The 143,853-nt window shown below is 32.2% G+C and overlaps 10 protein-coding genes and 1 pseudogene across 18 annotated transcripts; 5 read left to right on the top strand and 6 right to left on the bottom strand.

The window, feature by feature from the left end:
• The first annotated feature begins 8,223 nt into the window (after positions 1-8,223).
• Positions 8,224-11,427, top strand: LOC133678618 (transcription factor bHLH79-like). Its single transcript, XM_062100999.1, has 6 exons — positions 8,224-8,618; positions 9,212-9,415; positions 9,640-9,705; positions 9,991-10,059; positions 10,168-10,245; positions 11,104-11,427. The coding sequence occupies exons 1-6, from the start codon at positions 8,349-8,351 to the stop codon at positions 11,230-11,232; spliced, it is 816 nt and encodes a 271-aa protein (XP_061956983.1). The 5' UTR covers positions 8,224-8,348; the 3' UTR covers positions 11,233-11,427.
• Positions 11,428-11,955: 528 nt separating this feature from the next.
• LOC133678617 (5-formyltetrahydrofolate cyclo-ligase, mitochondrial) lies at positions 11,956-15,555 on the bottom strand. 2 transcript variants are annotated; one of them, XM_062100997.1, is made up of 8 exons: positions 15,265-15,555; positions 15,023-15,163; positions 14,608-14,772; positions 13,597-13,638; positions 13,444-13,489; positions 12,681-12,751; positions 12,418-12,544; positions 11,956-12,336 (listed from the first exon to the last, which is right to left on the bottom strand). In XM_062100997.1, exons 1-8 carry the CDS (start codon positions 15,530-15,532, stop codon positions 12,318-12,320), a joined length of 879 nt encoding a protein of 292 aa, XP_061956981.1. In that variant the 5' UTR covers positions 15,533-15,555; the 3' UTR covers positions 11,956-12,317. The 2 variants fall into 2 exon arrangements, with proteins under 2 accessions (XP_061956981.1, XP_061956982.1); XM_062100998.1 differs by having other exon boundaries at positions 11,956-12,343.
• Positions 15,556-20,704: 5,149 nt separating this feature from the next.
• On the top strand, positions 20,705-24,200 carry LOC133678643 (serine/threonine-protein phosphatase PP2A catalytic subunit-like). Of its 2 annotated transcripts, XR_009836012.1 has the most exons (7): positions 20,705-21,224; positions 21,940-22,054; positions 22,449-22,557; positions 22,667-22,744; positions 23,318-23,509; positions 23,597-23,905; positions 23,983-24,200. XR_009836012.1 is itself a non-coding variant. In XM_062101045.1 (6 exons), exons 1-6 carry the CDS (start codon positions 20,972-20,974, stop codon positions 23,768-23,770), a joined length of 921 nt encoding a protein of 306 aa, XP_061957029.1. In that variant the 5' UTR covers positions 20,705-20,971; the 3' UTR covers positions 23,771-24,200. The 2 variants fall into 2 exon arrangements, 1 of the variants encoding a protein (XP_061957029.1); XM_062101045.1 differs by having other exon boundaries at positions 23,597-24,200.
• A 4,242-nt stretch (positions 24,201-28,442) lies between these two features.
• On the bottom strand, positions 28,443-30,707 carry LOC133678855 (probable myosin-binding protein 5). The gene is made up of 2 exons (XM_062101367.1): positions 29,721-30,707; positions 28,443-29,367 (listed from the first exon to the last, which is right to left on the bottom strand). The coding sequence occupies exons 1-2, from the start codon at positions 30,389-30,391 to the stop codon at positions 28,443-28,445; spliced, it is 1,596 nt and encodes a 531-aa protein (XP_061957351.1). The 5' UTR covers positions 30,392-30,707.
• Positions 30,708-32,785: 2,078 nt separating this feature from the next.
• Positions 32,786-37,405, bottom strand: LOC133678087 (polynucleotide 5'-hydroxyl-kinase NOL9). The gene is made up of 9 exons (XM_062100281.1): positions 36,755-37,405; positions 36,236-36,333; positions 36,055-36,088; positions 35,582-35,742; positions 35,258-35,441; positions 34,629-34,809; positions 34,309-34,408; positions 33,998-34,125; positions 32,786-32,988 (listed from the first exon to the last, which is right to left on the bottom strand). Exons 1-9 carry the CDS (start codon positions 36,940-36,942, stop codon positions 32,935-32,937), a joined length of 1,128 nt encoding a protein of 375 aa, XP_061956265.1. The 5' UTR covers positions 36,943-37,405; the 3' UTR covers positions 32,786-32,934.
• Positions 37,406-44,521: 7,116 nt separating this feature from the next.
• On the top strand, positions 44,522-63,195 carry LOC133678598 (transportin MOS14-like). Of its 2 annotated transcripts, XR_009836002.1 has the most exons (28): positions 44,522-44,877; positions 45,922-45,999; positions 46,170-46,232; positions 46,976-47,023; positions 47,110-47,256; positions 48,805-48,936; positions 50,385-50,425; positions 51,346-51,437; positions 51,948-52,075; positions 53,238-53,313; positions 53,520-53,640; positions 53,721-53,820; positions 54,789-54,870; positions 56,651-56,733; positions 57,551-57,667; positions 58,142-58,193; positions 58,412-58,567; positions 59,884-60,007; positions 60,090-60,171; positions 60,259-60,347; positions 60,424-60,498; positions 60,590-60,644; positions 60,955-61,074; positions 61,148-61,240; positions 61,336-61,481; positions 62,222-62,399; positions 62,500-62,847; positions 62,919-63,195. XR_009836002.1 is itself a non-coding variant. In XM_062100971.1 (27 exons), the coding sequence occupies exons 1-27, from the start codon at positions 44,755-44,757 to the stop codon at positions 62,776-62,778; spliced, it is 2,880 nt and encodes a 959-aa protein (XP_061956955.1). In that variant the 5' UTR covers positions 44,522-44,754; the 3' UTR covers positions 62,779-63,195. The 2 variants fall into 2 exon arrangements, 1 of the variants encoding a protein (XP_061956955.1); XM_062100971.1 differs by having other exon boundaries at positions 62,500-63,195.
• A 4,059-nt stretch (positions 63,196-67,254) lies between these two features.
• Positions 67,255-72,730, top strand: LOC133678917 (serine/threonine-protein kinase AtPK1/AtPK6-like). 2 transcript variants are annotated; one of them, XM_062101434.1, is made up of 7 exons: positions 67,255-68,145; positions 69,311-69,393; positions 69,478-69,598; positions 69,748-69,921; positions 70,137-70,244; positions 70,342-70,667; positions 71,907-72,730. In XM_062101434.1, exons 1-6 carry the CDS (start codon positions 67,504-67,506, stop codon positions 70,624-70,626), a joined length of 1,413 nt encoding a protein of 470 aa, XP_061957418.1. In that variant the 5' UTR covers positions 67,255-67,503; the 3' UTR covers positions 70,627-70,667; positions 71,907-72,730. The 2 variants fall into 2 exon arrangements, with proteins under 2 accessions (XP_061957418.1, XP_061957417.1); XM_062101433.1 differs by having other exon boundaries at positions 67,256-68,145; positions 72,142-72,730.
• A 9,949-nt stretch (positions 72,731-82,679) lies between these two features.
• LOC133678652 (transcription factor MYB1R1-like) lies at positions 82,680-84,807 on the bottom strand. The gene is made up of 3 exons (XM_062101063.1): positions 84,352-84,807; positions 83,953-84,161; positions 82,680-83,382 (listed from the first exon to the last, which is right to left on the bottom strand). The coding sequence occupies exons 1-3, from the start codon at positions 84,632-84,634 to the stop codon at positions 82,933-82,935; spliced, it is 942 nt and encodes a 313-aa protein (XP_061957047.1). The 5' UTR covers positions 84,635-84,807; the 3' UTR covers positions 82,680-82,932.
• A 17,153-nt stretch (positions 84,808-101,960) lies between these two features.
• On the bottom strand, positions 101,961-108,296 carry LOC133678856 (pentatricopeptide repeat-containing protein At1g74850, chloroplastic-like; annotated as a pseudogene).
• Positions 108,297-118,387: 10,091 nt separating this feature from the next.
• Positions 118,388-122,822, bottom strand: LOC133678928 (TORTIFOLIA1-like protein 3). Of its 4 annotated transcripts, XR_009836061.1 has the most exons (7): positions 121,732-122,820; positions 121,532-121,640; positions 120,582-121,153; positions 119,940-120,361; positions 118,894-119,202; positions 118,781-118,814; positions 118,388-118,694 (listed from the first exon to the last, which is right to left on the bottom strand). XR_009836061.1 is itself a non-coding variant. In XM_062101449.1 (5 exons), the coding sequence occupies exons 1-4, from the start codon at positions 122,515-122,517 to the stop codon at positions 119,954-119,956; spliced, it is 1,872 nt and encodes a 623-aa protein (XP_061957433.1). In that variant the 5' UTR covers positions 122,518-122,822; the 3' UTR covers positions 118,751-119,202; positions 119,940-119,953. The 4 variants fall into 4 exon arrangements, 2 of the variants coding, with proteins under 2 accessions (XP_061957433.1, XP_061957432.1); XR_009836060.1 differs by having other exon boundaries at positions 118,687-118,814; XM_062101449.1 differs by lacking the exon at positions 118,388-118,694 and having other exon boundaries at positions 118,751-119,202; positions 120,582-121,150; positions 121,732-122,822.
• A 16,011-nt stretch (positions 122,823-138,833) lies between these two features.
• Positions 138,834-140,617, top strand: LOC133678735 (uncharacterized). Of its 2 annotated transcripts, none has more exons than XM_062101215.1 (3): positions 138,834-139,098; positions 139,222-139,288; positions 139,392-140,617. In XM_062101215.1, the coding sequence occupies exons 1-3, from the start codon at positions 139,033-139,035 to the stop codon at positions 140,318-140,320; spliced, it is 1,062 nt and encodes a 353-aa protein (XP_061957199.1). In that variant the 5' UTR covers positions 138,834-139,032; the 3' UTR covers positions 140,321-140,617. The 2 variants fall into 2 exon arrangements, with proteins under 2 accessions (XP_061957199.1, XP_061957200.1); XM_062101216.1 differs by having other exon boundaries at positions 139,398-140,617.
• Positions 140,618-143,853: the final 3,236 nt, after the last annotated feature.

Raw genomic sequence — 143,853 nt, forward strand, 5'->3', positions numbered from 1 at the left:
CTAACAAATCAAGATTTTCCCACACAAATGTCCTAAAAAATCACATACACAATACAAAATTCATAATCAGTTAGCATTTAATGCCTTACATGGATGACCTCAATGAGATCAAGAGATTAGATATAGAAAATATGTTAAATATACAATTAAATCAAATCATCATTAATATAAAAAGCCTCACTAACAACTAGAACCAATATAGATGCTTTTAAAAAGTGACCTTCCTTCCATAAATTCATGTCATAATTTTTAAAACTAGATTAACATAAGATCTAAAAGCAGCTGCCAATGTTGGACAAAATTTAAATGACTTCTTACAGACATCTAGACAACCATAAACAAGGCTTGATATTATAAAATCATTTTCAATTACACTAATCTTTAATCTTTTACCTCCTTCACCACAAGTAGTAGTAGTCACATGGAAGCCAAACAATAAAGGCCAGCACCTTCTCTATATGGTCATAACATACAGTTGCAAGGGCAAGTAAATGATAGTAAAAAACAAACATGTTAAATAAGATACCAGATATACCATAGCTACGTTGTTTTTTACAAAAATAACATCATAGTAAACAAGACAAGATACAACTCTCGGTCTAAGGCTTTTTACTTCACCCAAATATTTTTTTGGCAATTTAAGCTTCTTATCAAGATCTCCAATTGATGCCTACTAGAGGTGATCATTTTTTGTTCGGTTTGGTTTTTACCTATAAAAATAACCAAATTGAATTTTTAAAAAAATCAAAACTAGAACCCAACCGACCGGTTTCGATTCGGTTCGATTATTTTATATTAAAAACCAAAAACTATATTGTTTTTTTGGGTTTTTTTGTCATTTCCAATGGGTTTGGTTTCAATTTGGCTCGGTATTTTCGGTTTGGCTCGGTTCTTTCCGGTTTGGCTCAGTTTTTTTTATTTTCAGTTTGGTTCAGGCTAATAGAACTAAAATCAAATCGAACTGGTTGGTTTTTTAAATATTCTAATCCATTTGATCGGTTTTTTTTCATGATTCGGTTTTTTCAGTTATTTTTTTCTAGTTTTCTTGGTTTAATCGGTTTTTCAGTTTTTTTGCTTACCCCTAATGCCCACATCTCTCTCTTGCTCCTTAAACAAAAGTACTTAGTAAAAAAAATGAAAGTTGTCTTCAATGATAATTTTATCCATGGAATGAAGTTCTTTCATCATCACCTCATCAATGTTACATCTTTTTTTTATCCCTGCTAATAAAGGTGGAACCTTATAATGTTCTCTTTCTTTTCTCTTGGAACTATCATGTGTGGTACTATTGTTTGACATATTCACTCTAGTTATCATGTTACAAATATTATCTACAAAATTAAAAATGTTATCATCCTCTAAATCACCACTTCCTTCCTTTAAATTAGCTATATCATTTTCATTGGCATTCTAAATGGTATATCATCCTCATCATCATAATCAAACAACACTCTTGAAGAGGGAGCCCATGTATGCTATCCAAAAACCACTATATTACTGAACATTCTGTCAAATTTGGCACACAAAGATAGTTCAAGATCAGCATGTCTAAACTTTTTGACTCGTCTAATTTTCTATATAAAATAAATTGAATGTAATTAATAGAACTTGTTAAATTTATTAACTACCAAAATAAGACACATAAAAATGAAAGGATAAGGTTCATGATAGATAACCTAGATCTTTGTTTTCCACCACTCATAACTGGAAAAAATAGTTTTTAATTCACTTATTCAACTAACACTAGTTTCAGAAATCAACTTCTTCCATATCCACCAATTGTTTTTGCAATCATCTCATTTGTTCTTTACTTGTGCCTTGATAAAAGCATGGACAATCTATTCTTTAAAGGTAGTCACTAAAAATTTTCAACTAACTTTATCAAAATGAGTATTTAATCTCATTTTCATCTCGATTGCTTTGATGCAAATATATATAAAAAATGCACCATTTTCTTAGTCCACACAATTTTCTTTAGACTTTCAGAACCTACCATTGCTTTGTTTGACTATTTTTAAACATAAAATCAAGCACATGATGTTGAAAGAGTAATTCAAACACTAACTAAAAGAGTAAACATGTGTGACAATATATAGATTTTGAAAATGCTATGTTGAACTTAATAAAAACAAATAGAGATAAAAATATATAAGAATAGAGAAAAACAATAACTACTGTAAAAGTATTTGTTCTAAAAAAATTCAATTGCTAGAATAAAATGATACTACAATCTAAAAGCATGAGTTAATAAATAAAGCATTATAAAAGTATAGCCTTCCATTAGTGATCACTAAGATAAAGAGCGACCCTTTTAAGAAATCAAGTAGTAAACTTACCTCATGTTTCACATAAAAGGATTAGAACCAGCTTTTAGGATGTATGCTTCCTGCACATTATTTTACATCAAGGCAAGCTCTTTTTGAAGCATCTTGAATTCAGGACTTATGGATGACATTATGATTGTTACTCAGAATTTGGGCAAGAATCAAAATTTTTGTTTATCATACAATCGTTAGGACCATGTATCACTTCTAAAAAGAGAGATCATGAGGTTGGTTTGTTTGGGGGCTTTTGGTGAAAAAGAGACTAGCTTAGGAGGAAGAAAAAAAAGAGGGGTGGTGATAAGCTTTTTTAGGTTTAGCTTTGGGGTTGTTTTATGACCTCTCCCTTAAATTTCTTCCCCTTTCTGTGTGTGTAACCACAACTTATTTATAGGTGAAAAAACGTTTATTATTTTTAATTGCTTAGTCCCCAAGCAAATGGTGACCAAGCAAACCAAAACATAAATTGATCCCTCAACTTCTTTCTTTTCGTATTTGATCCTTTGTAAATTTTAATTTTTCTTATTTTTTTTGTATTTTGAATTTTAAAAAAAAGAGTAACTTCAACGTCAACTTAAAAAGCACGTTGACTATTGAACGCATAGGAAAAAGACGTTGTAAGTGACCTAAAGACGTAAAAAATATATATTTTTGAATTTTTATTGTTTTTTGCTAATTTTGGTTTTTTTCAAAAATTTATCAAAAATTAATAGCAACAAGCTGAAAGTTTTTTATCTCCTCTTCTTTTGTCAATGAATTTCTCTCTCATTTCTCAGCTTCCAATGATCGAAATGTAATAAAAATGAAGTCATAGACCTAAATATAAAATCATAAAGTAACAAGAACTAAATAATACATAAATTTAAACTTTAGGGATGAAAATGAAGTTTTCCATATGAAAATGAGAAAGGTATGCTTATTTTATTATTATTATTTTGGTTCTTGTTCTTTAAAAAAAAAATACATATAACATTAAATTCTATTTCATGAAATTGATCTTTAATTCAATTTTGAATTTTCTTAGATACTTTGTATATGTGGAGGGATGCAAAGAAAAGCAAATCCTAACACATAAAATGAAGTCAACATAACTTGTGATGATGAAATTGAAAGAAATAAAGTTTGATGACTGAAATGCAAGAAAAATATAAAATTATTACTTGAATGGTGTTGTCCACAATGAGTCATGTCTACCGCTACAACATTCAATAGTAAAACCATATATTCTTTTAGTTGTACTAGATCATTGGCCCATGCTTTTCTACGAATCATATCAATTTTTTTAATGTAAAAAAAAGGGTTTAAACATTGCTAATGTTTTCTCTAGTAGAAAAAAGTCTAAATAATATGGGGATTAACTCAATATGACCTCGATCGACTTGAAATGTCAAAAGACAACATTGACGACCAGTAAAAACATAGTTTAACTAAAAAATAATTTAAGATGACTTTTAAAAAAAATAATGAGATAATAACTTATTGGATTAACCTAGGCTAACTTGGGTTAACTTGCCAAATTCATAACTCATTAAAGATAATTCTTGATCAACTCAATGTTGAATGATGAAATTGAAAAAAACATAATTAAAAAAAGAACAAAACAACAACCTAAGTTAACCTACCAAATCCACGACCTGAGTTATGAGACCAAAATAACCTCATATAAAGTAAATCAAAATAAATTATAAAGTTCAATTCCAAATTAATCCAATTTTGAAGGATGAGATTAATAAAAATCAATTAAAAAAAGGATAAAAAACAACCTAAGTCAGCCTAAGTTAATTTGTCAAATCCACAACCTGAGTTATAAAACCATGATAAACCTATATAAAAGTAAATTAAAATAAATTATGAAGCTCAATTCTCAATCAACCCAATGTTAAGAGATGAAATTGAAAAAATCAATTAAAATAGACATAAAAAATGACCCAAGTTAACTTGGGTTAATCCGCCAAACCCATGATCTGGGTCATGATACTAGGATAACCTCATATAAATTAAACTAAAAAAAATAACTTGAATTAGCCTGCCAAACATGCAACTTGAGTCATAAGATTAGGATAACCCCATATAAAGTAAATTGAAATAAATTATGAACCTTAATTCTCACTCAACTCAATACTAAATGATGAAATTAAAAAAAATTAATTAAAAAAGAACAAAAAATAACTCTCGAGTTAACATGCCTAGTCCATGTCCTAAGTGATGAGAACATGATATTTATATAAAAAATAAATTGAAACAAATTATGAAGTCTAATTCTCAATCAACTCAATGTTGAAGGATGAAATTAAAAAACAACCAAAAAATGACTAGAGACAATCTGAATTAACTAGACAAACCCATTATTCGAGTTATAATATCAGGATAACTTCATTGAAATCAAACTAAAAAAATAATATGGATCAACCCAGGTTATCCTATCAAACTTGAGACTTGAATCATGAGACTAGAATAACCTCATATAAAGTAAATCAAACTAAATTATGTAGCTCAATTCCTACTCAATTTAATGTTGAAGGATGAGATGAAAAAATATCAATTAAAAAAAACAAAAAAAACAACATAAGACAACCCAAGTTAATATATTAAATCCATGACTTAAGTCATGAGACCACGATAACCCTATAAAAAATAAATTAAGAAGTTCAATTTTCAATCAACCCAATGTTGAAAGATGAAATTAAAAAAAAAGACACAAAAAACAACTTGAGTCAACCTATTAGGTTAACCTGCCAATTCTATGATTTGGATCATGATACCAGGATAACCTCATAGAAATCAAACAAGAAAAATGACCCTAGTCAACCTAGACAACCCTACCAAATACACGACAAAAGTCATGAGATTTAGATAACCCCATATAAAAAAAATTAAAATAAATTATAAAGTATAATTCTCAAATAACTCATTGTTAAAGAATAAAATTAGAAAAAAGCTTAATCTAAAAATGACATAATAAAAAGACCCGAGTCAATTCATGTTAACCCACAAAACTCGTGATCCATGTCATAAAACCAATATAACATAATAGAAAGTAAACTGAAACAAATCTTGAAACCTAGTTCCTAATTAACCTAATATTGAAGGATGAAATTAAAAAAATATCAATTAAAAAAAATATGAGTAAACTAGAATAACTCGTTAAACCCACAACACTTGTAATTAGATTAAGATAACCACATAGAAATCAAACCACAATAAATTATAAAACTCAATCTCTAATAAATTAAATGCTGAAGGATAAAAAAATAATATTTTAATGAATAGTATTTTGTGAAGTGGTGCACAGTAAAAGCCCACCTCTTTTAGGCTTTTAGTTAATTGTATAATATTCAATTTTATTAATTATTTATATATTTTTATTAACCAAAATTGGATGAAAAAGAATTAACATCATTATAAAAATATAAGAAAATGTTTTAAAAAATTTATGTATGGGAAATCTTATATGGTAGATGCTTATTCATTTGAAATACTTAATTGTACTTGATTTTTAAAAAAAATACTATAATTATATAACATGATTTGATGTTTTTATTTATAAAGAACTTAATTGAATAATAATGAAACTATAAATGAAACATAGTTTTACTTTTATATTAAAATAAACTTTTAAACAACTTAAGGAACTTCCAAATTAATTGATCTTCTTTAAGAAATGTGAGCCCCTAGTCTGAAAATCAAAAAAACTAGTGTTAATATAAAAATTCTCAATTGAAACAAATAATAATTAAGAAGGAAGATTGCTAAAAGCTTAAATATTTTGTGTTGGATGTATTGAAATATTGAAATTTTAGAGTTGGCTAAATTGGGAGGAATTATGTAAGTTTAATGTTTTAAATGATGTTAGGAATGCCTAAATTTGACTATCATCATTGTAGATGTGGTTCTATGTATGAAATGTGGGAAATGTAGAAAATAAATAAATTGTATAGACTTTGAAGTTTTATATGCTTGACAAAAAGTAAGTAAATATTTATAATGAATTAATATGTGAAACATGAATATTATTATTGGGTGGTGATGTTATAAGAATTAATTTGAAACTTGAAAATAAAATAGATCTAAATGAAGATTCAATGTCATAACATGGATATTGATTTATGGAATTAGATATTAATTAAAGTTTGAAGTGTGTTTGGATATTAAGTTGGAACCTTTAATGTTAGAAGTCTAGATGAAATGAAATTGAAATAAGAAGTTTAATGGATGTTTAGGAATTTATAAGAATGCTTGAAATTAGTGTTGAATGTTATAATATGGATTATTAAGTGTTTAGTTGTTTTGAGGTACATATATTGAAATTTTGAAATGTGTTAAATTATATGTTGGGTAAAATTGATTCGTAGACAAATAGTTAGCTGTGTAGGTGTAACGCTCCTAGTTTTTAAACACATATTTGGTCATTTAATCATGACATAATCGTGTAAAATGAGGTGATTTTTTTTTTCAAACACATCAATATTAATCATTGCATATAAATATTCATTACGACAATATCTTTAACCAACCAAATAGACAATCCTCAATACTAATGATCCCTTTTATAGATATTTTTATTATATGATTTTATAATGACTTGCGATATTTTATTTTAAAGTTACTCCTTATTATTTTCCACACATATGATGCAACTTCAAAGTTTTGATCTTTTCCACCAAGGAATCCCTCATTATTCTCATCCTAAATTGATAAGTTCTAAAATCTAAAATGCTTAGAAATAAGGCTGATGTGTTATATAATTAGTTAATCTCTTAGTTTAAGTAATCTGATCTGTCATCCCTAGTCAAGGTTGTCTGGTGACTTGATATGAAAATCTCACATAACTGATAACTTATAGTAGGTGATGTCTAGTAAGTCAAGATGATAAATAGTTGTGGTAGTAACAAGGGTGCAGGGTAAGCCAAGATGACGAGTAGCTGGAATAGTTGGTACCTATAAAAGGTTCATTTTTATGAAAATGAGACTCTTCGATGATAAAGTCAATAACTTTGTAGAGAGAGAAAGTGCAATGATATTTTAGATAAATAAATTTTGAAAATATATATGCTGAAATTATTAAAAATAAAGATATTGTGAACCTTGTTCTTAAAGGATTCATGAGGTATTTATATAGCCCATGAGTTTTGTCATTTTATGAAGAGGAGAGAGTAGAATGTAATTTTATCTTTGTGATATTTTGAGTTATATTCTACTTAAAATAATACATATTGGATCAGTATAAAATATTGAAGGACTCGCATGGGATCATAGAAAATTTTTCAAAGAAAAGTTGAGCTTGGACAAGATGTCTAGGTCTATTAAAGGTAAAATAATAATAATAAAAATTGATCCAAACACGTTGCTTATAAAAAGCTCATGAAGTCGGGCTCCTCTAAGAGGTTATGCCTAGATATGTTAAAGGAGGCTTATGGTAGTGGTAGTGGTGGTGATAACTTTTTTTAAGAGACCTTGCTAGGGGGAGCAACTTTTAACAAGAGACCATCCGGGATTTTTCTATACATACTATGGATTGAAAACATTATATAAAATAAAATAAAATAACAACAATAATTTTTATTTTTTAAATGACAAAGAACAAAGCAATCACTTTACCCTGGTCGAAGGGTTAAGCCTCCAATCACAATAAATTAAAACTTAGAAAATAAATAGACTATCACAATTAGAAGCAAGGATAAATAAATTGAAAGATGAAATATATACAAGTGAAAATAAAGAAGGTATTCAAGTATGAAGATTTTCTCTGGGGATGGACGTAAAGATCTTCTAAGAGGATGGACGTAAAAACCTATTTAAAAAAAAATGATTGATTTGAATTGATTTATGTCCTACACACTCATTTTCTAAAAAATAAATAAATAAACTAAGGAAAAGATATAAAAAGAAGGAAAAGCCTCTTTGTGACATGGACAAAAAAGAAAAAAAGAAAAAAACCTCCAGTCTGAGCTTGACTAAGCATCAACTTATAGTCCACTGGCACACGCTGACGCTGTCTTCTTTCTGGTGAATCCAATCCAATCCAATATGGATCCTCCATTGATAAACGAGAAGTCCTTCTCTGCGGCCAACCCATCTTCCTACTCATTAACTGAGATTTGGCCTTTTCCACCTTCTTCTTCAACTGCTTTGGGCCTCCGAATGGCTAATTTGGCCGACCGAGATGGGTCCGTTGACGAATCCACTGTGACCGAGCAGAAGGGTGGAAATGGAAATGGAAATAGGAAGGCTAGAGATTTGAGTTCCGAGGAGGACTCATCCATAATGGTTTCTACCACCACTAGTGCCCATGATTTGGTTCGTTTCTGCTTCATTTTCTTGTCTCTTTTGTATTTTCTTTTTATTCATTTTGTTTGGTTTCTCAGAAAAAGGGAGATGTTTTGTTTGTTAATTTGCTTTTTTTAAGCCTGAACTGATGAATGTGCAAGCTTTTGCTGGAAAATGGAAGGAAAAAAAGAGAAAGGAGACTTTTATATATATATATATATATATATAGAGAGAGAGAGAGAGAGAGTGCCACTCTTTATACTTATGTATAAACTGGGAAAAAAAAAAGTTAGATTTTCAGTATGGGATCTGTTAAATGGGAATTAATTTTTATTCTATTTACTAGCTTTGCATTTGAAATGGGTTGTTGGTTTTTATTTATGCAATTGAACTAATTTTCTTCCGCGCATGAACCTGTGATCTGTACAAGTTCTTGAATTGTCTTTTCCCTTGTTTGTCTGTGCTTACAATTCCTTTTTCCTAATGGAGCTTGCGGTTGTTACTTTATTGATTGAGATTTTCAGCTTTTTGGACTGAAGATGTTAGGTTAGGGGATAGAAATGAACTATTGTCTTGAACTGGAAATGATGTATGTCTGTACCTTTTCATTGTGTTTGTGACAGAATGATTTGAATGGTAAGCGGAGGAAAATTTCGTGGTCAAGGAATGAAAACAATGATTCAAGAGCTGAAATAGAAGCAAGTTCTGCTGCTAATAACAAGCCAGCTGAACCAAGCAGTAAACCATCTGAGCCGCCTATGCAAGACTATATTCATGTCAGATCAAGAAGGGGCCAAGCGACTGATAGCCACAGTTTAGCAGAGAGAGTAATTTGCTTCAGCTCTCTTTAATTTGCTAATTTTTAAATCGTTTCTCAATTTGAAAAAGAATGAAGTAGGACTTTCATGTAAAATGGATTCAGGTTGATATGAAATTGTAATCATTTTGCTAGACTGTTGCTTCTTCTTTTTTTTTATTTGTTTGAACCTTCAGAGTTTAAATGGTGGACATTTTTTAAACCTGCTGCTTACTATAGACTTGCTTTTGGCAGGCTCGGAGAGAGAGGATTGGTGAGAGGATGAAGATACTCCAAGATTTGGTCCCTGGGTGTAATAAGGTGCTCATTTATCTTGCTGGTCTTATCTTAGTCATTTTACCATAGTTCTGCAAAAAACTTTCTTAGGAAAATTTAAAGAAGAGGCCGAGGTAGGCTGAGGATGAATCTGTTACCTGGTCTCTGTTGTATCCCAAACTTCATGCCTCATAATTTAGCCATCCCTTAACAGACATTTTGGAAGATGCAAGGTGTCAACTGAAGTTCCTCATTTTTTATTTTATTTTTTTTATCAGAATCACAATCATTTTTTAACGCAGTTCACATGTGGATTATTCTCTTAACAAGGTCATTGGTAAAGCACATGCCCTTGATGAGATAATTAATTACATCCAGTCACTCCAGTGTCAGGTTGAGGTAGTATCCCCATCTTATGGTGCTTATTGCTAGTTCAAGACTATTTTTTTCCTTTCTATTCTGTTGAAGTTGAACCTAGATTTATACTTTTTAAATTTGATTTTATAGTTCCTCTCAATGAAGCTAGAAGCAGTAAATTCAAGGATGAGCACGAGCCCCACGATTGAAGGCCTTCATCCAAAAGATGTAAGTAGACATAACATGATTGAGCACTTGACTTTTACATCATCATAGAATTGATTTGCCATTGTATGAGAGGTAGTTTCTGGCATCTTTCTTACAAATGCTCTGCCATTGTTGATTCCCATGTAATAACTATGACCACCTAGAAACTAAGAGCGTCATTGATACTGCTGCAATGTAAAGGTAATTGGTGAGCGCTTGTCAAAATTGGATGTTCACCCAAATTGCTCCGTAGCAATTTTAAATTCTTACCAACTGATTCCATCTCATCCCTTGGTTAGGATCCCTGTTATCGAGGAGGGATGAGCCTACAGGTTAAAAACAAAAGCTGCTTTGTTTTTATTTTTCATCTATTTGTAAAATTTCAGTAAAAGGTTTCTCTATGTACTTGTTCTGAAAGCCTGCCCGGAATTCTGATTGTTAGGCAATGCTGCCACTGTGCCAGCATTTAATAGCTTGCACAGAATCTGAACAAGTTAACATCTTCTAGTTTTCAGTATTTCTGATGTCTAAGAACAAGGATCTGCAATAAGGTTTTGTATACACATAGGAGAAATTGCACTAAAGAAATATTGAATCCCAACTGCTGTTGCCCCAGTTTCGGAATGTAGGTTGAGAGGTTTACATTTGGAACACAAAAGGCAGACAAGAGAGGTTGCTCGTTGTGAGAGCAATCTTAACCTCATCCTTTGTTGTATTTGTCAATCTCATATCATATTCTTCCAATTGCTCATGTCTTTGAACAAGCAAACAAATGAAATTTCTGATGAAATTACAAAATCCAGGGAGTAGAGCTGTGTCAGTAAACACTTCTGTTAGTTTTTTCTGTCTTGTGATTTGTTCAATGATGGTTTGTTGTAGCTTGGTGCACAGCCATTTGATGCTACTGGAATGATATTTGGCCCACAACCAACAAGAGACTATGTTCAAGGATCCCAACCGGAATGGCTACATATGCAGGTTGGTGGAAGTTTTAAAAGAGCCACGTAATCGAGGAACTAGATTTCTTCAGTTTATTGAGAAGAGATTTGTTATGGGCTTCCACATTAGATGCAGAAATGTGTTTGTGATATCTGTGACCATTACTGAAGAAGTTGTACTATCATCTCGTTTGTAGAAAATACATCTAATCTTTAATTGTATCATATTCAGCAATGGATATGTGAGAACTAGTTGAGAACCAAACTTAGATTTTATGATATCAATTACGTCATTTCCTTCTAGGAATGCCTTGGTTAACACATCACCGGGAATTGAAGGTTTTGACGCAAAGAGAGTTGTGGGGACGATGGCTGACCCAGGCAAGTGACTGTTGAAAGCTGTGAGAAGGAGGGCGTTCCCTTCTCCAACGTTCAGCTGAAAGTGGACAAGACCCCTAGGAACAACAATACTTTGGAGTGAATGACATCGCTAGTTGTTACAAATCCTACAAGTAGTTATATTAACCTTCGTACTTCCTTCCCGGTTAAGGTCCCCCCGCCGTCCTTCAGAGATGGCTGCATTAAAGCCTCTAGTTACGACCAAGCTAGTTGTCACAGTCAGTTCACACCCCTCTATTAATTGGTTTCCACTCTCTGCGAAGAGCCAAACTTCAATGGTCGGATAGCAGCGTCACAAAATAAAAGGAAGCCTCCAATTTGGGATTCCAGGAGGACAAGCGACTCCTTGAACAAACGAAATTGTGACCAGACTTGAAAAAATGATCACCATTACTTGTCAACATTCAATTTAATTCCATTTTATACAGAAAAGAGTTCGTCAAACAATGAAAAAACAAAGTATCAAGAAAGTTAATTATTCCAATACTTATTTCCAGTATCTCAACTTTGTTAGTTGCCCACGGCAAATACAGATCATGCCAACCCATTTCACATCAAGCACTATTTCCAAGGACCAAATGTCATGTTCCTTGGACAACCAATCATGGCCTCTCATTGATGGCATATCTGAAAGTTTAATCCTATTCCAATTGCAGAAGTCTAGCATTGCACGCCTTAAAGATATAAAATCCTCATCATGTTACAGGCCAACCAAATTAATTTCTTGAAGGCTTTGAAGAAGATTGATGTGGTGTTTCAAAGTCCAATGTCAAATCTGCATTCTGTAAATGTACACTAATCATGATACTAGAAAGTTTAACCCAACTCGTTAATAGAAGAATATAGGCAGCAAAACCTGTTTAAGGCAGCTTGGCTAATGGGAATCACTCCAGCTGGGGACACAAGAACATCCACTGGTACATCATTCAAAGTTACCGGTATAGCTCCATCATCTATGATTTGCAGAGAATATGAAAGTGCAACTACAAAACAACAGCACGTTGTTTAAACATAAAAAAGAAACAAACAAAACGAAAATCATCTGTCAAATGATTGTATTTATAAAGGAAGCAAACAAGTTTTCCAAATCATACTATAAAGAGGTGAACAAGTGAATACCTAAGAGGGGTTGCCTCCAGTCCCTCTCCTCTGCAAGTTCTTGATACTTCCTCAGGAAAGTGTCATAATAACTAGGATTTTTCATTGCACATATAAACAAGAAAATGCAAAAATTAAAGAAAGATATAATTTGGTTGCAAATATTATGTTAGCAATGTATAGAAAGTAAGCATTGGAAATGTGTGCAGGACACAGTAACATGAACTTATGTGCAGTCAGATGTGCTCGCTAGGTTAAAATTGTGATAACTGTTCTAATAGCCATGCAATTGGATTCAGTAATTACTGTGGAAGACCAAAAGTAATGCCCTAAATCTCGTGGCTGAAGCATAGCCTAGTTGATAGCTGCAGCTCTCCACTAGAAGAGGTTCAAATTGGATGCCCCTCCCTTAAAACTGTCCAAAATAATACCCAAATCCCAGTACTATGTCAGTTCAGACCTTGCAACTTCCATGCTATTGGCTTTTAGAGGGTGTGGTTAAGGCTCCCATTTCTGTGCCATATGCTTAGTGGCTTCTCACCACATGTAACTTGACTATCATCCTAATATCATGGCTGATTTTATCCAAAAGGAAAAGTGAGGTTAAATCTCCAAACATCCAAAGCAAGGGTTTGGAAGAAATCTGGCATCATACCAAGGATTTGAGATGCAGATTGAAGGGCAAATTTTTTTTCTAACAATTAGATAAGACATCCAAACAGTTCAGGTCACAATACTTCATATAGACTAAAATAGAAGCAGAGGCTACGATGCACGAACTCACCCTCCACCACGGCCCAAGCGTCTTCCAGATTTGTCAAATGCAAGTCCTGACAACATAAACATGACATACATTATGTACTAGAATTTTTTTTGCTAAAATTCTCATATATATTTGCAGAGGAGGGGTTGAGACAAAAAAAAAAAAAACAGTTACCAGGCAGGAGGAACAAATCAACTGGGTCATTTGCCTGCATAACTGCATCAAGAAGGATCTTGAATGTGAATGGTTATCAGATATAATGCAAAAATGATTTTATGAATCAATAAGTGTCTGCATTATATTTCTAGAGGCGATGCCTACAATTTAACACCAGCATTGACATGGATGGATGTGAGTACAGATTTTATGACAGGTTTTCAGGAAGCTGATATTCTCAACCTCCTCCTGCGCACAGTCATCCCTCCTCAAACCCAAAAATAGAAGGAAAAATTCCATTGTTCAGAAAATTTGTAGTCTAATGCCCACAGAAAAATGTGTCGAATCATAGCAAAAATTACATACTTCCTCAGCACTTTGCCCCCTTTGATCCTCCAAACCCAAAAAGCATGTTAGAAGCAACTTATTTAGGGTATTCGGATGCACTCACCAGCCAGAGATCAAGAAAAGCCTGGTCCAAAGCCTCCCCCATTTGGCTTCTTGTTTATTTGTCTCTAAATTGAACTAAACAATTTTCAATTGTTTCCAACTTTGCCAACTCCTTAAGGAACAAAGGAAGCCAGTTGGCAGGGACAAAGCCTAGTTGCAAAAGGTAAGGTTTTTATAGAGTCTCTCACCATGGAGGACAAGTTTATAAATTAACTGCTGCATACCAGACATCTATATTTGATGCTAATGAATGAATGGCAAACTGATTTCCTTTCTTTAAATCACAAAAACTAATTGAAGGGAATTCTCTAGATTTGAGGAGGCAATAGTTAGCAATCAAAATTTCAGAAGTTCTACTTCTCTGCTAACTAAGGAGCAAGTACAAATTTCCAAAGCAAACAATCATAAACAATAAGAACTCAAACCCTGTCCTTCCCTCAGAAAGAAGAAAGGGCTTAAAATTATTCCTTTTCTCATACATTCAATCAGAGAAAGGAAAAAAAACACAAATAATCTGTACTACAGGGAAGTCAGGTTTTATTTTTTGGACTGTAAAAAGATATCGTGTACGACACATACCATCTTCCCGTGCATTTCCATGTTGATCTACTGGAGCTGGTTCTAGAATATCCATAGAGTTTGCAATTAAATCATCCATACTTGAAATGTTGAGCATTCGCATGTGGCTATTCTTGTCCTCCACACGCGGAACATAAAGCTTTTTTGCATTCTCAACTGACCCATCTAGAGTTCAAGAAAACATATAAGAAGTCCACCCCCATCTAGGATAGCTCATAAAAAAGTTTCGAGGAATCATATTCTGCACAAGCTAAGCTTAGTGTACAAGAGCGATTTTCCTCACATACAAAAAGCATCAAGTCAAGAAATTGTTTATTCTACTAACCCTACCTTATAGCATTCTCGAATTTACGTCTCTATCAAGGTCATTGTATTGACAATTTTGAGAAATTAAAGAATACACGGACACAGCTACCTTTGGTTGGATTTTGCAGGATTTGAGACAACAATTTTGAAGTGTCAACTTCACGCAGAGCACTACAAGTTATATAAGCACACAACCTCTGGCTAGATTTAAACCATGGAGCTTCCAAAACAAGACTTTGAATTGCATCGTCTGATGAAAACCCAGATGAGAATTAGCCATGAATGTATCAAAAAATAATGATTTTTATAACGATATGGTAAGGGGATAAAAAAAGATGGCCTTAACGGTACCTTCTTGAGATCTGAGGGAAGGGTCCATGGACTTGAGGGACTTGCGGACTTTGGATCGAAGGACCTGTTTCTGCTTGAATATTCCGTCGAGATTGGTGGCGGTGCTCATTGTGCCAGGCGAACACAGAGAAGCGTTGGCTAGGCCTAGAAGTGGCTTCTTGGTGAATGCCAGATGTTGTGAAGGTGAAGGAGAAGGTGGTAAAAATGAGCAAGATGGAAGAATCATTAACAATTCCTTAGCCCTTTGTCTAAGCCCACTTCTCCACATTATTATTTTGCACTACTGCTCCATATCCTATTGCTATTATTTTTCATTTATGTATAGACGCCACATCAGATCTTTTCTTCGACTGTGTGGGTCCACCTAGTAGCATGTGAGTAATCTTTCATTTAAAAAAAATAAAGAAATATAATTAGGAGAAATAAATTTTTATAAGATATTTTATTATTAAATAATTAATAAGATGCTATTAGTCATATAATAATATGAATTATTTTTCTTTTTTTTTACGAAATATAGTAGGATTGAAGAATTGAAAAGGGAAGCTGAAAGTTGGTTCATCCTTGGTTATTTGGTTAGTTGTGAGGAGGAAGGATTTCCAAACCTATCCAAAAAAATAAAAAAAATTAATTTTTTTTTTAATTTTTTTATGGGGTGTTTGGGAGTGAGTTATAATTTATTTTTCATCCAAATTTAAATTTATTTTTGTTTTAGATTAATTTTATTTTTAATATTTTTGAATCGTTTTAATATATTGATATTAAAAATAAATTTTAAAAAATATATATTATTTTAATACTTTTCAAAAAAATACATTTTAAAAAACAAACATTACCACGAGTTTATTTGAAAATTATACATCTATCTTTTGAGCATAAAAAGAGATTGAGTCTTGCAAACATAGACATATTAAATTTAAAAGTTAAGACTAATTAGTGCACAAGTTCTCCGAGGAGCAACATTTATTCCTTTTTCCTTGAGAGCATCAGAGGCCATTTCATGGACATAGTAGAGGGCGATGAAAGATATCTTCATGTGACATGGAAGCTGATCCATTACATTAATTCTCATATGAAATCTCATTCATCTTAAGGTTTAACATTTGCATTTATGTTGATCTTGTTAAAGAAGGATGTGAAATGTACAAAAAATACTGTTAGTTGTTGAGCTCTAAACATCTATGAATAGCTCAAGTTTATTCAATATTGTACCATAAACATCATAAGCATCATCTACAGTTACTACCAGCACCTCCTCCAGAATTCTTTGTCGCCACCTAACACAAACCAGAAAAAGCAACAGACTTTTTAATATACTCAAATGGACACTCGAAGAATTTCAAAAAGCTTAAACATAAAACCTCCCTAACATGCAAGTTACCAATAAAGACATTAAGAGAACCTGAACGTTAAGATTAATTGGGTCTAGAAGTTGAAAATAAGCTAAAAGATCTTAGAGATATACAGTAGTATGTTACTTCTGGCTTCTTGTCTGTAGGATCATGAACATTCTCCTTGTCATCCTGATCTTCAGGCTGCCATTCAGGAAAGTGATGAAGACAGAGCACCCAAATGCTGTGATATGGGTCTTGGAGTTGAACAATCTTCTCAAGTTAGAGCTGCTGAATCTTCTCGGAATCGGTTTTGAGATTTATTATAGCATCAGTTCTTCTTTTTTTATCTCATAGCCTTTAATATTACTTTACTGCTTTTCAGTTCTCTATACCTTTGAGATGTATGGATCATGATATTTGATCCAGGTTTAATTACATTACTATTCAGTTTGTTTTTGTTGTTTAAAGTTTAGCCAACCCCTAACCTCCAAAGAGTATTAAAAAAAAACTAAATTATATAAAAAATAATACTAAATTTTGGATCAATTCTGAATTTTATTTTTTTTATTTGAGTGCCTCAAATTATTTTTATGAAAAATAAGTTCTTTTTATTAATTTTCATCCTAAATAGATAATTTTTCGTGCCATGACACAAGCAGTTATAAAAATATGTTAAAGGATTAAAATTGGATAGAAAAACCTATATTTTACCAAAAAAATAGTTTATAGTATTCAAATAAAAAATAAAAAAACTAATTTCAATTCAGTATGGTTTTGCTACATTGATTTTCCCATAACTTTTAGAATTTCTTATAATAATTATAACACTACTTTACTATTATATTTTATTAAATTTTTTAACCAAATATAATCATATGTCATTGACATTTAAATAGTTAAGAAGAAATTTTGTAGATAATTGGTGGTTAAAATATGGATCTAGTGTTCCAAAAATACTTACAAAAGCTAGGATTTTGAGAGTGTTTGAGTGTATTCATATTTTTTATAAAAACAAAAAAATTGAGAAAAAAAAAAGAGCTAAATGATACTATTTATTAAAAGAAAACTAATTCATGTGGTGTAAAGATTGTAGCGCACGAGTATTATGGACTGCTTCACATTTTTTTATGAACATCAATAATAATTTTTATGTCATCAATTTTTTTTATTGTTATCTTGGATGTGTTGTTTGTGATGTTTTATGAGTTGATAGTTACATTCTTTAAAATGTAAGGTTTTACTAGGTTTAAGAGCTTGATTATAGTGAATTCAATTAGATATAACTTAAATTTGTTGCATAAGGAAACAATTAAAAAAGGGACCAAACTAACAACAAGAAAAAACTAAGTGACCAATCTCAAACTTGCATGAAAAGGTATGTTTTGGTCCACATATTCTCCGTTGATTTCTTTTATGGTCCTTTTAGTTTTAGGATTTTAAGTTATGGTCCAAAACTTTATTATATATACATTTTAGTTTCTTAGTTTGATAAAGAGGAGAGAGTCATCGAAAAATAATGAAGGAAAGAAATAATCATTGATTGGTCATATTTAGACAATAAAAAAATCAATTTTGGTGTTAATGAGTTTTATATAACAAGAATGATGTAATTGAGATTTTTTTTTATCATTTATCTTGCTCAAATAAATAAATTAAGGTTCATTATTTTTATTCGGGATAATTTCTCCTTTTATAGATCAATTAAATGTTGATTTAAGACTAAAAATTGATTTATCAGATGTTTTTAGGTTAAAATAATTTTTTTTAATTAAATAAATTAGAACCCAATTGTCCAATAACCTCAAATGATCAAAATACATACACAAAAACAACATATTATTTGTACTTGTTATTTATTTAAAAAACAAATTAGAACAAATAAAAAATAAAAATAAAAAAAAAAACAAAAAGAAGGTTGTAGATATTAGCTTGACAAGATTAGACACCCCTAGCATTTTTTTCATTGGGTCAATCACACCAGCCCATCTATAACGAAGCTCTTAGTCTTGTTTGGTACAATCCTTTATTATTATTATTATATTTAGGATGTTATTTTATTCAATATTATTCAATTTAAACTTGTTTTTAAATGAGGTTATAATATTTTTTTATGATATTACTTTTTTTTTACAACACTTCACGATTTTCTCCTTAAATTTTAGTAAAATTATTATAATTAAATAATTAATATTATATTTAGAATTTCATCCCATTAAATACCATTTAATTTGACATTCATTTTTAGACAAGATTATAGTATTTTTCTTAGTAATATTAGTAATTATTTTGTTTATTATTATATGAACCTACTATGTAGACTTTTTTTTTAATTTGTGGTCATGAATACTCAATGAAAATAAAGTTTACATTTTGTTGTGTTTTTATTATAAATTTCTTAAATAATTTTCTCATAGTAATCATTCTTTTTTTCTTCAATTGCATACAAATTATAAATATTCTTTTAATTTTCAATGTGTTTTTTTTATATGAAAACTTGCTTTTAATATCATGCTAAGTTTTTATCATTTTAAAAACAATGTTTCTAATAAAAAAAATTAATTGTAAAACATTAACATGATTTTTATTTTATTTTATTAAATATAAACATTAATTTTTCAATTCATAATTGAATTTTTTGACAATGCTAAAAAAACACTTCAACAACACTTCCTATTCTCTTAAACATACACACTAAACAACACTTTATATATTACTATATTTTTTCGACTACAGCCAATCAATAATAATAAAAAAAATTAAATGTAAAAAATAAGAGTATAAAAAATATATTAAATACATTAGATTTAAATGCAAAGACATACTCAATAATAATTAATATAAGGTCAAGCCTAATCCAATATTTTTTGGTTTGACGGCCAAACCAGACTCAATATCATTAAACAGCTGGACCCAATATTTTTAGGTTATATTAAGCAGTTTTATTAACTAGCTAAATCTAATAGCGTTGGTAGCCAGGCTCGGTAGTTTTTTTGTACAGAAAATAATAAAAAAAAATACCCCAAATAACATTTTTTAACTAAAAAACAGCAAAAACAACGCTTTCATAATACTACAATATTATGAATGTAAATTTTTATGTCTACATTACAACGAATCTATATCCATAAGTATAGTATTACTTTGCTTTATTATATAATAATAAAGCAATGCATGCTTTACTATTTAAATATATTTGAATGTTGGACTATTAGTCAATTTTAAAATGAATAACTGCATAAATATCGTTAAGCGTCGAAGTTGACTTTGAAGTATTTGACAAACAAGGTAGATGGATGGTAGAGGATGAGCCATCTAGCTTGACATTAGAGGAGTTCCGTATTCAATTAGCATCATATTCCATCAAAGACTCAAGCTTGTTAATAATTAATTACACTATAATTTTTATTATTTTGTTCCTTAATTTTCTTTGTTTTCTTATGGCATTAATGCTTGTAATAATAATAATAATAATAATAATTATTATTATTATTATTATTATAGCCTTTAATATTACTTTACTGTTTTAATCTCAACAGGGTGTTTTTTTTTTCAAAAACTAAATTATAAAAATTACACTAAATCTTGGATCAATTCTGAATTTTATTTTTCTGTTTGAGTGCCTTAAATTATTTTTTTAATGAAAAATAGAATTTTTTTTATTGATTTTCATAGCAAATGATAATTTATAAATACAATACGTGGATGAATTTCATGATATTTAAAGAATAATGAGTGAAATATATAAATAGATGAGAGAAATCCAAATATGAAATATTCTTATTATTTTTAGTGAGTTATGAAATTATTTTTCTTCTCTTTTTATATTTATCTCTTTTTTTTTGCATAGATTTTAAAGTAATTAATAAGAAATTTCTAATTATTATCTTGATAATTCAAAATCTTCACAATAAAAATTATTTTAATAGAGGGATGATAATTGCATATAAAAAATTAAATTTCAAAAACTAATTTCAATACATGATAATTTGTAGTAACTTACCCTCTACTCTTAATATTCCAACGTTAACAAAAACCACAAGAAAAAGCCAAAAGCTAAAAACCAAAAAAAAAACCACACAAATAGCAAGGGACCAAAATTTAGGGGAAAAAAAAACTCTAAATTATTACACCAACCTACGGGGGAGAAAAAAAGAAAATAGACAACGAGGAGAACCCCGGCCAGTCTCTCTCTCTCTCTCTCTTCGCCCCTCCAATTTTCGTGTTTTCTCCCGAATCCTTAACCCTAGTAACTCCAGAATCCCCAATCTCCGGTCTGCACGATGGCCATGACCTGAGTCATCCAAGAAAAATCAAATTGAATCGCCCTTTTTTGGACTCGATCCGAAAATCCCTTTCAAAAAAGTAAAGAAAAGATGCCGTCTCACGTGGATCTGGACCGTCAGATCGAGCACTTGATGCAGTGCAAGCCGCTAGCTGAAGCAGAAGTTAAAGCACTGTGTGAGCAGGCCAGAGCGGTCCTTGTGGAGGAATGGAACGTTCAGCCTGTCAAATGTCCAGTAACTGTCTGCGGTGATATTCACGGTCAGTTCCATGATCTTGTCGAGCTCTTTCGCATCGGTGGTAACGCTCCTGACACTAATTACCTCTTCATGGGCGACTATGTAGGTCTGTTTCCTCCGTCTCCCTCTTTTTTGGCTAATAATTAGTGACTGAAATGTTTTCTATTTTCCGGGTTTTATTTATTTATTTTCCATATTGCATAATTCCACCTGCCTGAAAATGAGATTATTGACTGGGGGGACTGTGGAATTGATGTAAGAAAAGAATATTAAGAGTGTAGTTTTCCAGCTTCTTTTAAGAAAATGAATGGCAATGTGGTTACTTTTTTTTTTAACAAAGAAAGAAAGAGCGTAGAAGAGATGAGGTTTTTGCTCTTTACTCTGTTACCCATGTAGTAGAGTTTGGTATTATGCAGGTTGAGTAGATTCTTAGGGTGGTTTCAAGCCCATTATTATAATCCAGAATTTGTGGGACTGACTGGTAGCTTAAATGTGAAGAGTAAGCACACTGAGGCCACCAGGAAAGTGGCGTATGTGCTTTTTTTAGAGAATCAAAACAGGCTGAACATGTTATCAGTTAAACTCTCAAGTTGGCAGAACACAAATTATTAGAGACATTGTTATAACTTCAATTCACTTCTATTTTTAGCATTAAGTCATGCCAAATTTCTTTTACAATCTGAATATGCCTAAGTGGATTGTTTTTTTTTTAATACTAAACTTTTGTTTCTAAGCTTATATGTTTTGTCTTATGAATTGTTTTAGTACTTTATGTATCAGAAATTGCCACCATGTTTACTTTTTGTTTTTTGGATATGCAGATCGAGGATATTACTCTGTGGAGACTGTCACTCTTTTAGTGGCACTGAAAGTTCGATATAGAGACAGGATCACAATTCTAAGAGGAAATCATGAGAGTCGTCAAATAACTCAAGTGTAAGAGTTTTGTTCATTTTATGTTCGTGCAGTTATGGATCAATGCTAATCTAAATTGGTGGGATAATCTATTCACCAAGTTGGTTGGCTAAAAACTGCTCTGACACATGTTTTGTCAAGTTAAAACTTTTTGATAGAGAAGAATATGTCGTATTTAACCATGCACAAACTTAAAATGTACCAGTGCAGATAACATGCATGGACTGTCTCCTTCTTTTTCTTGCATACCAGTCATTAGTTAAATTATCTTACATTTGAAAGAGGAGGTGAAGCAGAGGAGAATGTCAGCCAGAAAGATGCAACATGCCAGTACTTTGGTGTTTTAGTTATTTCCTTACACTACATCATCATATCTGTGGTACATTATCAATATCTCATTTATATCTCTCTTCAGGTATGGATTTTATGATGAATGCTTGAGGAAGTATGGAAATGCCAATGTCTGGAAACATTTCACCGACCTCTTTGATTATCTCCCTCTTACGGCCCTAATTGAGAGTCAGGTTTAAATTCTAAAATTCTTTCTTACCCTGATTTATGCCCTTGATCTTGGCTTTAGTTTTAAATTAGCCCCATGTTCTTAGCTGATAACCATTTGTTATCACCTTGTAGATCTTCTGCTTGCATGGTGGTCTTTCCCCGTCTTTGGACACATTAGATAATATTCGTTCCCTAGACCGTATACAGGAGGTACGCCTGCAGTGATCATGCTACTTTTATTGGATTGATATCTGCTAACATTTTTGCCGAATTTGCTTTCAAATTACTTATTCTCTGACTGCAAACCTTTTCCATTTGCATGTCAAACTGGTTTTCCTGACGTGTCTTAGATAAGAAGATTATCAGGCCAAACCGGTGAATCTTTGTCCATGCCATTTGCCTCCTATATCTGTCGGAGCTATACTTTGGCCACTGTTTTGATTTATGTGAATATTTCTTATTTTCCTCCATTTTGCGTGTAAATTTCCCACCCCGCATCGTTTACAGGTGTGGAGTTTGTGAAATTTAGCATTAAGCTTATTAATTGAAGTGATATCTAGGACAGTTTGCTTAGATTGAGACATTGCTCAGATTCATTTTAGAGAATTTAAGCAAATGCCTCTATCACTGCATATTCAATAATATGACTAAAGTAGCCTCTGTAAGCTGATTGCCATTGTTAATTTTGTGGTATACATGACTAGTAGGTATTGCTCACCACATATATCTTTCCCCTTATTTTTGCCATTTCATTTTGCTGCCTTATTTTTGTCCCATGATTAGGTACCTCATGAGGGTCCAATGTGTGACCTCCTTTGGTCTGATCCGGATGATCGTTGTGGATGGGGAATTTCTCCTCGTGGGGCTGGATACACCTTTGGACAGGATATCTCTCAACAGTTCAACCACACTAATGGCCTTGCTCTCATTTCTAGAGCTCACCAGCTTGTCATGGAAGGATACAATTGGTCCCAGGTTTGTGGACTCCAAGTGACTAGTATTTACTTACCCTTTAAGTTCTAAAATTCTATCCTTATCATTATTTACTTCAAATATTTGTAGGACAAGAATGTGGTGACAGTGTTCAGTGCGCCAAACTACTGCTATCGCTGTGGGAATATGGCTGCAATACTTGAGATAGGGGAGAATATGGAGCAGAATTTCCTTCAATTTGATCCAGCACCTCGACAGATTGAACCCGATACAACACGCAGAACTCCTGACTATTTTTTATAATTTGCATAGCTTACCCTTGGTTGGCAAATTTTTCAAATTTATGGTTGTGGTTTTGTAGATGCATCTTACAGAATAGAGGATTTTGGTGTTTACTTGATGAAGAGACAAAGAAACATCGTTATTGTCATTCTTTTGGTCAGTTTTTGTTCTATGGTTTCTGCGTTCTTGTGAGTTTATAAGTTTACTTACGTGGTTTTTGTCTTGTATTTTAGGAAGTGAAAGAAACAGCAATAACAGTGCATTCATCATATAGTTTACACCCCCTGGTTAAACAACTTCTGCAAGTGCTCGATGAAATTTTTCTTTTGAATTGTTGAAAATCGACGCGAGTGCTGTCATTGGAACTAGTTTCTTTTGATTTTGTTGATCAAAACACGTTTGTTTTATTTCTTGTCCGTTAGGATTTTAATATATACAGCATTTCTATTGATATTTGTTTTTTTTTAGTTACTTTCTGAATGCATATATACTGCCTTCATTGCGTCAGAACTTTAGTTCAATTTGTTGAATATCTGAAAATGGGAAAAGTTCATAAAGTCTGTCATTTTGGGTGGAAATAATGGAGATAATATCAACTCTACCCCCTTCGGTATTTTGGGGGAAAAACTGAAGTAATTTGTGGAAAACTAGCTTGGAACATGACCGTGAGTTTAACAGGTACGGCTTTTTATTGAAATAACTTGTGCTTATTTTTGCATTTAAACAGTAGAAGAACCAAACTTGCCTTGTTTTCGACCTCTGCATTGCATTCCATGTTAGTTCATTGTTCTGAATACAAATGATTCATGGTTATAAAATTGGGGGATCCATCCGTGACTTGCCAAACCTGGAACTTGGCCTGGATTGGATTTCTTTTTTAATTGGATTTTGTTGGATCAAAATGATAATGTTTTATTTTAAAAAAATTAAAATGACATTGTTTAGATATAAAAAAAATTGGGTTTTGACTCATTGACTCATGGGTTGATCAGTTTTTGAACCATGGTGTTATATTAGGATGTGGTTTTTGAACCTCGGATATCCTGGATGTAGCAATAGTATCTTTGTCTTCTGGATTTGGGTTTTGTTGTCGACTATGATGAATAATAGTTGTGACGAGAAATTAAAAGAAGCTAAAATCTCTCTGAAAAACACTGTAGTTCTACGCTTAAAAACTTGTTTATTAGATAGTGTAATCATGCTTTTGCTTTTCCATCTAACATACCTTAACAGTAGCTACGAATGATATTTAAGTCTTTCTGGATGATTTATTTGTTATTACTAAATTAATTAGGAATAAATAATTTTTTTTTCAATCTGCATAATGGAATGATCAAAATATACTTAGAACTAAAAATTTAAACATATCATTAAGGAGCACTTTTGTATTTGTGTAATGATTTTTTTGTTATTATAATATCAACTAAGAAGCAATTTGGTATTTGTATAAATATATAAAAAAAATTAAATGCACCATGAAATGAATAAAATGCCCTTAAAAGCAAAAGGATAAAATTAGAGTCAATGGACTTTTTGATTTTTTTCACAATGTTTTTCGCGTTATTGTTAATTCAGCTCAGGAGCAATTTAGTTTTTGATTAAAAAAAAGAGCAGGCACCTCCCATCATTCGATACTCCCCTTTCATTGTGTCATTTTTCTTTTGAAGCAACATGTGTTAGTGTTGGTGGCCCGGTTTGTTGTTAGTGAATTTTTTTGTTTTTTCTTTTTTTTTTCATGAAAATTACAACTTGATTTTTTTTATTGTTAATATTTTAACTTTAGTTTTTATTTTTTTAATTTTTAATTTTTGTTGTTAACTCTTTTGTAAAAAAAGTATTTGTTTTCAATTTCAATCTCAATTTACAAATATAATAATTTTCAATTTGACCCTTATTCTTTTGACTTCTATTTTTTTTCCATGGCTATTTTGTAAAATTTTTATTTGCTTTTAATTTTATCCTTCAATCCAAATTGATAGTAAGTTTTTCAATTTGGTCCTTATTATTTTGATTTTTATTTTTTCTTGATCCTTTTGAAAAAGTTATTATTCTTTTCAATTTCACCCTTCAATCATTAATTTGTTTTTATTTTTCATGTCAAACTTAATCCTCATTCTTTTGAATTTTTCTTGATCCTTTTGCGAAATTGATTTTTTTTTTCAATTTCACTCTTCAATCAAATATAAAATTTATTTGATATTTGGATTTTGATCCTCATCCTTTTAGTTTTTATTTTTAAAATTTTTTTGTATAATTGATTTTTTTTTAATTTCATCATTTAATATTTGATTGAATGAGAATTGAACTTCATGAATTTTTTTTTAAATAGAGTGTTTCAGGTCTAGTGACTCAAGTCATGAGTTTGAAAAATTGACATGTGCTTTTTTTTTAAAAAAAAAAACTTTATAATTCTCTTTATTTTTTTATCGGGTTATTCTAATCTCATGATCAGGGTCGCGGGTTTAGCGGGATATCCCAGGTTGGCTCGATCTTGATTAGATTACAAATTTGTCATGCTAATTCGAGTTAACTAGAACTATTTTTTTATATTTTTTTTTACCCGTTTTGTTTTTTCATATTTAATAGGTTATGAATTGAGATACATCATTTGTTTTTTTTTAAAAAAAAAATTCTACTCAAAGTTTTTTTAATTACTTTTCTAACAAGAGTTCATGTTAGAAAACTGATGTTTTCATGTACTCTTGTTGATTAATTATAACAAGAGTTCATGTAATCGCATAGAAGATCAGAGAAGTCATCAAAAGGATAAACCGGTGTTTGCAGCCAATATTAACAGGACATCCATGAAAGATGACAGTCTCGTTTACACAATTTATCTCTTTTTTATTTATTGCTTTATTTACATCTCTCCTTTATATTTCAAGTTGTTTCTATTTAGCCCTTTTTCCTTTTACTTCACATTGCTTAGAGCAATATACCCTTTATCAGGGATTGAAATATTGGATGCCTACATTTCTACATTCCGATTAGTTTGAAAGGTTATTAAGTTTTTATCTGTAGTCTCTTCTTATTGGAAAGGAGAAACGAAGAACAAATAGCATAATTGATTTGACTTATCAACATGGTGCTTGCTATATTTTATTCAATTCTGCATCTGGAAGAAGAATGGTGTGGATGGATGGTTCTACCAGACCTGGTCATAACTCCTGTTCTGTGTTTACTTCCTGGTACCAGCTTCACAGCAGGCATGTGAACTGTAGTGATGTTGCAAGATTGAAATCAAAGCATAAAGGTGCTGCTTGCAAAAAATCTAAGATTGGTCGAAAGAGATGATATTTGTTAAATCATGACAGAAGGCTATAGCACAACAGTAATTTTGGGAAAAGATAAATCACTGTATAAGTTGTCTAAAAGCAGTATTTTGCAGGGATGATAAGCCACTGAGCAGTTTGCTCATCGATAACGAAGATTCTTGCACTCCTGCTAGACACCAACAACTCTCTCCTGGCACCTTGGTAATTGTTTATGCCGATGAAGAACATATTTCTTAAGTTAAAAGAATCAAGTCTGCAGAATTGAGAACATGATTATTCCCGCATTCTGTCTTTCTCCCAAATTGTTTGAGATAGCTGGAGACATGATGACTGCCCAGTCTTGCTACTTTCTAGCCTGCCACAACTTGTCAAAATTAAGGATTCAATGTAACCATCTCCCATGCCTTACATAGATGCACCGTTATACATGATGTATAAAAGTGAAGAAGTGGAGATGTTAAATCATGACAGAAGGCTATGGCTATGATTTTCTGTACTTTATTGTAAATCCCAGCTTGGATCATGTAATCACCTTGTAGATCATTCACATTTCACATCAAATCAATCATGCTTGCTATTTTCAACCTAGTATCTGTCTTTTCCCTAGCTCATGGTATTAAAATCTGGAATCTGTTGCATGAATAATCATTTTACCAATGTACTTGAAGTTCAATTATCATCATCTTGTTCTTGTTGTTGTACTCCTTGAGTTTGTGACACCAGACTATAATGTTAATTGATAAATACACCAGATATAAATTAAATATCTTACCTCCATAAGAGAGGGTATTGAAATCCAAAAGTTTCAAGAAGCTTCAAACTTCAAGGCCTCAACATCTCCCGGCAATGATTTTGCTGTATTTACATCCTAACAAAAAAAAAGTTCAAGCTGCCAAAGAAAAAGATCTACATTAGTAACTAGTTAGCACCATAGAGGAAGCATGGTACCTAATGCCATCCATAGAAGATGTTTGGTAGCCTAGAAAATAGGTGTATTAAACATTATTGAGATACAATGTTGAATATTTGCAATCAACAAAGAAAGAAATAAAAATCGATGCACATAGCATTCATTTGTCAAATGTGTTGTTGCCTATCAACTCTCAAAGATGGATTACAAAAGGCAAAACAAATACCATGAAAACGATTAGGATGAGTGCTATGCATCATGATCATCGGTTGTCACCAGCTGACAAATCTTCTGAAGACTGTCAGATGTAACTTCACTACCATTTTGGAGTGTATGACCAGCAAGCTTCAGGAATCCACCTTCAGCATCAAGGTCCTTTGCTGATCCATGAAGATGTGAGGATTCTTTGACTAAATCTGCTTCCCTTTCTTGATCTTCCATACAAAAAAAAGTATCCTTAGATGATTTAAGGAAATGTGGAACTTATTCAGATACTTAATGGAAGCATCTATGCAAGTGACTTACCTGTCACTTTCTCGGAGTGGTTAACATCATCAGAACTAGACTGCGAGGAAAGATCCCCGTCATCTGATGAAACATGTACTTTCTTATCCCAATTGTTCAGCCGACCTAGACGATGAGGTTCTTGCCCTTGAAAAGCCTTCAGTGGTTTGTCTTCAGTTTCCCCTCCGTTCTCAACAGCCAGAAAAGATGAAGACGTACTTTGATAAAACACATTTTCAGCATTATTTTGCCCTTCTGTGGAGCTATAAGATGGGCTGAGACATTCGTATCTTTCGGTATAAGAAGAATGAGAGTCTGTTTTCAAATCATGACAATCCTCATCAATCTCATCTCCAGATTCCACAAAATCTTCTCCCATCAGGACACCATATTTTTCTCTATAAGCCACGAGCTCAGCCTCTAAAGTCTTGATTTGCTCCTCTCTCTTGGAAACTATATCCCTTGTTGCTTGCAGGGCCTCTTGGTCATACTCTGCCTGCTCCTCCATCATTCTCTGATACTGTAATGCCTCCATCTGAACAGCTGCCTTCTCTGCTTGCAACCGGGTGATCATGGCCATTGCATTATTAGCTGCAACAGCAGAAGCGCTTCTTTCTTCATCCAATTCCATGTATAAAGCCATCAGCGACTTGCGATCCAGACGAACCTGTTTCTTTAAATGTTGCAAAATTGACTCACCATCTACTTCATTTGATAGAGAAGCCCCTTCTATGGCCTCTGAAGAAAGTTCAGTTTTGTCGAGGAGTGATTTCCTTGGAAACCTAGTAAATGCCCTAGGACTAGCGGCGGCTGAATCTGTTAGTGGGATTCCGAAAAACTTATTGCCTCTGGAAAATGTAGGGGTCCTTTCTTCATTCATAATCTCAGCTTCTGTCAGCAATGGCACCATAGCAGCTTTGATATCTTCCCTTACTGGCACAAAAAATCCATCCACTAAATTAATGAGGTTGTTAAGAACTGGGTGATCAAAACCAAGAAGCAACAACATGCAGAGTATTAACAATTCAAGCATTGCACTTCAAGAATGTGCATTTTATAACATGGACAAGTTTGATTTGCTTTCACTGAATCATACCATGCATATAAATTTTGCATAATCAAAGGATCTTTAAAGGTTGAGAAAAATTATTTAACCTGCCCATATAAGAAGTGACAGAGAAAGCAAGAACAAAGTTAAACTTAAAACTAACATTGTTTATCTAGATGTGATGCATTCGAGGCATCTTCATCATCATGGAGCTCCGAGTCATTTTCTGAGAACTTGAGTTCTGTGTATCGCACATGAGATAAATCCAACTTGCGAGGGCCCTCATTTCTCAAAGTAACAAATGGTGCTCGGGGAGAAGGAGCAGGAGCCTGTGAGAGCATGCCTGCAATCTTTCCCTTTGAGTAGGACTTTACCTTCAATGGTTCCCCACAACATGAGCACTGATGGGGGCTGCTCTTGTCAGCTGGCACCACGATGTCATTTCCTAAAGCAGGCAACCTCAAATGGATGTCACGATCATCATCAGCAAACAGCTCGATGTCCTTATGTAAAACCCCTGCAGGAAACTTGAATAAATCGCAATCTGATTCTCTCTCTGTAGCAAAAGAAAGAAGACACCCCTCACACATGTTTCGTATATCAGAAAGCTTCTTGTGGACATGACAGTAAGCCAGACATGAAACCTCCTTCTTGTGAGTTCCACATATGGATTCATTGTAATAAAAATCAGCATCTCTATGAACCAGGACATGATCAATCCTCGTGCAGAGCAAACAAGGGATTTTCAACTCAAAGAACTTGGCGAATTCGTTGGCAAAAAAAGCAAGAAACCCATCAATAAATAGCACAGCAATCAACACCCATTCGAGCACGGCATAGATCAAGAAGAGTGGGAGTTTTCCGAGTTCTTGTTCCACAAAACGTTTAAATGATCTCTTTGCCATGGCTATTTGATCCTAGAGTCAAGAACCAAAACGAGGAAAGAAAATATAATAATAAAATCTCAACTTGTATTCAGATGGATGCAAGGAGATAGAAAGATGGATGGAATATAAGGTCTGAAAGGATGATAAGATAAGAGATCATGACCAGGGAGTTGGTGAAAGAATCAACCAGACCGTGATCATGACCTTTCTTTCTTTCTGTAAATGTGTGAGGGAGAGGAACTGAGAGGAGATGCTAGGCTTTTAGTTATGGGAATTTGGGTGGCCATGGCTATAAATAGCAAAACTTTGCGGGAGAATTGAGGTCTTGCATGCAGACCATATACCTGAATTAACGGTCTATCAAGCACTCCTCAACAAACTAAATCGAGGGTGAAAAGGCAATGAATGTTAAATGAAACGCAAAAGGGAATGATCTGTCAGTTGCCTCTATCTTCAAAAACTGCTTGTTGATATTGTGGGGCTTAGAGCAGCAGGAGGGCACCTCCTTCTATAAAAGAGCAGCTGCATTGCAAAGTTGCTGATGACAGATTATTTTAATGAAATTAATATGCAATGTTTGGCTACTTGGAAGTTCTGTGAGATGCATTTTGTGAAGAAAACACTCTGAATACGTGTCCACATTGTTTCGTGAGCCGATTTACAGTGTATTGTACAACGTAGAATCACCACGCCTCACCCTTTACTCTCCGGTAAAATATTTTTTCTTATATAAATAATAAATATAAATATTTTTTATTAAAATAATTTTTTATTCAATTATACAATAATAAAAATAAACATACATATTAATTTAATTCAATAAAAATAAAATAAAAAACTACAAGACTGCACATATTAGAAATATTATATGAAAATAAATATTTTTTATTTTTAAAAAAACAATTATCTAAATAAAAAATTTATAAATAAATCAGAAAAATTTCTATAAAAATTAAATACACACAAAATAATATAAAAAAATTATACCCAAAAAATGTTAAATAAAAAAACAATTACAAAGAAGTGATATTAATTGAAATATAAATTCAAAAATTATTTTATTTTTTGACCCATTACAAGGAAAAGTCCACGTGTGGGTGCACCTTCAAGCCCAAGTTTGAGTACTTGAGATTGATTTTTTTTATTTTTTTATTTTTTTAAATGGATACACGACCTAAATACATAGATGATGTGTTATTTGTAAGTCCAAATTCTAGATATCATTGTGATAGCTAGAAAAATAAAATAGCATATTTTTTTACTGTAAAAACTTTTTTTAAGTCATTTCAACCTAAAAAAACTTTACCAACATTCTTGGAACACTTGCAAATCAACCCATTAACCCAAAAAGGTTTAAAAACTTGAAATCAAATCGAATTAGATTTATTTTCCTCGACTTAGATATATTTTTTCAAGTAATATTAGGACTTTAAAACAACAGCATCAAACCTATATGGAACTCAAGGAAACCAAACAAATCTATTTTGATGGTAAAAAATAGCTTGAACAATAACTTTTTTTTTCATAGTTGGAATCTAACAATCCCTCTTTTTTTTCTGACTATCTAACCATTGATTAAAAAATAATATTAAACTTTTGCACTAAAGCCATGTTTTAAATTTAAAAGAACATAAATTATATTATTTTTAAAATTAAGAAATCTAAATATATTTTTCACCAAATCTTTGACACACTTTTCTATGTTTGGCGTCCTTTTAGTGTTTTCTATAATAATAATAATTTAATATAATATGATGATTCATTGGCCGGGCTTCAATGGGTCGCCAAGCACTGTAATGGTAATGGGCCCGAGCCATGGAATAATGAATATGCCGATATCGGGCGGGTTATTCTAGCCGTTGAGAGTGCTGGAGGCACCACAGCCCATTAGACTGCAGTTCGAACCGAGGATAACAATCACAACCGCCACCATCTGAATTCATAGCTGAATAGCCAATTGGCCATCTATCCACTTCAGCATACATACCAATTTACTTGCTTGATTTTCATCAACCACACCAACCACAACTGGTGCACTACTTTAAGGCAGCGTTTTGAAACACGTTCCCAGCTGTGTTTTTAAAAAATTTAATTTTTTTTTGGTTAAAATTTAATATAATTTATACGTTTTGAATCGTTTTGATGTGCTGATATCAAAAATAATTTTTAAAAAATAAAAAAATATCATTGGCATACATTTTGACACGAAAAATTATTTGAAAAGCATCCGCAACCACACTACCAAACACGCTCTAAATTCAATTACAAGATTCAATTACAAGGATTCTGACATGGAAGTGCCTTTCCGCTTCATAAAGATAGATTCGGCCTGGTCCCCTTTTCAGTATTATATGGATGCGATCAAGCCAACTGGTTTCCGTGTGGCAAATTTATTTTGGGTTTAAGATGAAGTTGCAAGGAAGTCAACACAGATAATTTCAATAAAATGTGCTGTTTCATACATTATATTATATGAATGAAAGATAAATATAAAAACTAACACCGAGTTTCAATTTTGATCAGTGAATGAAGCAACTGGCTGGTCAGTGAACTCGTATCAGTTAGCTTGTAGCCAAAACATTCCCAGACATGTAAGGCGACATGCATCCCTGCACCTGAAAAGAATTCCAGTATTTAGATGAGATCTAAAGTGGAGAAAAATATATAAAACTGTCAATCTTTCACCAAAGCACGATCACTACAATGATCCTGTCATTTGGATTATGTCTGCATTAGCATGGTGCAAATTGTGCTGGACCTCTGTTTTCTTCATAGCAATGCAGATAAGATAAGTGAAGCATCACAGGCATCTATCTGCCTAGAACCAAAAGCAACTATTACACCACAAAGCAAACACAGCCTTATATTGCCATTTGGTTGAAGGAAAACCATTATGGACAGATGAACAGATATCATGACAGTGAGAGGAAGCTACTTCTTTTGGCTATGAAATGAATATGAAAGAATACATGTAACCTTTCTGAAGCTGGAATATACAGAATCTTAAGAAGATTCTTTTCAGGACAAGACACTGTTTGGCATACTATCATAACTGCTGCATCCTACCTAACATCTTCCCATTGTGGAGTTTTCATCCGTATTGCCTAGGTAAAACTTGCATTTGCTTTGCCTAACCTGACCTAGTAAATGATGTTCCTATTGTCATCTACTGGTCTAGGCAGGGGCTGCAATGTCAAGCCAGAGGCATCAGCAGCCGTGCCATACCCAAGGCATAATCAGCCGTGCCAAAACTTAGGCATGCAGTAGCCGAAGAAAAGTATTTTGAAGTCAAGACAAAATCACACTGCAGCCAGCACAAGGCGATTTTTCAGAGAAGGCAGGGCAAGGCAACAAAAGGTCAACATTTCAATCCTGCTGTGCAACATGAATATCATCCTAAGCTGTGCATTCAAAACTAACAAGCATTTTTTTCTTGTTTGCAATGCCATGTTAGTGAGAAGAAGACAAAGATGAATTGACTTCTATTGCATTAAAGCAGACAAGTAAACCACAAGAAAATAGATGAAGGGGGGATAGAAAGTTGACAAAACTAAGAGACACAGTTACAAAACAAACCAAAATAGTGTAAGAAACATATAGTGAGGCTGAACAGGGATCAATTACCTGCAATAAGCAAGTAGGAATATGGATAAATCCCTGCAGAAGAAGATCAACCTTTTCCAGAAGGATTGGCGGCACAGGGGAGATTAAGTAGAGCAAACCTTTGAATGTATCGATTCCCCTAACAATTCCTGGTTCAATAGAGGCATTCAATGAGGACAAAAACATGATATTTCTCAAGTACGATAAATGTTAATTTCTGGCTTATGTTAGGACTCACTGATTTACTAAGAATACTGTAAGGAAAATAGAATGAAGGAAAACATTAAATGTAATTGACTAAATATGGCATTACAGCAAAGAAAAATGCCTACCAAGACCAACACACCATGGCATATTTTCTGGCTGTTTAGAACTGACTGCTAAACCAACAATGGTTGCATTCAAACTGTAGAAGACTTCAGTATGTGGGACCTAGCATAAGAGATTTGAATTGTCAAAGAAATCATGATCATTTGACATTTTTACAAACACAAAAACCGAAATTCAAATTTTGCAACCTACCAGTGCTGATTTACATCATGGAAAGTTGTAACTGTGCACTTAATAAAATTAGAAAGGGGCCCAAAAATAAAGAGTATTGGTAAAAGTTGTGCGGAAACAGCAGCACAGCTGTTCATATGCCATGACCAACCTGAGAATGGAGATGTCTGATTTTGATGCTTGATATTGGGACTTGATAAGGAGGGTGAGAGGCAAGAGCATTTGCAAGTTCCTTGATTGTGGTGATATTCAGGTTACTCGGAAAACACTGTCTGAAGTAAGCCATTATTCGTAAATCCCGCAGAAGGCGTGCATCCTTTTGTATTAGAACCCTGGCACAATATGAAAATAAGTTGTCATAAAGCAAGTAAATGTTATTTGTCATCTAAAACAAACTACATAATAATGAAATTTAGGAGCAGTATTAATGCATTTTAAGAAGTAGAATCTAAACAAATGAGTGGAAGATAAAGAATCAAATATAAAACACCAGAGAAATTGTTTCCAGATTATTGAGCAACCTATTGGAGAAATCTCTAGACAAACAAACACTGAAAACTCTACCGTAAACTTAGAAATAAAATAATTCAATACACAATGGACATGTTTCAACAGATATGAAGCTGGAAATTTTATATAACAACAACAGCCAAATAGGTAAAAGCAGCACTTGCTAAATTTTCAGAGATCTAATTCTACAGGGACCAGCTAAGGCAAATAGCAACCTGTTTAAGCAAGTGAGATTGCAGTCAGAATATGATAGTTTAAGGGAAAACTTACGATCTATTGAAGGAGTCTTGACGAGTCGAATTGATATCAATTAGATTAACCTGCCCGCCATAACCCTCATCTAGCCAGAATTTCCCACCTGGCAGATTCTTTCTCTCAGAAGTTGTGTTTATCTTAACCACATGGGTAGGGGCAATATGCCTCAACATATCCACCAATATATCATAACCAACTCCTAAAACACAAGAGATGAAGATCATATTTTGAAATGCATAAGTACTCGTGAAATAACACCAATGGTAAAGAAATAGTGCAAGATCAAGGAGAAAGGGATAGAAAAGAAGAAAACGAAATAAATGATGTAAAGAGGCACACCTTTTACCCAACCATGTGTGTTCACAACAAGAGGCATTTCATTCTCCACAGGGCTATCACTCTTGCAGTACTCCTTCCGATAATAGTCATATAGGGTAAATATACATTTCAGATAAGCCGTTGGATCTCTTTTGGAAGAAACATCACCAAAGAAAAAGCATCTAGGAAAAAATTTAAAACATTGAACCATAAACGACACAAACAAAAAACATTTTCCACAAAATCATGCTAAAAATGATAACTCCCTGGACCAGCCATTAAAAGGTGATAATCAATTCCACCAAGTAAAATCTTAGAATCTTGATGGAAATTAAAGAAGTTAATCATATGGGAGATGTTCAAAATCAAACAATAGATCAGTATGCATAACTAAACAATTATGGAACTGTAAATCCTCGAAACAACATCTCAAATATCCGTATATTGAAAAGGAAAAGGATTGTAACTAACACAATAAGTTCAATAGCCCATACCTCTCTGGTGTCTTCAAGCATGGAATTGTCAAATCTGATTTTGGGAAACGAAAGAAAACAGACAAACTCTATCAATTATAACGCAAAATGAGGTGAGATAAATCCTGGAAAGAAATCTTTGAAACTAAGGAATTCAAGGAACAAGACATATGGTAAGAAAGTACAGCCCTCAAATAAATACCTGGAGTTAGTTTGTCAACTACAGTGAGGGATAAAAAACCAGGAGTAGTAAACTCGGGCTGCCCAACATCTGTATCCAAATAACCTACCCTTTTATATCTGCAAAAAAAAAAAAGTACAGTTCTCAATCACCTATAAACATGAAATTCAGCTCCTGGCACGCTTTATTAACTCCAATATTCAAAGAATAAGTATATGTCAGCAAACATAAATTATCTTCAAGAAAGACTTGATCTTTGATAACGAAGCACACCCAATAGAGAACACAACAAAATACAAGACAAATTTGATGTTTGTAAACAATACCCAATAGTCCAAAATAATCGAATTCAAGCCAAGAAGAAAACAAGAAAACAATGCAGCAAACAAACAGCTTAAAAAGCCAAAATTTTGAGCATAAATGCAAAAGGTTTAGAACTTTCAACAGGAACCCAGTTCACAAAATCCAACTACTTGCTTCAAAAACCAAACGAGCGAACAAAATTCACAAAAGAAAAGGAAAAACATTGAGGAAAATAACCTTTGGAGAAGAATATTGAGAAGGTAACGAGAGAAGGTGGTTTTGCCACAGTTTTTGGGGCCACAGACAAGGGCAATAGGAGGTGGTGAAGTGGTGGAATCGTAGGCTACTGAGTCGGCAGCCTCTGACCATTCCTCTGATATATATATGCTTGGCGATGCCTCTTCCCTTTCTGTTATTGAAGCCATAGCCTTAGCTCTCTCGTTTTAGTTTTTCACTTGGGACTCGTTTATTTTGTTTCTCTGGTAATCTCTAACGGCTGCTTGTTCTATCTGCTTTCCAAGGAGAGTAATGATAGTCTATATTGTTTCGGCACCTGCTTTGTGTTTTACATACGATTTTTGTTTGAGGCAGCCAATTTTGTGAGCAACTTTGCTTAGAATTGCCTTCGTGTGTGACAACGGGTGAGCAACCAAAATACCGAAGCAAGAAAAAAATTGGAAGACCCCATTATAAAATCCAAAAGTGTTTTTAGGTCAGTTCAGTTTAAACCCTAAATTAAACTAAGGTATGAGAGGTTTTCTTTTTCTTTTTCTTGAATCCCTAATTTCCTTCCACAACCACCCTCCCTTCTCTGTTTTTGGTCTCTTCTCTCTCAAACTCCCTCACAATTAGAGATGGCAATGGATATACATGCGATGTGTGTTGTACTATCCATACTCAAAATCAAATCCAAAATTATTGTTTATATCCCAAGTCAAAACCCAAAATAGACATAGATTTTTAATACCTAAACTTGATCGAGTTTTGGGTATTTATAACCAAAAACTGATAATTTTACTTTCTTTATTAATAGAAGCAATTCACAACATGAGTTAGTATCAATAATCATTTAAAAGAAACCAACATTATCATGATCCGCATCAAGAATTTTATTTTTAGAAGAAAAGGAAAAAATATAATAATAACAAAGTCTTTGCAATTTAAGATAATTAATCGTTGTTGATTTATTGTTGTTTGTAGACACTGTTTTATTAAATCTAAATGCATCAGTTTTTTCCTTATCCACATTTGGTTTAGTTTCCTTTGATTTCTTTTTATTGCATTAAGAGGCCACATGTAGCAATTCAGGTAGTAGCTAGATTCTAAAAAAGATGATATGGCTATATATATTATAACATAATTTGTTAGGGCATGAGGATATTATGAAATAATGAATGCATGATAAAACAAGCTTCTTGGACCACACACTTTCTTTTTCTCTTTTAATTTCATTTTTTCCCTTTCTTTGCCTTCTTTAGTTAGGATTTCTCCATAGATTTCATCCAAGTTGGGTCCATGGAAATCTGATTTGTTGCAAATAGTATTAGAGTAGTAGGTTTATAGATTCAAGATATGACATTAGATACTAGGTCTCAAGATTTTAAAAGACTGGAAGACTCATTCAAATTTGCTAATAAGGAATAGTCAATAGAGTATGAACAAGTAATGTAGTTGCTGAAATTATATGAACAAAGATTACACTAAATCAAGTCGTGAGGCCAGGTTTAGGGAGCTAAAAGATCTCATCAATAGGCTATCCTATTAACAAAACTCTATTATGTAGAAATTACACTTGGCTACAAGAGAATTAAGTACTTCTAAGGATCTATGAAGTTTTTGTAATAATGAAAATATTTTGAGAACCTTCTGGATTTGTAAAGGTGGTCATCACAACTACAAGGTATACAAGCCTAAACGTGACTTCCCTAATTTTATGGTGATGATGTGTATAAATGACTTTATAAGTGCAATTAATATTTTAAGATTAAAGAAGTGCATGATTTTGATAAACTCAAATTAACTTTATATTATCTAGATGGAATGACACTCTATTGCCACCAAAATTTTATAAGAAGCATTAGGGATTAAAGAGTTACTTGAAATGAGTATGTGGAGGCATTGTACTATAGATTTTAGGAGTAGAAGAATCCTTTAAAAGAACTTAAGGAACTTAAATAAGAGGGTGATTTAGAAACTTACATCTAAGATTTTGATATTTTGTGGAACAGAGCAATGATTACTAAGAAGCAAGCCTTGGTGTTTTTGATGGGAGGCTTAAAAATGGAGATCAAAAACTTGGTTAAGATGTTTGAATAAGGGTATTATATCAAGCCCATAACCTAGCTTATCTACAGGAAAACACCTTTACCTGCATATACTCCCACCACAATTCTACCGAACACTCTTCCCTAACTATAAACACAGCCAACCAAACAAAAATACTCAGCCTTTAACACTCCATATAAATCCTTCTTTTCTCATTATCAATAAGCTCAGTTTTAATTAATCACTCAACATTTTTTAACTAAGACCATACCAACAAAAACCTTTTCAAACCAACTAAAACAATAAGAAATAAGGAATTGGATGAAATAAGAGTCAATGGGCTATTTGTTTTTATATGATGAGAAATTTGTGTTAGGACTTCACTCATTATATATTGTGGAAGAAGAAAAGGAAATTGAAGAAAACAAAGAGAATGGAAGGGAATTCAATTTAAAAGCCATTACTTCATATATATATATATATATATATATATATATATATATATATATATATATCCATTAATGCCCTAGAAAGAACTACAGGGTTCTATACTTTGAGAGTGACAGGCAAGGTTAACAAGCACTCCTTATTTATCATGGTTAATTCTTAAAGTACTCATGACTTTATCAACACACAAGTAGCCAACAAATTATATTGTAATCTCAAGTCCATCAAACCATTGACAATGGAAGCAACTAATGGTGGGGTTATGGTCTATATTGCTATATGTAAAGATTTCAGATGAAAAATATAAGAAGTAAACTTTGTGGTTGATATATTTGTGGTGGAATCTAATAACTATAATATGGTGTTAAGAATCCAATAGTTGGCTATACTTAGTAATATAGTATCAAACTAAAGAATTGTGGATGTCATTCAATTGGCAAGGCCAATAGGTGCTACTTAATCCTAATCATGTCCAAAACATAAGACTTAAACAAATAAATGGCTTGCTATATAGTACTGCTTAACTAGCTGGAATCGGTTTGTACAACCTAAGGGTTATAAAAGAGTATGACAATGATAGGTTCAATGACTATTATTTTACCAATATCAATGACTTATCAGAAGATATTCAAAGAACTTCAGGGCTTACCACCAATAAGAACTCATAACCATTTTATTCCTTTTAAGGCAAAGACTCAACTCATTAACCTAAGGCCTTATAGATATTCTAGTCTATAGAAACGTAAGGTTGAAAAAAATGGCAGTTGCAATGTTAGATTCAAACATTATTCAACATATCAACAATAGTTCATTTGCATCTCTAATGGTGTCGGTAAAAAAGGAGGATAAATCATGAAGATTGTGTGTAGATTATTTGGATACCAACAAGCTCATTATCAAGGATAAGTTTTTTATTCCTTTAGTAGAGGAATTATTTAAAGAACTAGTTAGGGCTACTATATTCTCTGAGTTGGATATAAGATTAGGGTACCACCATCAAATCAAAATGGCATCTATTGATGTGTTCAAGATAGTATTTAGAACTCATAATGGTCATTATGAGTTTCTGGTTTTGTCTTTTGGCTTAACTAATGCACTTGCTACCTTTTAGAGCTTAATAAATGATATATTCATGAGGTATCTAAAAAAGTTTATACTTGTATTCTTTGATAATATTCTCATCTATAGTTAGTCATTGACTGATCATATAAAGCATTTACAGACAATATTTGAGTTACTTAAGGCTCACAACTTATTTGTTAAATAAAGCAAATGTGTCTTCTATGATACTTGGGTTATGTTATATATAGAAAAAGAGTAGTCACTGACCCTAAAAAAATTCAAGCTATTATTGATTGGTTAGTGCCCAAAAGCATTAAGTAACTAAGGGGATTTATAAGCCTCATTGGGTATTATAAAAAGATTTATGAAGGTATATGGTTCCATTTATAAACCATTGACTCAATTATTAAGGAAAGATGTTTTTAAATAGATTGAAGATGCCACGAAAGCTTTCACCTATGTTAAAAAAGCTATAACTAACCCACCAGTTTTAGGCCTACTCTACCTTAACAAGTTATTTGTGGTTAAAACTAATGCTTCAAGGTCTGGTATGAGAGCATTATTAATGCAAGGACATCTAATAACTTGCATAAACAAGTCTTTAAGGCTTAGGTAGTAGGCATTATTAACCTATGAAAATAGGATGATGTCAATTGTACTTGTAATGGCCAAATAAAAATATTATTTATGGGGAAGGCATTTTAAAATTCATACATACCATATCAGTCACAAACACCTACTCGACCAAAAGGTAACTCTTCCATCCCAACATCTATAATTGACTAAACTGTTGGGTTTTATTATGAGATTGAATATAAAAAAGAAAGGGAAAACATAATAACTGATACTTAAATCAGAGTTACAAGTGGTGAATTTAATGTCTTGATAGTATATATTATTTATACAAATCTTATGTAGAAAATTAGAAAAACTTTTGAGGGAGATTTAATTGTATAAACTATAATATAAGATTTATTAAAAGACCATACTTCTTATCTTTAGGACCTGCAGAAATAAGGGAGTTTGGCCATATGATTATTTTGGCTATATAAAAACAGATAGGGATGATGGTTTTCGTGATGGTTTGGATATAAATTTGAGAAGTAATAAAATTAAGATTCTATATTTTAATGGAAAATAATCCTGAAATGTATTTGGAATGAGAGAAGAAAGTATAGTTGATTTTTTATTGTCATTATTATTGTGAAGAAAAGAAGATAAAACTTATTGATATTGAATTTATTAATTATGCTATTATTTGGTGGATCAAATTATTTTATATAGGAGAAGAATAGAGAAAGGCCTGTAAAGACTTGAGATGAGATGAAAAAAATCACGATAAAGATGTTTGTTCCTAAATATTATTATAGAGAATTATTTTAAAGATTGTAGAATTTGACTCAAATGTTTAAAAGTGTGGAGGGTTATCATAAAAAGATGAAAATTTCCATGATTAGAGTTGATATTGTGGAGGTTATAGAGGCTAAAATGACAAGGTTCTTAAATGGTTTGAATAAAAAGATAAGTAATATGATTGAATTACAACATTATATTGAGTTAGAAGATCTAGTACACATGGCTACTAAGGTAAAGAGACAATTGAAAAGAAATGGCAGTACATGTCAATGAGGTAATTCAGGTTCCTTTTTAGCTCAAAGATCGAATTATAGGAGAGAGGAGACTGCTTCATTCAAGTCAAATACAATGGAAAGCAAAGTCGAACCACTTAAAGCGTTGAAGAAAGATTCAACCGTTGAATAGAAAGGTAAAACCAAAACTCAAACTAATCATAACCATGATATTAAATATTTCAGCTATTTGGATAATGGATATATAACTTTACAATGTCCAAATAAAATTATTATGATTATGAAAGAACGTGGGGAGATTAAATCCAAAAATGACACATTAGAAAAGGATGAGATGCCACCACTTGAGGATTGTAATGATATTAAGTATCCAATTAATGAAGAGGTTTTAGTGATTAAGAGATCACTTAACATTCAGATTAAAGATGATAATGTGAAGTAATAAAGAGAAAACATCTTTCATAATATATGACATATAAGTAACAAGGTGTAATGCCCCATGTGTTTGATTTCATTTCTTCATATTTTAACAATCATATACATAACAATTCAAGTAATCTTTTTTTTATGAGAATAATTATAATACAATTATACACAATTTATTCTTACACATTTAATCGTGTTAATCACTCCTTAAATGATATTGTACTTAACGTATTCATTCAAAAATACATGAATTCCTTCAACCTGGAAGGTAAGTTTAGGGACTCTCTACAAGGGACTAGGGTCTTCCAGGAAAAAAAAAACTTGTAACACATAATTAGCATAGATCTTAAATCTTTTATATCCATAAATGTCATCTCCATAACCCCTACTAACTTAAGTAAAGATAACCACAACATAATAATTTATATATAATCATATCCATTACCAAAATACTTAAATCAACTCTAGAAATGACAAAACCTTAAATATTCTCTTATAAACTTTTTCTACCATCACTTCCATTCATCGATTATGACCTTTCTTCTTTACACTTTACCTTTACCATAAAATCATACAATTATCATTAAACTTTATTAATACCTTCCTAACATGAAAAATTGGATAATTTAATAACACTTCATTTAGATTCTTGACCTTTGAAATAATTTACCTAAAAACACACGTAGAATCATTGGAAATAAAATAAACATTTGAACTATATTGATTATTAATATTTCTGTTAATCTTTAGTGATTACTTCCAACTTATTTCAATTTTCAATTTAAAACATTTTCCATCAACCTCTAATGAATTCTCATTTCAATTCATTATATTGTTTCCATACCATATTTCCTTATAAGACGTCATATCCATTTTATACCTCCCATTACCTCGTGAACATATTTAACTCATACAGTATATTTTAATCTTGAGTCTTGAAAAAGATTGCGTAAAGTTTTCTAATCTTAATCTAAATTTTTTTTAATGCAATTGGTAAGTTCTTTTTCGCTGAGGAAACTGTTGATTAATAGTGAATACTTGAATGAAAGTTCAAGGGATGAAGTAGAGAGTCGAACCACTGTAAAAATCAGCAAGTCTCTTTCTCTCACTACCTATCTCATTGTATTTGTGCATTGATTAATTGTGTATTTGTTGCTGCTAAAAATCAAGGTGGTAATTTTATTGAAGTTTGTGAAGTTAAATTCAGCTCTAATTCACCCTCTCTTAGGCTATTTTAGTCTTTTAAAATATAAATCAGTGAGTTAAATGGTGTCTTTAGCAATACTCTCTTGATTCACTTTTCTATCATATAACAAACCGTTATCTTACCGATGAGGTCACTCTTGAAGCAACAACATATGATTAAAAAAAACTATCGTATTATTTTTGTTATTTTTATTTGTAAATATATTTTTGATAATTTTTATGCTTCGATATATATTTTCTGTTGTTGTGAGTGGACTCAAGTTAGATTAACGTGACTCCATACATGGTTAATAAGTATGAGTGACGTCTTGCAAGCATATTTTAAATATATTTAAAAGAATAAGGTCAATACTCAAATTCAAACTCTAAAAATAAAGTGTTAAGAGTTTGAAAAAAATATTAGTTTTTAAATTAAATATGATTATAAAAATTAAATTATCTTATTTACAAAAACAATTGAAAGCAACTTCATTATTATTATTTTTTAAAATTTTTTAATTTCATCTTTATTTTTTTTTTGTTTAAATTTTTTTTGTTCATATGAACAAGGAAACTACCTCCTTAATTTTTTAATTTTTTAATTTTATCCTTAAACCTTTTGTTTCCAATTTAATTTTTTTTTGTAATTTTATTACCAAAGACAAAGTTGTAAATTATGGTAAAAAGAAAAAAAATACAAATTTTCTCTATCGTTTTTTAAAGCCAAATTATGCTTAGGCTGTCCATGGATTTAAGTATTTTTTTTAATTATTTTAATGTATTAATATTAAAAATAAATTTTAAAAAATAAAAAAGTTATTTTAATAAATTTCAAAACACTATATTCCGTCCATCTCTGTCCGCTGAAGCTTTTCCCGATTTGACAAGGTGCTGTGGGTCCCAAATGATAGCAATCCGTATAATAACCTGCCACGTGGAGGAATAGATCATTGATTTATTATCGTTGACAACTCATTGACCGAGTTTTAAATGGCCAGCAAGTAAATCCGACGGCCCAAAAACGCTAACCCTACTCCTCTGATAAAAATCCCAAAACCCACAAAATCTTCGATTGAAGGGGGCGCCAAAACCCCCCTCATTTTATATATATAAAAAATCATACTCAAACAAAACTCTCTCTCTCTCATAAGTAATATTATCTCTTCTATTATTATTATTATTAATCTCTATAAATCAAACGATTTCTCTGTAAAGTTCGATTAGGGTTTTTTTTTAATTTTAATTTTAATTTTGTGTTGAGAAATGGAGCTTCAAAATTCAGTGAAGGAAGCTCTAAACGCACTGTACCATCATCCAGACGATGCGTTTCGTATGGAAGCCGATCGATGGCTACAAAACTTTCAGCGCACAATCGATGCCTGGCAGGTACTCTATGTTCTTTCATTTTTCCTTTTTTTTTTGTCAGATTCAATTTTTATTAATGGATTTATTAGCTAGGATAGTGAAGTAGTTTCCAAATTCATAGAGATAGATTTGTTTTTAATATTTTTTAGCTCCATTATTACAATTTATCGTCTTTTGAGTGTTGAGTTCGTTTGGAATTTGAGTTTTGTGTATGCTTTAATTGTTTCGTGCACATTGTAAGTAGCTGATTGTAACATTAGGGTTTTGTTTGGGGTTGGAGCGTTATTTTATCATCGAGAAGACTTGGATTTAGGGAAATTAGAATTAGAATTTTTATTTTTTGGGTGTTATTGATAATTGATTGCTTAATTTTTTTTCACTGTCCGACATGATGAAGTTAAGAGTTATCTACTTATTACTATCTAGAAGGAATATTTTATTTCTGCATCAGAGCTGAAAATCGGATAGGAATGTTTCTAACATGGAAGGGGGGATTAGTGGATGTGTACTATGACACATGGCGTCAGCTATGGAATTTAGTTTCTGCACACGAACTTGGTTTGGGGTAGAGCTTGTTGACATGTTTTTGTTGAGCATGGACAAATCATCTTGGTCTGGTCATTTTTTTCCATGTTATTTCAAAACTTGTATATTTTTGCTTATGCAAATTTCTGCAATGATAAGAGATTAGGGCTTTGTTTTGAGGTTCTGGCTTATTGGTTGGCTGGCTTTAGGCTTGACTTGATTAGGTACTGTGTGCTGTTTAGTTCAGTTTTCTTGGAGGAAGTCGGAATATATCAAAGATGAGTTCTATAAAAATAGGAAAGGTCGCTTTACATGAACACTATTTTTATAGATGCTTGAATATTATAATAGCAAGTTCACTCTTGGCTTAACCAGTGTTTTAATAAACACTGCAATAGTCTCTATCCTAATTTATTTTCAATACTTTTACCAACTGTCCAGTTTCCTCTCTCTACTTTGGTTGGAAAGCTTTCTGTACTTGCATTATAATTTATTTATTTATTTATTATTATTATTATTATATATTTTTTTTGCATTTAGGTCGCTGATAATTTGCTTCACGATGCCACTAGCAATCTGGAAACCTTAATATTCTGTTCTCAAACCCTAAGAAGCAAGGTAACTTCGATATTCATTTAATCCACAAAGTTTAAGTGCATGCTTGTTAATATTAGCATATTTTGATTGCTCCTTTAACATCAGGTGGTTCCTTCCTTTCTGCTTTTTAGTTTTTCCCCTTTTAATTCTTGGATGATCAATGATTTTATCCATTTTGTATTCAATCTTAGGTACAACGAGATTTTGAAGAACTGCCTTCTGAAGCCTTTCGACCATTGCGTAGTTCCTTAAATGTGAGTGGGCTTTCGTATATACTTGTAATCATTGTTGAAGTTTGGTTTTAATTTCTTATGAATTATTACTGCACTTGTATAAATTTAGATCTCTTCTATCTAATAGACAAGCCTTTGAAACTAATTATGATAGTTTCTCTACAGTAGGAATTCAGTCATTCATTTTTGAATTTTTCCATGCTCTGATATTGATTACTGTAATGCTTTTTAAAGATAATTTTAACTCTAGTTGTGCAAGTGGTGTGGATTGCCAGTCAGATTTGCTTTAAAGGTAGTATTCTTATTTGTTTAAACCACCATTATGGACTCCCAGCATGCTTCTTTTTTTTGCCTCTTTATGCATTTAGCACTTATCAAGAAGTGAGTGAAGATGACTTGAGACGATCATCAGTGCCATAATCTTAACTAAATTATAATTAGTTTAATGAGAGCCAAATTAATAGATAGATTTGTCACCTCTATCTATCATTTATCTTGAAAGTTGCATTTTTCCAAGGGGAAACTTGGTTTCGTTCACATGCAACGGAAGACATTGAGTTCAATTTGTTTGCTAGAGAAGTAATTGGATATCATGGTGTAGTTTTGTGGTTTGTAATTCATATTTTTGACTCCTGTAATAGGTATTTTAGTTTTTAAGTTTTATGCTTCATGTGAAATGATTCTCGATGTTTTGTGCATGATGCGTGTGCTTGCCAACATAGTTTTAACTGTTTGCTTATACTGTCTATGGAATTTAATCGCAGACCTTGTTAAAAAAATTTCATAGAGGCCCCCCTAAAGTCAGGACTCAGGTATTACTAAGGAAGTTCTACATAAGCCCTTGTAATGTTACATTTTGATGCCAAGATGATATGGACGTCATTTGTTTGGCTTGTAGATTAGCATTGCTGTGGCTGCCTTGGCTGTACAAGTTCCTCCTGAGGATTGGGGGGATGGTGGTATTGTAAATTGGCTCAAGGATGAGATGACTTCACATCCAGAATATATTCCAGGATTTCTGGAGCTGCTTACAGTTTTACCAGAGGTACATCAGTTACATTTTTGCATTTTCTAATTTACTTTATTTTCTTATCCGTGCTTTAGGGATGCATAGTAAGCTTAGTTGCATAGGCTTTGGATTTTACCCTGAAATAACCTTATGAACAACGTGACACAACATGAGAGAGGGAATCAAACTACCTACAATTAACTCTTTGCCAAAGAGAGAGAGAGAGAGATATGATTCTGGAGTGCTTGATCAATGGCATTCTCTCCTACCCGTAACAATTTGGGTCAAGCTCAAGAATAGAGACAAGAAAGGATACATGTCTGTCTTCATTTCCCTTACCTCCTATTGAACTTAAAAAAATATCAAGAGAAAAAAAAAGGTAGATTTGCTAGGTAAGACTTTGCAGTCTACACGCCTCCAGGACTCTCCCTCTGGTCATAACCAGTAAGGTCCATATTCTTTTTCAAAGACCCATGTTTTTAACTGATAAACCCCACATGTTTTCAAGTTAAAGGTCATATTCTAAAATTAACAACCATCTACACTTAAAAATAGTTACTCATTCACTTAAGGAAGACTTTAAAAATAGTTAGTATTTGATTTAGTAACAGCAACAAGGAAATGAGGAGGGGGAAGAAGCTTAAATTATTACTCCTGAAATTTTTTTAATATAAATATTACATCTGAAGGATGTTTATTCCTAAAGTACTTACGTGTATCTTCGTCCAAAACTTGGGGCACTTTTAAGCAGAGTATCTCTATTCTAAAATTTGAAATTAATTGTCTTTTACCTATGCCCTCACCCATGCCTGGCACACTTACTTGAGTCTGAGCAACATAGTAAGAAAAACTATGGATATGTTATCCGCACAAACCTTAATTGCAGTTATCAGTTCCAAGTGAAATGTGATTGGCTGAAAATCACTATTCACAAAAGGGTTAATAGTCTAAGGTCCGCATAGAGGCAATTCAAGGGAGTGGCATTTTATCAATTTTTTTTTGCAAAATGCTTTCATGCATTCGTTATCAAAGAACAGGTAAAAATACTGTTCTTATCATAAAAAACTAATTTTCAACTTTCTCGAGTTTACAGTTGAACAATAAAACAAGCCTTTCACCAGGGACACCCCCCACCACCCAAAAGAAAGATGAATTCTTGTTTGGATATCTCAACCATAAGCAATTTACTAATGATTTTAATAAGTTTTAAGCAGTAATGTTTTCTTTTTCTTTTTTGAGTTATATTCTGATCTAAAGAAAGTACTGCTTTCTTATCAGAAAGATATGAAGGATAGAAATGTCTGGCTAGGTATGATTTTAGAAGCATAGCTTGTTTCTTTTTGGAGGCATACTTTTTTGCTTTATAGCCCAATTTCTCTTTGTTGTTTGGTGAACCTTTAGGCTCTTTCCTGTCGTGATTGTGAGAAGGATGCTGTATCACTATTACAAAATATTAAAATGTGTCAGTCACCCACATCTTTTGTGAATGGTTATAATCACCTTGTTTGTGGGAAAATGGGTCTTGCTATATTCATTACATTGCTGATGCCTCTTCTTTCCTGTTTTTGTTTTCATTCTTTTCAGGAAGTATTCAACTACAAGATAGCTGCTCGTCCAGAAAGACGCCGCCAATTTGAGAAAGAGCTCACTTCTCAAATAGAAGTCGCTCTTAATATTTTGACAGCTTGCTTGAAAATAAGTGAGCTAAAGGAGCAGGTGAAAAGTGTCTTATGCTGTATTCTTCCATTTCTACTGCTATTAAGCATAACAAATTTTTTATGCAAACTCGCCATTAATAGATACTGTTTTGAAATGGTCATTTCTCAGTTGTGGTTCCACTTAAGTGCGTAATTTGTTGATAGGCATGCTTGCAAATTCTTTTGGGATGTATCAAGTATTGTTAATCAAAACAAGGCCCATCTTTTATCAGCTTTCATTTTTTTGGGTTTCTGGTGATGAATCAAGTTTCTGCTAATATGCATGTGCAAAAGTATTTAATGAGTTTCATGCTGTAGTTTGCCTATAGATGCACTGGTCGGGAAAAGTGATTAAATTAATGTACTGAGAGAGGAGGGGGAGAGGTAAACTAAAAAAAGATTCCTTATCCTCAATAGGTGCCGCTTTCACATTCCCATAATGTACTTGTCTCTGAACCTAATCCCATTCCTGTGTTTACATGCATCCATCTTAAAATCCTCATCTCAGTTATGTTCATTTTATGTATATTTTGTGTTTCTTATCCATCCAGTGCTGATTACCACAGCGAATAGCCTGTCTACTTGTAATTTATATTCCCTCAGCCCATAGTTAGTGTCCTCTATGCTTCACTGAACATGTTCTAATTTATTTTTTAAATTAATATATATATATATATATATATTTATTTATTTATTCTCATTCAAATAGTAGATTTTTTAATGTTCTAGAAGTTGAGGACGGAGTATACTCCTTTCTAACTTTCAGATTATAATTAAATTAAAACGTGGTTTGTAACACACAGAGGAGACTTAATTTGGTACTGAGGGAGTAAACTTACCCTTCAGCTTAGTAGGGATTTTTTGATAGCATTGCACCTGTTGTGCTTTTCTATTTAAACCACCATGCATCGGTGCAAATAAGATGTCTCATTTTTTTAAATTTAAATTACTCTAGTTTATTTCTGATTTTTTCTTGAAGATTGGATATACAATGGGTGAGATATAAATGGTTTCTTTTCCATGATTGATCTTGTTGGAATAAGAATATGATTATTAATATGGGGAACATTATTGCAATAGTTTTGCATCCCATGGAATAAAAAACATCAACTTTTTGAAATCCATTTTCATGTATTTCACCATGCAGAACCTCATTTCTGATGAGATGGTTGCATTATCTCTAAGCCGTGTCAATCTGATTTTCCATTATTCATTCGGTAAAATCTTTGAGGTCATTCCATATAGTTATTCTTTTTGTGTTGGGCCACATTATTTTTTTGTTGCTTGTAGAAGCTGCCTGACAAGCTTCTAAGAGCAGACCTAAAAGAGCAGAATAAAGGCTTTTCTCCCTTTTCATTTTGTCATTAGCATGTTTCTTATCTAGCTTTTGTTTTTAGTATATTAGTGGTATATAAAATATCTGCTCTGAATGGTGTCTTAATTGGGGCCATTTTGTCCTTTCTTCAGGTTCTTGAGGCATTTGCTTCTTGGCTTCGACTAAGGCATGGGTACGTGTTTCCTTATATTTATGTTTTTTTCTGGGGCATGCATATGTTTGGTTAAGTAATGTTGTCATTGATTTTGAATCAGTACGAAATTGTATTGTGAAATCTGAGTAGTAGTCTAAAATGGTGCTTGGTAAGAGAATGATATTAGAAATTCTAGCAAGAGATCTAGTAGTCAAATTATTTGAAATTTCTATAATGTCATATTGTTCACCTGAAAGGCATCCCTATTGTTTTATTGTGAGAAAAGATCAGAACATTCCCATCTGGATGTCCAAGAAAATTTTATGCATGATATGCCATGTTGCTTTTATGTGAGGTCATAATCTGCAAGTAGCCTGCAAATTAACTGCATGTTTGGACTGAGGGAAGTGAGAGTGGATAAAAGAGAAATGAAAGTGAGAGGGGAATCCTATTTTCTTTGTTTCAGAGAGGAGTTGAAATGGGGTGAAAATTTTAGCCCAGGGCCACATAAATCAATTTCTGCAAAATGAGAAGAAAGTGGAGTTTATGCAGCTTGAATTTTTTGTTATGTACGTAGCTTCAAAAAAGTTGTAGAATTATGTTACCACATACTGAGTCATCTTTGTTCATTTGTTATCAATAGATTTTAAGTTTCTGATTTGGTCTCCCTCCATTTTCAATCCAATCCAAACAAGGGGGAGGAAATTATGATATGCCTTGAACTTTCAATCCCTTTTGTTTCTTCTTACTTTCATTCTTCCCGTAACTTTTTTTCCGTAAACAAACTGCCAACGTTCCTTTTATTCCAATGTTGTTTATGTGATGATACTGATTTATCACTAAGTTTGTGTTTGTTGACACCATCTTGCTGTCAGTATATTATTACCAACTTGTTCTGTAATTTGGCCCTCTGCGAGCACTAAAATTTTTATGGTTATTTTAACTTCTGTTGGGTTCAGGATCCCTGGTTCCTTGCTTGCCTGTCATCCATTGGTTCATACAGCTCTATCAAGTTTGAATTCTGAGATACTTTCAGAGGCAGCTGTAAATGGTATTGCAGTTGAAACCAGCTATATTTGTTCAAAATTATTTTGGTAGTTTGTGTAATTTCATATTGATGACGTTTCATCATTTTTTTTTAAATTTCTGTAAAGTTCTTAAAATTTTTGGAACATAATTGATGTTATCCTGCTCTTGAGCCATAACAAGGGCATGACTGTATTTACCCTGTTGCATCTGTGCTTCCTATAGTTTATTTGTTCTGTATCTACAACACTCATGTATTAAATCTGTATCTCTTTATCTATCCAACCCACTTGTCCCCCCCTCTTAAATCTGGATGATTTACATATTTAATTACTTTTTTTAATTCTTTCCCCAGAATTTCAGGAAGATGCTGTTATTATTTAATGAAATCTTTTGCATGTCAATCATACATCTTTTCTTCATCTTCACAAATGTGGTTGGCAGCCAGAACAGTTGTAATCTGTAGAGGACTAGAGGATATGTAGGTGTGTTTGGAGTCCTGGACTCAGTCTTCTACTTTCCCTGATTTGTGCAGTCATATCAGAATTAATACATTACACAACAGCTGGAAACTCTGGTGGTATTCCTGTACAGATGCCTTTAATTCAAGTGATTGTGCCTCAAGTCATGAGTCTAAAGGAGCAACTCAGAGATCCTTCAAAGGTATTGCATTCATAAAGTTTCTTGTGGCTGTTGCGGTTATTTATCTCAATGAGTGATGATATTGTATCATAATAGATGTGCTAAACAAGTAACTTAAAAACAATGTTCTCCGATTAAAGTGGTGTGTGGTTCATTTGAATTCACTCATTCTCTTTCCTTGCTGGGGTGGGTAGGCCTTGAGTTGTAGCATCACACTCTACAGAGGGTTCAAAACTCAAAGTTGGTGCCTATTTACTTGTGATTTTTATTGAAATGCTTTTGAATACATTTCTCAAAATTAATAATCTTGGGATATTGATGGTTTGTTGGTTATTGAGTAGTTATTCATATTCCCTTATGCAGTTTTTAAAGAAAAACATGTTATTCAAATGCATTCAATTTCATAAAAATAAATGAATTTATCAAACGAATTTGGATTTATGAGAAATGGTGGATGTGTTGTTCAAGAAGTGTACTATGGGAGGGGATCAGAGATAATTGTTAATATACAGTTAAGCAAGAGAAATGATATAAAGAAAGGAAATTTTCAGGTAATACATGAACCAAAATGCATGTGTGTGTGCATGTTTGTTTGTTTATATACATACTTTATTTTTATAATTATGCTTTTAATGTGTCTTTCCAAAATGATTAATTTTTTACTATAAGTTGGTGGGGATTTCCACAGATCTGAATGAGTCATGTTCTATTCAAATGATGCATTATAAGATTAAGATAATTAGCAACTGTTTTTCCCCAACACGCATAACATTTTGTTCGGAATAATATGAAGATGATGATCAAAATGATCTATAGTTGCTAATTGATAAATGGCTTACATCCATTGGATGGGAATTCTAGGTGAGTTGGTGTGAATCAATCATTTGCTGACATGGTTCTAAGTTTTTGCCTTTGGAGGAAGTTGGCTCCTGAAAATTTCATACTACAAGGAGCTGCATGCTTGTGCCAGCAATTCTGGGATAATATTCATACTTGCATTTTATTTGGTGGAGATGCTCCACCACCCATTGCACCATGAAGATGTTCTAGGCTTGAATTTTTATGTCCTTTCATTAGTGGATTTTTACTTGGAGTTACTATTTCAACATATTTGCACACATGGTCTTGGTGAGAACAATGTAGCAAATTGTTTATTGTTATTTAAACATGGTTTTTCTTTTAGGATGAAGAAGATGTGAAGGCCATTGCTAGATTATTTGCAGACATGGGTGATTCATATGTCGAGCTGATTGCAACTGGTATAAACTTTTCCTATCAATAGTAGCCTATTCAAGGTTTTTGTTTGTTTATTTATCGTAAGATGTAACTATTTTTGCTTCTTTCTGTCCACTTTTCTTCGAATCATTACAGAGTGCTTTTGGTTGACTAACGAAGCCTGTTTTGTATGTGATCTTTCTCTTTTTCTGTTGATTAGCATTTTTGGAAATTTCCCTCTCGTTTGCAGGTTCTAATGAGTCAATGATGATAGTAAATGCATTGTTAGAAGTTGCTTCACACCCAGAATATGACATTGCTTCAATGACATTTAATTTCTGGCACAGTCTTCAACATTTCTTGACTAAGAGGTGAATCCTTGTGGAGTTCTATTGCATTAGCTGCATCCCTTTGTAAAGGAAGTTTGAATATGATGATTCTATTCTACCAGGGATTCCTATACTTCATTTGGTAATGAAGCATCCATTGAAGCTGAGAGTAGGAGGAGGCTGCAAGTTTTTCGTTCACCCTATGAGTCCCTTGTGTCCCTGGTGAGTTTTCTGGTTTAGATTTTCAGAGCCTCAATATTAGTGCTATCAATTGTGAAATAACTTGAAGTAGTGGTGCATGTTTGCATACTATAAGAAGCTTCTATCCCTAAAATATACATGAATTGGAAACAATTTTTGGGTACCAGTGTGTGATTTTGTACCCTAAGAAGATTCTATCTCCAAAAAATGCTTTGCTACTTTGGATGGTACTGCTGATTCATGCTCTCCTCCTTTGTCATTATTTCTCTAATTTGAATCGATTTGGTGGGATTGTTAACAGCATGCAACGGAATGTATTTCTAGTGAAGTTGTGTCTAATGAAGAGAAGCTCATTCATGATTGATGTTTGACCAAAGCATGCTCATAGAAATTTATTGTATGCAGTATTGGAGCTGTACTGCTCATACTTTAGCTATCAATGTAGCATGTGACATGGTAGTTATGTTGATACAGTATTTAGCCTCGCTCACCCATCGTATACTATGAATACACTGCCAAATTCTGTATAAATCAATAGTCACAATTTGATATAGCATATGGGTTTTGCTTTCTTAAAAATGGAGGCTGCAGCAACATAATAATGAAAATACATTCGTTTTGTTATTCATTCCAAGTCCTTTTGAGAACTTAGAGTTGCCACATTAACAAACTTAGAGAGGTCTTTTTCTATGTTTATTGCTTATTTGCATCCAACCACAGCATTTGCAATCTTCATAATACCTTGGTCCATATCAATTTCCTTTTGGCTGTCAAGTTTGGTTTTGTCTCTGTCAATAAATTTTTACTTATGAAAAGTGGAAAATTTATTGCTCTGCTTTTGTTCTCTCAAGTTTTCATGGCTAGTTGAAGGGAAGGAAAATTCGTTTATGGTTTTCTTAAGTAAAAGCATGCATATGAATAAATAATCATTTTCCTTGTTGTATGTTGTTTCATAAAAAATCTTAAAGAGCTATGGCTTATCATCACAGGTTAGCTCTCGAGTTCAATATCCTCCAGATTATCAAACCCTGTCAGTTGAAGATCTCAAGGAATTCAAACAGACTAGATATGGTAATGATTGGCTGTTTGATATTGGATATTGTTTTGCTTTTCCTGTCATAAGCATTCTGGAGAATACCTTAGTGTTGTTTTAGATATTTCAAAACTCATCAAGCATACAAAAGGCATGGAAAGGTAATTTAATGTTGATTGTATTTCACTGCAACGAGAGCATTTCCCAAAGACATTACTTAAGACGTTTTAAACTTGAAACCTGTGTCTTGTACCTTTTAGGTTACTGAGACATAAAACTGTAAATATCTCATCATTCCTTTTGCTTTCTGACTAGGTTATGCTGTCAGATGTTTGACAGTTGAGTCTTAGATGACTAAAAAGATCAGTAATAAATGATTATTTTGGAAGAAGTGTGAAAACACTGGTTAACTTCGTAGTATGTTGGTACTCTTGAGGAATTAGATTTTTGTTTTTGGAAAAACATGTAGTTTTGGAATTTTCTTATAAGGAAAATAGATTGATGAGGCGACTGGTTTATATAATTAGTTTGAGTTCAGAAACTCTGGTAATAATAGAAATCAGACTAAAACAGATTGATGAGGTGACTGGTTTATATAGTTGATTCCAATGAGTTTGGTAGAGGGACTTGCATGAGTTCTTTGATAGAAATTATGAGTTTTCCAGAAATTTTTTCTTCAAAATAGGAAACTTCTGAAAATGCCTTTGCTAACTGAAAATAAAAATTGTTTTCTTGGAAATACATGCTTTTTAATTCTCCAGTTTTCTAGAAAACTGGGAAACACCAAATTAGTTGTATTCCAAATTCTCCACTATATAAATAAGGGCCTTGTTTGGTTCATATAATGGTTCATGGTCATTCCTTTTATTATTTTCAATTTAAATCAAACAAGGCCCTTGATTTCTATTTTGGAAAATTCGTATATAATAAACATGTTTCCTTAATTTTCCATGGAAAAACTTTTTAGAATGAATAAGAAAACTAGAGATTGAAACAAAAAGGCTATTTTTGGAAAGTAAACACAACCTTAGCCTCCTAACTTTTCTGTATCAGATTCGCTGATTTTCCATATATATATATATATTTCATTTGTGATTCTGTCAAATTTATCTGTTGAGAGCTTTGCATCTATGGCTTGTACTGGCATGCTGTGCATCATGAGAATAATAGGTAATAAAAGCAGCATAAATTCTGAATGATGATAATATAAAAGTTAGTTGAATCATAGTTCTTGCTTGGGTAGGGGGGCATATTTTGTTGGCAGAGTTTGTGCAGGGATATACCTTTGTGGACTGGCACAAACAATGCAGTCAAGGGAAAAGTAGTGTAGGAAAATGTGGAGGTCCCTGTATGTACATGATGTGGAAATTGCATACAAATATTATTGTGAGTAATTGACTGGTACACTGGCTCATGTATCTCTTTCCTTTCTGACAGTCATTTGTCTGGTTGTTGGTGTTTTTATCTATAATCATTAAATTGTCTTTTAACTTTTGATCAGTCACTTTCCCCTTATTTGATCAAACAAACTCTTCTTGGCACAATCCAATGGTTGCTTTTAGTTTCAGGCAACAATTTGAATCAAAATATTGTTAAAAAATTTTTGTTTGCTCATTGGCATGTCCATCACTCAATTGGATAAATTTTTTCCCTCTGTTGCTATAGTTTTCAAACTTGTTCATTGATTGCACTATTGTTGTTAGTATCTTTCAATTGCTGATTTGTTATCTTTTTTTTTCAATTTGCCTGTTTTATATTTTACATTTATGAGACCCAGATACCCTTCTACAACACTAACAAAATCTGTGGCCATGCTAGCTGTCGCGGATGTGTTAATTGACGCAGCATCAGTTTTAGGCGGTGATGCAACTTTGAGAATTCTTTACGTAAAACTTGCTGAGGTATGTGTTGTATTTTAAACCATAATAATTCTTTTATTTTTGTAAAAAGATGTTTGAGAACTGGAAACTAAGGTTTAAATCTTCATTGTAACTAACAGGGTGTGCAACATTGCAATTGCAAGCTATATCCTTTCTTGAGGCTTTAGTGGCATCCAGGAATTGTATATAAATTATTTTATGAACTAATTTTCAAATAAGCCCAGCCTCTTATTGTTACTAGTTTTTTAGTAATTTGGTAGTTCAGCAATTGGTTCAATCTTCTTCAGAAGTATCCAAGTAGCTTTGACCTGGAAAGGTAATTGATGTGAGAGATAACTATAATGACATTTTTTATATTCTTTCATCCAGTCCTTGCAACCAAGTGCTAAATTTTTCTGTTGCAAGGCAAAGGATTGGGATTTAATCTACCTGAGGAAAGTCATTTGGGTTGGATGAGGGCTACCCTCCATTTTGTAGTCCAAGTTAGCCATTCAATATGGAAATAACATTAACAGAAATACTTGTGCAAGACCATTTGGTGATAATTTCTTCCAACATCGTTTCTTCAATAACCACGCCTCATTTTGTTGTGTAATTAAACTTTGGTCCCGCATTTATAGAGATCTTGTTGCTTCCTGTTTTCTCCTCAGACTGCCTTCCATGCTGCATGCTGTGTCATAACTGTCTTGTTTCCTAAAAAGGGAACATGCCTGATATGGATTAAGTTTTTTAGGGGTTATATGAGAACTTTTTTGCATGCCACCCTCGAGTATTTCTATTATCCTTTGTAATTATGTTTGCTTGTATAAATTATGTGAAATCTTTTAAACTTTGGAAGGCCCGAACCTGCCTGGGGAATGACCACAATCAATGGCATCCAGCAGAAGCTGCTTTGTTTTGCATCAGGGCCATATCAAATTATGTTTCGACAGTTGAAGCTGAAGTAATGCCCAAGGTAAAACATTTCTGAAATTATTTTTTTTTTCTTGGTTTCTTTCTTTACGCTCAGTTATTATGTTGAGGGCTTCTATTTTACAGGTGTGGTTTTGTTGCTGTTGCTCTGTTATGTTGGGAAACCATTTAGTTCCTTAAACATCTACTATTTCATTATAGGACTGCAGTTGCATGGCTTGTCCCATGGTCCTTAATTTTAGCATGTCTTGAATTTTGTGATCAGTGCATCTATTGTTTGTGTTGTGAATTTGAAAACTGAAAAAGGAAACCAGCATTTGCTTTTGCATGTGGTTGACAGATAATGTATATATAATCATAGATTCATAATATGGACAACCTATTACTCCTGTAGTTTATATCCATATTTTCAATTCAGTAGTTTATGGATTGAAAATGGTTTACTTGATTTAAGATTGTTTTAGTTCAGAACTCTCAGAAACATAAAAGATTTTGTTGGTTGATTCGCTTTAAACAGATTATGTCTTTGCTTCTGGAACTTCCTCATGAGCCCCAACTGCTCCAGACAGGTAAACAACTCTCATGGTGGGTAGATGCTATTTTATATATTTTATTCTTGCCACCAAGGGGTTGTGGATGTTAGTGTGAAGTGGAGATGGTGAACCGTCTCTGTCCAAGCTACAGAATCACTTGTTTTGACTTCCAAACTTCCAATGCATTGGCCTCACCAAGCAAGGTGTTTCTGGATGTGAAATCTGAAGTTATTAACTTAAGGAAAAAATTTCAGTGTGCTTAACCATTGGAGCATATTCGAAATGGCTTGATGCTGCATTGGATGGATTTCCTCAACTGTCTTCAGTCATAAAAATTCTCCTCAGTGGCATGGGTAAATCAGAAGATTCTGCAGCAGCTGCGGCAGTGGCATTCAGACACATCTGTGATGGTACACTCTCTTTAGTCGTGTAATTTTTTTTCACCACTGTATGTTATTTGGCTTTAGGAGCATTTGAATTTAGAGAAGTCTCTATAAGTTGGCAACATTTAGTTATCAAGTTTCCTGTGCATATAACAACAATTATTAACACTGCCTTCTAATTTTTGTGGAGCACATTCTGATCCTTGCTCCTTTACTTAACGAAGCTTTCTGTTTTAGGTCTTTGTCTTCAATGGGTTTTAGTTGTAATTGTAAAGAATGTTAATGACATTGCAATCGAAACCCTCCATACTTGATGAACAAATGCCAATTGTTTGCATTGAAGTTTGTTAACCTCATTAGTGAAAGATGGTGATGAAGGAATATGGATTTTGATTCTGCATATTTAAAGGGTTCTATCTTGTTTTGAGGGTCTTATAAAGGGGTTTTGGGTCCTATATTTAATTATTTTGGGTTCTGCATAATTTTCTGCTTTAGGGGTTTTTTGAGAAGTTAAATTAACCAATATTTGAAAGGAATCAGAAAACCATTCCAGGAGGATTTCTTTGTTGTAATTGCTTATTTTTCACTGTTAATAGCACATTCTTTTTCTATCCTTAAAAAGAAAAAAAAAAGAAGGGGAGATGGGGTTTCATCTGGTATATGATAGGTAAATTCCACTTTCAAGAAAACTTAATGAAAGTGGTTGATTATGGTTGAATATGGTAAATGCAGATTGTATGAGGGCATCCGGGACTCTGCCCTTGTTTTTGCATCCTCTGTGTCCTGGATTCTACCCTTGGATTTTATCAACTCTATTTACTCATCATCAGGGGATGCATTAAAAGTAACCAATTTCAAACTTAAAGGCGTTGATCCAATCCATTTTTTATCTGGCTATCACTTGCGAATGATTGTCTCTTATTTTTAAACTAGATATTTTTGTGTCAAGCCTGTGATTTGAGAGAATCTATTTATGCTTAAGAGCTGTTTTCTAAGAGCATCAGAGTTATGATTTGAATAGGAAGATGAATGATTGCAAATGCTAAACAATCATGTTCAGCTTTTTTAGCTTATCAACAGCTAAAATGCTAATTGAAGTTGAGAAAACCACTAAGATGAAGAAGATAAAAGTTCTGGTATATGCGTTATCTCCTTCAAAATCATGAATGATTGTTATTCTTCCCTGTGAGTTTTCAGTTTTAGTTCTATTAGTGGTTTTGCACTCCTTAGAAGACACACACACACAACTTCTCTCTAATCTATTGTCATTGTTACTGCATTATGTGATTTAGTGTTGTATTTTGAAAACCTTCACTCAAACATGGATCAAATGTTGACTGTAGATTGCCGGAGAAAGCTTTGTGGATATTTTGACGAACTCTTTTCCATATACAACAGTGCTGTGATTGGGGAAGGTAGTTTGAAAGTTTCTGCTGGGGACTCTTTGCATGTGGTCGAAGCCTTCAGGTATATTGGTTACTTGAGAATCAGTATCTGATGAAATTCTGCTCGGAGCACTTGATTTAGATGTTTATGCATTGTTTTACAGCATGGTCATTACAGAACTTCCGGCTGATCAGGCTAAGCTGGCTTTGGAGAAATTATGCTTGCCAGTTGTCACTCCTCTACAGGTTAGGATGGTTTGTTTCTGATGGATTTTTTTTTCAGAATTGTTCTTGTTTCATAATACTAAGCAAGTTTATAATGTGAACAACCAGGAAATTATTAGTCAAGGCCCAGATGTATTGGAGAAGAAACTTGCTCGTGAATTAACAGTTCATATTGATCGACTTGCATACATCTTTAGGTTTGATTGACATTCTCTGTTTATTTTTTAATTTACCAGATTGATATTCTTAAGTTTCAAATAAAAAAAATTTCAGGTATGTAAATCACCCTGAAGCTGTGGCAGATGCAATTCAAAGACTTTGGCCAATTTTGAAAGCAATCTTTGACATGTAAGTACATGCCTGGTGCTATAAGAAAAGCAGTAATCATGTTTAGATATTCCTTGGTTTTCTGTTCTCTATTGATCTGTGCTTTCTGTAGTCGTGCTTGGGATATGCGGACAATGGAGTCTCTTTGCCGAGCTTGTAAATATGCTGTGAGTTTCCTTAGCTGTATTCACTTCTTTTACTCATGAACTTCAGAAAACTAGATATGAGAGAGGTGGTCTTTAGTAGGTCAGTATTAATGATTTAACTGTCAAAATAATCCTTGTCAAGAGTGTTCAAAGGATTTTTTTTTCCAATACATTTCAACAACAGCTTCACTCAGTGCATTAATTTTCAACTGACACCTTTCTATTTCGTACTTCATTGGTAGAGTTTAAGAATGAAGATGCTGTATTTTGTTGGTGATCTTGTTTGGTAAAAATCATCACTACGATATTAATGAGCTTGAGTTTTCTTTAGGTGAGAACATCTGGAAGGCTCATGGGAATCACAATTGGAGCAATGCTAGAAGAGATTCAAGGCCTGTACCAACAGCACCACCAGCCATGCTTCCTTTATCTCTCCAGTGAAGTTATAAAGGCACGTCTTTCTTCCTAATATGCACACTTTTTTCATGTTTAATTCTAAAGTCAACTGTCATCTTGGGATGCAGATATTTGGCTCTGACCCATCTTGTGCGTACTACCTGAAAAATTTGATTGAAGCCCTCTTCAAGTGCACAACATGTCTTCTCACCAATATAAAGGTTCCACATTGATGCATTACCTTTTGTTGGTGGTTGGATTTGCTAATAGCACATAGCGCTTGTGGCATTCAGTTATTTTTGCATTTATTTTGCAGGATTTTACTGCCAGACCAGACATAGCAGATGACTGTTTTCTGTTGGCATCGAGGTGCATCCGCTATTGCCCTCAAGTATTTATTCCATCTGCGGTATTCCCATCATTAGTGGATTGCTCAATGATTGGTGTCACAGTACAACACAGGTATAACTCTCTGTATTTGTGTGAGAACACCTCGCCATTGAAAATAACATTTCATCCTAGCACATGTATAAATGCTTGAGATGTTGATTGGGTTGATTATCAATTGATTCACTGTATGAAAATAAATGATTTCATGACATATAAGGTAGCGTGAATATGGGTAAGATATAGAACTAATATGTTGATGCATAAATCATTGAAAATCAGGACATGTTAGAGCATTGATATGCTAATAAATGAACAGGTTCGTACTATAAATTTGTGTAAATTCTATTACCTTTTGATACACAAGTGCCAAAGGGGTTCGTAAGATGCATGAAATCTATTAAATGCTTGACAACACAGCTGCATGTTGAATACAAACTGATCTGCGTTTCACCTTTTGCATTAATAAGTGATAATGAGTTATTTATTCTATATGTGTGTCCAAAATCATGTATGTGATGTATTCATGTTTTTCCTTCTCGCATCTCAGTCAATTATTTGGGTATCAAATTGTCATTTTATTATTCCTTATTCTGCAAATTCTTGTCCATTTGTATTGGGCAATCACCAAATACTGAATCCAGGTTCAATGCAGGTTTTTTTTTTTTTTTTTTTTTTTTTTTTTGGGGGGGGGGGGGGGTTGGGGCTTTTGAAATAAACATGCTTCCTCACTAGTTTGTAGTTATTGAAACACCTTGCTTCCAAAATGAATTGTGGTTTTTCCCATCACTCACCATATTTTTCAATATTTGCAGAGAGGCCTCCAATTCCATATTAACTTTCCTGTCAGATATCTTTGATCTTGCAAAGTCTAGCATAGGAGAACAATATTTAACTATCAGAGACAGCGTCATTATTCCCCGGGGCGCCAGTATAACCAGAATTTTGGTTGCCTCCTTAACCGGAGCACTCCCAAGTTCTCGATTAGAAACGGTAGCTCATATTCTCTACCAGAACTCTTTTTGGCCTCAATTGGAGTAAATTACCGTTGGGCATTAATTAAGAAATTGAAGGAAGCTTCTTTTTTCACCAGGTAACATACGCTTTGCTAGCACTAACCCGTGCATATGGAGCAAGTGCATTGGAGTGGGCTAGGGAGAGTGTTTCTTTAATTCCATCAACCGTGGTCACAGAAGTGGAACAAACAAAGATCTTTCAAGCACTGACTGACGCAGCATCTGGGGTTGATATCAAAACCCTGATGGGTGCGGTTGAGGAGCTTTCTGATGTTTGTCGGCGGAATAGAACAGTCCAGGAGATTGTTCAAGGAGCTTTAAGGCCACTTGAGTTGAATTTGGTGACTGTATCATAGGGGAAGAGTAACACGAAGGCACCATTTTGGCTAGGCTTCATTTGTCGGTCACTTGAATTGCTTGAACATGTAATAGCCTTCCTTTTTTTAATATATTCATTCATCATTGTGAATCATTGACCGTTCTCCAATTTTTTCAGGAGAATCGTTAGCACCTCATAGTGACTGGGAGACAATGGGTGAATCTTTGTTTCTTTATTCGTGCGATTTGAGATCTTGAGTGGTTTGGACCGCATCGGTTTCATTTTTGGGGTCAAAAGTTTTGGTATAAAAATGCATTCTTAGTGTGTAATGGTTGGTTGGTTGGTGGGAAAAGAAAATTGTCTCCCTTTCTGTGTTCGCTACTCTCTCAATCTTTCGGTTTTTGTAAAGATGTAATTCTTGCAGTGTGATAAGCGTATTGTTCTTTCCTTTCAATTTATTGTTCTATAACAAATTGCAATGCTGTGACCTGTGACCTGTGACCAGAGTCAGTTAAGGTCTTTACTGGTTCTTAGAGCTATAGAGAAGTCAAATGTTCTTTAATAATTTCATTCATTTATTTTTTAAAATGGAGCAAATAACCTGCACAAAAACTTTTTTTCCTATTCCTGTTATTACTTTTCTAGGGCACGAGATCAACTTCTTGCTACAATTATAAATGTATTCAATATCTTCAAATAAAACCCTCTTCACTATTCTAAATCCCCACTCAAAAAAACAAGTGGCAGTTATGCACAAGCATGTCCATCTACTAGTGCATGTTTGGTGTTGTGTGGTTTAAAAAATTGTTTTTAATTATGGTCTTAAAAAATAAGTATTTGATTAAAAATATTGTGAGGGATTTTTGCATGCAAGATATATAAAAAAATAAGTTTCTATTATAAGTTATTTTAGTTTTTATAAAATTAAAATTTGAAATGCTCTAAGCCTTTTTTTTTTATTATTATTATTTTGTTATGTTTTTAGTATTTTAGGGAAAAAAATTTAGATTCGCTCTCTTTAATTTTGATTATATTATTATAAATTTTTATTTTTATTTTTAATAATATTTCTTCAATTATTATATATATGATATAAAATAATGTTAATAATAAATTGTTCATGAAAATTCAACCCAAATTGGTTTTTTTATCCTTGAAAATTTTAAATAAATTTTAAACATGATTTTATCATATTTATGATTTTTTTAGTTTTCAAGCACACAAAATATGAACATATTATCTTGATATTTTTTATTAACTTGTTATAGTGATCATAAAATATATATTTTTAATAAAAATAATAATTTCAGTTAAAAACTTTGGATTCACTAAAATAAAAGAAGAGATATATTAATAAGAAAATTTACCTGCATACAAACAAGTATTTTCTAGACAATACAGACGTTTGATACGTCACCATACTCTTTTCAAAATTCTTACCAGTCAAATGATCAATGTTATGGTTTTATTGATGCACACTATATATATATATATTGAACATCTTGCTTTTTCACGTCTCATTTTTTTTTTCCTCTTCGACAGGCTTATCACCCTTCATCAAACAAATTGAGGTTTTATGATTGAGATAGAAATGAAAGAATTTATAATTTTCATCTAATTTACCCTTCTGTTCCTAAAATAGAGCCTAAGATCATGGTTAGAAAGGGTTAGTATATGATTAATTTCATGTTGACAGTGGAGTTAAAGTTAATTTTTGCTTGAAAATATATTAAAATAATATTATTTTTAATTTTTAAAATTTATTTTAATATTAGTACATTAAAGTTACACAGAAACATAAAAGCAAAATAATTTAAAATAAAAAATAAAAAATAAAATTTATTGAAATTCCAGTTCAAACACAGCAGCAATCATGTTTTAAAGTTAATTTATTTAAAAGTAAATATTTATTTTTATTGACTACTCTTGTGTAGGGGTTTTCAAAAAAACCGAAAAATTGATTAAACCAAGAAAACCGAAAAAAAATAACCGAAAAAACCGAACCGTGAAAAAAAACCGATTAAAATTTTGAAAAAACTGACCGGTTTGGTTTCGGTTTTTTAAGCATGGAACTGGAAAAACCGAACCAAACCCGAACTGAAAAAAACAGAGCCAAACCGAAAAAACCGAGCCAAACCGGTTTGAACCGGTTTTTGCTCTAAAAAACCGAACTAAAACCGAAACCGGTCGGTTTGAACCAGTTTCGGTTTTTTTTAAAAAAAATTAATTTAATTACTTTTTTTTTATAAAAACTGAACCGCATCGAAAACAAACATGTTAGTGATTAATATAAAAAAGTGAGAGGTAGTTGAGCATCCTTGTTTAAAATGCATGAAAATTAATGTTGATGACCTACATAAAATTAAGTCAAATAGGATATTTATTTTATCAAACCACTAATATTAATTAGTAGGGTAGAAGGTTAAATGGGATTTAAAGAGAAACATTTTTATTTTGCCTTTCCCCTCCATTTCTTAAAATTTAATATTAATTTATTCTTTTTTTTCTTCTTACAGTTGTTAAAATTTAAATGTTATTTAATTTCTTACAATTTTATTTTATTTAAATTTGATTTATTTTACATTGGAACCCATTTTTACTCCATTTTGTTTTTCAAAATCTACCAAACATCCTAACACTTCTTGCACTCTTAACAATCCATCTTTAACTCTATTTTCTTAGCATTTCCCCTTCAAATCTTAATTTTTAACTCCCACTGATTCATTAATGTTATACTTCTATTCTCTTAGTATAACATTTCTCAACTCAACCTTCTATTCATAACCATTAAATTTCCAACGATATTCATAACCATTAAATAATTTTGAGCCTTTTTTTTTTCCTTCACGTTATTAATTTTTATTTTGTACGATTTTATACATGTGTGTTGATGTGAGAAAAAAAAATCAGAGATAAAAGTAAAAAAAAAAAAAAGAGTAAAATAAAACATGAAGATGTTAGATTTTTGTTAATTATTAAGTAATATAGAGAATTAGAACTTTTTAAAAACACTCAGAATTTTAAACTATAGGGGTACAAGTGAAACATGGATGAAAAACTTACAAAAATATTAATATTAAAATTAAGAAAAAATAATATTTTGATTTGTTTTGACTTTAAGTTTTTAGTCTGATTAGAGTGTGTTTTGAAGGTTTTTTTTTTAATATTTGTTTCGGTGTTATAATTGAAAATAAGTTAAAATTGAGGTTAAAAAATGCAGGCGTTGATTTTTTTACCATTAAATATGACAAACAATTATTGCAGGTGATGATTGTTTAGGAACAGTTTTATATATTATTATTATTATTATTATTATTATTATTATTATTATTATTTTAAGGTTAGATGCATGGGCATTGCTTAAATCCTAAATTTTCTTTAAAGCCCATGCAAATATAAACTTGATTCTTTTAGCCTTTATTTTAAAATTGTTTATTTTTTTATGTTTTTTAAAAATTCTCTTTAAATAAAATAATTACAATTATATTTTAAAAATAATTGATGATGCTGTATTTTTCAAATAAGATTAAGGTTTTTTTTTTGTAGTTAAATAGTTTGACATAATTCTCATTAAAAAGAAATGAGAGAGAAAAAAGAAAAGAAAAAAGATCTTGGAGACATGTCAAAATTGATAATGACACCACTAGTATTATTGAAAAGATCTCAATGAAACAAATCTAATGATACCAATAAAGGTTTGGATAGAGTGGGTCACACGAGTCATCCAAAAGTGGTAAAACTCACTTGTATTTTTAGCAACTCATGTGACTCTCTGATTATTATTGGTGACCTTCCTAGATGTTGTTGGATCCATCTCGTTGGGATTTTTTTTAATGGTATTGATGGTGTCATCATTGGTGCTTCGATATATCTTTAGGGTTTTTCTTTCTTTGTTTTTTTCTCTCCTCTCTCTCTCATAGTAATTTGTGAATAGAAGAGAGAGATAAAAGTAAAAAAATATAAAGAGATACCAAATGCATATTAAAACTTCGATGATAATATTATTAGTATCATTAGAAAGGTATTGATAAGATGAATTTAATGACACAATAAAAGGTCACCAATAGTAATCTAAGTGGGCCACACGAACCGTTAAAAAAAACAAGCCCTCAATCTTTAGATGATTCTTGTGACCCACTTCGTTGACTATTAATAATTATTTTTAATGTTGTTGGACTTTTCTTGTTGAAATCTTTTAATTAGTATTAGTGATATAGTAATTGGAGTTTTGATATGTTTTTAAAATCTTTTTATTTATTTATTTTTTATTATAAATTATATCAAATTATTTTATAATTTGAGAGCTTAGCTATTAATACTTACGACTCGCAAGTCACATACAAACCTACCTGTTATAATTTTAAACTATTATTTTACCTTTTTGTTTTTTACCTAGAGTCCAAAAAGAATATTTCTGATTGCAGCTAGTATTTTAATTTTACCCAGCTATGAAAGATGGGTGCTACAGGCTAAAGAGCGAGTAGCGAGTGATGACATAAAGCATCAGAAGCGCGTTGGTGTTGGCAGACAACTTCAACTAGAACTAGTTGGTGCCTGGTGGTGTTCTGCAGTCCCTCTTCTCCCTCCCCTCAATGAATCATATTATTAGCTTTTATTATTTCCACTTTGCAATCATTCCTTCTCTGATAACTGATTCTCAATCTTCGTTGCCAATCAAAATTCTCGCCTTCCATCTCCTCTCCTCTCTTATTGATTGATTCCATAGCCAGCCAAGAGTTGCCAATTGCTGTAAAAAAAAAAAATGGAGAGAAGAAAATTGGTTTCCACATCTCAGAAGAAAACCCTTCTCTCTCTTTTATCCATCAACTTGAAGAAACTCACGATCACACCTCCAAATGACCTTGAGTTCTCTGATGTCTTTGGCCCATCATCAACCCCGCATGACCCTAACCATTCACACTCTCCTTCCACGTCATCTTCTGTCCTGGACCCCCCTGTCATCCACAACAGGTCCCACTCCTTTGTGGGTCCCTCCCCTCGCTGCCCTCTTCCCTCTTCTCCTCTCCCCTTCCACCATATCCAAGAAGATGATGAAGCTGTAATAGAAAATGAAAGTTGTGACAATGAAAAGGGAAAGAGCGAGGATGATGAGGGTCAAGTGGGCAGTTGTGGTAATAATAATAAAATCGGGCCTGCGGATTTTGAGATACTGAGAGTGGTAGGAAAGGGAGCATTTGGTAAGGTGTTTCAAGTAAGAAAGAAGACTGGTGATAGCAAAGAAAAAGGAGGAGGAGGAGGTAGTGGGGATGGGATTTATGCAATGAAAGTAATGAGGAAGGATACAATAATTAAAAAGAAACATGTTGATTACATGAAGGCTGAGAGGGATATCCTGACTAAGGTGGTGCACCCCTTTATTGTCCAGCTTCGCTACTCCTTTCAGGTCCTATTTCATTATTCTTTTTTTCTGATTTCTTTCTTCTTATACTTGGAGATTGTTCAAGTTGTTCTTTTAAATATTGTTACTTTTGGATGCTGCACTGTACACATCTTTAATTCTTGGATGCAAGAGTGTTCTGGTCTAATAGAGCAAAGTAGTTGCATTTTTTGTTTTTTGATATAATGGGATTTTGTTCTAGTTGAATTCACATGAAAATTTTCTAGCGAAGAAAAGAAAAAAGGAGCATTACTTTATGTCATGCAGTAAAGACTAGCAAAATATGCTGATTTTATGTAGTGCTGCAATGCGGATGATAATAGCTGCTTTGCTCTAAATGATTAATGCTTGTGTTTTTTTTTCTTTTCTTTTTGGAAGTAAAGTGAAGAAAGCATTAGAAACAGCAATACTGCATTGAGAATTTAGTTTCATGCATGCCGGTATAGTAGCATATATGTTGCCTATAATGGATGTTCAGGCCCTCTTCACCTTAGTTTCATTTCATATCAGGAGAAACAATAAAACCATTCCATATCTTTATTTTTCTGCTTCATTACCCATTTGGGTGTTAAGAATATGTACAAACCACAAATGCTCGTTATCTTTATATGCTAATGCAGTAGGTAATGCATTATCTGGAATTATTTTGTGTAACACTGGTCCATTGCTATACAATGACAGTTTTAGCTGGTTTTGATGTTGTTGGGGTAACAGATTGTGAAATTAAAAGCCCATGTTACCCTAATCCTATTCAATTGAAAATGTATTCATTGTCAATTTGTAATTGCATTGCTCAATTATAACAATAGCAACTCAATGGTACAAAGTTTGAAAATTGTCACAAGAATCTTAATGGTACTTTAGTTATTATCTTTTGATTGCACATGATTGAAAGTGTCAAGGGTGATGTAAGTAGTCAGATTTTAGAATTATTGTTTTTAGCGTTATTGATTTTCATATTTACTATTGAGTTGTGTTAACCATTACAAGACCTTAAACTGATCTTTGTATGAGGGTACTGTAATCCTTTATTTTTTAAAAAATCTTATGTTCATCAGGAAGGATTAAAATAGACTCTGGAATGTTTTCAAATCCTTTGCAATGGACAAGTCTGCATGAATAATATATAATCTTCTGTGTACTTATTCATCTTTTCCTCATTTCTCTTCAGACCAAGTCTAAGCTTTACTTAATCCTGGATTTTATGAATGGAGGTCATCTCTTCTTTCATCTTTATCGGCAAGGGATCTTCAGGTATCTTATGTTTTGTACTTTTAAATTGCTTTCATGACTCGTATTTGCCTGTTTTAACTTTTTGGTTCTTGGTATGTTACACAGTGAGGACCAGGCAAGGTTTTATACTGCTGAGATAGTATCTGCTGTTGCCCATCTTCACAAGTGCGGGATTGTGCATCGGGATCTTAAACCTGAAAATATTCTCTTGGATGCTGACGGGCATGTAATGGCATTACCCATGCACTCTATTCTGTGGAAGGATTTGTGGAACTTATTTAAGTTAGATAGTTTTTTATTTTTTTTATTTTTTTTTTAATTTTTTAGAGAATAAAATCGTACAAGTCTTTCCTGAAACTGATTGTTTTCACGCAGGTTCTACTGACTGATTTTGGACTTGCAAAGGAAATTGATGAATCAAGCAGATCCAATTCAATGTGTGGGACCACTGAATACATGGCTCCGGAAATTTTACTGTCCAAGGGCCACAATAAAGATGCAGATTGGTGGAGTGTTGGAATACTTCTGTATGAAATGCTAACTGGGCAGGTAACGCATTGGATTAACAAGGACTTTTTTTTTTTTTGTAAAAACAAAGAGAGGAAACTATTCTAAAATTTGGTTACTAGTAAGGCATTGAGCTTTGCATAAGTCCTCAACAATCCCCTCCCCCCCTCTCCAAAGATTCATCAAGAGGAATGTTGTTGTATGCACTGATTCTGGATGTTATTTCTGAAAATGATCTCTAAAACTTCTTCTCTCAGCCACCATTTACACACTCAAATAGAAAGAAGCTTCAGGAGAGAATTATCAAAGAGAAAGTCAAACTTCCACCATACCTTAGTAGTGAAGCTCACTCTTTGCTGAAAGGAGTAAGTATACACTTATTGTGATATATCCTTTCTTCAATGGTTTGTTTGAATTTCCTTTTTTCAATTAAGAGCTCATAATTTTTGTCTTTTGTTGTAGTTGCTGCAGAAAGAACCATCAAGAAGGTTAGGCAGTGGTCTTGATGGCGGGGATGAGATCAAAGGCCATAAATGGTTGCGGCCAATCAACTGGAAAAAATTAGAGGCGAGAGAACTGAAGCCAAAGTACATACCAGATGTGAGTGGCGAAGACTGTACAGCCAACTTTGACCAATGTTGGACAACAATGCCCCTTGATGACTCACCAGCTCCCACACCAACTGCTGGTGAACATTTTCAAGGGTATACTTATGTTGCGCCTAACCCTTGGCTTTCATCCGGATGAATTAAATGATTATGAAGCACTGCCAACCTAATGAAATTTGAGTAAGTTCACCTTTCTTTTTACAGACCTCTTTTTTTTAAAAAACAAAAATAATGGGGAAAATGAAACAAAAAATAAATAGGCATTCTTCTCTCGTGTATAATCATGCATTGGTTTTTGAATAAGTATTTAAACTACACCCTGTCAGAAAAGATGTGAGATCTAATAACTATTCTTTAGCTCAGGACATGATCCTTCTTAGAAGTATACTGCAAACAAGAATCAGGGTGCTCTGTCCCAATTAATTAAGTTAGCTGTTAGAAAAAAGTGTATCCTTTATTAACCTGTGAGAAAGAAGCAACAATGTGATGAGATTTCCCATTTTTCATTCATTTTCCCTTCAGATTTTGATCTTTGGTGAAACAGAACAGTATTGGGTTTGTTGCAATAGTTCCATGCTGGTTCTTATGCTAGTTGAGAGCTGATCAAATTTTAAGAATGTGAGATTAATGAAGTCTTTAATCAAAAGCATGCCAAAATATCCAATCCAAAGCACAAAGACCATTTGGATTGCTTGGCAAGAGAGAGAGAGAGGATTCTGTTTAGGACTTCCTCATGAAGGTGATGTAAAGCAATGGTGGATAGTAAAGAGAAGCTTTCTTAAAGTACAAAGAAGAAAGTAGCATAGAAGAATCTTGTTTTTCATTAGGAGACAGGTGACATATTGAGTACTCCTTCCTTAGAAACTTCACTAGGCACCTCACTAGAATGTGCTCAGCTTCAGTGGCATATCTGCAACCTAGCATCATATCTTTTATTTTGTGGAAGAATTTGAACGGATTGGCATAAATTTATCATGGAACTAACGTTGTTTTGCTGTGTTTACAAAAAATATAAAATATAAATTTATTATCAAAAAATATATTTTCCCTTTGTTTGGATTATTTTAATCCATATAGATAAATTTTGTTGGGCATATGAAGGAAAATATTAGCAAACCAATCACTAGATTTTCACCATGTGTCATGAGTAGATCAGTAGGGAGGACATATTCTTCTCACTCTCTCTCTCATCGATATCATCCTTTACAAAAAGACTTCTATCAGTCATTGGTAGAATGAGAAAGTAATATCTGCCCCCGTAGGAAGCTTGTATTTATATGGTTGTAACTAAGAGTAGTCACAAACTGAGGAACCTGAATAACAAGCAGGCTGTTTATCCTCCACATTTTTGAAAGCAAGTTTCAGAAGCTTATTAATTTGATCCACTTAGTTAATCCAGATATCGTCTTATTTTTCCAGAAAGAGTGGCTAAAGTTGAAAGTCCATAAAGTAGCCATGAGTAGCAAAAATAGGAGCAACAATTCCCTCTGTGAGAACTCAATGAAGGTGGCGGTGAACATCATGAAATTGTCTTCATTTTCTATTGCTAAGATGAGTCTGGGAACACATAGTCCTCCAGTTGTCACCAAAAGTTACATCCCTATGACAGGCTCGGTCATGGTTGCTAATGAACCATTGCTGTCTCAAATTCCAGGAAGTCGAAGGTCACAAGAGTCGCAGGGGAGCTCAAAGCCAATATCATTTGTGATGCAGCCAGATGAAGGTAATGGTTCTAAACATGCGATCCACAAGGAGAACAGTGTTATAGATGGGAGGGCTTCTGATTATATCAGAAAGGTACACGAGAAAAACCACAATGATGCTCGTGAGATGTCAGAACTCTCCTCGTACATGCTACCTCCTCCGCCATGAGCAGTGAAGTAGCTACCTTAACACGTGTTTTTCAGTATTTCTTGTTACGCATTTAATGTTTGGCTGAAATAACCTGATAAGTTAGATCACTGAAAAAGAACTGGATCTTTCATATCGTTTCCTTGCTTGTGTTAGTGATTAGTGTATTCTCATCTGGTTCTTGTGTACTCGCCTTCTCTCTTAAGGGAAAGGGGCCATGGTCCTGGACCAGAGGTTATCTCCTAATATGGCATAAAACTGTGTGCCTGAGTGCTGCATAGCATGCGTTTCTATTTATGGCTTTTCCAGATCTTCTAAAGAAACTTGGGTGCCTGTAAAATATGCTTTTATATTTGCTCGCTGAAGTTTACAAGTCATCGGATCTTTTATCAGTTTGCAATCCGGTTAGTCTGTAATCATGCATTATGTATAAATTTGTCATGAAAGAAAATTAAGCTGCAACTTTTGTGGGTTGAAGCATACCAGTTCTTTGAATACTTGGAGTTGCTGTTAATTTGATGACCACTTTGGCAGTTATTCTGCTGGAAAACTGGAAACACGTGCAGAAGAATAACAATCATTCATGTAAATGTCAGACAAATTCTGGAAGATGCCTCGCTATGTTTTTTGATTAAATTCAGAAACCGCACAATCAATTTGGATATCAATAATTAATGTACAAAAAGCTGGGAAGATATAAACAAGAAGCTAAAGTTAATTTTGATAAGAAATCAATCAGGATAATTGGAACTTTTTATGGACTGTGAACAGTTGGAATAGGAAAGGAAATGGATGTGCATGTCCGAGCGGGAGGGAGAATCACTCCACCTTTATTAAGTGCTTGTAGTTACCTTGTTGGTCACGTGATTGATTATAGTGGCAAAGCAAGGAAGAGAAATTTGGAATCCTTCAGCCTGAAATGTCATGGCCAGGGCATATTACAACAAAAGCTTTTATATCAAAAGCTAAATGGGGGTGGAAAAATTACTGCACATAAAGAGATATTTCACAATATAGTAGTTTAACTTTTAATTTTTTATCTTTTCACGAGCGGATAAATGTTTTTTTGGCTTTCTTTCACAATAGAATCCAAGTATTTTTAATTTTCAAGTACAAGTAAATAACAAGTATAAGCAAATAATGTTTTTAAAAGACAAAAGAAGCTTTGCTTTTAGAGGTATTTTGTGTAATTATAAGGACCATGAGGGGTGTTTTAGTATTTTCACATTGTATTTTTTAATCAAAAAGCTGCTGGAACGTGTTTCACATGCCTCGGCGAGTGGGCGGCGCCCTCACCATTAAGGAGGCACGTGAGTCGCTTTTCGGTGGAAAAATCTAGCTAATCGTCGTATCACTAGATGCATAGCTGTGCCATCTTTCACATTTAGCGGTGCGTGTAGACATATCATGGTTGGATTGCAGCCGGTGATCAATTGTTTGTGTTTTTTCTTTATTTTCTCTCTTCTAATAATTAAAGTGCACCATTGTCCTTTCTTTGTTTGTTGTTTACTTGGATCTGATATAGGTTACCAGGCCTAAACGCTTTAGGTCTAGCAACCATGTTTGATGCCACACCCAAGCGCAAGTCTGACATGGTTGCCAGATCCAAGACGTCTGGGTTTGGTATGGTTGCCAAACTCAATTTGCTAGGGTCTGGTATGATTGTCAAATTCATGCATTTAGACCTGCCAAACCCAAGTAACATGGATCTGACATGTTGCCAGACCCAACTAACTTGGGCCAAACATGATTGCTAGACCCAAGCATGTTGAATGTGGCATGATTGTTGTTGTTGTTGTTATTAGTATTGTTGTTGTTGTTGTTAGTTTGGTTAATATTATTGTTGTTGTTATTATTATTAGTTTGATTGTTGTTGTTGTTGTTGTTCAAGTAAACCTGGGTCAGACATTTTTGTCAGACCAAGATAAAGTGGGTCTAAAAATTATATAGAAATAAAATATAAATAATTTATAAAAAATAAATCATCATAAAAATCTAATCTAACGTTTTAGATAAAAAAAAAATTCAAATCATATCTTCCCATTGAAATAATTTATTTTTTATGTTTATAAATTTGTTATTCATTCAATATAAATTCTATCTTCTCTCTTTTTTTTCTCATTTTTTAACTATATTTTTCATTAAGTCAATGCCTTGGTCTGGCATGACCCTAGCTGCTTGGGTATGGTGGTCATGCGAGACCCAAGAGACTTGGGTCTTTTGGCATTACCAGATCCAAGAGCTTTGAATCTTATTTTGTTTTAAAAAAACCTCATTTGCAACATAAATCCATATAAAGGGTTTAGACAAACATTATAAAATGTTAAAAAACTATAGAAATTGCATAATGAAACTAAACACTTATAGTCCAGTATTGTTAAAAAAATACCACCCATTAAATAAATATTTTTTTTGCGATGAGTGAGTAAAAAAATATAAAAAAATATAAATTCATAAAAAAAAGAGAAAAATAGAGAGAAGATAAAATTTCTATTGAAGCAATAACAAATTCATAAATATAAAAATAAACTATTTCAATATTAAGATATGATTTGAATTTTTAGATCTAGAATGATAGATTAGATTTTTGTGATAATTTGTTGTTTATAAATAATTTCTGCACTTGAATTTTTGTTTAGAATACTTTAAGAATAGTTTAAATATATTTTTTATCAAAAATAAAAAACAAATATAAAAAAATTAGTTAAGATTTCTATTTTGGATACTTCAATAATAGTTTAAATATTTTTTCAATAAAAAATAAAAAAATTATATAAAAAATTAATTATGCATGACTGTCATACCCATAGCGTTTAGGCCTGACATGGACACCAGACCCAAGACTGTTGGGTTTAGCATGACCACTAAATCTAAGTCGCTTGGGTCATGCATGTCTGTCAAACTAAAAGGGTTTAAAATATTTTGTATACTCTTAATATTTTTTTACATTTAAAAAAAATAGTATTGACTGCTGTAGAGTATATATATATATATATATATATATATATATATATATATATATATATATGAACAAGAACAAGGCCAATCATCTTGAAAATGGTTGTCAGACAGTGATTTTTTCTTAAAAAGAATAATAAAAAGTTCATCAAGGATGTTTTTATTCGTAGCTAAACTCTACCACCATTACATCTTGTAGAGGGGTCCCTAAAATATTGCGACAATCTCCTTGAGGCTTGAGGATAGGCAGGCAGCTAGCTAGCAAGTGCAGATTCTTTTCCATCAGCTCATTCTAGAAATGAAGGGACAGAAATCGTCATTGCCTTGAAATACTGAAGGCCCAGCTTCGTCCATCCCTTACTTTGGATCTTTACTTGCATCACCTGGTTTTGTCTATAAAATACTTGTTCGTGATCCTAGATCATGACGTCAAGGGGATATATAGGTAGCATGTGTAATGATGCTGGTCGAATAAAAAAAATTTCAAGTTTTTTTTTTTTTAAAGAAGCAAATAATTCTTTTTAAAAGCAAGAAAACTATAAAATCTGAATTATTGATTTAACTTAAAAATATGATTTAAAAAAATTGTAAATAGCACAAACAAAAAAAATAATAATTAATCATATTCAGGAAAAGAGAAACAAGAAGCTTGTTGGAGACATACCGTTACTTCTTCATTATAGACACTGCTTAACCACAGTTCAAACACCATTGTAAAAAGCTCATGTCGACACCAATAGAGGCCTTATGTGTCGTTAAAGAAACGAGCAAATTAATCAAAATATCATGAGATAAGTATCTCATGCTTATTTTTTTAATTTAATTTAATTTAAAAACAAAATTTCTTAAAAAAAGCTAGATTTGAGCGGATAATGACAAATAAAAAAATCCCAAATAACTCATGTCATTATCAAAATTTATAAAAAATTCTATAGAAAACAAATAAAAAAAATAATGGTATCCAATCTCCAATTAAATAAACTTTAAAGGATAAATGAAAAAACAATATGAGCTTAAAAAAACAAAAAACAAAAAAACAAGTAAATCCGAGTGAATTTTCTAAACCTATGTTAATCTTTCAAACTCATAACCTGTGAAATTCTAGACCCGGGCTAAATCAAGAAGTTGAATTTCTAACAAATTAAATGTTGAAACATGAAATTTAAAAAAATGGATCAATTTAAAAAAATTATCAAGACATTAAAAACTAAAACTAAAATAATAAGGATCAAATTGGTAGAAATAAAAACTTAAAAATAATGAAATAACAAAAGGAAATAACTTAAAAATCATCTCAAATAAACTAAATATCAATTAAAAGAACAGGTACAAAATCTAAAAGATAAAAAAATTGAAGTAGGATAAAATAAAAAAATTCAATTTCATAAATCATTTTAAATAAAACAAATAAGTTAAAAAAACATTAACCAAATGTGAAGAAATAAGAAATTGAAGGGTTACTTTTAACTTTTGCAAGGTTAGTGCAAAAATTGAAGAGAGAGGGAAAAAAAAGAAGGGAAGGATCGCATGCATCAAATTGGATGTCTATTTGGAACACGCGCCGCATTTGGACGGAGGGGAAGCTGGGATGAATCAAATGTTGCTCTGGAAGTCACCGTATGACCACCACAACACATTTTACACACCATCCAAAGAGCACAGGGACAATTCACATGCTGGCGTACCAACCAAGTTTTTTATTTTTTTTTCTAATAATATCTATACTAATTTAATTACTAAACAACCCCTAAAAAACCAGATTATTATAAAGAAAAACCCAATTTGAAAAGACACAAGGACTATGGACCAAAGTTGTGAAAAAATTTAACTTTCAAAATTGCGTTATTTAAATGTTTTTAGAAAATGTAAAAGACGATAAAGTTTCTAGAGCCATGTTAGAAAAACTTTATGTTAAGAGTGATCAAGTGATTTATTGTGCTGGATAAATGTGTTCTTGCCCTTTTCAATTTATAAATGATTTTTTGACATTAAAAAAGATTATTATACCCCTCATATAAGGTTTAATAATTTTAAAATAAAAATAAAAATTATCAATTTACTATTTAAATCCACGTTAAATTTACTCATAGGATACAAAATTTACACCGAGCTCTTTTACGTTTTTTTTTTTTTTTTTAATTTAACCATGTTCTAAGGGCATATTTTTACCGATCCCATTGAAACAATTAACATATATGCTTTACTTATTTATTTGTGTATTAATATTGTGTCAAATGGATTGGTGAATTTGTTAGAAGTATTAAATGACGCTTGAACCCTTAATTGGAACGATTAACATATATGCTTTACTTAATTATTTATGTATTAATATTGTCTTATAGATCGGTGAAATTGTATGTGTTAAAACTAAATTAAATTATTTATGTTGGCATTAATGAGTTGTAAAACGTTTTTAGTTAATGTAAGAGGTGAAAGGTTAAACTCATACTCTAAGCATTTTAATGTTTTTTTTTTCTTCTTAAAAGTCATTTTTTTAACAATCAAATTTAATTGAATTGATCAGATTTTATTGAATCAATATCTTAATCAATCCAATTAAAAAACTTGATTTGAATCAAATTCCAAATCATTAAATTTATAAATCAACCCATTAGATGAAGTTTGATTAAAAAACTATAATATACACATTATTTGTATAAATTGAAGAATATAACATCAAAATATTTCTTATCATTTTTTTTTAACTCACACAAGGAATCCAACCTCTCTACTAAAATAACAATAAATATAAAATAATAAGAAGATCGATAAATAAATTAAAAACATATGAAAGTAAGAGTAAGACATGGAGCCCAGCATTGTAGGGATGTCCTTCGTTTAATTTGGTTACATGTAGCATAGTTTATCTTTTTGGTGGTCTTTATCACTGTCTTCAAGATAAGAACCAACTTGTAATAAGTAAATCTCATTTGTCATCTTCTAACGTCATCAATTCATTGATGTGATTTTTAGGTGGAATCCTTATATTTAGATAAAAAATTTTATCGTGATTTGAAATGATATTTTAATTATAATATTATATTTAGAATACTTACAAGTGATCACTTGATTAAAAAAGAAAACTTAGAAGCAATATTTATATATTAAATAATTGATTAATCTCTTAATTCTAGTAATTAATTTATTTTTTTAGCCAAGATAACAGATAACTAATATTTGGGGCTTGGTAGGTTAAGGTAGTTGATGATTGATACCTGTAATTTTTTTATTTTTATTTTTGGGACTCTCGAATGTTTAAGGAAGTATTTTTTTAGAAAAAAAATACAATAATATTTTAGAGAGATAGATTCTGAAAATTTATATGCTAAGAATATTCAGAATGAAAAAATTATAAACCATTTACCTAGATCGTTTAGGGGGTATTATAGCCCTTTAACCTTATCCTTTTGCTAAAGTGAAAGGGTTGAAAAGTTATTCCACTCTTATAGATTAATTTTATATTGTAAACTATATTCAATTTATTTTATCCAAGTAAGAGATAAAAGACATTATAGGTCATAAGAAATTTTAATACATCTAATAGTGTTGGTGGAGTATAAACTTGTTTGATTAAGTTTATTTATTAAAAAATTAATTTTTCTAAGTTTATGTAAGCATTAGACTCAAATATTATGTTTGAATTTATGTATGTCGTGGATCCAGCCACATGTTAGGCCTAGGCAAACATGGAGTACCTGACCACGCACGGGATGCAATAGCAAAAAATCCTGGGCTCGACACCCATAGGAAATGCGTGCTAGGACATTCCATTGGCCTGACAAAGCACAAAACTCAAGTTTTGAGTTTGGGAGTGTGTCAAGCTCATCATGCCCGTGTTGGGGCATTTGGGGCTAATATATATCAGCCCAATACACTTGAGAGTTTGAGAAAATTACACCCCTTATATTTTTCTCGATCTAGTATTTTTTTTGAAAAAAAATATATACAAAAAATGACTGATAAAATCTTGGTTTATTAACAAGTAATTATTATGAAATTTAAGTGTTTAATAGCTCGTTTTTTAATATTAAAAACAATGATTATAAAATAATTTTACCAGTAATAATGGTAATGAGAATAATAAAAATAGTGGAGTATATGGTGGGATAGTAATAAAAAATAATATATTTTTAAAATATCAATATCATCACCATGAAAAGAGTTCTCATTTGCATTTTTTTAAATCAAACATCTACAAACAGCAAATAAAACTTTCATTCTTATTTCTACCATTTTTTTTTTTATCAAACAACACCTTAGGTTTAGTGTGAAATTTATTAGAATTCTTGAAATATTTTATTTTCGGACTGATTTTGGTGTTGTCATGTATGTTAATCTCTCTCTCTCTCTCTCTTAACTTTTTTTTTTATCACTTATAAGTCATATTTATTATTTAATTCATATTTGCAATTAATTTTTATTGCAATTTTTATGAATTGTAATATATATCAAATAATGCGTGTGTGATTGGGTTTTTATTTTTATTTTTTATGATTCCCTAACCAGAGTCTAATGCCATCTTGATGTATGTGCTTTGATTGAGGTTGGAATGCAGAGATATTGTGATTGTGGTTGGATAATGTTTAAAAAAATTTATTTTTTTAGGTTTAAATTAATTATTATATATTTTTAGATCGTTTTAATATGTTAATGCTAATTTTTTAAAAGTATTATTTTAATATATTAAAAAAAAAACATTTTAAAAAATAATTTTAATTACACTCCAAGACAAGATAATTATTTATCCAGTCTAATTCAATTTTATTTATTCCAGTCAAATTAATATTATCTGACGTACCAAGCACAACATTGAGTTGAGATTTCTTATCTTAACTATTAAAAAATATATATATTATTGCATATAGGTAAAGAAGCTTGCTTATATGTTACTTAAATTCCTCGTGATCCACCATATGAAGGACATCAGACAATATTTTACTTGACAAGTTAGGTAATCCAAATATATTATTTCATAAAATATTTATTGTAAATGAAGTTTTTATAGATTTTATTTTTGAAAATTAGCATGATTAATTAAAATATTGGTAGAATAGCATAGTCTATACTTATTGTGATTTTAAAATATAATATTTTATAAATATCACGATTCTGAATTCTGTTAACTTAACATGCTGTGATTTAAAATCATAATCTATCATAACCCCTCCCCCCTAAAAAGTTTTTTTTATTTCGCCATAAAACATCTAAAAATGCATCATTCTTCATTTCTAAGCCTCCAACAAACCTTTTTTTTTCCTTAGAAACCCTCTGCCCTTAATGCTACTATCACTTCTTAGCCACAACCACCATGCTGCAACCACTTCCCAGTTGAAAAATTAATAGTTAAGAGTTTTATGTTGTGTTATTTTATTATTTATGAGTTAGTAATTTATTTTTACAAGTGTTTTAGTATATTTGTAAAATTATTTTTGTAATTTTTTTAGGTTGGTTTTATTGAGATTCAAATGTTTTTATTTTCAAATTTGATTTGGAGTATTAAAATTTGAATTCAAAATCTTACAGATAGTCATGTGAATGACAACATCAAAATTGATTATTGAGTTTAGCTTGAATATTAATATTGTTTTTGCATTTACATGTGAAAGAAGTGAAAATTGATATGTTGGGTTATTAACATGATCAATAATTGTTAAACAAGTGTTAGAAACCAAATAAATTATAAAATAATAAAGTGGAAAAAAACTGCAAGTCCTTGCAATGTACCCTAAATTCAAAAGACATTTTGATTATAATATGCTTGAAAAGAAATAATATAATAAACAAAAAGGGGAAAATATTATAGTTTATGCAATTCACACAAAAAAATATTCAAAAAAAATTCTGATTATAAGATACTTGAACTTCACTTCTAAATAGGGTTAGCAGTCCTTAATTTAATTTTACATCGACAAGAGATTTCACATTTTAAACTTAGAAGGTTTAAAGTTTGTATTTAAGGTTGATGGTTTAAAGTTTTTATTTTAGGATTGGTATTTAATGTTTGATGTTTAGATTAAGGTTAGGATTAGTTAATGTTATTTTTTTTGGTTAAGAGTTCGAGGTTATCAATTAGAGTTAGAATTAGTTTTGTGGTAGATAATTTGAGGTTAGAGATTAGTTAGGGTTAGAGTTTGGATTAAGGTTAGTGTTTAGAATTTGCATTTAGTTTTTTTTTAATCATTAAGGGTATAGTGAGTGTTTGGAGACCTTAGTTAGGGTTATGAGTTAATTAGGGCTCGACAAATAAGAGTTTAATTTAAAGTTTTGATTTAGAGGTAATTTGTGATTTGATAGATGTCACAATAACATCTACTAAATATTGTGTTTTTCAAAAATGATTTTTTTACATGTCCTCATTTTGAAACCATAACAAGTATAAAACTATGCTATGTAATTAATATTCTTTTTACTTGTGTTATTTTGCTAAAAATTTTAATTTCTTATGCTAACAAGTGAAAATACCCACTTTTCTATGTGATTTTTTTCTTTTTGTTTATATTTCAAAAGAAAATAAAAATTAACTACTTTTTAAAGTTTAAAATAGTAGACAATTAATCTAGTTTGATTCGATAATTTAAATCATTTATAAAATTTATTTGATAAGATTTAACTTGGACTAGATTAAATTAACCAAAAATTAACTTTAACTAAACTAAACTGAACTGGTTAAAAATCAAGTTGAACATATTGAAGGTCATCCTATAGCGTGTCATTTAAAAAAAATCTAAAAAAAGAGCCCTTACTAGGTATTGAATCAGTCAATTAGACCTATTTCAACTAGAGAAACATTGATTTTGAATTGGTGAACTAACACCTTCGCAGGTTCAATTTCTGGTTCTTGCAACATTAGTTAAGATTATAAAATAATTAAAATACATATATTATAATAAGATCATCTTATAATAACAAACTATGAAATAATAATCATAATTACAATACTTGGTCCGCTTTCCGACCGACCCGAGTCAACATAAAACTATTAATTATTTCATATATTTTTTTAATCTTATCTAAATTTTAACCATGTTATCAGATCAAAAACTGACCCATCTAGTCGACTAAATTTAACCCATTCAACTTCCATCTAGTTCATCATAAGACCAGTGTTTAATAAAAGTAATGATAATGGCACCGCCCAAAGAAATAAAGCACAGCATGTACATGACACAACTGAGTTTAAAAAATCCTCAGACAAGGCGTGGCCCATCTCATCCCCAGGCATCAAATACTACAAGGACCGCATTCATTGAACGATTGTGTCCATTCACAGAACACAAACAATAATAAAAAAAAAAAAATGCATCCCCACCACTACACAACTTGATTTTTCTGGTTCACAAAACGATAAAAAACACTTGAAGTTCATGGATCAATCGAGAAATGTTAGCAAAGAAAAAGAAGCGGCTGGCTTATTTCCAGTATTATCAAACTACGAGCAAGAAACAGTCACAAAATACAGAGGAATCTATCTTACGATAATAATAATAATTGTAGCAAAAACAAAACCATTCAGCAATGGATGAATATTCCTTTTCGGCCAGGTCTGTACAAGAGCAAAAGATAGAATCCCAGACACCTAACTTAACCTTATCTAATCCTATTTCTTCTAATTAATTACCAGACCTGTTATCCTTTCTCAAGCAACAACGATGATGTTATCACCGTTTTTCAAACTTGACATCGTCTGGAAGGCTGAATGCCTAGATGACGATGCCCTCTGATCAGACGATGAAGACAGATCGAGTGACAACGGAGATGAATCAGCAACCGGCTTCAAGTTTAAGTTAAGATCAGGCATTGCTGAAGTACAAGGAGCTGGGACGACGGGGACTGTGAGGACTAGATTTGTTGAGCAGTTAAGGGATTGATTGCCTTGTCCAAGTGACCGGTTTTCCATTATTGGACTCTCAATTTGGAGAGGCGACACGGCAGGACTGACAGTTCTCCTTCTTATAGGGAAAGGCAGCACCCCAGGGAAACTGGTGGTACTGTTGGCTTGCAGCGGTGGATTTGTCTTGGGTGCCTGGTTGTTGCTCTTGCTGTCTTGGCATTGAGCTTGCTGCTCTTCCATTGGAGTTTCCGTCACCTGATAAAAATAAGATGTAGGCGATGCTCAAACCCTTTCTAACAACTGCTTGGTGGAGAAAACAAAGCACATCGAACAAATTGCATGATTGTAAATGAAAATACAACTACTTGGTGAGTTCAAGTCTATAGTTTCAGTTCTAAGAAAACAAATAAAAACTAATAACTTTTACATTAGCATTTTCTTTTCCTCGTTGATCTCAACAACCAAGAAACAGGTTTTACAAGGAACTACAAAACTTTACGCAAATAATCCCCAAGGATTATTAAGCATGCTTAATTTTTTATTTTTGGTGCTGTCGATATCCACAACTGACTTAGATTAAGACCCTCAATCAACCAAATCCATACTAATTTAATCAAATCTGTCTGATTTAAGAAATCAAACAAAGCTTAAAACAATTCAGCTAATCAAAATCCCATTGTGTAAAAAAATTAAAATTATGATTGATATCAAATTTCTCTGATTTAATAGTCAAACACAAACCAGATCAATCAACACTCAAGGCTTCAAAACAATTATCAGTTAATCAAGAACCCAGGTAGCGCTGATGGGATGTGATATTAATACCATATCGGTGGTGATATCAAAGAGGCTAGATCGGCGGCGGCGGCGATTCACATTACTGTTGCGGAGAAAATGCTTCTGAGCATGACTAGCAACCTGAGTTGATGTTCGGGTCTTGACAAAATTGCGAGAAATTCCTCTCCAGTCTCCTTTGCCCATTTTCTGCAATCCTACAAGGAATCTCTTGTGCTCCTCCTCTGTCCATGGCAATCCTGTTTCATAATCCACACAAACAAAAGATAAGATGATCATGAACCAAAAGAAGCAATTTAGTTCTATCCAAAATATCATTTGTATCTAGAGGTATCGAAATAATATCAAAATAAATATTCAGAAAAGCCCAATTAATTAGACATGCCTACACAAATCAACGATTAATTACTTTCAGATAAAAAAATAAACCTCTCTTTCGTTGGCCACGCCTTTCAGAGGCTGAAGAAGAGTGTTGAACGGTGTCGTCTGCAGACATATAACCAGAAACAGCAGCAGAAGCAGAAGCACCGGCAGCGGCTTCTTCATCTTCCTCGTTATCATTCAAGTGCTCATAATCATTCATATTATTCAAACTCACAATTTTCCTCATGTTATCAACCACCACTCTGACTCCAAACAACAAAATCTCCTTCGGCCTCGTCTCTGCCGCTCCTTCAACACCGCTACCTGTGGAGCTACTACCGACCACCATCTCTAAATCTCTAATCAAAAGAAAGGAGACGTGAATAAATTATCTTCTGCAAGGCCAAGGCAGCAGTACTCGCTGGTGGCTATAGACAAGTGGTGGAGGGTTGAAAAGGAGAACATGTGCGCGCTTTTATTCAGACAAGGGGTCGGGTAAGGGTATCGTGCCAGTTGCCACCTCTCTCTCTCTCTCCCCTCTTTTTTCCTTGTTTTATTATAACATAAAGATAAAAAGAAAAAAAAATGTCGCGTGATTTTATGGTTAATCTGTACGGAATATTTTTTACGATGATGATGTGTAGTTTTTTTTATTGTATTAACGTTAGATTTGTAATGATTTTCAGGCTTGGTTTTTGGTGTATTTAAGGAATCCAACGTTATTTTATTTTATTTCCCTTTTTTTTTCCCTGTCTAGCTTGGAGATGCTAATTAGGAAGCTGTAAGAAATTAATAGTTTTCTTACGCCGAGAAATTGACCGTGAGAATTAGAAATAAATGCCGTTCAATTTATCATCAACAATTCAGGAAAAATAAAACCAGAATCCTGACGTCATAATTTGTCTCATATCCTTGTTTCCTTAAATAAACTTTTCTTATCTTATTAAGATATATATTATATAAATAATAAAGGAAAGAAAATATATTGTTTTGAAATTTCCTATTTTTCAAGTTGCTCTGAAAGAACATGATAGAATTAGTCTACTGACTTATCCGTCATCCCGGGATGAATCCAATTTTTTAAAAATATAGAAAAAAAATTACATCTAATTTTTTTTCTATTTTTATTCATTTTTCATTTTCAATTTAAAATTTAAAAAATTATAATTTGACTCGTAATTTTTAGTAACTTCATTACATTGTTATAGAAGTAATAATACCATTATCATCATCATCATCATCAATATAATTATATATTATACCATTATCATCATCATCATCATCAATATAATTATATATTTTTTCTTCTCCTAGTGCATATTCACCGACTTCAATGTTGATGCATAGTCAAATATTCTATTTTTTTAATTTTATATTTTAAAACCATACACGTCTTTATTAAAAAATTATTTGTATATGAATAATATTTTTATATAAGCCATCATCAACTTTTTTTTAACGCTTGATAGGCTGATAGGCTACCATGATGAGTAATAATATAAAGCATCTTATATCCTACCATTACAAGTAGTACAAATCTAATTAGAGAAATATCTAAACAAAAATCCTAATTACAAATCTATTTAACAATTATACATGATCAGCACATAAAAATTACACTGAACAATAATCTTAATTTATAAAATTATTGTTGGGGGAGGGTATGTTTAGTTAACAAAATATGTGAAAATTATCACGACATTTGATATATCAAGCTATAAACCAATTAATTTAGGGTTTTTAAAGTTTGGGGTTAGATTTAGGGTAAATCAAAAATTATTTATTTATTGTTGAATCAATTACATATTCATAATATTTTAACCATTATCCATTAAAAAATCCTGAATTTTAATCGCTTTTCCCTCGTACAAAAAAAATCAATTTTGTGTGATGGTATTTATTGTTGAATCAAGTATATATTCATAATATTTTAACCATTATCCACTAAAAAATCCTGAATTTTAACCATCAATTTTGTGCCTACATGATGGTATTAATATCCCACATAAGTCTAGATATAATAGCTACTACTACATGTAAAATAAATTTACCATGTCACAGTAATTAATGAAACTTAAAAAACATATAGGCGAAAATTCATACCAATTGTATTTTCTGTTTTCTTCAACTAGATTTAATCTTAATTTCTTTAAGTTTCACAATCTCTTGACACAAGATCATCATCTTCTTCTTCTTTTCTATCTTTTAGTTATATGCTGATAAAAAAAAATATCAAAGAACTTCATCTATCATAATTGAAATCGAAGGTGAATATTGTATTCATAAAATATAATGATCAATCACTATTTTTAGAATTTTATTTATTGGCTATGAATTTTTAATTTCTTTTTTAATGTTAGTGATTTTATTTTTATTTTATTTTTTAATTTCTTTAGTCATTAGATCCCTTCATCATATAGCTAAGATAGAAAATCAATTTAGTTCTATAGAATTATATCGACCATAATTGAAATATAAAAATGGAAAAGGATTGTTTTAAGTTCTAAATATCATATATATTTAATCTCTCTTTTTTCTCTTTTTTTTTTTTTTTTTGTCAACCATTCCCACCCAGTGGTGGGAATATGAAAATAATGACCAAATAATAAATATGGGAGATTTCTACTTTTCAAAATTCTGCCATTTCCATTTTAGACAGGAGCAGACGAGTATTCTATGGGTCACCGGGAGACCCAAGTTGACGAACGCACATGGAAGTGCTTGGGGAATTTCGAGGAGGAGACGATGTCCTCTCCAATCCCTTGTAATATCTCATTTCTTAAATCAGATGAATCTAGTCAACCTGATGTTGTCTGTCCCACTTGACTTTACAAGAATACCTAAAAAAGTTTCATTGCCCATTAACTATTCAGCCGTATCTTATCTTGATAAGATCCAAATCCAAAAACAATGCATGAATTCAGTACTTAATTTGCCAGACTTCCCATGTAAGACAAAATGCCAGCCCTACCTTTTCTTCAAGAGTTTCTTGCCGAGGCCGATACAGGTAAAGCTACACATGATGGGCCTCTTGCTTCCTGCCTTCCTGGTGAAAGAGAGAGAAGATAGATGGGGTCTGTGGTGGACCATGAGGCATCGCATATTCGCTTTCATCTCCATTTTTAGTTTACTGTTAACATGGGGTTTCACTATTGTATGAACACCTCCCATGGGGGCCCGTGTCGATAAGCTAGGATGACGTCCATCTCTCAGCCATCTTGACTTCAATGGCCACCTGCATTTACATTCCGAGTTTTTGGCTCTCTTGTGCTCCGACAGTGATGAGCTGAGGGTCCTCTTCAATCTAAAGAATCTTGGGTTTCACACGGTCATTTCATTTATCATCATTAGCCTACCTAAAACATGAAGTTAGATGAGTTTGTAAGGAAGAATTACACTACTCCCATCACCAATTAGCAGGATAGCCACTTGTTCTGTAACTCATCACAGCATTCTCAGCACAGGGAAGGGCTGCTAAGATTTTAGCTTTGCATGCATCGTAATCTTACTATCTTTAGCCTACTGCTTCCATAGTGGGTATGTACGACTATATCATCTTGTACAGTGGAAAAAAACTTGGAGGACAAAGATGAAGACAAATCACGCACTGGTACCGCTGCAGAGAGTCTTTAAAACAGGACCTTTTTTTGGTGTACTTTTGCATTATGGGCATGTCATCCTAGAATTAGTTCTTCCTCGGTGGATGAATCAAGCTGAATCTTTGTCCCAAAAGTGTTTCCTTAGTGTCAAAGCAAATTTAAAGGAGCCATCATGTTAATGTATGTGAAAAAGTTCGTTGCAAGCAGGGAACGAAAGGTCAGCACAGCACACATTTTTGGTTCACAGCCCAGATTGAAGACCATCCCTGAAATGCATACACTAGTTTTACTATAGAGGACAAACTTGAAAAGTAAATCTGAGTGCCTGCACCTTATCTTTGTCGGGGCTTTCAATTTGCATGTGTTTTTTATTTGTTTTTTTAAAATGTTTTTAAATATTTTTTTTTAGATTTTTTTAATATTAACATTTCAGAAAGCATGCAATCGTTTAATGGCTAATTAACTATGAGTGGTTTATGCATCTTTTTAATTGCTTAATTTTTGATACTCTGATTTTTTGTAATGAATTTCATATTAAATTCGTATAGATACATTAAACAATCTTAAATATTTTCAACTAATCAAATTGTTTTCAAGATCAATATAATTTGTTTATTCTTTCCAATAAAAAATTACAACTAAAAAGTTAATTCTAAGCAAAACAAAAATAATAACCTCACAAATCAAATGGAATGTTGATGTCTAATTTTTTGATCTCTAAGTTTATTATGTTCCAGAAGATGTCATCTAAAAAGAAATAAAAAGATAAAAGAAACAAACAAAATAAAATAAAAAAGAATTATAAAGAAAAGCAAAGATAAGTTTACAAGAAAGTTGGAAATTGTACAAAAAGATTGTGCATACGAGCATAGCATCTTTTTCAATAACTACATGCCTATTAATATTAGTGCAATGTTAGAGTTTCATGAAACACATAAACCTAATTTTATATAGATTGTTTACATCATATAATGAGATTACATGATGAAACCTATTGCAAACTAAACTATAATTTAATGTATGTCTCCTTACTGCTAGTAATTACATGAGTTCTAAGTTGATTTGTACATATCTGTTAATTCTGTCAGGACTCATTCTTTGAATAAGATTTAATCTTTTGGTTGTTTATATGAACTCTTATGATTGTGATCAATTGTTTCTTATCTTCCTTGATTGACATGAACTCTTTCTAGACACGATTAATTTTACTACTATCAATTGATTTTAGCCTTCCTTTTCTTATCTAGTTGTGAACAACTAATGTTCTTATATAGTCAATAAATAAATGTTTATTTTTTATATAAGCAATGTTCTCCATATTCCTTTATTTATAGACCAGATAAAGATATATTTTCTTATTATATTATTGCTAGAATTGATTAAAAAAAAGAAGCCGCCAATGACATGAATAATGAACATTGTCTACCTAAAAGTATCAACTATATTTTTAGTGTATGCCCAACATGTTAGCCAATCAAATCATTTCAATAAGCGAGCTTTGACTTTGTTAATGTAAGCTTTATTTATCTTTAGTATTCACTTATATTTGATTAATAAATTTAATATCTCATTAATGAATTTAAAGTAAAGATAAAGTTCAAGGAACAAAAATACTTTGCAAAAGAAATTATAAAGTTATTATAATTATGATATCCTTATTACATCAAAGCATTGTTCCTAAATATTCCTGATCGATTCTTTATTAAGATTGAACATTAATTAGAGCCATTGAGATTGTTATATATTATGTTTTTTTTTCATGAAATGAAATAGTTGTTCACATAAGCTAAGGTTTAAGTATACCAAGAACTAATATTAAGTGCTTGTCAAATGATATGTACACTGAACTAACCCACATGAGAATTTCATATGATGAAATTATTTATATCTATAGAAAGGCTCACGTAATAGTTATATAAGTGATCCTTAGACTTGAGATCACTAAGTTATCTTATATAGGGAATGTTATGTTTTGATATTCATTACATATTGTCCTAATCAAAAGTAATAAATGAGTAGATATTAGGTATAACATGATCTATATGAACTATTTGAGTGATCAAAGAGTAGGTGAAGCAGAAAAAAATATTCCATATATTTTTAAATAGTATTGATTGTGAAATCCTTACGCAAGGTGGAATGAGATTTGAAAAGAGTTTCAAATCTTATTTATAAAATCAATGACTATGGTGTTGAGAATATACATGATTTAATAAAGTAGATGCACTTTATGATATAATGTCTAAATTGAAACATTCATGATGAAAAGATAATAATTATACTGAGATACTACTCATTAAAAGTTTAAGTCAAACCACGTATGTATTTAGAAGATCATGACATGTTGCTAGACGATATACTTGATTTTCAAATATAGATCAACCAATTGTTGAATTAATAGTAAATTAAACCATTTAGTTTATTTAATCCTATTTTATTTAGGATTATGATTTATATTTGGGCTAACTTATTAGAAACTTAATGGGTCACACATATTAAGAACTGTTGGTTAAAAATTAAACTGAGATAATTAATCAAATGTGATTTAATTATAAATAAGATTTATAAATTGATGACTATAATATAATTAATATAAGGGATTATGCCTTTAGACCTAGAAAAATCTTAGAGACTTGATTGTATAAATTTCTAAAACTATCATGAAATAATATATGTGATACTATTCAAGGACAAATTAATATTTTGCTAGGTTATTAGGTTTTTCATATAAATAGAATGATTTATCTTATATTTATTGTATGAGGTATACAGATGTTATAGAACATACGGTATAGACCACTTAAAACACAAAAAAAGCTAGCACTCAAAGGCATAAAGATCATTATCTTGTAAGAGTATTTCTCACTAGTGGTTTGTGCGAATTATTTTTAGAGTCCAAACATGAACGACTTGTGGTCTACAATAACTCAGTCTTAAATTTTTTTATCAAACCTCAGAAAAAAGATTTGATCTTCAGGAAATCTTTGCTCAAACCCTAAATGACCATAGATTATCTAACAGGGTCCTTAAGACCCCTAAAAACATTTAAAATTAGCGTTTTTGCTGCGTTTATATGTTCCTCAATAACTCGGTTATGTCCAATCTATATCCACCTAGGTTTCAAATAGTGTTTGTTTTATTTGACACTCTTAGTCATATAGTGTTCATGTTTACAAACTAGAAAGCTTCTAAATCTTTCCCATATCTTCTCATGTTAGAATGTCTAAGTCAATTGACTCTTTTGTATATAGAGTTCATAATTTGTATATTGAGATCATAAAATAAATTTAAGAAGGTAATAAACAATATAAACTTCAAGTTGATTTATATAAGTATCATAATGTATTTAATGTTGGAGATTATTTCATGATATATATTAGACTTAAACGATGTCCTTCAACAACTAAAACAAATTTATAGGCGAGTAGTACTAGACCATTCAAAGTGTACAAATAATTAAATTAAATACTCATATCATTAACTTGTCATCAGGCTTTATTACTAGATCTATTTTTAAAATAAAAGACCTCATTATACATAAAAAAAAAATAACAACATATCCCTGATAATTCTTTGGAAACCCATGCCCTATTAACCCTATCATTGACATAAAAAAAAGGAACATATTAATGTTATTTTGGATGGACAAGTTAATTTTACCATGGATTATGAGATTCACTGATTTCTAGTTTATTGATATGATGACTTGATTCAAATTATATTTGGATCACTAGAGATACATAGTAACACATTGATCCTAGTCTTTAGTGTGTGTGTGTGTGTGTGTGTGTGTGTGTATATATATATATATATAGAAGGAGATTGAGCACATTGAAGCCCATGTTATTGGATTTTATTTAATTTTATTATTGAATTTTAATTTATATTATTTTATTAGATGTTTTTATTTAGTAGGCTATAAGCCCAATTGTTGATTGTGACTAGGGTTTTCCTATATATATGTGATTTTTAACATTACAGATAATTTAGATGAATTAAACAAAGTTACAGACTTTTGTTCTTTTTCTTTAATCTTCGTTTCTCATTTATTATGCTTTTAGCTTCTTCTTCCTAGCTTCTTCTTTCTTTTGTTTTACTTCTCTTCAAATATCTCTTGTTTCACATCATAAGTCTTGAAACTTATCTTAGGTGCAATTATATAAATTGCCTTAAAAGATGGATTCATCGATTAGCCTCAGCAAAATGGTGGTACAACTTAAGTTTTTATTATGCCTTACCAATGAGTTTTTCTTAAGCTTATATGATTATCCACCTCCTTCTAGGGAGATTATGATTCAAAAGCCTTTGATAGTGGTTGTTATTGGTGAATTTATGCTTGAAATGAGTGCAATAGATCATATATATGAGGAACAACTCCAAAGTTTTCACTAGATAAAGTAAATTGTAGGCAGGAAGATGATTGAAAGGAAGTTTATGGTTAGAGACTATGTATAGATTACATATAAGAAGAGGATTGAAGGTAAGTTATAGTAGGAGAGAATATGAATTTGAAGTTGCAACTTAAGCAGGTTATTATTGTTAATAAGGGTTTTAGTTTAAATGCCTCTCCTTGTAAGAATTGCCTTCTTTATATATTGAAATTGTCGCACATTATATGGTTGAAAATCAGCCATTACATAGTATTATAAAAGGTAAAAGTAAAGGTGTGTGTGTGTGTAGCTAGGCTAAATAAGGTAGCATATATCAAGTCATCGATTCTACTTACATGTCCCCCTTAAATTGATGTTGAGTGATCTAAAAGCATCAATTTATCAATCATAAGTTGATGGTGAGGACAAGAGAGAGCTTTGGTGAAAACATCGATGGTTTGGTGTTCAATGGAAATATATTGAAGAGTAATCTCCTGACAAGCCACAATATCACGAATGGAATGACAATCTATTTTAATATGCTTGGTACACACATGAAAAATAAGATTGGAAATAATCTAAATAGCTTTGGTATCATGAAAGGGGAGTATAAGTAAGCAGTGAAACACCAAATTCACCTAACAACCCGTAAAGCCATATAATTTTAGAATAAACAAACAACATAACTTGATATTCATTTTATAAATGACTTTGAGACATGAGCATGCTTTTTACTCTTCCAAAAAACAAAAGCATCACCAAGAAACATTTAACAACCCATAACAAAATGACAAGTATCCATACAACTAGCTCAATATGCATCATTAAAACCCATAATCTATAAAGATTTCTCATAAAAGAAGAGTAAGTCATTACCAAATGTAGTTTTGAGATATCAAAAAAGACAATGAACAATGGTTAAATATGTCTAGCATAGAGTCTGCATAAACTGAATGACTTGTTAAGCAATAAATATGATATTAAGTTGAGTAATGGTCAAATATTTCAAATTACCCACCAATTGTTGATACGTTGAAGGATCAGATAAGAGATCCTCATCCTCATTATACAGTTTCAAAGTTCTCTATATAGGAGTAAAAATCAAAATACTATCTTGAAGACTAGCTAAAGAAAAGAAATTATTGGGCATACTTATATTAATTTAAGAGCGTGTCATTCAAACAACGGCTAACCACAAATCCAAAAAAATACTATGAAGGACCAACATTTTTCATATGAAATACAGATTTGAGTTGCTGTTGGAGCTGGTCAATTATAATTAAAGATTAGATCTAATAATTACAACACCATTGACATGCATAAGAAGCATAATTATCCCCAAGTAAATCTTGCAAAAAGGAATAAAGAGGAATTATGCTTACTTTAAGTAAATGTGAAATATATTAGAGTGGTACAAAACTTCTTAAACTATGCTCATATTGCTTGCTTTAAATAATATAAAGACCGCTTCAAACAACAAACCTCAACAAAAAAGGAAGGAGACAAACCATAAGAAGGATATAAATATTTCTTCAATTAGGTCACCATATAAAAATGCATTATTCATATCTATCTAATGAAGCAACCATTCTTTCAAAATAGCAATGGCAATAACAATATGGATAATAGTTATTTTGGCTACATTAGTAAATGCTTCCTCATAATCAAGCTTATACTCCTATTGATTCCCAAGTGCTACTAGATGAGATTTATGTTGTTTAATAGAGCCATCAACACATAGCTTAATGGTGTATACCCATTTACACCCAATAAGCTTAACTCTAGCAAGACAAGGGATGATGCCCCAAGTATAATTGTTTTGAAAAGTCTAAAGTTAATTTTGTATAGTTTGATTCCAACACTCTTGAGTAAAAGCTTCGTAATAAGATTTAGGTATAAAAGTATTATCAAGAGTAGTCTGAATAGTAGAAAAAAAAACCATACCAATCCAAGGTCCGAGAAACTCTAGTAGACTGGTAGGTTGTATGCACAACAAGATCAGGTGGTAGTTCAGAGAAAGGAAAAGGCAGTGGATGATGTCCCTAATACACAATACTTGGCTTAAAATAAGGAGTACTAGACACATCATTGAAAAAAGAAAAAAAAATAGGACAAGATGGAAAGACACAAAATTAGGACTAGATGGAAAGAAATATTCATTTAAAAAATATCACATTGAAAGAAATACAAAGCTTGTCAGCATCCGTATCATAACACACAAACCCTTTATGAGAGTTAATATAGCCAAGAAAGCATACTAAACAAATTAAGTAGCAAGCTTGTGACATCTAAAAAATGATGATTCTTATATTCATCGACTCTATTTTATTGAGGGGTGTAAGGACATGAACGCTGAGAGAGAATATCTTTCTATTTTAGTAGAGATTGAAAATCACAAAACATGTATTGTCCCATAGAATCCAAGCATAAGACCTCAATACATGTTGAAAATTAGGTTTTTATATAGCTAACAAAATTTTGAAAGGTTAAGAATATATCATATTTAGAACAAAGGAAATATACCTTTGTAATTATCAATAAATATCATAAAATACATGTATTGAGCATAAGAAAAAACATGACTCATAACCTAAACATTATAATGAATACTTTCAAAACATGTAAAAGCACAACTAACCTATAAAAAAAAGGTAAAGATTTGCTTTTGGCAAGTTTATAAGAAGCATAATCAAATAGCAATGAAAAAAACTCATTTGTATTATTCAAATAGTCATGTTTCATAAGATGTGTTAGAATTACAGAGTTAGGATGACCCAATTTATGATGCAAAAATTGACTATTATTATTAGCAATATCAAAACAACCAATAAAAATTGAACAAGGAAAAGAGAAGGAATGAAGAGGGGAAAATCTCATTTTACGCTCTCTTGCTATCTTTTATACCGATATTTGATCCTGCACACAATAACCAAAACAAAAGGAGCAACTTTTTTTCTACTAATTGTCCAATTGGAATAAGATTGATAGATAAATCAGAAGATACAAACACATTAGTAAAGGATGACCCTAAATTGCCAACCATTGTAATAGAAAGAGCACAACCATCGATGATTTAAATATGTTGCTTACCATCATACTTACAAACATCATGTAAAGTAGTCGGACTATCAGTCATATGATTGGAAGTCGCAGAGTTAATTAACCAAAGAGAAGTAAAAAGATGTTTCTTACCTCGAGACCAAGAAGACAGAGCAAAAATAATCATATGTAAAACCTGCTCGAGAGTAATATTAGAAGAAAAGCTCAAAATAGTGGTATGCATGAAAGGTGTAAGCATAAAAGTGGATTGAACAACAATATAAAGAGCATAAACAAATTAGTTCTGAGAAAGGACATGATAATCCTTAATAATATAACCTTTATTCTTGCAATAACTATAGAACTTCTTGGTGTCATGTTTTGCAATGTGCCTAATTTCTTTACAGCTATAACACCATGTTGGAGATCTAGATCGTCCTCTGCCTTTAGTAGCGTAGGCTATATTAATCATCTTTAAACCACCAGCACCTTGAACAAGGTGAAATTATAAGGTAAGACATTGTTCTTCACACAAAAGTTCACCTAAGGAAAACCTCCAAAGATGGAACAAGTTGGTGACTGATTAACTCATCTTGTGTACCTTCAAACTCAGGTCGGAGCTTTATCAAGAATTGATCTCACTGGCTCTCAAAGTGAACCATTTGTAGTGCTGCTAAAGCTTCTTTGGGAACTTGAGAATGCACCAACCCAGAATAATCACTACATTAATTAATAAATCCATAATAAAATTTTTCAATAGAGATATTCCTCTAGTGATTGTTTGTTATGTCTAATTCCAATTAAAACTTGGTAGAATTATTTTAATAAAAAATTTGCTGAAGAGAATCCCACATAGTTGTAGCAGCAGTGAATCCATGGAGATTGTTAATCATATAGAGTTCAATAGAGCTGATGAGTTAGGAAACAATTTTGGCATCTTTGTCTTCCAATGAACTAAGTTCCTTAGGATTAGTAGGAGTCATAGAAAACTCATCCAAATGACCCTATAACTCATTCCCTTTCACAAGCATCCAGAACTGGAATTCTTAACTAGCACAATTCTTGCCAGTAAAGCATACAATAGAATTTTCTCTTGATATAATAACCACCAAAAAAATTAACTGGACAACAAAAAATCACCACACAACCAAGAAGCTAAGATATAATTAAGAACTCTACAACTAGAAATTGAACCTCCAAACCAAAGAACCACTTCTTCCAATACTTAGAAGAATATCAAAGATCTATTTTTTACCGTTGCCTACAAAAAAATACCACAAGCAAAAACAAGAAACCAAAAAATTCAACAAAGACAAGAGAATACTATGAAAAGAATTCAATGTTTTGATACTATGTCAATAAAGGTTTTAGTTTGAATGCCTCTCCTTATGAGAGTTGCCTTTTTTATATATTGAAAATGTGGCACATCACAAGGTTCAAAATAAGCCATTACATAGTACTATACAAGGTAAAAGTAAAGCTATCAATTATATTCCTATATATAGCTAGATTAAATAAGGTATAACATATCAAGCTGTCAATTCTGCTCACAACTATGGCTTTGATGAAGAATTTAAAGTTGAATCCTGATTATTATGGACCTCGTTTGATGTTGCAAAGAATGGGGAAGCTTGTTTATAAGATGGAGTTGCTAAATGTCTGTCAGGCAAAGCCGGCTTAAGCTAAGGGTCACTTGGGCAATGGTCCAAAGCCCCTGCTTAATAAAATACCTCAATAATAAGTAAGGTATATTTGCAATTATGCTTTATAAATTGAAGATTGTCCATTCTTAACAAAAAGCCTCATGTACGAAATAAAGATTACTTAAGGCCCTACTTGCCAAACATACATAAAAAAATAATAAGATATTTTATAAATATTTTAAAAAGCCTCATTTATAGTTTTGTCCAAGGTCTCATTAACCATAAATCAGTTTTGTTGTCAGGTATATCTAATTTTTCTTGTTTCTTAAGATGATATTGTTACTATCACCCCGCCAGTGTTGGATGATGATGGTGAATTCAAGATACATCTAGAAGCAATTTTCAATCATGAGAAAATGAAGAAAGGTAATGTTGTTTTGGTCATCGGTTAGGGAAATAGACTAGTTTGTCCAAGGATGATGCCATTTAGGAATAATTGCAAGAACAAGAGGAGCAATTTCTAGATTTCAACATATATCCTTGGAAGGGGTATGTCAAAAGGGTCATTAATAGAATCTTTAGTTTTAGTTTTATGAAGTCTTTGGTTAAAATATCTTGTTTCGATGAATGATTTGCATGTGAATGAATTGTAAATAAATAGTTATAGTTGTTGACTATTAGTTGTTAGGCAACTCTATTTTATTTGTAGAAACTTAAAAAAAATGTTAGATAGGATGTAAACGAAGAGGTAAATTCATTGAAGAAATAATAAAAGTCATCTTAGTGTTACAACTAACAACTCTCTCTCTCTCTCTCTCTATATATATATATATATATATATATATATATATATATATATATATATCTTTTTCTTCCCTTCTTCCTTCTTCATTGTCACGAGTTATGCAATTAACATCTCTTCTAGAGAAGTAAAAATATATGTCGCGATTCTAGGGAGTTTCTATGAATACAAATTAAGTATTACTCTAAAAGGTGTGAGTTTTTCACTATGCAAGGCTCCATTGTTCATCCTCTCATATATTATTATGGATGAGCTATGCAAAATTTTATATTTGTTCAGCTTGGTCCTCAAACTTTGTTTTGGTGATTCAGTCCTAATTGAAGACTAATTGACTTTGATTTCTTATGAAAAGGTGGGATTGAAAGAAGAGGGACAGAAATGAAAAAGGCGTTAAACATGGTTGGCATGTCATAAGTTTTGCAGAAGATGCATTTTGGTCTTTGAACAAATCACGCAAATTATACAATTTTAGTACCTCAATATTTTTTCAATTCAATTTTGGTATGAAAGTTTATTTTTGTTATTTTTTAGTTCCTGACATAGTTATTAAACCCGGACCGACCCAGCAAGTTAACCTGATGGTTGGACCAATTCGGGTAAGGCAAAAGACCAGGATGAGAAAAAACCTGGTTGACCCGCCGGGTTGTCCCGTGACCCAGGTGACCCGGCAAAACTTGATTGAGAACCCTTTTTTATCAAATGTATTTTTTCTCCTAACTAGAAACCCCTTTTTTATATATTTTTTAGTTGGTTACTAACCTTTTTCAAAGTTCACTACATAAATACTAGAAGAATGTTTTATTTTTTCAATGTGAGTTTTAAGCCTTTTGGTATATATATTTTATGTTTACAAGAAAAAAAATTATATTTTCAATGTGGGATTTGAAACCCTTTAGTATATATACTTTATGTTTATAAGAAAAAAAGTTATGTTTTTTCAATGTTGGATAAAAAAACATTTTTGATTTAAATACTTCAACTTAAAATGATAACATATTAACATAGTATTTTTTCAATGTAAAACAAAAAACCTTTTGAAATAATCTTTTAAACTTCATTATTCATAACACGTATAGTTTATATTCGCATGGATTATTTCTTAATTTTTTCATATTAAATATTAAATTTTCAAAAAAAAATTTAAAATTTTTACAGGTTGACCAGGGTCAACCCGTGTAACCCGGGACCCGGCTCCTTGGCCGGGTCAATCCCAGGTCGGGTCTGATAATTATGATTCCTAGTTGAGAGGGGAGAGAGAGAGAGGTCATTGGATTCCGGTGGTAGAGAGAAAAGTCTCGTTGGCACCGATTTAGGCCACCAAAATGAACGATATTTGTGTCAAATGATTTTATTTGATTAGAAGAGTTTATATTAGGTTTTTTTTTCACCTTTAAAGTCCGTGAAAAAATATATATGAGCTTGGGTTAATTTTTGAATTCGGGTTGATTTTGGTTTTTGGGGTGGTTTTTGAGGCCATAAATAGGTTTATCATGGTTCCTATGGTGTTTTGGGTCAAAATGGGTTGAAAAATAGGTTTTTAGGTAAAAGAAACTTAAGCCCTGATTTCCTGGCCATTATAGTGGCCGGAATCTGGACAAATTAAACGACATGTCGTCTAATGTTTTTCAAAAAACTTTGGGGCAAACGACATGTTGTTCACCCTAATTGCAAAAAAAAAAAATTAAAGGTCTAATCGCGTCTTTTTTCTTTTTATTTTATTTGATCAATTTAATTTGTACCTTTATTTTTATTATCATTTGCTTAAATAAGAAGATTACTTTAATAAACAAATTTAGCAAACACAACTGGATAAATGTCCCGTCTTTCGAGATTAAATATCTTGATCTACATCTATTTCTTAATTTTTCAACTTTTATTTTTAAGTATCATTAATAACTTTTTATTCATTTATTCACACACATAGTTCTTGATTTATTTGATTATATATATGTATAAATGTTTTTATTTGAACTTAGCTTTTTAAAACTATAAAAATACATTGAAAAAACTGTATATACAGTTTTTTTATATCAAATAAAAATATCTAACCCGTGATATAGCACAAATTATATAATTAGTTTGATCTATTTTCCATTGTATAAATCAAAAACATTATAATGTCATTTTGAAATGACTTTTATTTATTTTTTTAATTTTTTGTATCGTTTTAATATAATGATATAAAAAATAATTTTAAAAAATAAAAAAATAATTTTGATACATTTCTAAATAAAAAAATTATTTAAAAAATAATAATTACCACATTCAAACATCTTTTACAAGTAAAAGATGTTATAAGAAAATATAAGACACAATCAAATTATGTGTTGTCATAAGCTAAAAAAAATCATGAAACACTAGCAGATCCTACAGTTTTACCTTTTTTTTCAAATAATGGATCTGTAAAACCTCTTCTTTTTTCTTTTCTTTTTTTACGTGTGAAGAACTTATTTACAGCTACAAAACTACAATCCTTTTCACCATCCGAGCTCTCCCCACTCTCGAACCAACAAATTAATTTACCACACCAATGCAGCTGCTGGTAGATATTGACCTCAGAAGACAGTATATGCCGATTTCGACGTGTGGACACGCAGCTGTTGGTTGATGCCGACCTCTGCAGACAGTACATGTCGGTTTTCACGTGTGGACACATCGAGAAATCAAGGGTCTTGCGAAATAATATTTTTATTTTTATTTTTTATATTAGTATATTAAGAAATACTAAAAAGGATTTTTTTCAAAAAGAACAAAAATTAAAAAAGTACAGTCCAAATCAAGGGTCTTTTAACTGAAAGAGGGGGACGAAGATTTTCCAAGCCCTGAAAACTGATGAACGGATTCATACACCATCAACTTAAATTGTGCTTGTCATAAGCTCAGTTCTAGTTCCGGAAATAGTCTTGTTGTGGTCACTGCTCTCATCGGCATTTGATGTTCATCTTTTGCGGTCCCATCTGAAATTGATTCTGTGCCTGACATGATGCTCTTGAGCTGGGAACACTGGCAGGTAATTCGACCTTTGTTCCATCCAGGGAAAGAAGATGATGATGGCACAAAATCTTGCAGAAACGAATATACAGCCTTCCCAGTCGGAAAATCTTGAGCAACTGAGCTTTTCTCCAACATTCCCTCCCTGTCTGGCTCGTATGAAAAGAAAAACATCATCATACGGCAAACCAAAGTTTCAAACAATTCAATTGACAGGTCTATACTACAAAAAATATGGTATAGACCAAAAAAGCTTCATCCAAACCAGAAAATCAAACCCGAATAACATAGCACAGACTATCTATCACCTTGTAACTTGTCAACCTTTTCACTATATATGTACAACTGTGACTTGGCAACTACAGTATCATCATCTCACTGATTGTTAATACCTATGACTACGACATGCATAATTCAACTGTTAAGGTTCACCATGAACGCATTCACTGGACCTGATCTCAGATTGATCTCTCTAGAATCCAAAATAGATTGGAAATACAGATGTCCAACTGAGTTGAGTAACATTCAGAAGAAAAACTTAACAACAGTTACTAACTTATTATAGCCCAATGAATTAACTATGCAAGTAAACAAGCATGTATTTCAGTATTTACCCACAATTTGTGCACAAAATTACACACACACACACACAGATATATAGAGAGAGAGGGCTCTGCAAGACCAGATATTCTACAGACTACGGGAAAGCTGGTCAAGATGGTTCAATCAGAAGTGGCAGACAATGAATGCACTAACAAGTTCAAGACCTTGGATTGGATTTTTACAAAATGATGCAAAGGTCCACACACTGTATACGGCTAAATTCAACATAACCGATAAAGGATTATTCAAGATCTTTTTGTCCTAACAATGAGGCCCATTGGATCTGCACAAACACAATATGGTTGAGCTCAAACAACAATAGAAAATCCAAGCATAGCACTTAAACTAGGAGAGATCAGTATAAAAGGTAGCCATACAAACTATGTACTACACCAAATGGGTTTGCTAAAAAGAGGCAATGAGACAAACTGGGTTAGTTAGTTTAAAATATCTTCTAGTAAAGGCACGAGCTGGTTACATGTCATATTGCTGAGTTGCTGACTGTAAGTGATTAGAAATCAGTTGAGCTAAAAGCAATCTTCATCGCACCAGTCAACTTCTCTCTCCCTCTGTTAGTACCCCGTAAGAAAGAAAGGGAATTGTACTGAGGTCCTGCGGAGAAAAGGGCTTACACCACAACAACTGTTGCAAGTGGAGGAAGATCCTCCCTGTTATGAATGTTCCATACATTTTCTCGAGCCAAACAGATATTGCTGTGTATGCACTTCCTTCCCAAATCCTGCAAAACCATCAACATAAAAGCTAAGTTGATGTCATTGGAAGAAAAACAATTTTAAATTTCATACAGCAACTGTGAATATCCACAGGCCATAAAAGCTTGCTTTTACGGAAAATTTCAGGGAAATGCCCTCTCTTTGTTGCTCCACCAAGAACTCTTACAGCCCTTCTTTCTGACCGAGCCACCATAGTGTTTCTAGAAGCGCATTATAAAACCTCATTCCCAAGCCACACCCTTCAGCATTAAGTTTTTCAAAAACATACACTACCATTTGCCAGTTAGAGTCATCATCAAATCTCCCTTGATCATCTGCCCGATCACTTGATGGATATTTGATGCTCTATTTGTTGACATCTCATTAAGCAGCTCATAAGCATCATTCCACCTGAAAACAAGGGGCCCAAGAAGTGAGAGAGGATGAAAAGCCTTAATATGCATCTGCAGCTATAGCAAAAAAATTTGAAATAACCATGACAAAGTTTTAATTCAATGAAAAACAACATCTGAATCAAGTTTCTAGCTTTAAAAAGCCATTAGAACATAATACACAAAAACTACAAGATAGCATCGTAAGGAAGCAGCAGTGCTACCCTAATCTTCTCACCCAATTCACACAGAAAACAAAAAAGAAATTTATGTTACTACCAAGATTCTCTTCCCAGCGTATTAGGTTTGTTGAGAAAGAGGAGCATTTCATCTTGCATTCAAAATATCAAACTTAACATTTTAGTCAACATTAAGTTCTTATAATTTCCTACTAAATTGTGTGAATGGATGAACATAGATGATCTTGCTCATGCTTTGCTTCAATTATGACTTGGAACAATCTTATACCTATATTTCTTAGGTAACATAAGACAGTATCTTCAACATTGTGCTGGCCTGTGTAGGCAGAAATCAACAAAAACAGATGTTACTGCTGCTGAACTACCAAGCCAATACTTAATTTTGATGCAGCAACAATGACAACTACATAAAATCACAATTAATTTCAGAACATTTTTTCAGTTCATGTTTGAACTCTGAAGTAAATGCTATTTAAAAATAAAGAATGTTAGCCAATTCTTGATTTCCCAGTGAAAATAAAACTACCACAAGATGTTTTGCAAAATTAAACTTTGGTAGCAAACCATATATAAATAAGAATGCTAAAACAGCATCCTACTCACAGTCATCTGCTCATTTATGTCTAAGGCTACATGATCACTCCTATATTCTAGGAAGAACCCAACTAGCTTTTGTTCTGGTTACTAACATCTACAAAATATTGACCATGATAGCTTGCAGTCTGATAACTACATCACTAATGCCCACGTTTTCAATTTGCGTTTACAACCGACAATAAATCTAATCATGAACACAACAAACGCACTCTTGCATAGATTTCAAGTGTTTAGAGAATTAAGTGAATACTGAACTGTCACTCTTAGCATAAACAGCCAGCATACACATGACATTCAGCAATATTCCCAATGCTCTAATTTCTCCTCACTCTACCTGCAATGCAGTAAACACTTAAAAGACAATCTCAAATGTCTGCTCATCAGGACCTAATCTTCCCCTTTCCATCTCAACATAAGCCTTAATAGCTTCTTCAAACTGACCATCTTGTCTAAATCCTTCAATCACACCATTGAAGGAATCTCTTGTTGGGAATTCCGACCGGTAATGTACTGATAGTTGCTCAACGGAGGGGAAGCACACTGACACAATATTTTACGTGGTTCGGCAAATCCGCCTACATCCACGGGAGAGAGTTTATATTATTTAGGGATAGAGAAAGGATACAATAAATACATGGAGGAGGATCACTCAACTCTCTCAACTCACACACTCAGCTGCATATGGCAGCAGGACTGCTGCCCATGGCAGCAGCTCCTCTTTCTCTTCACTTCATGTTTTCCCTCACTCTCACAACTCTCACAATTTTGCTCTCACATAATGCCTCTATTTATAGGCATTTCATGGCAGCTCTTCTTGCTTTGTTGTCAATATTGGTGTCTGCCAAACTCCAGCTCATTCAACAATGGTGGCTGCCAATAGTCAATGGTTGGTGCCAACCATTTGCTGCACATGCAATGGCAACCAACCTAACAATCACCCCCTTTGCCATTCATGTGGGGCAACTGTCCTCTTGCTTCTTCAACACAGGCTTGCATCTTGCAGCTCTTCCAAGCTTACCATTCCGAGAGCGTCTCCGGCCAAGTTTACAGGTACTCGCCAAACCTTTCATTCATCAGAGTCACCAAAGCACACCTTTTCTCACACAAAAGGATCACTACAACCAGATGGTCTGCCACTTCACATCTGAAGAGTGTTAACGCTTGTCTCTGGAACACAACATTCCCCTTCGAGCGTATCAACCATGCTCGGTCCGGAATGATTCATCAAGCCTTACACCAAGGCTTACAACACCCCCTCAAACGAAAATTTCTTTTTCCAAGTGCGACAGTCATTATCTGAGTATCTCAATATGATCACGAGCTCACCACTCTTCCAAGAGTCTACTCATCCAGGAGTTGCGCCTGCCCTCTGTTCCACCCTAGGAACCACGCCTTACTTCTCCGTGAGTCTCTCGCTCTTAGTCGTAAGAGTCTAGGTAGCTCTCCACCTTCACCTATGGGGGCAGCCCATTAAAGGTTGATCCATATATGTCTTCATACTCTGAGTATTACAATGCCATTACCGAGCTCACCACCTTGACAAGAGTCAACTCGTTCCCGGAACCTGCGATGCCCTCTGCTCCTTCATAGCAGCCGTGTCTTAATGCTCCACAAGTCACACACTTATTGTCCAAGGCAAATGTCTTCTAGCTCATTGATCTTTAGCATGGGGCAATATCCATGAAAGTCAATTCTGCATTTGTCTCCATACTCATCATAGCCACTTCATTGGCTATACACCTGTCCACTCATGTCTAGCCATCACATTGGCTCTGGGGTTGTTCTGAACTGGGCTCATATCGTGGCCCACACACCTTCTCCTTAGGTGTCTCCGCTCGTCACCATACGGCGGTCTGAACTGGGGCTTCTATCACGGCCCTCACACCTTCTCTCTAAGGTGTCTTTGCCCGTTGTCATGGGGCAGTCGCATCCTCTTCAGCTGAGATGCTTCAAAGTGGCTCCAAAATTCTCTACCACCATGTGCACTATAAGAGAGATTACTGCCACTAATCACATAGAAAGAGAAACTTGCGGTATACTCCTCGCAATCCTCCACCTCGATTTCTATGTTTGGAGCTTCTATGCCTTTCTGCTTGATAGCTCCACCCACACCAACTCTCTTTGGTGTCTTCGCCTTTCATCGGCAGTCGCACCCCCTTAATTAGGTGCTTCTGCAACAGCTCATCTTTCCATTATTGTATGCATTGAAAGGTCCTCGCTTGTTGCCTTTATCAAGAGCACAAGAGACTTCCTGTTGTACAACTTTTTCACACAGTCTCTGCTCTGAGCTTCATCTAGGAACTCTTCTTCTCCTTGGACCTGTTGTCTCATTACAGTACCTCGTTGGATCCTACGGGTACTCCTGCACAATCTCTGTGTGCCCTTGTGCAATTTCTGTTCTCCAGATTTTCCCTTATTCCTTGCTTATGTTTGACAGCAGCTCATCCTGTCACAACACCTGTCCAAGTCAAAATAGGGTGCCAATCTTTATCCCCTTGCTGTATTTCTCTTCCATTATCAGGGTCTTTATCAATTCTCCCCTCGAGAAATCACAGTCACTGAATCTAACTTCTTTGGAGAAATCACCACTTCATCAGATCCTTGAACATACGGAACCCAACTGTTCCTTTGTGCCGTCATCCTGCTAGTCTTCAACCGTTTCATTACAAACCGCTATATATATGAAAATAGTACAGTATGGATAATCCTTCCACTAAGCAAGTTCCCAGGAAAGATTGGAGGGGTCACACTAGTCTCGCTTAAAACTCAATCTCCTAGACTGAACTTCTTAGGCCATATCTATCCATCGTACTGTCTTTCCGTATATACAACCATTTGCTAGCTTTGTCCCGGCTTTCCTTTACAAGTGATCTGGTATATACTGGTTTAATACATGATTTCTCAACATCTGGCGAGACTACCAGTTCTTAGATTCGTCAAGATTGGTCTTCATCAATTTCCACTCTTCACCTCAAATTATCCACATGACCGGGTGTCCAGATTGTCCCAATTTTGCCTTCCCTCAAGGCAATTAAAATTCTCCCCACTTAGCAGTTTTAGCACATGTAATTGGGTAAACATGTGTACCTTCTTCTTCTTCTCTTCAACGACCACCATGATGACCTTCAGATGCCTCCTGATCAGGCAATCTCTCTTTAATAATTCACCACCACCACTTTCGGTCTCAAATCTCAACGATCGGACCGTACCATTGCATCAGGAACGATCAAATTAGCTGGAAACAAGTCTGAAATCGTCCAAATCGCATTTCAGACGGCTAAGATTTGATCAAAACAATTCTGGCTTGATCAACGGCTCAGATTCAATCTTAGATCCGGTTGCACGTAGGATCAGCTACACTAGATCCTGTCCCTCGGCTCGGCTCCAATTCGGCTCGGCTCGGCTCAGTCCGGCTCACGACCGATGACGTGGCATGTGGGTCCCACTTTGCTGACGTGGCTGCTGACTGGTCGCTGACATGGCATGCTGATGTCATAATTACATCATGCTGACGTCATCCTTATCCGGGTCTGCACGTGGGTCGGGTCACCTGGTATTTGGGTCGGGTCGGCTCATCCGGGTGAAGAAGACGCGTATGACGCGTGGCGCGCGTCTGTGCGCGTGGGTAGTGTCCTCACCGGCGCGTGCGGCGGATTCCGACGTCCGATTTCGACGCGGTTTTCAATAGTGGCTTCGTCTCTTTCTCCTCTACACAGTGGTATGGTCAAAACATAATTTTGACAACTTTCATTTTTGAGCAAAAATCAAACACCCCTTTAAACCATGTGCTCTAATACCAATTGTTGGGAATTCCGACCGGTGATGTATTGATAGTTGCTCAACGGAGGGGAAGCACACTGACACAATATTTTACGTGGTTCGGCAAATCCGCCTACATCCACGGGAGAGAGTTTATATTATTTAGGGATAGAGAAAGGATACAATAAATACATGGAGGAGGATCACTCAACTCTCTCAACTCACACACTTAGCTGCATATGGCAGCAGGGCTGCTGCCCATGGCAGCAGCTCCTCTTTCTCTTCACTTCATGTTTTCCCTCACTCTCACAACTCTCACAATTTTGCTCTCACATAATGCCTCTATTTATAGGCATTTCATGGCAGCTCTTCTTGCTTTGTTGTCAACATTGGTGGCTGCCAAACTCCAGCTCATTCAACAATGGTGGCTGCCAATAGTCAATAGTTGGTGCCAACCATTTGCTGCACATGCAATGGCAACCAACCTAACATCTCTGTCCCTAGCAACCTCAGATTCACCCATTTTCAACAAAACAGTTTCAGTTTTCTTGTATAGCCCACCTCTAGCAAACATGTAAATCAGTGTATTGTAAGTCTCAATCGTTGGCTTGCTGCCCATGTCATTGATAGTATTAAACATCACAAGAGCCTCCGCGTACATCGCGGCTTGTCCATATGCTTTAATAACTCCAGTATATGCCTTCGAACTTCGCATCATCATGTAGCCTACCTTTCCCACAAGCAAATATCAACCCCTCATAAGTTCCCATATTCGGCTCCACATTTTCCTCCACTATATCATCAAACAATGTCACCACCTCCTTAAAATACCCACCCTCACCAAACACATCTACAAGTATATTATATGTAGCAACATCAGGCTCTGTGTTACTCACTTTCATCTCCAAAAAAAGCCGTAACGATCATGATTGTATAAATATGGTCATTTGGCTTGCACCAAATTTGACGCTGCATATGCTTGAACAGCCGTAACGACCTTTGCAAATCACCGCGTTGGGCGAATTCCTTGAACACTAAAGCGAAGTCTTTTGAAGAAAGCTTTAAGCGGAGTTAAGCGGCTTGGTTTGTTAATTAGGGTTTCGACATCGTAACTGTACTTGCCTTTCTCCACGACCACGGAAGGGTTGCGGAGGAACAGTTCTTTAGGTTTAGCTCTGGCATTTGCGGTGTCGCCAGAGAAGGAGACAAGTCGGCGGTGGAAAGGAAAGTTTGGGAAAGAGAAGGTGTGTTTGGATTTGGTAATTTGGATAGGATGAGCTTTGTTGGGACGTCGAGAAAACATGCACGCATGGTTAGAAAAAAAAAATTAGCAGAGAAGAGAAAGCAAAAGGATGGTGTGGACTGTGGAGAGTGAGAGCTTAAGAATGGAACTTACTAGCATTAACAGAGAAGAAAATGGAGCGGATATTGTTAGTTGGATCTAACCCGGTTTTTATTTTATTTATTTATGTTCAAAAATGAAATTCGTTCATTTTGTTGTGTGAAATATTGTGGATTTACTGTTTATTTTTTAATAATTAATTCTAGTACTCAAAAATTTATTTTAGGCAAGAATGAAATTAAAAAAAGATGGATTGAAATAAAAATAAACTAAATTCCAATGATGAAAGAGAGTTGTAACTCACGCCATTTCCGATCATCAAAATAATTTTTCTTAGTGTTCACATGTTTCATGAGATAAGAGGGGCTTAATAGGTGGTTGTTTAAAGGTTCAATGTTACTTGAAAAAAAATATTTAAGCCAAGGAAGTCAAATTAGCCCGGTTTGATTTCGAGTTTGTTGACCCTTTTTGGATTTTTTAAGTTGATGAATTGGTGTATGAGTGTTCTAAAGATGTTAAATTACTTAAAATTGAGTGTTTTTGGGCGCAAAAAAAAACGTTGCCTTGATTTTCAAGACACTATAGTGGTGGCAAAATCTAGGCTTACAGACAACACATTGTTTGTCTTAGCAACGATGTGTTGTCTGTTTATTTTTTTCAAAAACATAGGGCCACAGGTCTGAGCTTAAAGGCCCACTTACACGTCTGGACTCCTCATTATAGTAAGCAAGGCTCCTTACCCTTTACGCGCGTGCGTGTGTGTGTGTGTGTGTGTGAGAGAGAGAGAGAGAGAGATTATTGAATCTGGTTAAGTCCATGGTCTGAAGCATAAGTTTAACAAGTTAAGTCACAACACGTTAACTATTATTTTTTTCTAATATTTATTTTTTAAATGATACCTTTTTTTTAATGTCTTTTTTAAAATAATTTTTAAATATATGTTTTAATTAATATCCCTCCTCTATGATTTTTTTTCTTATTTAACCTTTTTTTATAGAGATTTTTTTAATGGTGAAGTGTGTATTTAATTTTTGAAAAGATTATTCTAATTCATCTATATTTTGTTTTCATTATTTTTATTGATGAACTTTATTTTTTAAAATAAAAAAATATTTATTTTTGTATAATATTTCTAATATGTGTAGTCTTACATAATATTTTTTTCCTTTTATTTTATTCACTCAATTTAATGTGTGTGTCTATTTTTATTATTATTATATAATTGAATAAAAAAATAATTTTAATAAACAAACTCATTAAACACAACCAGAAGAATATCTCATCTTGTGAGATTAAATATCATGATCTATGTCTGTCTGTTGATTTTTTTAATTTTAATTTTAGGTATCGTTAATGTCTTTTTTTTTCTATTTATTAACACATAGTTCATGATTTATTTGATTATATATATGTATGAGCTTTTCGATTTACACTTAAACTCTTTTTATATACAAAAACACGTCGAAAAAGCTTACATATACAATTTCTTTGTTGAAGAAAAAAACATTTGGCATGCGATAAAGAGCAAGTCAAATAGCTAATAATCTATAATCTAAAAAACTTCATTATTTTTGTTATCCTTATAGATTTATCAATACTCTAATTCACAACTTGCATAATGTTATTTTTTCAATTTCAAATACATTCCAGTTATTAAAAAAAACAAATACCAAAAGAAATCAATGATATATTATGGTAGAAGGTGATTCACTTTGGATTACCACAATGAGTTGGCTTTTTTACCCTTCTGTACGCAAAACAAATGTCTAGCTTATAAGGGTAAAATCACCTCTTCTAAAGGATCCAAAAGTTATTTGTAACTTAATTGGGGAAAATTTAGTCAATTTACTTTTTTTTGCACAGTAAAAGTATATTGTTGCCCTTATAAGCAAAAAAATTTGGCCTTTTATGTAGGGGTTTTTTTGTCTTTTCTATTTTATTTGCATAGTAAAATAACACCAATGCCTTTAAATGTTAAAAAAAAACTTTGACCTTGAAAAAAGGGGTATTTTAGTCTTTTCCATATTTTTTTGTATAGTGAAATGACAAATTTAACCTTAGAATAAAAAAAATCTAAGACTGGCTTGGGAGGGTGTTTTTGTCTTTGCAATATTATTATTATTTTTTTGTAATATTCAAATGTTTTTATGAGTTGTTTAATAACTTAAATTATTAATAAATCAATAAAATAAAAAGGTTGACGTGTGTGTAGCATGTGTTAGTGCGTGATCATCTCCCGCACCATTCTGAAGGCGCTTGGGGGGCCTTTTGATGACCAAGTATTGTCGACCGCAGTGTCGTCCAATACATACTATGACGGTGAAGCTAATGGGATGACACATGTCATCATATTCACAACAGCTTGACGACAATAAATTGTTTTTCCTCCTCCTCTTTTCTCTCTCTTTGGGTCTTGGTATTTACACTAAGCTTTTAAAAATTTAGTTGTATCATCCAATTTGTATTTACGTTAAATTTGATCATTATTCTTTTGATTTTGATTTTTTTTTATTTTAATGCTTTTTTATTTTTTTTAATTTCATCCCTCAATATTTTATTTTATTTAATTTTTTTATCTAATTTGGTCCTCATTGTTTTGATTACTATTTATAATCCTTTGCTTGATTTTTTTTTTCAATTTTTCCCTTCAACATTTTATTTCATTTTATTTTGTTTCATATTTTGGTCCTCATTTTTTATCCTTTTCTTCATATTTGATCCCTAATTATTTTCTTTCAATTATTTTTTTACAATATTTAGTCCTCATTGTTTTGATTTTTAATTTTTTTATGATTGGGGATTGTGCTTCATTATTTTTTTAAGTTTGCTTTCTATAGGGTAATCTTGATCTCATGACTTAGTCCGTCAGTTTTGAAGATTAATCTAGATTAAGTTTGGTATTTTTAGAGTCCTTTTCAAAAATTGATTTATTTTTATTTTCATCATTCGACATTGAGTTATTAGGCCTTAAACTTCATGATTTGTTATGTTTTTTTTACAGGGTTATTCATATCTCATATCTCGAGTCACGGGTTAATCGAGCTAACTGGGATTGACTCAATTTGTTTAATTTTTTTTTCAATTTTTTCAATTGGCATTAAATTATCTTTGTGAATTTTTCAACTTTTCTCTATACAAGGTGATCCCGTGTGCGAGTTAATTAAGTTAACACGTATTGACTCATTTTTTACTTTCATCATTTGATATTTGATTATTGAACCTTGAGCTTTATAATTTTTTTTTATTTTCTTTATAGTGTTATATGATCTCATATCCTAGGTCACATGTTGATTAAGTTGATTTAAATTAACTTTATCATCATTTAAGTACTTTTATTAATTTTAAAAAAAATTAAACTGACTCGTGATGCAGCACGAGCCACCAATCTAGTATTGGCCATGCTAGTATTGGCCATAATCATTCTATAGTTAGTATAGATCTTGAATTGAATTCTTTTCATATCTTTAATTGTATTTTTAAAAAAATTTAGAAAAGTGACAAGAAAGAATAATGTAAAAATGTGAGACAAAAAAGAAGAAGAAGAAGGTTTCTTGTTAAGAGAAAAAATGTAAAATTGAAACTTATCGGGGTAAAATTAAAAATCTCAGGCAATAGAGGTAAAAGTCTGAAAGATAGAAAAAACGTAGTTTACTCATAAGATACAATTAGGGCTTCATCCCAATTCCCATCGATTATCTAAGAAAAAAAAAAGGGGGGTTTTGTTTTCTGTTGTATCTTAAACAGAGCTCGAGCTTAGCAATCAAAATAAATAAATAAGAAAAAAAAGGAGAGGGAGAGAGGGAGAGAGGATGGGAATAGCAAGCAAAGCAGGGGATTGGACATTTAAGGCATTCACGGCAGGCCTGGGGGTGGCCACCATTTACCTCGCCGCCACTTTCTCTGTCAACGTCTACAGGGGCCTTTCTTGGCACAACGCTCAATCGGTAACTAATTCTTCAATGATTTTAACAACTTTCCATTCATTCATTCCCATAAGAGATCCATGTATTCTAGTAAGTTTTTGAGCCAAATATTACATCTGGGTCGTGCTCATACTGTTTGTTTAGCTACGTTTGCAATTGACTGTTACCGTGCTTTTCTGATAGTACATAGAAATCATTGCTGTTATTGGGTTCATTTCCGGACACTAATGTGATTGAGACACCCTCTTAGTTTATTTTTCTAATTTCGGTTTTTAACTAGCGTTTAGATTTTCTTGGTGGTTAGAGATGCCCATTTGCTGGTTTTGTTTTGTTTTTTGCCTCGGATTAAGATTCTGAGTTTTCTTCTTCAAAGTGAACAATAGATAACTTTTCATTTTATACACCAAAAATATTAATCAATAACCATCTAACTGGTCAATAGAATTTGCACACCAAGCTATGTATATCATAAAGGCAGTATTCTGAAAATTTTAGCTTAATGCAAGTATGAAAGAGTATCTGGAAAGATTGTATTTTTTAGTTGATTCTATTCAGATTCCATATTTTGGGTTAAATTAGAAATGTCTAAAAGATCGAAACCCCTTCGCCGTGTAACTTATAGGAACAAGTGAAATTCCTTAAATTGATGCATGCAAGAGCAGTTGAAAGCATGTAATTCAAGTAGTGGACTTCAGGAGTTCTGTTGAAGTGATATAAATACCATTTGCTTTATGATCACGTTTATGTTTTAATTACGTTGTCGATCTATTATTTTATCATGGGACACAATTTACACCCTACTTGTCTCTCAACCTTCTGGTATTTTGATTTTTACGAAGTGAATAAGAATAGGAGGAACTGCAATGTCCGAAGCATTTTGTATGCCATTGCTTCCTATGGAATTAATGCTTACTTTACTGTACATGATTGCATAATTGTTCACTAGATCCATTATTAGTCTGTTGTCACATTCTTGCTTGCTGATTATTGGTCTGTGGCCTTGATCATTTTTCTTTCTTTATATATATATTCTACTGCTGTTCACCTTATAATTCCTTTCTGTGTACATTTTATGCCCCTCATCAAGTGTGGATTGTGGAATGTTATGCCATCTGAGTTCAATGAATATTTGTTGGGGTCTATTCACTACCATGATGGATAGTGCTGTTCATGGCTTCAGGAATTATGTTCCCTGATATTTTCTTTATGGTCGTCACTGGAGGTTTCTATCGTTAAGCTTTACAAATTCATCTGGTGGTCAGAATGTTTTATTTATTGCAGATAAATTATTGCCTTGTTTGTTGTTCTCTTTGCACCAGGTTTCACAATTCATCAATTTCATTTGAATTAGCTAAAGTTGCTATGCCTTGCTTTCCCTTTCCTTTTGACCTAATGTGAGCTATAAAATAGCATGCTTTAAAGTCATGATATCTCAATTCATTCTTGATCTCTAACTGGATTTGTCATTTTTCTGCAGAAAATGGACAAGCAAGACGCTGGAGAGCAATCCGCATGACATCAATTTTAATTGTTGTCTTCAAAGTTCAAAACATGTGTTGTTGGTGAATTCTTCATGAGGAAGGGTGTGGGTGAAAAAAATTTATGTAAACATTAATAGTAACTTCAATGTTACGTAATAGTCTAGCAAGTTGGAACTCCGGGCCGCTAATTATTCTCCAATTTTCTTTTGTTGTGCAACCAACATGACAAATACACGCGTTATCTTGGGAAAATAATGCTTCTGGGAGTCTTGGACTTCTTTTCACTGCAGCTGCTAGAGAAAGAAAGCTGCTACCTTGTCTTTCTTTGCCTTTCCTTCCCAAGGCCCTTTATTTTTGTAATACTGGAAAGGTATTAAATCCTCAATCTATGTGATAAAAGACATTTTTTTTCTATATTTCTTGTTTTGGAAGCTAATAGACTCTTGAGTTGATGTCCCTGTATTTCTCTTCGATTAAACACTTTTTTGTCTTTTATATATTAATCTTCTCGGTTTCCGATAATTTGCCTATAATAAAAATAATAATAATAAATCAAATCAAGTATTGTATGAAGTGGATTTTTCCATATGCTCTTCTTGTAAATTGCTTGGATACGAGCATTATAATTATAAAGACCAAGGTGGGAGGTGAAAACAAGTACTATAATTATAAAGAAAACTAAGTTACCAGGTGAAAATACTTTGCAAATGTGCACTGTACATCTCTCACAATTCATCGTAAATGTCAATGATGATTTAGTTGTTTTTTCCTCTATTAAATTCTTCAATTGCATAATTGATAATCACTTGCTTTCTATTTATCAACCAAGGGAAAAATTAAAAAAAAAATCAAGATGAAAAACACATCGAAAATAGATGGTGGGTTTGTGCGTTCAAGATTGGTACGAAAGTGTAACACCTTGTGTCTTGTAATGCTCCATTTTTTTGTTTTACTTTGCCAAAGTATCCTTTATATGGAGTTCTTCCCAAACAAATACACAGCACAAATTCTACACTGCACCCTTTCCTTCCAATATAGCTGAAGATATTTCATGGCTAGCATGTCTTGTTTTCATGTTTGACTTACGGTCCGAACTCCTTGTTGTATGCAAGCAACACCACCAGGATCACTTCTCGCCAGGACAACAATGTCACAAGGAATTGTCTCATCAACAGTACTAGTATCTTCACAACTTCACTAGTTCATATCTTTTCCCTTTTCTTGGATCTAATTCGGCCACTTTGTAAAACTAGAGCCTCACAATTATTCTCTTTGCGGTCTGATCTATGCCTTAGCACGATGAGCTGCAAGAATCCTTATTGTTTGCTCATCAACTTGATCTTCCTCACCAATGATTCTAGCATTAAGTTTCAACCACTCCTCCAATATTACGAACAGACAATAATTTGGTGGCATCACTGTCATCATCTTCAGCATCAAGTTAGTATTAAAACACTGGTTGCGTTCTAGTAGACTTTCTGAAATTGAAAGAGATTGATGGTAAATGATATACACTACAAGAAGATCAAAACGGGGGCTACTGTTTAAAATATCTTAAGTCGGCTGCATGAATAGGGGCTATTGATTTAAAAATATGAGAGTCGATCACATGAGCGAGGGCTATTGATTTAAAAATATTAAGCTGGTCACATGAGTGAAGGCTAAAGAAAAAAAATAATATAAGAAAGTTAGTCATTTGAATGGAGGCTAATTAATTATAAATTAAAATCTATTATTTGAATGATGACCTGTTTGATTTATTAAAAAGAAAAATAAATATAAGATAATTTTTTAGATAAGGTGTTGATTAAATAGAAACCGAGTTAGTTGTTTGAATGGAGAATTGATCCATTAAAGATGAATTAATTGAGTAATAAGTCAGCTATTTATACATGAACTTGGCTAAATGAAAAATAAACATGCTGTGTTGGATAAGACTTGATCTAAATGAAAATCTAAGTCGGTCTTTTTCAGGGGAGTATATGTCAGGGTTAGAAGGATGTAATAACCATGGTTAAAAAATTACAATGAAACTTTAAAGTTTGAGCTGAAGATATCTTGTTGTTACATGGGGTAATTTTAGAAAATGATAGTTAGAGTGGAAATAGGTGTTATTATTTTTTTATTATTAATGTGGGTGTTCAGGCCAGTTTGCATACACCTTAACTAATCTTACAGATCTTGAAGTTAACAATCATATAAGCTTTTAGTGACTTTGAGGAGACTCAAACTCGTAACTATTAAGAAACAAACCCAAGATCAAACCAGTTAAGTTATCTCTCAGGTTGAATTAAGTGTTATTATTTTTTTTCATGTGATGTGTATACGAATACTTAGTATATATTAATTATTATATGTATTGCATGTTCATTCTAACCATATGGACAACACTAGTTTTGTTGTTTCCATTAACTAGTTTTGTTATGGATATAAATCTTGTGTAGAAAGAAATTGTATATATTATTTTTCCATGTATATAAAGTATGGTGTAAAAACTTCTATTATTAGTTTGATGTATTTCTAGTATTTGTAATATATTAATGTCATGTATGAAATTAATTAAAAAATTATAAACTTGTGATGAAATTGTCATGTTTGAGACTATACGGTATAATCACTAAGTGGATAAAAAAAATAAATTGACTAGTGGTACACTTAAGGTTATATGTTGAAATGGATGGTTGTGTTTGTAAAATTGATTTCATGAAGAAAATTATGAAATAAAATTTTAGATAAAATATCATTAAAATTTTGTTAAATTAGAGTGTTATACCATTTTAAAATGATATATCAACGATTTGTTGAAATACATGTGAAATGTACTATAGGTGTCACATGTGATAAAAAAAAAAACATTTTAGGTAGAATATGATGATAATTGGGGATGTAAATTGAATATGTCAAAGTGTTGAAAATTTACTAAAATCAATATAGAATTAAAAATATATATTTCATCTCTCACAATGCTTATATTAAAGTATTGTCGTAATAAAAAAGTTTATTTCAGTCCTTTAATTTTCAAAATGATCTCTTTTTAGTCTCTTTGTTTTTTTTTTAAAATTCAATTGTGGTACAAAACTTTATTTTTTTTTATTTTTCAGTTCTTGATTTGAGAGGGAATAGAAAGAGTCATCAGATTCTAGTGATAGAGAGAAATTGTCGGTTGATATTGATTTTGACCACTAAAATAGTTAATTTTAGTATTAAAGGGTTTCATTTGACAAGAGTTCCATTAATATGTCTTTAGCATAATTATTACTTGAGATGTTAAATCTATACTGGAGAAGTTTTTAGAATCTGAGTTGATTTTAGATTTTTAAACTGATTTTGAATTGTTTGAAGCCACAAATGGGTTAATGAAGATCTCTAGGATGCTTTTTGATCGCTAGATTCTAAGGCTATAGATAACATGTTGTGTATTTCTTTTTTTTTTTTAAACATAAGACATGTCATTTGCTTTTTAAATTTTTTTTAAAAAAAGAGGTATGGCATGTTGGGCAAGCCTTTTATTAATTGGCCTGACATGCACCTAGCTTTTTTTTTTTTGGGATGATTTATTTTTTTATTTAACATAAAAATAATTATTTTTTTTACTTAGCTTAAAAAAATTAGATAGCCTTTTTTTCTATCTTAGTCTTGATGCATGTCTTGGTTGTTTTTTTTTTATTTTTTGAAAAAGAATATTTAATGCAAAAAAAAATTATATAAGTTTTATTGTCTTATAATTAAATAAAAAATAATTCTAGAAATAAAAAATTATTGAATTCATTTACGCGCATAACCTGGGCCATGAGTTTGGCTATTTGACTTGATTTCACTGGATTTTTTTAATTAATTATTTTTTATTAATTTTATCCTTTAACATTAAGTTAATTAAAAATTGAGTTTTTCAATTTATTTCTATTTTGTTTTATAGAATTATATCTACAGATTTTAGATATAAACTTATATTAATTTAAACAAATCTAATATATTATCTTTTTAATATAAAATAAAAATATCATTCAATGTGCCGCGGCTACGGTGAACCACGTCCTTGAAAGATTGTCTAGCCTTTTTTTAATTAACATAATGAAGCCGAGTTCAGCTAATGGGTCAGCTACTTTATTTATTGTACCAACAATTAATAATTGTTTAGATTTGCAGCTTTGCAGAGATATAAAGGTATCATTTTTTTTTAATTTCATTTTCACCAAAATAAACTCATGTTTCCAGCATCTCTTTCCGATTAATGTTTCAATATCTTCTTATCATTTCTCTCCACGCTTCCTTTCTTTAAAAAAAAGAGCATCATGCCCCTAAAATTAATTATCTCAACTACTTAGATTCTAAGTTTAATTTCTAAAAATTATCAGTTTAAGTCTCTTAAATCTCAGGGTCATTAAAGACTTACATGATCATTAACTTCAGAGCCCATAAGATTAATCAAAGTACACGCAAACTGACCCGAACACCCATATTAATAAAAAAATAAAATAATGATTTCAGCAAAACCCTAAGAAGTATAGCTCAACTGGTCAAGCCCTGAATTTACTCTCTAGAGGTCGCCAGTTCAAGTCCCACAAATTTTAAGACCACTGATGCTTACATAGTCATTAATTTCAGGGTCCATGAGATTAATTGAGATACGCACAAGCTGGCCAGACACTTAATAATAAAAAAAATAATGGTTCCATCAAGCAATATTTAAAAAATATATGATCTAATGTACAGTAAATTTTGAATTCATAGTTAATTTCTTTTTTTTAAAAAAAAAAACAAGTTCTATTTTTGGAAGTGACATAGCACGGGTAATATTCTAGTATCATATAAGATGAGGGCTGTACTGTTAAATCTTCTTCAGTGGAAGATTTTGCATTTCAGCCTGCCGCTGCGTATAGGTAAATACTTATTTACCCCAGAGAACGTTAAATTCGAGCGGTATGGTCCTTCTACAACACTGTGCAATTAACCAGCTGCGACAGTCCATAGCATCTATTTGATCATGTAGCAATCTACATAAAGCCCAAAATGACAAAAGCTCTGATGGATATGGCAATACCTGGTCTTTTTGAGTATTTCTAGAGCTGACATTCCTGTGGAAACAAGAAGAGAAAATGAAAACATTCCCGTGGAAACAAGAGTACTCGCTACACAAATTCAACAACTCTATACCAGGCTGGGGATATATGGTGGTGGCTTGTTCACCCAATCCTCAGAATGTCTCTCTCTGTCTCTCACCATTATGTTGGCATTCGCAATGCTCGAAACAGGAAGAAAAAGAATGTTACACAAAAATGAAGAATTATGGCATGAATTGTCTTCTTTCACCCTGTTACTGCAAAAGGCTATGATAGAATTGGCTGCTTTACTGGGACTCCTAACTGATAGTCTTTAACTTTCCCTTCTTCATTTACTGGTTTCTTCTAAAATGAAGATTCCACAGAAATTGGACCGTCCCAGTTATGCAGTGAACCCACAAATCTGCAAAAAAAATTATCAGTTCATTGACCACAACGGAAGTTACTCACAAATATACAGCTTGCAGACTTACCATAACCTATTAAGCAGAGATCGTGGAAAAGCATCCTTAAATTTCACAAGCTTTTTTTTTTTTTTTGTTACAAAGGAGAGGTTCGAACTCAGAGACCTCTTAGGGAGTGGGGGGACACTATTACTAGTTTGATCCGGCAAGAAAGCATAAAAATCTATTAGTAGAAACTTTTTTATTCTCTAGGTGGAAGCTTCAAGAGGAAATATTCATAAATAGATCCTTGAGTAATTAATGGAACATGAAGGTCCATATGACCCAAGTTTTCACAGCACTCCAAACTTAAAAAATACAAGAAAACAAAAACAAACAAGAGATATTGTTTCCATGAACCCAAAAGTTAACTAATTTTTAGTCCAAGACAAGAGATATTGTTTCCATGAACCCAGAAGTTAACTAATTTTTAGTCCAAGATTTGTGGTGCATGGAATTTGATAAGCTGATTCTGGTTTTTGTATTTTTTTGAATCAGACTGTTCATTAACAAATGCCCAACTGACTGCACATCAGGCAGGCATTTCCACAGAAGTATGTAGAGGAAGGGGAAGGGAGGAATCTAGGTTCTGTCAAATGCCTATTCACACCAAGACATGCAAGTTACAAGTCTAAACAAATCAAAAGAAGAAAGGTGGATAGTAGAACAGCTTAAATAGCGGTTCAATATGAAATACCTGCTGATCCTTGGCTATTGTTGTGTCACCTCTGAGTTCACCCGTGAGCCACCATGAATCTCTGCCAGGGGATTCACAATCAAGCCACCACCACCCTGAAGCCGTAACCTTTGGTTCCCCAAATTGATTGTTTCAGAATGGTCATTCCTATCAGCTCTATGGCGCATAACAGCCGATAATGGAGTACCCCTGGATGAATAAATCCTTGAGTTTGAATACCGGCCTTCTGTTTTCTTCCAAAACTTGGAGCTCAAGAAGTCAGCACCAGGTAGTAAACAACATGTGGTTCTGTTGGAATCTGTGTTGGTCATCCTTCCACTAGATACAGCCAAATCATATGATATCTCATCCAGCGCCAACTCTAGGCCACGCACACGTGTCTCAAGGGAATGCATCCCATTTTGCGAGCTCCCAATAAAACTCTATATGTGATAAGAAAATGGATGGAAGAAAGCATGAGCCAAAACCATAATTAAAATACACTAGTGCTTGAATCAGCAAGTTTAACAAAATGTTTTCAATTATGTTCAACAATGAGATGAATAGTTTATCATAAGAAATCTAGATACGTTGACCTTCATTAACAAAGTACTAATAAGTTATTCTAAGATGAAGCCCAAGTTTCCAGTCAGTGAAACCAACCTGCAGAAGATCTAGCAGGCTAGATTGCTGTCTTTCAATCTGAACAAGCTGGTATCGAATCAAAGACAAATCCTCACACTCGTTGTGGTTACTATGGTGATTTTCAGTCCCACTGCTAGCTACAACAGTAGAATGAGGGCTCTCCTCATGACAAGGAGCCACACGAGACCCAGACTTGAAACCACCAAATTTAAGTTTCTTGTCATCCGAGTTCTTACTAAAAAGGGATCGTTTTGTTTCTGGCTTTGCAAACCTTTTTTCTGGAACTTTAGCATTTTTCATCTTAAGATCATTTTCCCCAGCTGCAGTTGAGGAAATCCTATTAGGAACTGAAATTTCAACTTTCCAGTCCACCATCTTCTTCTGGTCCACTTTCCCATACATTGCTGGATTAGTTCTCTCGTCAGTGCTCTTTAAAGGACCTCTCTTCCTAGCTGTGGTTGCTATTAATGAACTGTCAGGTGGAGTATTCTTGATATCCAAAATGGATTTTGTCCTCATTTGTGGGGCTTCGGAACCCGCAAGGTGAAGTTTTTCGGATCCAGACCCGTGGCGCCAGTCTCTTGCATCTTCTGTGATCATAAAAGACCAAATTTAGAAAAGGGTTACACAGACAATCAAGAACAAAATCCCATAATTTGCAACACGAGGATCCAAATAACGCCATGCAGACGATTACAACTTTCAAATTCATTTAACCATATAAATCTTAAGACCACAAAACGACCAAAACAGGGCAAATTCCATTATTCAAGTCTAAATAAGCAAATTAAGTAGCAGAAATTAAAGATGTGGCTTGAAATCAAAAGAAACTTCCAATTCAAATGCATTCTTATGGTCCCATATACTAATCAACAAAACCAAAACAAATAACAGATTCTCCAAAAAATGTCCACATCTACGAAAGATCAAATCTTGAAAAAGAAAAGAAAATAATCACTCCTTATTACCTCTGGAAGAAGCCAGTGATCGAGGAGGCGGGGATTCCTCCTCCGAAACATCCGGAACCTGTTTCCATGCCTCTATTGCCTCATTCATCACCTCCCTTGCAGCCTTCACCTAGATATTTTTTAAAAAATAAAATAAAATCATGCACGGAAAGTTGCACTAACACAATCAGATCAGAAACAAAATCCAATAAAAAAAAAACCTTATCAAATCTCCGACTCTCGAAAACTTTCAAGCACTCACTCTTGAACTCAGCAACACCATCTCTCTCCACAACAGCCAACTTCCTCAACGCCTCGGCCGCAGCTTTCCTCGAATTCCAATCCTCGGTACTCAAAAACCCAATCAAACACTTAACCAAACCTCCAGTTCCTCCTCCAGTCCCTCTCACTCCACCAACACCAATCACACTCCCTACAACAACCAATCCTGCAAACTTCGCTTTATACCCTTCGCTCTTCACCAGCCTCTCCAATCTCGGCAGCAACACTTTTCCCAACCTCCCCGGTTCTGGATCCGGCGCCGCATCGATCGCCGCAGCCAGACACAAAGCGGATCCAATCTGCGCATTCAATTCCTGCTCCGTGAACACCGACTCACTCAACTGCTTCAAAAATACAGTAGAGAATGGCACTTTGGTGATTTTGGAAGCGAGAGAGGTCATTGCTGTCAAACATTGTGAGCGGATGATGGAGGAGTCGGGGTCGCGGAGACGGCGAGTAATGTAAGAGAGGATTTTAGGTAGAGAACTGGAGAGAGAATTAGAATAGAGATGAGAGAGTGTCGAGAGAAGGTGAAGGCAGTGTTTGCGTACTAATGGCTTGTCGGTAGAGTCGGTGGAGAGGATGCAAGAGAGGAAAGTAGAAATCGTCGTGTTATCGAGGGACTCAGCGATTCTTTCTATTTCTCTTGACGCTATCGTGTACGTGTCTCTGTCTGATAGTTTTGTTATCAGCGTTTGCACTTTAAGCTTCAGCTTTTGTGCCATCTTTTCTTTTTTAAGCTTCTGCTGTTTGTGGTGGTGAGATCAAGGGTGGTCAGGCGGTGGTGCCGGTGGAATTAGTGGCAGCATTGCCGGTGGAAGTAGTGCTGGTGGTTCGGTTCGGTTGGGCGTGTTCTTTTCTGGTGCGGTGAAGTTGTGTCAGCGAGTATCATATGCTGATAGGTGGTTACGGCAAAGGGGGGGGATGACGAGAGCAAAACTGATTAAAACGATGTCGTTTTAATTCTAATTCAGCGGAGGGTCAAGATGGGTCTAAAAGAGTAAGATAAAAAGTATAAGAGGAATAAAAGTAGCTGGAAGTTTCTAATTGTGGCTTTGGTTGCCTGTGTAAGGCATTATTAATAATAAATTACCATAATACCTGTGTCTCTCGGCAGTGTCTGCTGTATTATTCTGTGAAATTAAAAACATTAAACTGTTTGACATTGAATTAGTGCTCTAATACGAGTAAGATTATCCAAGCAAAAATGTAATCGAGAATAAATCTAAGGGGTAAAAATGCATTAAATACTAAAACAAAAAACAATTAGACACTTGAGCTCACTAGTGAAGGCTCAGTGCGTCTGGGCCTTAGCAAAAAAAAAAAAAAAAAAAAACACAAGCATGTGGGCTATTCATAGCAGGATCGTGCCCTAATATTCTTTTAAGAAAGATTGCAGACAACGTCCCGCTTGTAATCTAAACTCCAACAACTAGAGGGCCGCCGGAAAATTACAGTAGGCGTGTTTCGCATCCAAAAAGTCATTTTAGATCATTTTTTATTAGAAAAAATAAAATAAAATTTATTTTTGATTTCAACATATTAAAAAAATTCAAAAATATATAACTAATAATTTTAAATAAAAAAAATTGAATTTTGGTCAACCTTTGTTTAGATCGCAATCTCAAACTGGGGCAAAATTCTAGTTACCCCCCTCCAATAATAAAAACTCTTTCTGTGCTCTCTTAATCTAGAGACTGAAAAATAATGAAAATAAATTTTTGGACTAGGATTGAATGTTTAAAAACCATATGGATATAATTGGGTCAAGTTTGAGCCCATAATTGTATCTAACTCAACTTCTAATATTTTTTGAATTGTAAACTTGACTCATTCAATTTTTTTGGATCCGGGTGAGTTCGATATATATAGTTGAACTATTTTTTATGGATATTACATATATCCATTGACCGAGCTTATATTGCTACTTTTCAGAGTCTACATTTAAAGGCGAACATGAAACATTGATTGTAGGTGTCATGACACCCATAATGTTAGGTCTAATTTTCATACTTTGCACTACCATTAAATTCTAGTTACTCCCTCCAATAAAGAGACAAGTCTCTTCTTCTTTTTTATTGCATTAAAGAAATCTAACAGGAAGCCCACTGACAAGAACTTTGAAACCAAAACATTTCTAAATAATAATAAAACATCATCAATCCATAAACTATCAAATATAAAAACAAATAGAGTGTACATGTTTGATTGATCGAGTTTCGAAAATCCCAACTCAATACCTAATCCTTGATATTTATTTCTTAGACTTTTTTGACCGACTATCATTATTCAATTTTGACGGATTGTATTGAGTGAAATAATATAAATATTATAAATAGACTGATTTTCTTAAACATCCCTAATGCAATTTATACTTGTAAAATAATTGAATTAAGACAATTAGGCCAACTCACTAGAATCATTACATTCAAGTATAAACTTATTGTCACATTAGCATATATGCATTGTTTATTTTTTCATATTTTACCGTGGATTTACTTTTCAAATGTTTTTTTTTATTTTGATCCTCAAACTTTTATTTTGCACGGTTGCATGTTTTTTGGGCACAAATAAAAAACAATTGAATCAAATTTATTGATTAAAGATAAAATTAAAAGAAGAAGGATCAAAGTAAAAAAAGCATCATAAATAGATGATGCTTTCAAAGTTATCACAAAAAATATTTACTTTAGTCTTAAATTTGTTTTTTTAGTGGCCAGAATTAGTGTTAACTTAAATTTGTTTTTTTAAGTCCCTAGTTTGAGAAAGGAGAGAGATGATGTCATATTCTCGCTGTAGAGAAAGAGAGAGAGAGGGAGAGAGAGAGAGAATTGGCATTAACACTAATTTTGACCACTAAAATAGTTGATCTTTGTGTTAAATTATTATATTTGGTGAGGGAAGTTCAATCTAAGTGTGTTTTTCACCTTGAAAGTTCCTTAAAAACCATATTTAAGCTTGGGAAAAGTTTCTGTTTTAAGTTAATTTCGGGTTCATGTGTTGTTGTTTTTTTGTGTGTTTTTTAAGGTCATTTATGGGGTTTTCATGGTGTTTAGGTTCTTATCTATGTGTTTTTGGGGTCAAAATTAGATTGAAAAATAGGGTTTTGAGTAAAAAAAACGGATAGAACTTGTTTTTTAGGTCGCCATAGTGCCCGAAATCTAAGGAATACTAGGCGACATATTGTCGAGAATTTTTATTTTAAAAAAATATTGGGGTGAACGACAATCAATATTTTTTAAAAACAAAATAGAGCCAGTGTGCCCTATCTAAATGGGTCATGCACTGGCCTAGCCTTTTTTTTCCCTTTAAAAAATCATGTTTTTTTAAAATCTATTTTTAAAATAATTGTTTAATTTATATTGAAATTAATGCTCCTTCTCTCTAATTTTTTATTTTTTGTATTTAGCCTTTTTAAATAGTGGTTATTTTTTTCGTATGTATTTAATTTTTGAAGAGATTATTCTAATTTAGCTATAATTTTTTTTATTTTTTATATAATTAAAATTTATTTTTAAAGATGAAAAATATTTATTTTTGGATAGAATTTATAATAAGTGCACCATTGCAAGATATTTTTGTCCCTTGATTTAGTTCAATTAATTTTATGTGTGTATCTATTTCTAATATCATTCAATTAAATAAAAAATAATTTTAATAAATAGAGTTATTGAACACAATCGGGTGATTAAACCGTATTGCGAGATCAAATATCTTGAGATATTTGTTTTTTGATAACTTTAGTGGCCAAAATTAGTGTCAACTTAAATTTGTTTTTTTTAGTCCCTAGTTTGAGAGGGGAGAGAGAAGATGTCATATTCTGGCTGTAGAGAAAGAGAGAGGGGGGGGGGAGAGAATTGGCGTTGACACTAATTCTGACCACTAAAATAGTCGATCTTTATATTAAAATATTCCATTTGGTGAGGGAAGTTCAGTCTAAATGTGTTTTTTTACCTTGAAAGTGCCTTAAAAACCATATTTAAGCTTGGGAAAAGTTTCTGCTTTAGGTTAATTTTGGGTTCTTGTGTTGTTATTTTTTTTTTGTGTGTGTTTTTAAGGTCATTTATGGGGTTTTCATGGTGTTTAGGTTCTTATCTATGTGTTTTTGGGGTCAAAATTAGATTGAAAATAGGGTTTTGAGTAAAAAAAACGGATAGAACTTGTTTTTTAGGTCACCATAGTACCCGAAATCTAAGGAATACTAGGCGACATATTGTCGAGAATTTTTATTTTAAAAAAATATTGGGGTGAACGACAATCAATATTTTTTAAAACAAAATAGGGCCAGTGTGCAGGCCCTATCTAAATGAGTCATGCACTGGCCTAGCCTTTTTTTTCCCTTTAAAAAATCATGTTTTTTTAAAATCTATTTTTAAAATAATTGTTTAATTTATATTGAAATTAATGCTCCTTCTCTCTAATTTTTTATTTTTTGTATTTAGCCTTTTTAAATAGTGGTTATTTTTTTCGTATGTATTTAATTTTTGAAGAGATTATTCTAATTTAGCTATAATTTTTTTTTTTATATATATAATTAAAATTTATTTTTAAAGATGAAAAATATTATTTTTGGATAGAATTTATAATAAGTGCACCATTGCGAGATATTTTTGTCCCTTGATTTAGTTCAATTAATTTTATGTGTGTATCTATTTCTAATATCATTCAATTAAATAAAAAATAATTTTAATAAATAGAGTTATTGAACACAATCGGGTGATTAAACCGTATTGCGAGATCAAATATCCTGAGATATTTATTTTTTGATAACTTTAGTGGCCAGAATTAGTGTCAACTTAAATTTGTTTTTTTTAGTCCCTAGTTTGAGAGGGGAGAGAGAAGATGTCATATTCTGGTTGTAGAGAAAGAGAGAGAGGGGGAGAGAGAGAGAATTGGTGTTGACACGAATTCTGACCACTAAAATAGTCGATCTTTATGTTAAAATATTCCATTTGGTGAGGGAAGTTCAGTCTAAATGTGTTTTTTACCTTGAAAGTGCCTTAAAAACTATATTTAAGCTTGGGAAAAGTTTCTGTTTTAGGTTAATTTCAGGTTCTTGTGTTTTTTTTTTGTGTGTTTTTAAGGTCATTTATGGGGTTTTCATGGTGTTTAGGTTCTTATCTAGGTGTTTTTAGGGTCAAAATTAGATTGAAAAATAGGGTTTTGAGTAAAAACAAAACGGATAGAACTTGTTTTTTAGGTCGCCATAGTGCCCGAAATCTAGGGAATACTAGGTGACATATTGTCGAGAATTTTTATTTTAAAAAAATATTGGGGTGAACGACAATCAATATTTTTTAAAACAAAATAGGGCCAGTGTGCAGGCCCTATCTAAATGGGTCATGCACTGGCCTAGCCTTGTTTTTTTTTTTTCCCTTTAAAAAATCATGTTTTTTTTTTAAATCTATTTTTAAAATAATTGTTTAATTTATATTGAAATTAATGCTCCTTCTCTATAATTTTTTATTTTTTGTATTTAGCCTTTTTAAATAGTGGTTATTTGTTTTTGCATGTATTTAATTTTTGAAGAGATTATTCTAATTTAGCTATAATTTTTTTTATTTTTTATCTAATTAAACTTTATTTTTAAAGATGAAAAATATTTATTTTTGGATAAAATTTATAATAAGTGCACCGTTGCGAGATATTTTTTCCCTTGATTTAGTTCAATTAATTTTATGTGTGTATCTATTTCTATTATCATTCAATTAAATAAAAAATAATTTTAATAAATAGAGTTATTGAACACAATCGGGTGATTAAACCGTATTGCGAGATCAAATATCTTGAGATATTTATTTTTTGATAACTTTAGTGGCCAGAATTAGTGTCAACTTAAATTTGTTTTTTTTAGTCCCTAGTTTGAGAGGGGAGAGAGAAGATGTCATATTCTGGTTGTAGAGAAAGAGAGAGAGGGGGAGAGAGAGAGAATTGGTGTTGACACGAATTCTGACCACTAAAATAGTCGATCTTTATGTTAAAATATTCCATTTGGTGAGGGAAGTTCAGTCTAAATGTGTTTTTTACCTTGAAAGTGCCTTAAAAACTATATTTAAGCTTGGGAAAAGTTTCTGTTTTAGGTTAATTTCAGGTTCTTGTGTTTTTTTTTTGTGTGTTTTTAAGGTCATTTATGGGGTTTTCATGGTGTTTAGGTTCTTATCTAGGTGTTTTTAGGGTCAAAATTAGATTGAAAAATAGGGTTTTGAGTAAAAACAAAACGGATAGAACTTGTTTTTTAGGTCGCCATAGTGCCCGAAATCTAGGGAATACTAGGTGACATATTGTCGAGAATTTTTATTTTAAAAAAATATTGGGGTGAACGACAATCAATATTTTTTAAAACAAAATAGGGCCAGTGTGCAGGCCCTATCTAAATGGGTCATGCACTGGCCTAGCCTTGTTTTTTTTTTTCCCTTTAAAAAATCATGTTTTTTTTTTAAATCTATTTTTAAAATAATTGTTTAATTTATATTGAAATTAATGCTCCTTCTCTATAATTTTTTATTTTTTGTATTTATCCTTTTTAAATAGTGGTTATTTGTTTTTGCATGTATTTAATTTTTGAAGAGATTATTCTAATTTAGCTATAATTTTTTTTATTTTTTATCTAATTAAACTTTATTTTTAAAGATGAAAAATATTTATTTTTGGATAAAATTTATAATAAGTGCACCGTTGCGAGATATTTTTTCCCTTGATTTAGTTCAATTAATTTTATGTGTGTATCTATTTCTATTATCATTCAATTAAATAAAAAATAATTTTAATAAATAGAGTTATTGAATACAATCAGGTAATTAAATCATATTACAAGATCAAATATTACAATCAGGTAATTAAATCATATTACATAAAATAATTTTATGTGTGTATCTATTTCTATTATCATTCAATTAATTTTATGTGTGTATCTATTTCTATTATCTTTAAGTCTTATATCACTCAAATATAGCAATATTTAGATACAAATTCAGTATCAGTGAACTCTTGGTGATGAAGCCTGAAAATAGAGGGGGAGAGAGAGAGAGAGAGAGAGACGCAAGGGAAGGAAAGAAGGTGAGATAACTTTAATTAAAAAATAAAAAAGGCATTTTTAGAATATAAACTACTAGATTCTTCCAAACATTTCAATACCTTCTTGGCGAAGAATTAATAGAGATTAGGATGTCTGATGTTATTTTTTATTGTGTTTTTCTTGGAAATATATAAAAATAATATATATTTAAAATTTATTTTTGATATCAACATATTAAAACGACTAAAAATCATAAAAAAATAATTTAAAACAAAAAAAATTATACTTTTTTAAAAACATGATGCGACTGCACTCTCAAACACATCCAAAATAATTGTTCTAAGCATCTATAAAGGCACTAAGTTATTGAAAAAGGATGAAATGCAAGGATTAGTAGAGGAATTGTTGTACTCAGTAAGAAGACTTCACATTGAAGCTTTATGAAAGCTTCTCTAACATCCATGTGTGAAAGGCTTTATCAACATGGTTCTTTGTTTTCTTTTTCAATTTTGACTTTGTAAGTTGTCATGAATAAGGATTTTCTAGCCAGGAGGTGGTTTCTAACCTCAATTTCAATCCCTGTCCTTAATGAAAATAGTTTTATGCCTTAGAGAAACATTATTTTTAATATAATTCTATTTTTAATATAATTTCCTCAATTAAATAAGTGTATAAAAAATATTATTTTAATGTAATTTTTTTTATAAAAAATATTTTCAAAAATAATTATTACAACACTCTTAAATACTTCCTTAAACAAAGAATAAGTGCTCTTGTAAATACCCTTTATTATATAATCAACTCAAGATTATTGCATCATACAATTTTTTTTCTAGACAACTTTAATAATAATTGTGTGACCTCAACAATATTATCATCATCATCAAGCACCACCATTCATCATTGCCTACGACAATCAATAAAATTAGTACTAGTTTTATTAACAAGCTCCTCACACAATAATTTTCCTATCTATAACTTTAAGGGGTATAGCTTAACTGGTCAGTTTTTAGGTTTGCTCCCTAGAGATTACTAGTTCGAGTCTCACAAACCTCAGGGCTACTAGAGACTTACATGATCGTTAACTTCAGGGTTCGTGAGATTAGTCGAGGTACATGCAAACTGGTCGGACACCCACATTAATAAAAAAAAATCTCCCTACCCAAGCTTTGGCCAGTAACAATCAATATATCATGTTATTAAGATTGATAATGTTAATTTAATTTGATATTTACAAGTTATTGGGATTAATATTTGTAATTGTAGGTGTAGCAAGCCATAACAATAATGGAAAGAATACCAATGTGTTATCCCTCGAAGCATTAAAGTTAATGATTTTAAACAATTTTCTGAAGAAGATAATTAATGGACTATAGAACACCTAGCCAAATTCTGTAGTGATTTAAACATGACTTAGTATTTAAGGATATTTTATAGCCAAATAAATAAATAAAAAGATTGCAATTTTAACACGCATAATCATCAACTTAAATATCCGAGAAGCTAAAGACGGGAAGCATGTCTTCTTAATTGTTAAGACAATTTCTTGGAGAGCTATTAATTTTTTTTAAAAGGTATTAAGTTGAAGTAAAAACATGTTATTAATATCAAATGGCAAGAAAATGTATTCTCAATTCATAAATTAATCTGAAAATAACCCTTCTCATTAATAACAAAAAAACAAAGAAATTAAATGCTTCATATTATAGAATAATAATAATAATTATTATAAAAGGTGTAGCTTAACTAGTTAGGTTTTAAGTTTATTTCTTAAAAATTACTAATTCGAGTTTTATAAATTTAAATTTATTAAATATTTACATGATCATCAATTTTAGAATTAATAAAATTTAAGAATATAATTTGAGAAGATTTATTTATTTTATCAATTATTATTTTTTATCTACAATATGATTTATTTTGAAGGATTGAGATATCTCAGAAAGAGCTTGATGGAGACATTGTAGATTTGAGAATCTTGAAAGCACGCGTCTTTTTCTTCGGATACTTTCAACCACGTGTTATTCGTACACGTCATTACATTTTCAACCATTGCTCGAGTTGAATGCCTTCAAAATTCTAACATGATTTTTTTAAATTATGTACATATATAATTAAAAAATTAGTGCTACATAGAATGAATTATTTTTTTCAATTTATATCATATATATCTAAGTCAAACATATTTATTAAATTCTATTAAATATATATAGTTTTATTTATTAGTTGAAATAAATTCGTTCATTAGAAAAAGAGACAACAATAAGTATACATGTAATACATTTTACACTTTCAATACATGTTTATTTTAAATATTTTATTATTATTAATTTTAAAAGAAATATTATTATTATCAATAATTTTTCTTCCTGGGAGTAGTTGGAAGTAATATTTCTAGTTCTAACATGTAAGAAGGTGAAAATTACCTTACAATTAAATGAATGTAAATTTCATAAATATATTGTCGAAAAAGGAAATAATAAAATAGATCCAAAAGCATTCAGATTTTACAGAGCAAGGATAGCTAATATTTCAATATAGAAAAATGTAAACAAAACTCCTTCAAATAGAGTAATTATGTGAGGCCCTATATGAATTTTTTTTTTAATTTAGTTAAATGAAAATTAAAATAGATACTTGTAAGAAATAAAATGATTTAAATTCTATATATATATATATATATAAATGTATTTTTATTCCAAAACCTCTATTTTTATTCATGTATTTTTTTTCACAAAACATATATCTTTTAATAGCAGTATAGTTTATTGAATAAAAAATAAAATCTCTTGATTTGAAATGAGGAAAAAATGTATCTCTTTAATCAAAATCTTTTTCCTTATTCATCCATTTTTCTTTTCTTTGACCAAAACATGTATTTTTTTTATTACAAGTATTGTTTTGTAAATAAAAACTTATCATAAACTTAAACGAAAATCTCCATTTTAAAACAAAAATATAAATAAACCATGATTCAATAATCTTGATGTAAATGTATCAAAAAAAATGAGAATGGTAAGTTTGATAAATGTTTTTTTAAATGCAATAAAAATAACAAAATAGATTTTTTATTTGTATTGAATATTCATGATAAAATTCTTTAAAACAATTTTGCATATTAGGTTTATATAGAATTGTTTAGAAAGTAATTTTTTAAATTACCATAAAAGCTCTAATATTATTTAAACATATGACATAATTGAATAATCATTTAAATATCATCCTAATAAATTTATTATAAAATTAGATAAAGATTTAAATAAATAAAATCTAAAGGTTATTTTTTTAAAATGATTGGCATGCATGACTCCATTGTAAATAAATCAGGCATGTCTACTTAAAAAAAATAAAAATGAAACATCATCCATTCTTATTAAAAAAAAATTGGTAAAATAAAATAGATGACATGTGATCCACATAAAGACTCGTTGTAACTCTACAATCATTGTCGGTCACAAAAGGTAGCTCTAGTGATAAAAAAAAATAAAATAAAGGTTGAAGTTTTTAAACCTAAAAACCTAGATTTTAATCTTCTTTAACCCAAAAAACATGAGAGAAAATCATATGAACCTCTAAAATCTTATTTTTAACCACAAAATATATTTTAATCAAATTTAAAATACAAAATTAACCAAATAAAAAAAATATTAGGCACTAATCTACCTTTTTAGGCATAATTGAAGATAGGAACCGTTCTCGTAGTTTTTGATGGTTGGAATTTTATCATCCGAGAGAACCTTTTCTCTTATCTTTATTTTCCATTAGCTTTCTCTATCCTCTCTGACATATAAAATTTAAGACAAAATTATAAAAATCTTAAAGAACATGACCAAAGAAGAAAAATTGAAACCTGAGAAACCAAACCTAACCTTTCCGTGCCTTTTAAATTATGTAAATGGGAAAAGGCTTGGTTTTTTTAATATTCATGTTGGTCCTTGTTCTTTAAATTAAAATTTAAAAAAATAACCTAAAATTAAATTTTATAAAATTGATCTCTAATATGACATCACAATACTTCACCACACATTAGGCACACAAGATCATGCAAAATTTACCAAAGCAAAAAAAAAAGCTTTAAAAATAACAAAAATTAAATTTGAAAGGAAGAAAAAACAAGGATGGTGAAATTGAAAAATAATCAAATAAAAAAACTAACTCAAGTAAAAAAAAAAAACAACAATAACAAAATTTATACAAGAAGAGAGAAAAAATGAAAAAAAATAGTTGTCAGAAACAGAATCAAAGGCCTATGGAACACTTGCGCCATCCAAGAAAAAAAAAGATATCGAGATGAATGAAATGATGCAATAAGACAACGGTTCTAACCACCAAAGTTAGTCGCATATGCTGCCCAAAGGCAATTGGCATGTGTAACACACACGCCAATAGTTTTGTTTTTATTAAAATACTATGTTGCTCTTATGACCAAATAATTATTACCCAAAAATAATGAAATTACAAATAAACCCTTATAGTCAAGCTTTGAGAATTTTGATTTAAAGGGCAATAAAGTTATTATATTGTGCTTGAAAAGATAAAATATCAAAAAAATGTTTAGACCATAGTTAAGTTTTTTTTTTAAAGAGCAATCGAGTGATTTAACTGTGTAAAAAATTATGAAAAGACCAAAATACTTCTAATCACTTCAAAAATAATTAATAGATCATGTGAAAGACTCACTTACCTCCCAAATCCAATCCATTGATTTTCTTAGTTGAGGGTAAAAATATAATTTCACTATTTTAATCCACGGTTGATTGCTTCTTGTCTACAGTTGTTTTTCCATGCAGTTTAGGTTTTGTTAATTTTCACTCATTGTCCCTTGCTACTCTTTATTATTTTTCAAATTTACTCAAAACTAATATGGGTCATGTTAATCTAACATTTCCAACTCAACCCGTCTATAACTATGCTAATCTCAACCCAATTACTGCAGCCCACTCAGCCTTCATAACACAACACTCACTAAATTAACACTGGGCGCACCCAGGTTATGTAATGAATAGGAAAATGATTGAAATTATGTTTTTTAAAATTTTAATTTTTTATTTGTTTAAAATTAAAAAATTTATATTTTTAAATTATTTTGATATGTTAATCTAAAAATATTTTTTTAAAAAAATATTATTTTAATATATTTTTAAGTGAAAAATACTTTGAATTACAATCATTACTGCATTTTAAACCATCCTCTCTGTATAATAATATACAATTTCTTCTCTTAATAAACTTCTATTGGGATCTTCTCATATTTCAAGTAACATGATAAAATCATGATGGCGTAATCTAAGTCTTCAAAAATAAAAATAAATGAATAGTTGAGGAGAAATTATATTAGATTTTTTAAGTAAAAAAAAAGGGATAAATTATGTTGGTTGCATAAAACTTTCCTACAATAGACACATTAAATATCTCCACGTCTCCCTCTTAACTAGCCAAACCAAACACCAAAAATAATACAATCATTTTCCACATTTTAAACTAGAAGAACATTAAACTTTCATGTCAAATACACATCAAATCCCGTAAAAGATGAAGCAAAATGTTTCTCATGTTGTATAGTTTTCTTTCCACTTTCAAGGCATCGTATGGAACTATTCCTGTGAAAGCCTTGAACTATATTTGAGTTATTTATACTTGTTTGAATAGTTTGTAAGTGAAAATTAATGTTGGAACAAATTTGAAATATTAAAATCCTCCTTCGAGATTTATGGATTTCATTTATTCAATTAAAAACTGTTGAAACATTAATTTTCTTCCTTGCAGATTTTAATAGATAGATAGTTACTGCTATGCCACGGGCCGGGTCAAAAAAAAAAATTCATGTTAAAAAAATATTTAAACATTGATAGCATATCTCAAAAACATAAGAAAAAAATTGTAATTCATAGACCTGATTGTACAAAATAAGTTAATTTCATTTAATTATATAATAAAAAAGAAGTAATATTAATAAATGGACAAATTTTTTTATAAAAAAACTGATCATAATAATCTGCATAAAAAGAACGTTTTCCAAAAAAAAAAACAATCAAGATGCTCATTTCCCAAACAACCTAACGTTGAACGATAAAATTAAAAAAATAATAAAATGGGATAAAAAAACAACCCGAGCTGGCATGTCAAACCTGCGATCTAATTTATGAGATCAGGACAACCTCATAAAAAGCAAAGAAAAAAATGATGCCTAATTCTTAACAATCCAAATATAGAATGATAAAATCGAAAAAAGAATCAATTACAAAAGGACAAAAAAAACCCAGCAAATTAAGGAAAGTTTGGCAAACCCCACAAACTGGATCATGTGAACATGATAACCTAATTGAAAGCAAAATTAAAAAAATATAAAACTTAATTCTCAAACCAACTAAATGTTGAAGGATAAAATTAAAAAAAATCAATCTTATATATATATATATATATAAAACTTGAGTCAACCCTAGCCAACCCATCAAATCCATGACCTAAATCATGAGACTAGAATAACCTCATATAAAAAAAACCAAAGTAAATAAAAAAAACACTCGAAGCCCAATTGCAAATCAACACAATGTTGAAGGATGAGATTGAAAAAAATATTAATTTTTAAAAAGGACAAAAAAAGTGAAATCAAAAGAACGAGCAGTAAAATTGACTTAAAAACAAAATGACAAGACACCTATAAATTTTATTTGGACTAGTGAGACTCCTAAAGAGATGAGAGATAAAAGAAAGGGGGAGAAGAAAAAAATATTGTCATCACCTAACCACTTATCATAGACCAACATGTTTCGCTTCATATGTCATTGTGGATGGTTGTGTTTGGCCACCAAAAGATGCAATATGCACCGCTTGTACGTGGTAGGCCTTCTCCACATACTAGTGTGTGCAATATGCCCGTCCACCTTAGTTGCCCTTCCCATCCACCCTAGTCCACTATATTTGTTTTAGTTTTAATTTTGATCCCTTAACACTTAGTTGTCAACATCAATATAATTTTATTTTATTTTTCCACGCCGAGCATCAATTGAGTGTTGGGATTTTTTCATCAACACTGCGAGAGCCTCATAAAATCAACTTCCAATTAAAGTCAATGTGAATGGATCAAATTAAAAGAAAAAAAGTTGAGTGACCAAAAAAATATAAATTCTTCCCTTGATCATACAAATTAGACTATGGTATTAGCACAAAAAAAGGATTGAATATTTGTCTAACCATCTCCAAAACTCTAATTATTTTAAATTAAAGAAATTGAATTTGATTTTGCAAAACTAAACATCAACCGAGCTATGAAACATTTCTCCAACACCACAAGACCCCTTATCTATAGGTGTAAGAAATAAATCACCAAGACCAATCCCGAATAAACACAATGTTAAATGACCAAATAAAAAGAAAATGAAATCAAGAGACCAAAATGAATAAAAAATAAGGGACCAAAAAATGGGGTCACAATGCGAATCTACAATGAGAATGTATTGCTAATATCTTTTAAGCTTTGTTAATGTTACAATTAGTACCCCTATATTACTTGGTGTTTTATTTCTTTGTTTACCTTTTTAACATAACAAAAACACTAAAATTGAAGGCAAAATCATTATATCCCCCCTCATATTTTTGTATTCATCATTACAGTGTAATGATCAATTGTTCATTCCCAACAAAAATTGCTTGCCTTTGAATTAAGGGTATTTTGGTATTTTCATATGGCACATTGGTCATTATTGATTTGTTTGGGGGTGTTTTTGCCAATTCACCATTTAATAAACAGTAAAATATCTAAAACACCCCCAATAGTAAGAAAATAAAGAGTGTTGGTAGGGGTATTTAAGTATTTTTGTTTTTTATTCACATTAGAGTTATGTTTGTACCCTTGGATCCAAGAAATTTAATTCATTGGGGTCAAGGGTATTAGGTTCTTTTAGCCTTGGTTTTTTTGTTAAATGTTAGTTTAGTTGAGGGTAGTAATGTAATTTAGAATTCAAACAATATTTTTTTATTTGAAAAAGTTATTGGCGCATGTTGTGTATGCACTGGCGTGTTTGAGCTGCTATACATTTTGGGTGGTGCGTGCGACGGATCCTAGTGGTAAAAAATGAGCTTCCACCATGTCTTGTTATTCCTTTTCGTCTCCCTCTTCCACTAGAAGTAGCGCATGTTAGTCAAATATGGCTGGTTTATCGCCAGTGACCTTTTTTTTCCTCTTGATTTCTCTCTCTTACCTCGATAAATACATTATAATCCTCATTGTCATTCTACTTTTAATTTTTTATTTCTTTCCTTTGCCCTTTTATCAAAGTTTTTATGGCTTTTGATTTTATTCTTCAAATCAAGTTTATGATTTTTTATTTATTTTAGATTCGGTCTTTTTAGTTTTGATTTGTATATTTTTGTTATTTTTTCTTTTGTTAAAGTTTTATTTATTTTTTCAATTTAACCCTTGGTTTTTTATTTATGTATATAATTTTTTTTATTTGGTCCTTCTAATTTTTTTTCTTTTGCCCTTTTACCAAATTTTTTATGGCTTTTGATTTTATTCTTCAAATCAAGTTTTAGATATTTTTTTAAATGATAATAATAATTTTAATTTGGTCCATTTTCTTTTGATTTCTTATTGTTTTCCTTGACCCTTTTGTCAAAAAATTTATAATTTATAATTTTATCCTTCAATTTAAGTTTATGGTTTTTATTTTTTCAATAATAATAATAATAGTGGTTGTGGTAGTGGTGGTGTTAATAGTAGTAGTAATATGAATAATAATAATAATTTTTAAAAAAAATTTATCATTCAATATTTAATTTATCAGAGATTGAACTTTATGATTTTTTTTAAATAGATACTTGAAGTCCAATAACTCGAGTAAAAGACTTAAAAAGATATCAACTTTTTCAAAAGACTTTAAATTCAAGTAATTCTTAAACTATCTGGTTACGTCATATCATTTCATAACAGTGTAAAAATAAAAATGGATTTGGGACTAGTGTTCGTGATATAATTTCATGTAATCTAATGATTCAAAGGTAACATGCCTTCTAGTCAAATAAGGACCAAACAAAAATATATTTAAAAGTAGAGGACTGATATTGATACAAATAAAAGTAACTAGAACAAACATCAAGAGTAGATGGATCAATAGAAACTTTTTACCCTTTACCATCTATTAAAAATTAATATATTTTCTCGCCACGTATCATGTCCACATTTACGGGTAAAAAAATAAAAATTAAATATTGATATCAAGTTTAAAAATATGAGAGAAAATTATAACTATGAATGAAACAATTTGAAACATTACTTGAGTCCTAATTATTTTTCAATAAGTCTTTTTATTTAATAAAATTATAAAATCAAGTTATACAATAATTTTTTATAAATGGAGAGTTATTAAGAATTTAAATTTGACATGTATTGAGAAAAACATATTATATATTTTATAAAATTTTATATTTTTTAAATATGTTTTTCTAAATTCAATTCTAAATCCATGAAGATACGAAGTTGGAAAGAAGTTAGAAAAACTTTAGAAAGATAATTACGGAGTTTGGTAGCACTTTCTTGTTCTAGTTTTTTTTTTTGATAATATTGTATTTTTTAAAAAATAAATTTTTTATTTTAAATTAAAAAATTTTAAATATTTTTGAATCATTTTAATATACTACTATTAAAAATTAAAAAATATTATTCTAATATATTTTTAAATTAAAATATTTTAAAAACAATCATTATTTGCGCAATTCCTTGGACAACAGCCTAATCAAAAGCTATTTTCCTGATATAGTAAAAAATAAAATCTAGATAGTACAAACTTCCTTGTTTACCAAGTAAACAAAAGAAGGAAAAACGTCATCGTTTTCCTTGCTTATATTCCATTCGGCTGCCACAAATTTTTCTTACTTGGAAAGCGACTGTACGTACGCGCGCACATTTCTACCCCAATTATTACATGCAAAACACAGTCTCACCTACACCTAACGCGGTACATCAGCAAATAAAATGAAAAATAAGGGTATTTTAGCAACGGAGTCGATATATAAATAAAACAGAAGGCCATCTGAAAAATTAAGGGCAGAGCGAAGCAGAGAAGTTTCCGTTATCCATTATCTCTATTTTCGCCTCTCTACACCAAAAAAAAAAGATAAAAAAACCCAAATATCTTCCCTTCTCTCTCTTGGAAAAAATTCACATCTCTACCTGTTGAAACAAATTAGGGTTTTTCCAAATCCACAGATATTTGCAGAAGTAAGCATGGTTTCCGATTCAATCAACGCTTCAATTCCTTCTGTCCCGAAAGATTTCGGCAAGAAGAAGAGGGTATTAATACGATTCCTTTCTTTCTTCTAGAATTTGTTTTCTTTTTTAAAAAATCAATCTCGTAAATTCATCCTCTTTTTTAGCTTATTGTCTATTTTTGCTTTGATTTTTTGGATTATTTAGGCCAATAGGTCAGCCAAATTGAAACAGTGCAAGCTTGATGCTCGTCGTGAGCAATGGCTCTCTCAAGGTAAAGTTTTTTTTTTTTGTAAATATTTTTAGTAAATTGGAGTTTTGAATAATATGGTGTGGGTTTTTTATTTAGACGGTGGATTTTTTACCTTTTTTATCAGGTACAGTGAAGAATAGGGGATGCAAGGAGGAATTGATGGGCCCACGAGGGTCGCCACAACAAATTCATGAAGAGGGAAGGAAGAATCCGTTAGAAAATTTGCAGATGAGGCGGCAAGGAAGAGGAGTAGGGGAGGATGAGGATGAAAATGGGTCGATCCATCATGATTTTGATATGGATTCCCCTTCAAATAGTCCTACTGGCAGCAGTGTCCTAGGTGGCAATGATTCAAGCACCAATTTTACTGCTTCCAGCAGTGGCAGCAGTACTAGTGGAAGTAGCGGTGGTTGTTGCTCTGGTAGCATAACGGACGAGGATGAAGAAGGGGATGATAGTTGCTTGGATGATTGGGAGGCTTTGGCGGATGCTTTAGCTGCCAATGACTGTGATAATAAACAAGAAAACCATAATGATGACAACAATCCATGTTTGGAATTGCAGTCTTCACCGGAGCATGAACCTGTTGTTCAATTGGATTGTAATTCGTGCAACTTGGGTTCTAATCATGAGAATTTGACGCGGGAGAGAAGGATCCCATCAAGAGTGACTCCTGGGAATGGTCGGGCTTGGAGGCCGGATGATGCACTTCGTCCGCAGAGTCTTCCTAATTTGTCCAAGCAGCGGAGCTTTCCGAATACTGATAAGCATTATGGACGGGGAATGCATGCGTGGGTTTGTGCTAGTGGTGTTAATGTGCCATCTGCATGTCCTATATGTACAGAAGATTTGGACTTCACAGATGCGAGTTTCCTGCCATGTTCATGTGGGTTTCAGGTCTGCCTTTTCTGCTACAACAAAATGCTTGAGCTGGATGGCCGCTGTCCGAACTGCAGGGAACTGTATAAGAATGATTCTGTGGAGGTGGAGGCCATTGTGCCCGGAAGTAATCTGACTTTAAGGTTGGATCGTTCTTGTAGCATGAGGTCATAGGAGGAGAACTCTCTGTTTTGATGAACTTTCGAATTTTGGGTCTATCTCTTTCTCCGTATGTCTTGTGTGCTCTATTCTAGAATCAGGTTGTCATTTCTTAGACTTTTTAGATGTGGGGGTATAGATCATTATGTCTTTTGGCACCCGAGAATTGAGCTATTTCTTATTTTGAATCTTGGTTCTTATATGTGTGGTGCATATGCTGATGTAGAAAACCCATGTTCAGTTTGTGAATAGATATGGGACATAGAAACTCAATACATGAAATACAATATTCCATGTTTTCCTTTTCCTTAATTCTCGATTGGGTTTGCTATCTGCTTGTGCATGTTACTATTTTAGATTCCATCTTTGATAATTACTTTCTAGGATACAGCCTTAAAATCCAATAGTTCATGGATGGGCTAATTTAGCTAATTGCTTTGATTGCAATGCAAGTCTTGATACTTTCATAGTTGCACTGCATGTGATTACTTAAGTGTTACATTATATGTAGTTTCACGGCTGGAATTGCATATTTTTGTCTTTAGGCGATTGGGTAAAAAAGGTGCAGAGTTCTGAAAACATTGAAGGAACCCCCTCTCAGGCTAAAAAACATGTTTTAGGAGTCACTTTTCTGGGGTCACCTATATAAAATTTGGTTCTTTATTGAGACTGATTCACGGTTGAGGTTTGCACGAATGCTTATGGAATGAAAAGGTCCCTTGCTTCTCATTTGAAAACCTGGTTTCTGTTTCTTATTTAATTATCAAGAACATGTTGGTAACTTACTGTAATTTTTTGCTGTCTTGCATGTGTCGAGTGATGATGTTCAAGCTCCACTTTATACACCTGACTGAAAGTAATATACTAATGTTTGGTGTTTTCGGTTTCTCTTTGTTTTACAAAGATTTTACATTCTAGCACTTATATCATCACGAGTATTTTATGTGCTGCTTGTTTGGGCTGTCTATGCCAGGAGAAGGTTTTTACTGAAACTATTTCATTTTAACATAATGCTCTTATTGTAATGGAATGCCTGCGCTAGCCAACGGATGAGAGCTAGTTTGCTCGTTGGATATCTCTTAAGCAAATTGCATGTCATGGTGTTCTTTCTCTTGTTTCTCTTTGTTACCCTTTTTGCTGTCCTTGCTGAACATGATATGTGGCCTTGACTTATCTGTCCGTTGCTCACGCTGAAATTAAGTTCCTAAACAGTGATTGCCCCCCTCCTAACTATTGATATGCATGTTCTGTAATTGTCTCTGCACGTGCTTATGATTATTGGTTCTCTTTGAAATGTGTGCAATGTCTCCCCTGTCTTGTTTCTACAGTGACTTTCTTGCATCACCTTTTCACTTTTATTTACAGCCAATTGGATAGGATCCTTTGCCCGGGAGGCTATCGATGCTATGTTTTTGTGGTTGCTGTTTTATTGAATTGGTTTTTCTTATTGGTTTCCCTGTGCTGTTTTTCTAATATGCCGGTGTTGTGTTGAAAGATTGTTGTGCAAGGCCAACATACCTTTGCCAGGTAACAGCAGAAAATCATTTGCATCTCCTCGACAGCCTTCAGGCTTAATTCTGATCTAGACACCTAGGGAGGGAGATATATAAAAATGTTAGTTTCGTTTGCAAGTACTGATGACTTCATTTTTCTTTGGTACCCCGTGATTTACATGGGAAGAAGGTCTTAGGAACATCAGATAGCTTGGAAAGCTGGGCTTGATAGTCTTAGGGTGCTGTCATCTCAAGAATTGCTGGTTCTATTGCCTGCATGTTTGTTATTTGCAAAGTTGGAATCATTTTAGCTTCGTTGCTTGTGGGGTGATTACATCTCTACATGCCAACTACAATTTTTTTGGTTAAATGGTAGAAGGTGGTTGTCATATATTCCTTAAAATTATATGCTTTATCATACAGATATAACCTGATTTTATGGTAATTGCTTGGCTGTTTCATTTTCACTGCAGAGGGAATAATGCTGAAGTTAATAATCCATGGGACTCTTCTATTTCCAAGGGTATTGGATAGCTTCCATTCTCGGGTTAGAAACTTGTGTGACTTGTCGAGTTTTAGGTATGGATGCGCACATTTAGTTTTTTTAGCCTGAAAGATGAATAGATAACATTGAGATAGCATTCTAATTCACTTGTTAAATGCAAAGTTTGTCGGTATCATGAATGATGCATTGCAAAATCCACAAATTTGCGTGACAATTATGTGCACTGTACCTAACAAATATCTAGAAACCTATAATGCGCATGCTGGCAGCCTAAGAAAATGCAGACGGCAAGCTTTCACATGTTTTTCTTTTTTCTTTTAATGCGAGGCATGTTAATACGTGTTTGTTACTTAACTATGTCCTTCATTTGATCAATGTCTTGGTACCTTTTTGTTTTCAAATCACGATATTAGTACAATTCTTGAGCATATACTGGAAGAGGATCTGAGATAGGATACATCCCTGAGCAATAATTTTGCAGGAGCCCGGAGGTGAAGTTTGATAAATGGATTTGGTTTTTTTTGGTGTAGCTTGATAATTGCATTCAACACCTCTTGATTGGATCCTGCAATTTATGAATGGGATATTCAGTAATCCGCGGCCGTGGTATTTGGTAGTCCCTCTATAGTACGAGTTCAAGCAACTATTGTGACTTCTTCAGGTCCTTGTGGCGAATGCGATTTTGATACTAGTTAAACTTGTTGGAGATTGATTGAAGTTGGGTATTTTAATTTGATTTTGATAAAGGTTAGAAGTTGCAGCCAGTATGGATATGCTAGATGTTTTTGCGAATGATGCTGAATCTGGTGAATCAGAGCTTACCATTGGTCTAACTGCATGGGAACAGAGCAGCGATTTAGGATGTACAACTGGTGGAAGTAGGGATGACAATTTAATCTACCCGATGCATATTGATCTTAATGATCGAGTATTTTTTAGATAATTATATTAACTGATGAATAATTGATAGAATATGAATATTATTAAACTTAACTCGAAACTCGTCTAAATCTAATTTAAAATATATATTTATATAATATAGATATATTTATAGAATATTTAGATATTTTTTAATACAATATAATATATACATATTTTAATATTGACATGAAACATATATATTAATTTTTTTTATTTTTTTATTGAATAATAAATAATAAAAGACAAGGATACTTGAAATCTGATGAATAATTTATTAATATCTAAATTTTTTATCTCATAAATAAAAAAATAATGAATAAAAAATAAATATAAAAAAATCTAATCCGTGACAACCCATTGCCATCTCTATATAAAAGGAACTAAAGATGAAGAAGATAGCTCACTATTAAATATAAAACTAAAAGGTGTGAATTTTTATTTTTTTTACTTTGCATGATCTTATTATTCATCCTCTCTCCTAAATTATTATGGATGAGTTGTGTAAAAGTTTTTGTTTTTTCAATTTGATTTTCAAACTTTTTTTCTAGTGATTTAGTTTTAATTGAAAACCAATTGATTTTGATTTCTTATAAAAATGTGAGATTGAAAAAGAAGGGGACCTAAATAAA

Source organism: Populus nigra, chromosome 18 (assembly GCF_951802175.1).
Source record: "Populus nigra chromosome 18, ddPopNigr1.1, whole genome shotgun sequence".
Classification (NCBI taxonomy): Eukaryota; Viridiplantae; Streptophyta; class Magnoliopsida; order Malpighiales; family Salicaceae; genus Populus; species Populus nigra.

Coding starts and splice junctions, on each gene's coding strand:
- LOC133678618 (XM_062100999.1), top strand. CDS start 8,349: ATGGATCCTCCATTGATAAACGAGAAGTCCTTCTCTGCGGCCAACCCA. Junction 8,619..9,211: donor CCACTAGTGCCCATGATTTG/GTTCGTTTCTGC, acceptor TGTTTGTGACAG/AATGATTTGAATGGTAAGCG. Junction 10,246..11,103: donor AAGGCCTTCATCCAAAAGAT/GTAAGTAGACAT, acceptor GGTTTGTTGTAG/CTTGGTGCACAGCCATTTGA.
- LOC133678598 (XM_062100971.1), top strand. CDS start 44,755: ATGGAGCTTCAAAATTCAGTGAAGGAAGCTCTAAACGCACTGTACCAT. Junction 54,871..56,650: donor ATTCAAACAGACTAGATATG/GTAATGATTGGC, acceptor TGGCCATGCTAG/CTGTCGCGGATGTGTTAATT. Junction 62,400..62,499: donor CAAGTTCTCGATTAGAAACG/GTAGCTCATATT, acceptor TTTTTTCACCAG/GTAACATACGCTTTGCTAGC.
- LOC133678917 (XM_062101434.1), top strand. CDS start 67,504: ATGGAGAGAAGAAAATTGGTTTCCACATCTCAGAAGAAAACCCTTCTC. Junction 68,146..69,310: donor AGCTTCGCTACTCCTTTCAG/GTCCTATTTCAT, acceptor ATTTCTCTTCAG/ACCAAGTCTAAGCTTTACTT. Junction 69,394..69,477: donor TATCGGCAAGGGATCTTCAG/GTATCTTATGTT, acceptor TATGTTACACAG/TGAGGACCAGGCAAGGTTTT.
- LOC133678652 (XM_062101063.1), bottom strand. CDS start 84,634: ATGGTGGTCGGTAGTAGCTCCACAGGTAGCGGTGTTGAAGGAGCGGCA. Junction 84,162..84,351: donor GCGTGGCCAACGAAAGAGAG/GTTTATTTTTTT, acceptor ATTATGAAACAG/GATTGCCATGGACAGAGGAG. Junction 83,383..83,952: donor TTGATATCACCACCGATATG/GTATTAATATCA, acceptor TATTTTTATCAG/GTGACGGAAACTCCAATGGA.
- LOC133678928 (XM_062101448.1), bottom strand. CDS start 122,517: ATGGCACAAAAGCTGAAGCTTAAAGTGCAAACGCTGATAACAAAACTA. Junction 121,641..121,731: donor AGAGTCGGAGATTTGATAAG/GTTTTTTTTTTA, acceptor AAAAATATCTAG/GTGAAGGCTGCAAGGGAGGT. Junction 121,154..121,531: donor ATCACTGGCTTCTTCCAGAG/GTAATAAGGAGT, acceptor TTATGATCACAG/AAGATGCAAGAGACTGGCGC.
- LOC133678087 (XM_062100281.1), bottom strand. CDS start 36,942: ATGGCTTCAATAACAGAAAGGGAAGAGGCATCGCCAAGCATATATATA. Junction 35,743..36,054: donor TGCTTGAAGACACCAGAGAG/GTATGGGCTATT, acceptor ATTTTTTCCTAG/ATGCTTTTTCTTTGGTGATG. Junction 32,989..33,997: donor TTCCTACTTGCTTATTGCAG/GTAATTGATCCC, acceptor AATTCTTTTCAG/GTGCAGGGATGCATGTCGCC.
- LOC133678855 (XM_062101367.1), bottom strand. CDS start 30,391: ATGGCAAAGAGATCATTTAAACGTTTTGTGGAACAAGAACTCGGAAAA. Junction 29,368..29,720: donor GTGCGATACACAGAACTCAA/GTTCTCAGAAAA, acceptor TGTGCCAGTAAG/GGAAGATATCAAAGCTGCTA.
- LOC133678735 (XM_062101215.1), top strand. CDS start 139,033: ATGGTTTCCGATTCAATCAACGCTTCAATTCCTTCTGTCCCGAAAGAT. Junction 139,099..139,221: donor ATTTCGGCAAGAAGAAGAGG/GTATTAATACGA, acceptor TGGATTATTTAG/GCCAATAGGTCAGCCAAATT. Junction 139,289..139,391: donor TGAGCAATGGCTCTCTCAAG/GTAAAGTTTTTT, acceptor CTTTTTTATCAG/GTACAGTGAAGAATAGGGGA.
- LOC133678617 (XM_062100997.1), bottom strand. CDS start 15,532: ATGTGGAGAAGTGGGCTTAGACAAAGGGCTAAGGAATTGTTAATGATT. Junction 15,164..15,264: donor TTCCCTCAGATCTCAAGAAG/GTACCGTTAAGG, acceptor GGTTTTCATCAG/ACGATGCAATTCAAAGTCTT. Junction 13,639..14,607: donor TGGAAATGCACGGGAAGATG/GTATGTGTCGTA, acceptor TTCTTGATGCAG/TTATGCAGGCAAATGACCCA.
- LOC133678643 (XM_062101045.1), top strand. CDS start 20,972: ATGCCGTCTCACGTGGATCTGGACCGTCAGATCGAGCACTTGATGCAG. Junction 21,225..21,939: donor CTTCATGGGCGACTATGTAG/GTCTGTTTCCTC, acceptor TTGGATATGCAG/ATCGAGGATATTACTCTGTG. Junction 22,745..23,317: donor CCCTAGACCGTATACAGGAG/GTACGCCTGCAG, acceptor TCCCATGATTAG/GTACCTCATGAGGGTCCAAT.